The sequence below is a fragment of the Dermacentor variabilis genome, unplaced genomic scaffold (genome assembly GCF_050947875.1).
Source record: "Dermacentor variabilis isolate Ectoservices unplaced genomic scaffold, ASM5094787v1 scaffold_15, whole genome shotgun sequence".
Taxonomy (NCBI): domain Eukaryota; kingdom Metazoa; phylum Arthropoda; class Arachnida; order Ixodida; family Ixodidae; genus Dermacentor; species Dermacentor variabilis.
Window position 1 is genome coordinate 207,631 of NW_027460313.1, and position 144,179 is coordinate 351,809.

At 45.2% G+C, this 144,179-nt stretch overlaps 1 long non-coding RNA gene across 1 annotated transcript; it reads right to left on the minus strand.

Moving 5' to 3' along the window:
* Positions 1–35,825: 35,825 nt before the first annotated feature.
* LOC142567929 (uncharacterized) lies at positions 35,826–91,240 on the minus strand. Its single transcript, XR_012825311.1, has 3 exons — positions 91,127–91,240; positions 88,976–89,123; positions 35,826–36,075 (listed from the first exon to the last, which is right to left on the minus strand). It is a non-coding gene; the product is annotated as an uncharacterized LOC142567929 (long non-coding RNA).
* Between the last annotated feature and the right edge of the window lie 52,939 nt (positions 91,241–144,179).

Sequence of the window (144,179 nt, forward strand, 5' to 3'; positions counted from 1 at the left end):
CGAGCCTTGCCATTACACTCTAAACAGCATGACCGTAGAATCGGTACCTGTCATAAAATATTTTGGGATCCATTTAGCATGTGATCTTTCGTGGAACATTCACATAGATGCGGTTATAAACAAGGCTTCTAAAACACTCGGATTTCTCAGACGCAATCTGCGTTTAGCTAATGCACACACTAAGATTTTAGCGCTCGCACTAAGACATTAGTGCGCTCGCAGTTGGATTACGCCCCTTTCATTTGGAACCCGTACCAAGCATACTTAATAACACAATTGGAGTCTCTTCAAAATAAGGCCGCTCGATTCATATCGAAAAACTACTCGCGTACGGCAAGTGTGACCGAAATAAATAAAGCTCACAAGTTAGCTCTGCTTGAGAAACGTAGAACGCTTTCCATTCTGTCCTTTTTCCACAAATTATCTCGCAGCCACTCTTCCTTTGCTATGTCCCGTTTCACGCCAGCGCATCGCATATTCCCACGCATTGACCACCAACTCAAAGTCGAACCCATCTTTGCTAGCACTAATCTTTTGTTTCATTCGCGTCTCGTCCTAGCCATCCGTCAATGGGATCTGCCTGGCGCCATTGCATCTGTCATTGACTGCGAAGCGTTTGTAACCAGCCTCAAACGTCACCTTGAGCTGTAACCTTCATCCTTCCCCTCCCCCCATGTTATATATGTGTGCATATATAACGCTACTCTCTGTAACAATTGAATGCTTGTTGATGCTTGTTGCCATCTGTCTATATTTTGAGTTTTTCTTTACAATATGCTGTTAACGCCAACGAATTCTTTACACATCGTAGTGCTGCGTTGCTTTGTGCTTACCATTGTTCCCCCCCTATATAATGCCTGCCCGGGCCTTTAGGGTATTTGAATAAATAAATAAATAAATAAATAAATAAATAGGTAAATAAATAAATAAATAAAATAAAAGGCAGAAACCATGATAATATGTCATACACCATAACAAAACAAACAATAAACACACATGTTCGCGTATTGTTGTTACAAGCGTTGTAGACGGGATGCACTTGTCGGAATATTGTATATAGGACTCTTAAGAACACGTATTTCTTCAAAAGTAGTTTGTATCTCTAATAACTTTCCTCGTTTGTTGTTTCACCGAGACAAATGTATCTAAAAGCAGAAAGAAACATGCGATATTTTTAAAGTATACAAAAATGGCGACCTTTGTTGCAGGTTAAAAAAAAAAGCTACTACGACATCTGTTGCAGGCTAAAAATATACCCTATATATGCGGCCCGAGTTCCCAGTGTCTGGCAGCATGCATTAGCAAAGCGGAAAACTTGAACAAAAGAAGAAAGTAACACAAGAACGACGTCATAACATTCTCCAGACAGCGAAACCCCCTAGCCGAACACTCAGAGGATGCGGACCATAAAATTGCCTTCCAAGATACCGAAATTCTAACAGCCAAGACCAAGCAAGGAAAATGACTTTTGTTGGTGACATGGTACTAGGAGCAGCTAAAACCATTCGAAGTAAAACCGGCCGTCAGTTTGTATTCATGGTTTAAGCCCAGCAAAAAACAAAGGAATTAACCATCTCGGACCACGCCCAGCCTACCACCCTTATGTAGCTATGCAGAATCCAGCACCCGTCATCCAACGCCCGTCCTCTCCCCCAGATCAGCAACACAAGAACGATGACAGAACGTTCTCCAGAACAGCGAAACCCCACTTCCCCCCCCCCCAATAGACAAACACTAAGAAAACAGACCATCGATAGAGACCACAATGCTTACAACCTAGACCAACCAACAAAAATGACAGCCTAAACTATTCCAAAGTAAAACTGCCATCAGGTTTTATTCACGATAAGCATAGAACCATCCCGTACTTCACCCGGACTACCACCTTCAATTAGCCAAGAAGAATTCAACACCCCTCCCCTGCACGCCCTCCCCCACCAGACCATGATAGCTTAAAAGTTGCACCGCGACATCTCCTTCGCCATCCCTCCTGAACAAGGAGACCAGCTGGTTGCGAAACGTTGGGGAATTAAACGTATTTTTTGGTTGGAGCGATTTGAAAGCCAAAATTAATTAACCCAACAAGACACGTCAGTCTGTCAAAATGTTTAGCGCCATCTTTAGAATGCAGCACTGAAATCGGAGTTTCACTAGTTGCTGAGGTGACTGTGATCTCTTAAACTGTTGAAAACCAGTTCAAATCCCGGTTAATGCGGCTCAACGTTAGTCTCTTCTTTAAAAAAGATATATTATACCCAATAAAATTCTGAAGAAAAGAAAACTAGTTCTAAAGCTTTAAATTTTCACACCAACTGCCCTATAGCATGTGGAAACGTTAATTGCACACAGCGAGGCTAGAGATAGTGAGTGCTAGCACAGCTGACTGCCTCGTACGTAGCTTCACATGTAACGTACATATAACATTATAACGAGGAAATCTCACGTTCCACGAGTCACCTTTGCGTTTCTGTACGAAGGCCAACGTATATGTTGACAGACATTGAAGCCTTGAGAATGGCGTGTCTCTTTTACTCACCCATTTCCACCTCCAACCTTCAGGTGCTCAAAAGGGCGAATAGTGTGCCAGACACCCTCCGTGCCAATCGCGCTATAGACGCTGCACATTCCTATTGCAGCGGGAGCACGACTGGCCCTGTGACCCTTTTAGCAATAGCAAACACCGGCTTTGTGCAAGCATAATGTTACAGCCATTAGGGCTGTGTTCCAATTCGGGCCAGCATCGGAGACAGTCTACGTAGACAGCTAAGGAGACAGCCGAGACAGCTTGGACTCCATGTCAGGGAACGCGTTCCGAACCGACTGGAAGACGTATGGAAGACGTTTCTGGGGCGTGACGCGACCTTGCGCGACCAGGAAAAGTTGAGAAAAGCACGAATTATTTCTCTACCTTGCCTTTGTGCCTGCGAAACTGTGAAAAACACGATGTGACTTACAATAAGGGCGCAGGAAAGGGCGTCTACGTCTTCTAGTGCGCAGACGACCTTCCTGTCGGCTTTCCAAGTGTCCTGCTCAGACGCCATCTTGTTTGCGCATGAAAGTAGCCTGCATCATCACTGACTTCGATGCTGTCTTCGGGAAGCTGTCTACTTTGACGTCTCCGTGAGAATTGGAACAAGACTTAGGATGGCCGCTGTCCACTTAGCCGTCTACTTTGCCGCCTGTGGCGAGTATTGGAACACAGCCATAATGACAATCAAAACTGCAACGTAAGCGTTGGCTTCTAGTGGCCGCCACCATCACTAAATTAGTTACCACGTTAAAGGTGCTAGATCTAATCGTCAGCTCAACCAACAGCTATTCGCCCGGCATGGCTGAGCCACCCCCACCCATGGCTAAACCTGGGATTGTCCATGCTGTGCTGTCCATGCCGTGCTCAGGTCCGTGCCCACAAAGCACCTGCTGAAGCAGACGCCCCTGCGGGGAGCCGGCGATGGTATGAGAATTTCGCGTATATGAGCTTGCCTAGTTTTCATTACGTGGTTTCAAGTTTTAAAGGCTCTCCAAATCAAGGGGGAGTGAGACTGGCCGGCAAAACCATTTCTTTAAAATCATTTAGAAGTGGTGGTGTAGCTGCTGATGGTGGTCATTTTCACAGCACTTTGAAGAGGATATCGCAGCTAGTGAAACATTAACCGTGGAAGCAAAGTAAATGTACACGATATTATTCTGTGTGATGAGAAATAACTGCAGCCAATACTTTAAGAACAGTTCGTTTATCAGTCATGTTTCTCAATATGGAGATTACTAATTGTTGTTATTCAAGGAGCAATGATATAAGCTAGAGCAACAAGACAACCGTACAAACGCCGTCCTGCTTTCTTCTATGCGCCCTGCCACGTTAAATCCAAACCCACCTGCAACATGTCGTTGTGCAAGGCAGCCAGCAGCAAAATACATTGCCCACTCCCGTAACGCCGCTTAAACACGCCCGCGTAGAGCAGTGACCCGTGACGGAGCGAAAACGAAAGAATGGGGACAAGGCGAGATGCACGGCAGATGGACTCACTGTAACCAACAAGCAGAGGCGACTGCCATGCCCACTGCAGAGGGGCTAAGTAGGCATGGCACAAGGAGTACTTGCGGGAGCTGCAGCGCTTCTATTCGGGGTCTCAGAGGAGTACTTGGCCAGGCGGAGGCACCGGTACCAAATTCCTTGCAGCAACGAAACAATATGTATTACTTAAAGTTGGAAAAAAAAAGACATGTACGCGATACAAAGCTTCTAAGGAGTTCTTTAAGAACCCAGGCAGCTTACTGCACACCTCGGCAGGGCACACGCCTCGCGCACACCTGCTTGCTGCGCTGGCCCGCCAGTCTCCCAGTGTGGTAGCATAGCTTCCATAGAAGTCCTTACGTTCAAAGCAAGGCTGTTCGTAGGCGTTTTATGGTGCTTAGCACAATCGGTGTGACGAGGGAACATTTCGTGGAACAAAAAATAATGTAACGCCATATCTGTAAGAAAAGTGACGTCATTTTCCTTACCAAAAAATATATATATGGGTTTTCACGTTTCTGATTATGAGGCACGCAGTAGTGGGGGACTCCGAAAATTTCGACCACCTGGGGTTCTTTAACGTGCACCTAAATATAAGCACACGGGTGTTCTCGCATTTCGCCTCCATCGAAATGCGGCCTCCATGGTCCTTACCAAAGACGCGACATTTATTTTGGTCGCCTGCCATCAGACCTCTATATACAAATGACCCGAAATTCGACTCAATCGACGTTTCGAGCTTTTAGCTCGAAAAGCGGTGCAGCAACACGTCAGCAGTATGGGTGTCGAAGTCACAGCCATACACCAAACATCGTTTCTTTGCAGGATGGAGAATCCTTTCAGTGTTGAGCGCTGGTCACATCGTCCAACGCGAAGCCCATCGGCCACTGCAGCTGCACGAATGCAGCTAAAGTAAACGATTGCCTTAAGGTGGCAACTCCTTAGTTTTGACTGAACACCTTGAACAACGATGAAACCCATCTGGGAAGCACAGTGCAATTAAAATGCTTACAAACATAGAGAAGCAATTCAACACAACTTGAGAAGAGGACGCATAATATCAGGTGAACTTTACCAGCACCTTACCGGACACTTCAAGAGCTGCATTGTACTGCGATTGATAGCGGCGTGAACGCCTGCATTTTAGAGGCGGCGCCTGAAAAAAGATGTATTCATTGTTAATGATATAATACAATGCAGCTTTCTTTTCTTTCATCGCCAAAAGTATGCAAGGTTGATTAGGAACGTAGTTTTTATTGTTTGAAGTGAAGCTGGGCCTCTTTTTTTTTTATTCAAGAACAGTTTTTCCTACTCAGTGCTTGTTCCATCTTGGCACACTCGCGCTTCAATCAGTGGGTAGACAGTGGGGCTAGTTTCGGCATTGGCAATATAGCGTCGCCATGACACTGGTAGCCAAAGGAAAATTCAATACCTTTTGCATATGTGGCTCTATCTTTTCAAACTACACAAGAAAATGAAGGGATGCGATTATGTGTAGAAATAAAATTTGCGTATGATTATTTTCTTTTTAGGCAACTTGTATCTCTAGTTGTTCGCTTCATTCGTTACGCCAGCGGGCGGCACTTTCGGTCTCAACGCTTCGGCTGCCATTCTCTTCGTCTGCTCCTTCCGCTTTCTGTGCACGTGAACATTTTTTTTTCGTATGCTCTGTAGTCTAAAACTTTCTCTCTATGCCTGCTAATGTTCCGACAATATCGGAAAAACTGAGTAAAAGATACAAGGCTTGCTCCGCGGCTTTGTGATGTGGCAACTCGAGGAGCAATACAAGGAAGAAATTTTTCCGTTTCCCAGCGGACGAGAGGTAAGCACACTTTTTCTGTAGTGGTTGTGAGGAAAAAAGATCCGTGCTTATCAAAACGGCTACAGCACAAAACGAAATAATTTCCGGGCTTGTTTTCAAGTGAATATGTTTTTTTGCTTTGGCGCGGCGCATTTTTCTGCGGTGCTGTAAGAAACTGAAGCTACTTGGCCGATTGATGTTAGCTGGCGTGCAGACAGACATTTCGCTTCTTTGTATGTTAGGGCCTGCTCTTCATTTTTTCCACAAGCAGAATACTTGCAGTTTATATGTGCTGAAGGTATTTGAATGCTAGCTGTACAATCTGGTAACGCTGGAGGTGACCAGTCTTTTGTTACTGCATTACCACCCTTCAGTGGTCATGAACATGGCAGAAGTAAATAAAAATTACGTAACAGTCACCCTTCGCGTTTTGTATTACAAGAGGAAGTTCTAGTTACCTATGCGACGACGTAGGTTCGCTTCACTTTTCAACCTGTGCCTAGAAGGGCAGAGTTTTTTAGTCGTTTCTTCGTACTGTCAACTTTGGTTTCGCTTTTAAGTGTTCTTTAATCATGACTGCGCGGTATTCCGTCTATTTTTCAGATGTGCCATATGCTGGAATTGGGCTAAATGAGGACTCCTGGCGGGGCTGGCATGGGAGCAGATGTACAACAGCTACGGCCTCTGCTCGGACTACTTGAGAGGAAGGAACTACGCTGACCGGGTCGTGGTCGGCTGTGTCGACTGTTGGAGTGGAAGAGCAGTCCCTGATCGACGAAGGTAAGAAAAACAAGTTAGTAGTGGTCGCGACTGAGTACTTCTGTAGTTCATTATTTTTGTACAAAAACCACTTGACAGGGGACGGTGCAAGTGTCGTGAGCACGGCCAGCAATTATTTTCCTCACCATTTGCTATGGCGTCGGTTGCCCTGTGACGCCATGCAGCGAAATGTGCTCCGCGTGCGCCAAGAAACAACGTGCTTATAAGTTTCTCGTTATCGCTTGCTCGTCTGCGGTGCAAGATGTTCGTGATTATAGGTTAAGCTAAAAAGCCGAACAGTTTTCGCTGACAATTCACGTTTTTAAAATGTCGCGCCTCGCTTGGCGCTACAGCATAAGGCGAAGCCAGTACTTGCCGCGCGCTGCCGTCTTCTTCCTAAGCAAGGTTTGCCGGTTTACAGGAGGAATTCTTCCGGAGCAAAACTTCCAATGCTCAGTTGCCCAGCATCTTTAAACTATTGGAAGTTAATTTTGCTCTTGTCGCTATTTTGCAGAAATTCGAGCCAAAGCAAATAAAGCTCTCAATTACCTAATCTTTAACAAGCTGAATCAAAGCTTTCATCGATCAGGAAAACAAGCTCTAAATACGGATGCCTAGTATTCTCAGCCAACTACCGAGACCCCAGCAATGCTTAACCTGTTACATGCGTACATAGCAGCACTAACTCTTGGAACATTGCTTAGTGAATTTTGGGTCTGCATGGATTAAAGGCACTATTTTACGAAAACAGTTTACTTTTTTTTTGTGGCGTGCACTAGGAATTTGATAATGAGCGGAATTTTCATGTCGTTTTTCCATAAATGGGAAGCGATGTCACATGACACGCATGTGTTGGCAGTGGTATACGCTTTACAGTGGAACACGACCCTGAACCATATATATACAGGACGCTGCAGTTGTCCTGTATGCCTGTGCGTAGTGTTCCTTGACATAGCGTGCAACTTCGGCGGAAATTGGCCAACTAGCCTGACAAGACGTTCTGATGATGGATCTGTTTTACAGGTTCTACACCGCCGCGGCGAGGCCAAAAGCAAAAAATATACGCACCAGAGACCGCAGGCGTCATCAACCTACTGAGAAATGATAAATAAAGGTAATGCAAGTCAGCGAAGTTAAAGAGCTGTCGAAAGATTACCACGAGGGAAACACTAGAGAAGTTGATGTATTATGTGAGCCCAGAGTTCTGCCAGCTCTTGCAGTGCCACTGACGCTCAACTATTGCAAGAGAAGGACATGGAGAAATGTTTTCCGGCGCACGTTGGTGTCGTCGCTCAGTTGTGCGGTGTGTCCGCTGTACTGAAAGATCAGCTAAACGGCAGTCTACTATAACAAATATTTCGCGCTAAGAAGCATCGCATAGACCTGATGCAGTAGTCCTGCTGTGCGTGGCTTATGCTGCACATAAATGACATCAATGTGCATCTCAGAAAACAGTGTATAAGAAAACCCGCTTCAAAAAGAAAGCCCCAAAAGGATGAAAATTAAGAAACTTTTTCTTACTGATATTTTATTCTTTTTGTAATTCCGATAGCTCTTAGTGCGGTATCTTGGAGAGCCTGTCGTTAGAAAATATTTCGGCATATTTCAATATTTGCATAAACGTCGTGCAACGTATTCTTTGTGCAGATAGTCATTGCTCCTACGCTTGGATTCTCCTGTTCAAAGATAATTACATAGCTACTATACATGGATTGTGGGATGCTAGAATCTTCTTGAGCTTACTTCAGTAAACTTGTGCCAGTACTGATGTTGCTCGGCACTCTTGACTTCAGTGGTTTCTTTAATATCGCAAATGCGGGAGGGGGGGCGCCTTTCGGCAAAGTAGCGAATAATCTTAATAGCCAAAGAAAGCATACTGTGCCAGAAACGAGTGTTCTAGAAAATTTGAAATTCTTTGGCCTCCTTATTGTGTGGACACCAAAAATTCTCATGACGGATGACCTTCAGGCAATGATGAAACTCGTAGCATAGCTCTAACACCTGTCTTATGCTTCAAACAAGTCGTACGAAACTGAGCCTGTAGGATCTGTCAAGAAAAGTGCGTAAAGTACATTCAATGTTGCAGAGGAAAGTCCTGAAAACGATTAAAAAAAGTATTGTTCTGAGCAGGTTGCCCTGATGCATTGAATGAATGCAGCCGACTTGCGTTCCTTTTAGAAAAATATTTCTCAATGCCCCGAAGCTACTCGTTCCATAATACCTTTGTGCATCATTCTGTCCCAGCCCAACCTCTGCTGATGATCAACCGCCGATTGACACATGCTTCTCCTGCATTTACTGTTTCTCAACAAAAAACTTACCGCTATTTGCTATTGTCTTGTAACTGTTCTATTTATGCGTAGATAACGAGAGAACAAACGAAGTGTAATAGAAATTTCAAGAAACATCTGTAATATGCTCGCGAGGAATTTCCTATTGATATCTTGTTCGCAAGCTTACAGATCTGAATGAAGCTGTAGTGATCTTACATATTGTATTGCGAAACAAAACCACATATTAAAAATGACTATAGACATTTTCAGTATATTTTGCTGGACATTTATCGCCACACTAGCAAAAAGAGAGCTATACACAAAATTGACCAGGTATAGCAAGTTATTTCCACTAGCAATACACCCGTTGTATGGAATAAAAAAAGGAAGTTTTTGTTACTGGTAGGCGAAAAGTGTGGATCTGCTGCTCTGGATAATATTTTTATTATTCACAAATAACTGTTGCGACAAAAATTACTTTGGTAAAGTTGTGTTGTGCCCAGCAAGCAACGCCTCTGAAACAATGTTCTGTCTAGGAGAAAATGTAGGAACCTTTCTTACGTATGTATGATCGTAGAATAGAATGCGCCCATTTGTACTGATTAACGAGATACTCGGCTCTATATTATTGTATTATCTATTGAATGCCTTGCTGTGCGAGGTTGCTAATAAAAACAGTGAATAAACCACATTGTTCTGCCTACTTATGTTTTACCGAAACAAAATTGCCGCGTGGCATGGCATGCTGGCTCGTGCATCTTGAAAACAAAAATATAAGCTTTCACACAGATGTGTTGCACATATGTTGTAAGAAAATTAGAAGCCGAAGGCTGGTTAAGACAAAATATGAATGAGGAAAAGAATCTGCAAAAACCTATGCAAGCGGTGCTGGTTTCCGCGGCGCCTACAGAGAAAGTCGCGTGCTCGTAGAGCATGTAGCAGACGACAAGCGTGATGGGGTTTTCCGCTCACACATCAACCATTGCCATGAAAACAGGCTTCATTTTTTATTAGTTTTTTTTCCTATCGGAGTTTGGCCTGCCTAGCCCCAAGGGAGAAATTGGCGTTCTTGACGCGATTCACGTTTACCTGGATGCTATACCAGCTGACCTAGCCATGCTTCAATCGCTGCTCCCGTACCATCCTTGCTGATGTCGCTGACAACTGGTTCTGGACCGCTTTTCACCCGAAACTTGGCCGCCCATTTGGATCGATCTTGGTCTCCCCATTGGTCGCATATCCCGCCGACTTATCCCGCGCTGACCGCGCATGCTCCATAATGCACAGAGCACCACGTCATCAGAATGCCACCGTCACAGCTGTAGCGTCACGTAGCGGGGATTACATTGTTAATTTTTGCGACGAGCAATCGATGGGATCTCAGCAATCCTCACACAGCTCAGCATGATAATAATTCTCATGTTGAACTAACGATTGTGAAAAAAAGTTAAAGCACATCCCACGCATTGATGGAGTCAATATTGCCACGTAGTAGTCACGGTGAAAAATAGAGCGGCAAACCTGTGAATGACGAAACTAACTTTTATTGGGCAAACTGGTGCCCACAAAATCAAGTTACACTCGAAGCACAGCGATAGCGACGAACATGGTCGGCGATCGTCCAAATCTGATCTGCGGGGCAAGCGCGTCGGCTTTTATACATGAGTCATCGAAAGTTCGAGAATAATCACTGGTGCCGGCGTGTCTTCCACAAAGTTCTAAACAATTCGTGTCGCGCACACAAGCAGTCAGATTACACCAGGTTCAGTGACAGCAGACAGCGATTTGGACTCTCGATAACATTCGAAAAGCTTCCGATACATGCAGGCGCGTGTTGCGCTGAGCGAAATCTCTTAGATCGTGAAACGCGGTGATCCGATGAAAGATAAACAAGTACACGTGTCAGTATTATTCTGGTGACTGACTAGCTACCCAGAAATGTTCGATATTGCGCACAGCGCTGCCAGGTGGACCAACGCGTAAGACGAGCAGCTATGTGCTTGACGCGAGCGTGTGCGAAACGACAGGAGCAAGACGGTGGTGACGGCACCACTCGGCCGTTGGACGTGAGACATGCCCAATGTTCGGTTCGGTACCTGAAGCGCGAGAAACACGAATTATCAGCGAATACCTAGTATACAATTGTACAGTGCTCGGCCATTGAAAAACGATATAGCGAAACAGTATAGCGACCGATGATACTTGCGCCACCGGTGAGCGCTGCGTGATCACTGACGGGGCCCAGTGGCGTCACCATGCATCGAAATGACTTTTCATGCGACACAAAAGGGCATCAGCTCAATGTTCACACTGTCCAACGGTGGCGCACAAAAGTGCCGGCCACCATGCTGTCTGAGTATCACGTTTTAATCGCTGAGCAGTGTACGTAACTACGGCTATGTGATGTCAAAACGACTGAGACATTTTTCCTCCTGCGATGTAATGTTAAAACTTGTTCAGCCCAGGCCGATCGTGAATGTAGTAAAGCGTCACAGAGTTTGCACGCACTGGGCATGATGATGGAGTTTACCGGCGCAATGAAAAGGCAGGCCAAAGAGCGTCATTCAAAAGTCGACCAGGAGACTGGTCGCCTCAAAGCGCGAGCTCACACGAGGAAAGAACATGTGAGACTGACACGTTAGGCACGCATCAAACGTCTCAGAGAGATAGTTGGCTTTGGGGCGAGATGAGTATGCGTGCTTTAGTGGCCTGGTAGTTAGAGCATCCTGTTGCTTTGCGAGAATGCAGCGGTCCGATGCCGCTGTTAGTCATGCATGCCTTCTGAATAAAGAGGCCGGAAGTAGGGTGAGACAGGAAATACTTACGTACGTACGTGCTAACCATTTGCTGACCTGCCGAAACGTGCCAGGAATAAGGCAAATAATGCTCCGCAACTAAAACTTTTTGCAGACCATATTTGTTACACTTCGATACGCTGCAAGTTGTATCAGCTAGAGGTGATGAAACTGCGTCGTATAGTTTAATTAAATTCAACACGTGCGCACAACATTTAAACGTTTTTAATTAATTTATAGGGTTTTACGTGCCAAAACCACTTTCTGATTATGAGGCACGCCGTAGTGGGGGACTCCGGAAATTCAGACCACCTCGGGTTCTTTAACGTGCACCTAAATCTAAGTACACGGGTGTTTTCGCATTTCACTCCCATCGAAATGCAGCCGCCGTGGCCTGGATTCGATCCCGCAACCTCGTGCTCAGCAGCCCAACACCATAGCCACTGAGCAACCGCGGCGGGTATTTAAACGTTTTTGTAGTTGCACTTGATCATTCACACTGCTGTTCATCTGCTGCCGTTAAGATGCATTTTACGTGGGTGTTACGTCTTCCTTTGCTCGATCGAGCATTCTTAGCACGGTATGTTTGTTTCCTTTACAGCGACACCTGTACGAAATGACTTTGGGAGGGCTTTTGGTTGCAGGGAAAGCAGGTATCCGGACGTTAACCTTTCAGTATAAAAAAAAGCAACTTCAAAAGTCGGAAGCAAAATTGGCAAAGCACCGCACGCGCGATGCGGCTTTCACCACCTCCATTTCATTTATTACCTTCACATTACTTTGACATTACTTTCATATGTGAGTCAAACAGGAATAATATTGCCACGTGCTTTCCCAGGCATCATTGTTTGTTTCTTTTTAAGGTAGTTTTATGTCAAACAAATGCCTACTCTTTTTTAAAGTAAGGATTGTACTACCAAAATGGGATCAACAAAATGCAGTTTCATGAGACTATGATCAGGTGAGAGAGAATAGGGTTCCGGTATAGACGGTCTGTGCGACCTTTAACGTGCAGCCAAACAAAAGCAAAGGTGAGAAATGGGCGAGTTGGTATGGGACCATGGCTAAATTCAGAGCGTGAACTACTGTAACACAAGCTAAGGAACAAGAAAAGACAGGACACAGCGCTACCTTTAACCGAAAGTTTCATTCGAAAGGTTAAAGAGTTTATAAACCCGACATGTCCTACTCCATCAAACGTCATCAAACGTCATAAGAGCAGGGAGAAAAACAAAACGATGAATAATAATCGCTGTTAAAGCGCCAAAAAACTGCCGCGTATTAAGTCGCATCTTGAAAAGATATTCCAGTGTCATGAAGCGCTATAGAAGAATGACTGAAACACCCTGCTCCCTTTTTCTATATCTCGTGTGCCTCTATTTCTCTTGTTGTTCGATCTTTGTGCTGATAACGGACTATTGTATTTTCAGACTGACGTGTGCATTTACCTTGTGAATTGCAATCTCTTACGTGAATTGCAAGATGTGTGTGCGCAATCCTTTTCGTGGAATTCGAATGCTCCTTCAGCCTAGTGTTAAGACATGGGCCAGTTTCGCCCTTGTCATAACATATCTGATTTCGAGTAATATGAAAGATTTGTCGCCGGAAAACACCGTATAAAATAGGCATAGACATGTGCAGTGACATTCGATTCGACCATCACCGTTCTCACTTATGTGTTACTTTGACTTTTGGCACCATTAAAGAGCTCGTCTGTTTCATTCACTTTCGTAGCCTTCTTTCTGCTTCCTCAGTGTAGAAATACTGATGAAATCGGAAACTTCGAAGCCAAGAAATTGTTTAAGTTAATCGCTAGCAACCATTTGAAGACCTTATGATCCCCCTCGTCCTCCCTCGCTAAATGAACTATGTAGTTGGTTATGTATCTGCGACAAGGAATATATGTTGTAATCAAGCAGACGCGCCTCGTGTTTCCGATAGCAGCTCGGAGACGACAACGACGACCCGTGCTTTGGTTTGCAAGAGAGCTCGGGTTATTCGTTCGCTGCTGCTAGGCTGCTCTTTATCTGCTGCTTCTCGCCGTTAATTAAACAACATTACATTTGGTGGATGTGCTAGGTAACGTACGATTGCGCAGCTCCAACCGGACTTGAGGGATTCCAGCAATCTCCACCAACTGTTTTTGGTGGAGATTACTTTGTCTACCTTGCCTCTCTATCGACTACCTTGCCGCTCCATCGGTCGTTCCTTCAACGCGTACGCTACGCCGTCAAGCAGCCCACTTTGCCGTGCGAGGCCACACCCTCTACCACTGCAACTATATGCCTGACGGTCGCAAATGGCTTCTAGCTATCCCTCGTCACATGCGCTCGGATATGTGCGCGTACTTCCATGCTGACCCTCAAAGCGTCCACGCCGGCGTCCCAAAAACCTTCACAAGGCTGCGCCAACTATATTACTGGCGTGGAATGTATCGGTTTGTGCAGCAGTACGTTCGATCATGCACCGCTTGCCAACAAAGCAAAACTCCCCCACCGCGCCCTACTGGCCCACTCGAGCCGCTATCGTGCCCTGCTCGACCGTTCGACCGCGTAGGCATCGGCCTCTATGGCCCGGCCCCATACAGCGGATGTGGAAACCACTGGATAATTGTTGGCGTCGATCACCTACGCAGAGGCCGCGGCTCTTCCCGCCGCGACCGCGCGCGAGGTTGCGATGTTCATTCTTCGCAACATCGCCCTTCGCCACGGTACTCCTCGAGAACTACTCAGCGATAGGAGTCGTGCCTACTTGTCAGAAGCGATACAATCTCTCCGTCGTGAGTGTCAGATTATACACGGGAAGTCGACCGTGTATTACTCCCAAACGAACTGTCTCACGGAGTACTTCAACCAAACACTTGGCGACATGTTGTCGACGTGACGTGTTGTACGTCTCGTCCGGCCACACCAATGGCGACCACCGTACTCCGGTTCATTACTTTGGCTTATAACACCGCAACACAAGTGACTACTGGTTTTTCACCTTTTTTTGTCTTGTATGGGCGTGAGTCTTCGTGCCCTCTGGATAGTATCCTGCGGTACCGAACCTGACGCTTCTTAGTGCACAACTATTTCACAAGTCGCCCGATACGCCGAAGATTGCCGCCAGCTGGCTCGTTCGTTGACCAGCCAGGATCAGGGGCGTCAGAAGACAAGACGCGACAAACATCAGGCCACGCCCACCTTCCCTGCTACTTTCCTTGTTTGGCTATGGATGCCGCCTCACCATCGCCGGCCTCTCTTCTACTTGCGCGGTACCACGGTCCGTACCGGATCGTCGACGCCTCCTCCCCTGTAAACTATATCGTTGAGCCGGTCACACCATCGCCGGCCCTTCGTTTTGGAGGTCGCGAGACAGTGCATGTTAGCTGGCTGAAGCATTATTTCGACCCCCTCATCTTCTCTGCTCCCTGAGTCGCCAGGATGGCTCCGTTTCACACCCGCGGACAATGTAATGAATCAGACGGGCCTCGTGCTTCCGATAACAGCTCGGAGACGACGACCACGACCCGTACTGTGATTTACAAGAGAGCTCGGGCTGTTCGCTGTTGCTAGGCTGCTGTTGATCTGCTGCTTCTCTCCTTTAATTAAGCACCATTGCATTGCAGACGAAAAACACAACACTTTTCTTCAGTAAGCTGTATTGATCCTATGCCGCTTCTATAGAATGAATTTTTGTACCTCCAGTTTACTTCCCTGCTACAAAGAAATGCATAAATGATGCCCAAGTTTGACTATGTTTTTCTTAACCGTGCGTTTGGCTCAATTGTAGTGAGTCTGTAATGCCAGCTTGAAACAATGTAGAACCTGCTCTTTTTAAATCTGGACTACCAATACAACAAGGCGGCTTGAATTGTCCAGTGATTTTTTTTTGGTACCTTCTCTACGTTTCTTAGGTAGAGAAATATACTGTTCTTCCCCGCGCTAAACCTTGTGACAGGCGCGCATAATATGGCTGCAGCGCCGCTGATTCCTTAAATGAGCGGCCTACAGGGAGGCACTTGTCGCTTATTGGCGGAGAGACCTATGCGCAACAGTTGGTTCCACACCGGCTCGGCCAAATCCATTCTGCCCATTTTTTGATGCCGCAGGCCAAGGAAATTTGCAAGTCACGTTCGCGGATTATCGCAAACCGAAATGAAAGATGAGCTTCAACTATCTCGGTAACTATCGCTCTTCATCATTTCATTCATTATTAGCCAATACACGCCGGGCAGCACTAACAGACGGTGACTAAACCCGCAAAACAAACAGACTATAAAAACGTTTTCCAAGGACCCTGCTATGTAGAAAAACAGAATGTGCACGTGAAGTTGATAAATAGAAATATTGCTTTGCATTGCAAAGTAGCTGCACAAGTATATTGCTGCAATAGACTGAACGATTACATTCATCACGACAACGTTCAATAGTGTTTTTTTTACGTTTACTTTATTAACAGTGCCCCACAGTGAAAGCTGTTCGAGGAAATGCATGGCAGGGCAAGGCAACTCAAGCTGAATGTTTTCTTTCTTCGTTCGCAAAATTACATCGTCATTTGAAGATTAACGGTGGCAGAGCTGTTGTGCCTCGAGGCTACGACGGCGAATGCGGTAATGGAAAAAAATCTATGGTGTCGCCCTAAAAATGTCCTCTTTAGTTCCTAGGCTAAATTGATATTCTCTTCAGCGTGGAGACGGCGCCCGACGTGGCTTAAAGCGAAAATGCGCTCATTCGTCTCCTCGCGAACTTTTCCGCGAATATTTGTATGCACCTTTTGCGAACAGAGACTGTATAATGATGCTTTTCTTTTTTTTGCTTGCTGTTACTTTTTTTGTTCTTGTTCAAGCTCATCACATATTTTGGTGTATGATCCCCCATCACTCAGTGCTCCGACCGGACCCTGTGATGTACCCTTGAAAAAATAAATAAATGTGTTCGGTCCTTCTTCTAGCACTGAAAATACTGGCGCTATGGTCACCAAGCGAACAAATAAACAATAAATCTTTGAGTGATAAAATGTGTAGGCAACTAGTGCCATAATTTATGGCATTGCGTGGACCATACAAACGTTACACCATAGAGAGCTTTGGAATTGGGTACCAAAGTGGCTTGAAAACACTTCTCGCTCGCCCTTTCCCCCTGCCGTCCTTTCCTCCCCCCCCCCTCCCGAAATGAAGGGCTACTGCGGCACATGCAGAGAACCTAGACGATTGGGTTTGCGTCGAACAAATAGTCAAAAAAAAAAAAAAAAAGAGCGTCGGCCCCCAAGCCGTTTTGGGTTGCTCTCGGCAAGTACGAGAAATAGCGTGATGTCAGAGTGAACGTAGCTTACAATGACCACCGTTGCGCACATGTTCGCGTGCCTGCGCTTCCACATACCTGACTCCTATGTACAACGTGCGTTCCTAGGATCAGGTTGCACCTTAAGCTGAATCGTACGTCACGCTATAACAGCGCGTACAGTATGTACGACGGCTTTAAATTGCAAGTATCGAAAACGTAACATTTTCAATTAGAAGAGCGAACATCCAGCACAACTTTGCAAGGACATGTTTAGTTAAGCCTTGGTGAAACGTTTTGATTAAATTAAAAAAAACACCGAAGTTGCACGTAATTTTACTTCGAACTGAAACTGCTCACGTTTTTTTCCCCCTTAGACAAGTTTTGTGTTTTAGTAGTAGCGTACATGTTCGTGTTGCGCATTACGTTTTGAAGGATACGTGTCGTTGGAACAGCTATGGCCGGCAGCCATGCGCTTCGACTATCGTCGAACACTGCGAGGCAAGACACTTGTCGGCTTTTAAAACAGTACATGGGTGCAAATTCCACAATGCGAGTGTACCCAGCCTTAGCCGAGATCTCCGCCAAGATATCTCTCTCTTTGTACCCTTGCAGTGAAAAGTATACAAAATTTAGTAGAGCAAGCATTCTGTCCCTGACGCGTTCTGTTCACAAATTGATATTCTTGAATGATCATGTACGTACTTCATCTTCCACATGCTGTCACTAATTCTTTTCTATGAGCAATTGATATAAAAATACATGCGTTGTTGAAAGAAACATGTAGAATATGACAGTGTGCCTCTTGCTTCGGGCACTACTAAGTTTACCAGGATGATTGCTTGGTGGCTTTGGCGCTGCGCTGCTAAGTACGAGGTAGAGGAATCACGAGGTTGAGCAGCTGTTGAGGACGGCGGCTTGCTCGATGATCCGGGACTACGTTGGTGTTCTCTTCGTGGTCCGGGCTTGGATCACGGCTTGTCGGGGGCGTCCGGTACATGAACGAAAATCACCTCCACCAGATGTCACGTGGAGTGACGTATGAAGAACACAGTAGCAATACTGTGAAAGACGAAACTAACTTTTATTGGGCGAACTTGTTCCCACAAAAACAGGCTACACTTAAAAAACGCCGACAACGGCGAACACAGTCGGCGATCGTCAAAATCTGATCAGCGGGTCAAGCGCGTCGGCTTTTATAGACCAGTCGTCGAATGTTCCAGAGTAACCGCTGGGACCCGCGTGCCTTCCACAAAGTTCTACACCATTCGCGTCGCGCATACATGCAATCAGATTAAACAAAGTTCGGCGACAACAGACAGCGGATAGAAGCATCGATAACATTCTAGAAACTTCCGATACATGTAGACGCGTCCTGCACTGAACGATAACATTTCTTAGGCGTTAAAAGCGCTCACCCGTGAAAGATAAACGAGTTCTTTTGTCAGTACTAATTACGGTAAACCAAATGTAGCAAAGGCGTAAAATTGTCAACAAATATTTACGCGCGACAGCCAGAAAACTGAAACATGATATAATCGTATAAAAATTACCTCTTGTACAAATTAAAGAGAACAAAACAAAACAAGTTAATGCAAATGCAGCAAGGAGGTGAAATTGTTAATGTGTGATAATGTAAGAAAACAAGTGTACTGAAAACAGGGTATAACGCTGTACAGAATTACATTTTGCACTGAATTAAAAACAAATGAGGTTAAGCGATATCTAGCAAAGAGGCAGAGTTGCAATAAGTACTAATACAAGAAAACAAGTGAACTGAGTTATGGTGAAATGTTATACAGCTATATTGTTTGGCACCTAAATAAATCAAGCAAAGCATTATAAATTACATCACAGGAGTCACAAATTTTGTAAATATGACAATAAATGCGTTTTAAACTGGCTATACTAGGAGAAAGCTTTATGTCAGTTCCAATGCTGTTTCAGAAGCACATCGCTGTGAACGCAGCAGTGAATTTACCGTAACCAGTTGTAACTATGTGCAATAAGAAGTTTGGGACTCATGCAAATTGAGTTATATTGAGATTAGCAAGTTCTTCACTGTTAAAAATTATTGTGGAAATATTTGAGTGAAGGGTGTTGTAAACAAGGATTGCCATGTTTAATATAGCTTATGAATTCTGATAATGCGATGCTCTTGCAGAAGAGCAGATGCACTACATAGGGGTGACTGAAGAATAATAATGCGGATGGTTCCGAACGCATTGTAAAAAAGCAGGACGAGAGCTACATGTGTTGCGCCAAGACGCAACGAGGTAGTTGAAATAACTGTAAATGACAAAGAGAAAGCAACGTTTGCAGTTGAGAGTATTGACGCACTTTATGCAACAATCCGGATGCTATGTGCAGTTTTTTGCTTTATGTGTAAAATATGGGTAATGTACTTTAAGTTACGATCAAGGACAACCCTCAAAAATCGTCAATGATTAGGAGCTTTGATAGGATACTTATCGACAATTAAGGTCGGAATATTTATGACATTCTTTTGAGTGGGGTGAAATAGCATCAGGACTGTTTTACTGGGGTGAAATTCTAAAGAGTTACAACGACATCCGCAAATAATATTTCCCAGATTAGTATTGAGCTTCGAAGTTAGGCTACTAATATAGGTGTCTGCCGTTAGAATCGCAGTGTCATCCGCATAGCGATAAGGTTCACAATGCGAAAAATGGGCAGTTAGGTCGTTAATAGTGAAGGGTTTTGGGCCCAGTGTTGACCCCTGAGGAACTCCCATTTCAAACTGAAGTTAGAAAGATGATTAGAAATGCTAACAGCCTGTTCTCTGTTAGTTAAATAACCGTGAACAAAAGCTAGCGCTGGCCCTACTACACCGAATGCATTTAGTTTAGCAAATAATATATCATGAATATTTGAATCAAACGCTTTTGTGAGATCAATAAACACTGCTCCAGTATATTTACTTTAGTCAATGTAGCGCTTAATTTGATCAGTGAATGAAAGAAGCGTAGGGTCAGTAGAGTAACTTGTACGAAAACCAAACTGCGTCGTGCAAAGAATGTCAAATTTTGTTAAATACTAAGTTACACCCTTTTCAAAACATTTTTCTATAACCTTTCTGAATACGGATATAAGTCAACCCCGTATCGCCTTCTTTAAATACAGGGACCGTTCTGGCTTTTTTAAGGTAAGATGGAAATACATCATGTTGAAATTAAAGGGTAATTACATACGAAAATGGGTCAGCAACGATGTAGGCAACATATTTTAGGCGTACTGCTTGAATTTCAAGAAGAACCGCATTTGCTGGCTTCAATTGTTGTATAACATTGTATATTTCGTCCGGAATGGTAGGAAAGAAAAAAATAATTGTGGTTGTTTCTGGGGTGTTGTTACAGGGCTGTTAGGAAGGGGGCTTACTAGTAACTGAAAAGAAATTATTAAGATTAATTTGCGATGTCTGATGGATTCTGTTAAGCACCACTAGAGCTTTAAATTCCACTTATTTGCGAGTCTTTTGAGTTCCTGTTCAAAAAAGGAGTTTATGAACTTCCACTGTTTAGTGATACCTCCGGCTTTATTAATTTTAATATCGCAATACCTCATTTTGGCATCTTCGAACAATTCGTTTAGGATATTTTTGTTTTAAGAATATCGATGTTGAATGGGTAACGTTTAGTTTTTCTTGGTGCATATTCTTTTCCTGCGCATGCGCACTAGCAAACCATCTGTGAGCCACGGATTGTGTGGCGCTGGATACTTCTTATTACACATAAAAAAATGGTTGCATCATGGACACATTGCTATGTTAGGGCTGAAAAATATACAAAAGTTAGCTTTGCGTTTGATTCCCATTTTATCGTCGACCAGTCAAAAGAAGAGATCGAATCTATGAACAAGGACATCGAACTGACGCGCAGCTCGTGGTTAGGCATATGACAAACGATAAAAAAATGGGATATTTATCTGTAATGTCAAGCGGTATTACACCACACTCATCGCATGACATGTAGTCAGATAAAATATGGTGAATACGTGTACGTGAGCCATCTGCAATACATCTTGTCGGAAATGTAAGAAGCTGTTAATAACGAAAGCCTGGTAAACAATTCGAGTATTCACACGTATTATCACTGGCTTCATCCAGAAGAATTATATTATATATCCATAATAACAATCTTTTTTTTCTTTAGCAAGATATATTGTCTAGGCTTTCGTACAGTGCAGAGCAGAACTCAGAGACAGACGATTTTGGTGAGCGATGTGTGCAAGCTAAAACGGTTTTCTCAGCATCAGATTGTGTAAATGTGTCATCAATTTCAATCCAAACAGGTTCAATGTTGTCAGCTAGGAGGAAGAGGTCGTTGCGGCGTTTGTATCTCATAGACGATGATACAAAGATAGCAGATCCACCATGACTGTTTGATTGTCAGTGACAGTACTCGGGTGAGTAGTGTGGTAGGGATGTTTGTCGTCAGATGATAGCCAAGTCTCAGACATACAGATGCAGAAAAAGTGGTTGTCAAGGGATGCCAGGTAAGCATGAAGGTCGTCACAATTCTTTCTTATACTGCGTGCGTTAAAATGGATAGCCGTTAAACCTGTGCTTTCAAAAAAACGTATGTTTCGTCGAGTAATACATGCTAAAGCGTCATGAAGGTTAACTTGCAATAGCTGATTGGGAGAGACGAACTAGGTCGCCTGGTTAAACACAGAGAGGTCTCTGTCCTTTGCGATTCGGAATACTCAGCTGTCAACCGAATTTCTCGCTTTGATAAGGCAATTATCCGTCCGCATATACATCAAGCCATGTTGCCGCTTTAACTTGAACGCTTTAGTTAACAGCCTTTCTTTTCCAGCGTCAGGTGGTCGTTTACATAGACAAGGCGACTTCGCGATCCACTGAAGCCGCGGTCATTAGTGTTTTATTAGCCGTATTTTGAAGATGTTACCTATTTGTCAAAATACCGCGATGACCGCGCACGTTTTATTTCCGAAGTTTTTCACATTCATAATAGCGGCGAAGCATGTGGAAGCCTCCCCTCTATTTCTCTCTTTCCGAATGAGATAGCCTTCCTATCTCATTGATTGCAATTTAGCGCACCTGCACATGCTGAATTCTGTTGCTTTTGGGCTTTGAGATAGCGGTAGAGTATATATATATATGCAGACTGAAAGAATAAAGACACTTGCTTGTTAAGTCAGCACCGTGGTTTATTTCCCTCTATTCGTTCTGCTGTTTAATGCTGTTTACTGCTCGTAATCATGAACCAACCAGCCTAAATACGTACTCTTTCGTACCTTAGAGATGAAATCTTGCTTCTTAGTTCGTGAGCGAAAGCGAGCGATGACATTTTTCTCAGCTGTTTCAAACCCCTGCAATTTGATGAGCGAAGCCAATATCACTATCCGTGATGGGACAATCAATTTCCGCCTAAACATCTTTTATAATTAGCGCGAAGTCCTCTCTCTGTGTACATGGGGTGTTCTTCAATTCAACGTTGTTTAGCCAAGAGCACTGCTCAAGTTCCGTAACTTTTGCTGTTGAAGTTTCATTCTGTTATTGCAGTTTGCTTAACAGTTATTAGGCGCTCATTCTCTGACTTCACTTTCTCGACAAGAGAATTCAGCATTTCGACACTTGAGACGAAGCTGCTGATTTCGGCCTTCATTGCTCGAATTTCAGGCTCACCTGAAGAAATTCTTTGTTTTGTTATCTCGGCCACTTTTCCAACTACTTCTTCCAGTTTGCATTTAGACCAGGCCTCAAGGACTTCAATTCTCTTAGCTAGGTGACCAACAGTTGGCAATAAGAAGTCAGTAAAACAGGTCAAAACACTCGCAACAGTGATTGCGGCAATCTAGTAATGAAGTGGCAACAAAAACAAGTGCGAACCTGCAGTGATAAGGCCCGGGCATTCTATTTACAGCTCCGGGAATTTGAAGAGTAAGAAAAATTGTTGCAGAAACCATCTCACGACGACTGTCGAGGGTAATACGTTAGCATCGAATCAATGTAGCGACACAACGTATTGATACCGTCCACACGAGTTATGTATGAGGCATGTACTGCAGCGGGACTGCTCTTTCGTGCTTCCCTTAGAACACTCGGAGCCGCCGCGAAGCCTCCGCGTGGTCTCCGAAATACTTGGAGCGCCGGTACGTGCTAACGCTGAGAAACGCGCCATGCCGTAACCGGGTTCCTCTCCCGCGCTCCTTTCTGGACACGCTGCGCCATAAGGCAGCACTGCCGAGAAGACCGCACCTGGCCTCCGAGACAACAAGCGTCGCGCGCCCGTGCCTTCAAACGCTGAGAATGGTTCCCTCGCTTGGCCACACAGTCGGGCACATACTTAGTGACCCAAGCTTGCGAGAGGTTCATTGAAGGGGGGCACATACCTAGCGAAATTCATGGCGCAGCTCGCTGAAGCGTTGCGTTAGAAACGTTCACTGAAAAGCGGCACATACCAAATGCATTTGTGGCTCAGCCTGCAAATGTATCGGGTTGCTGTTCCTGGGGATGTCTGGTGGCGTAGATTTGATTCCGCTCAGAATCAGATAAATTGAAGGGGCCTTTTACGTCATTACAGAGCGGCCCATGCCCCTTGGCTTGTTAACCAAGATGGCGTCAAAGACGTTCAGTGAAGAGTGGCACACGCCTATTGGTGCATAACCAGTCACCCAAGTTTGCTTCAAGGGAATCCACTGGAGACCAACAAAGACCGAGTCGCCCTTACCCAGCTCTCCAAGTCGACGTCGAATACTTTTGGGCAGAATGGTACCAACGCAGCTTAGCGCCTACAGTGACCCATGTCGGCGTGAAAAAGGTTCGTTGAAAAGCAGCATGTATGTATACTTTGCCACATACCCAGTGACCAAAGTTGGTCCGATGCTTGGTTTCGAACCCTGTTGCCTCAGCGCAGCAGCTCGACACGCTACTCATTTGACCTCTGACTAATCAGTGACACAGGTAGACGGGAAAACGGTTAGATACCAAGATATATAGATACTAACATAGATAGCACCCGCAAAGAGCATGAAGTACCCTAAGAATGCTAAGCCACTAATACTGCAGCCCTATCAAATTGCGGGAAAGTCGGGACAGGCAGATCACTACAAAGCAACTACAAAGTAAAGCAGCTCTACAGATTAATTTAAACCACTAGCGACTCCCTTCGGTCACTGGGAAAACGGTACCAGTGATCCCCCGTGCCCACTAAACGCCCCACGCTTTCTTTAGCGATTAGCATTCTTTACACACTACAAGCACTTTTGTCTGTCTGTCTGTCTGTCTGTCTGTCTGTCTGTCTGTCTGTCTGTCTGTCTGTCTGTCTGTCTGTCTGTCTGTCTGTCTGTCTGTCTGTCTCATCCAATATGACCCAAGTCTATCAGTTTGAGACACTACGTATGTCCTCGGGGTCGTGATGCCATTGTGGTGATTCCAGTGTCTTCGCGGAGTGATGGTGATCCCCTTCTAGTCGCCTAGTTCTCGTAACGCTGCAGTACTGTCCTTATTATTGCAGAAACGTCATCCAGTTGCTGTGATACCATCATCGTCGTACCTGTTGGCCATTAAGTAATACGCATCGTAGCGGCATGAAATACGGTTAAAGCGATGTGCGCAGCAAAGGACCAAACTTAGCCTGTATTGGTTCACATAGATTTTGTTAGGACAAACTCTCTAAAAAGGCAACAAATCAAAACAATGAAAACGGGAGCTCTCTGGCCCGTGAACTGGTCGTAGGCTAACACACTTTTCAGTGCACAAAGTCCATCCGGTGGTGGCGCATGATACTAGCTAACACCCCCCCCCCCCTCCTCCCTTCGTGGGCCACTACGCCCATTACACTCCTGAAAAGCCCAATGACCGCAAAGTTCACGGGTTCAACTCCCAATAAATCCCTCGGTGAGGGCCCTGGCGTAGTTATCTGATGACTTCACATTCTGTAATAACCTCATTCTTTCTTCTACAATATTCTCTCTTAAGAAGAAATGACACAGTTTAATATGTTTCCTGCGCTCTGTTGTCACTTCCTTGCTTGCAAAAGCAATTGATCCTCTGTTATGACTATTCAAAGCATGGGGGCTCATCAACAAACTCCTGACCCCCTAGTTCGTTGAGAAAGTGTTGGAGCCGCAGTTTCTCCTTGGCCGCGTGGCGCGTTGAAAGTTAATGGACTTCCATGCTGAGTAATATGGTTGACTTCTTGTTCCTGCTCCACGAACTGGCAGCTCAAGCCAGCCTTAAATTGTACGCACTGTAATTTGTATCATTTGTCCGATGTGCGTCTTAAAAGCCTCGAACACAGCCTGCTGTCTTCGGGCATGTGATGGCATAGACCTTAGTCTGTTTCACATACGTAAAAATTTCCTTTATGCCATTCTACATCTCCAACGAGGGATTCTCACTGAATTGGCTAATGCAAGTGATTGCGAATGCCAAGTCTGGCGTTGTGTCTCCCGCTAAGAAGCCCTGAAACCGCTTTTGGTACTTGGGCATCCTGTCTTCATTCGCAGCAGTTGATCTCTAAAATGTCATTCCTGGATCAAGCGGTGATGCTGCCACATTAGCACTCGCCATCCCAAATCACCCCATGATTTCTTCTGCGTTACTTGTTTGGTACAATGTGAGTGCTCCACCTTCATGTCACACAACTCTGATTAACAAAATGAAGCTAACCTCTCCGAGATCCTTCATGTCGAATGTGCTTGCAGTAGTTCTCATTGAACTCTTGATCGCCTCTTCGTCTTTTTGCTAGAATAAGGAGATAATCCACGTAGACACCTATGGTGAAGTTCCCCCTGCCTAACGTGCACGCATGGATCCGCCTTGAATCGAGAAAGCCTTTCGTCTTCCGAAACTTGTCCAGTTGTCAGTTCTACTCCCATATAGATTGGCATGATCCATACAGGATTCCACTTCTTCAAGCGAAAGACTGATCCTTGCGGTCATCGCACTTTACAGGTTGTTCCTTGTACAAGGTCTCCCTCAAAACCCCATTTAGGCATGCAGAAGAGATGAAAACCTGAAGTATTTTCCGGCCTCTTTCAACTGCCCTAACAACAGCGTTTTTATAAACTTCAGGTTTATAAGAAGCGTCTCGAATTTCACAGAAGTCAATCTCTTTCAGTGCATGTTTTACGCTATCCACAGCTCACATGGTATAACTTCGGCACGTAACCGTAGTTATCTTTTTGATAGTAGTGAAAAAAGTGCTGTACATCTGCATCAAACATCTTGAAGGGGCAGCGCAAGACGACGAAGTCAGAAGGCAGGAACACACACAATAGCGCTGTCCTGTGTGTTCCTGCCTTTTCTCTTCGTCGTCTTGCACTGCCCCTTCAAGATGTTCAGCGAGTAGCAACTCGCCCAAATGTTCATCCATCAGCATCAAAGTTGACTACTGTGCACCACAGGTCAAGCTGCATATTACTCATTTAGCTGCTGCAAAACTTCATGCGCTTTACCTCTTTTCTCCAGCTGTGCGGGGACTTTTGAGTGGTGGCATCAGATATGGCAGGCAGGCATAACCCTAGTCACCCAGAAGAATGCCTGGTACAGCTTTTTGCTCGTAGAGTACCATCACTCTGCTATTCGAGAGTATGTGGCTACCTTGAACCGACCCAGGCTAACTTGCAACTACATCCAGAAGCTGTAGTTCTGGTCCGGTCACCTCCTGCAAAAGAGAGCCACACATATATTTCGATAGGCCCTGCTAGTTTATGGCACGCAGACCATCTGTAGGCATTAGATAAAGCACACACTTATTATTGGGGCAGATGAATCGGGATTAAATAATCTATTATTTTTAAATATTCGAGTAAAGCAGCCGACCGTGACACATAGAGAAATAGTAAATTTCACTGTAAATATTTTTTGACGCGGCAGTTGTAACGAACATGTCCCTAAACTTCATGGAAATATCGCAACCACTCCGCTTCTGCATAATATACATGCGAGGGTAACCATACAGCATGGTGACATTGCGCCGCTGACATGCTAAGAAAAACGGTACATAACAGGGCAGCAAACAGAAGGAATAATAAAAAAAACACGCATTTACCTGCACATCAATAAAGAAGTGTTCCTTCCGATTCCGGAACAGCTCTACATCGTACCCACCCGGACTGTCGATTGGCACGTGCGTGCAGTCGATGCACCCAGTGACACCAGAAAATCCGCCGATGTTGTGGAAGCGGGTTATCACCGACGTTGCTCCTTGAGCGTCAGAAAGACGCACATGTTTCGGAAAAAGCCGTAAACACACGGCCTGCGTCATCTCCCATATGCATAGCGGCACCGATGGGAACGGCATAACTGTCTGCATTGCACCAGAGCCGAAAAATCGCAGTCTGATCAACAGCTTCAACAACGCGGGAAACGGCGTCCCTCTTCCATCCGTGTTGTCCTGTAGTTGCAAGTCGGACATTATCGCGAGCACGGACGTTTTCGTGAACCGGCATCTCAAAAGCAACTATTCGCCCGAGCACACATCCATGGGATTCACCCTTTCCTGAAGGCACCTCACTCTTGGGGAGTATGTGTACACATTCCCGAAGAAAAAATTGCAGACGCGGCTTAAAAATCGGGCGAAGTCTTCCAGGCTGCCGTCCGCCACCGACTTATTCGAAGCCGCCATCTTCGTGCGAGCACGCAGAACGAACGTTACCAGATGGTCCCAGCAAAAAATAGCCAAATGATCTCAAAATGCAGCCCGAAAATAGCCGACCCAAATTTTCCGTGAGCGAAAAGTAGCCAACAACATAGCCAAAACGTTTGATGATCTTCTGCAGGTGTCTTAGAAAAGGTGTAGATGGTGTCCAAATGTCACCGCGTATTTTTCCGGCTCTAGAAATACCTCCGCCGCATGCAGCCAGCACAACACTGGCCTCAAGATCTGCGAAAAGAATTCTAGTGAGAGCTGCCACCAACGTTTTGCTGCCAGTGAGACGTGGATTTAGACACCGCCTATTGTTACAATAAACCGAAGAATTTATTTTCCTATTTACTCATGACGTTATTAGTATTTATTGAGACACGTTCTGGAGCTAACTTTAGTTCACGCTTCGTTTCACCCGAGATGTTTTTTCTATAAGAGTCGGGCAAAATATTGCCAGCTCCAGCCTCGACGATCAGATTCGGCTGGTCACGATCGAGTGCCCAAGAGGCGACCCCAACTCAAGGCATTAAAATAGCGATATGCCTTTTCTGTAGGCTTGATTCATAAAATAAACATGTTATTTCTCTCCCGCACTCTCTCGTTCTCTCTCAATCTACTCGAAAGCAGATTGACGATTAGTTAGGAAATGCTGCTGCTTGGAGGCACACTGGACTCTCGAAAAAACGTGAAACTTTCTCGCATTTTCTTCTTGCGAAGAAGTGGCAGCTGTGACTGCAATTTGCCGTTGCGAGGTAATAAGCAGAATGACCTGCTGGCCCTACAACAGAAGAGGTGAATTGAAGTCTGTAGTTTTATTTACCACCTGGATTACGGCGCTGGCCATAGTACAGTTGCCATTAGTATCGTACTATCGAAAGGAGTTGAACTGCGCAATATTTAAAGGGACTGACAAGCAGTTTTCATGGCACCTATTTTATTTAATGCAATGGAACGCTTACCGGTAAGAGTGTCTATTCATGAAGTGGTAACGCGGAAAACGCTGTGGAAATTTTTTATCAGATTTTTTCGACCTGGAGTAAGGATCTAGTCATTCACTGGAAGCATGCTGAAAACGGTGATAGGCGAGCGCGATAGCGATTATACGCCGACATCATTGGTAGCAGACAAGTGCGGCCGTAATTGTGAGAAAGTATTATTCTGTTTATCAAGTCGATGTTACTCCGATTCATGTGTTCCAAAGAGTTAAAGTATTTCTGCGATAATATCTCCGTGTTTTAATGGTTTCTTGTCCAATTGCTTTGGTATTTAACCGGTCAAAACGAAAGCAATGGGATCAAAAATGAAACGACGCTTTTCTAGTGATACGCACTTCAGCGTGTTGCCATAGCCATGCTTGCGCTTTTTTTTTTCGAAGTATAGAATAAAGCGCAAATGTGTAATTTTATAGCAACTGCAACTTTAAGCAATAATTATGTTGTACCTAATAACAGCCACCATACGTACAGTAATCTCATAGATCTCATTCTCTCATTCTCATCGAGGTACCAAGACTTCACTGCCAGGCCTCGCCACTTACTGGCTTTTCTGCCTTTCTTTGCCAATTTAAAATTATATTTTCTGCCTGAATCGCGAACAGCATGCTGGATTCTATCACATTAATTCATAGTCATTCCACTGCCATCAACATCTCACAACACATTCTGGCCAGTTGCCAGTCCCTTTAAACAGGGATTCGCTTGAAAGAGACGTGCAATATGAGAAAGAGTACGTAAGTTTCAGTGAATGTAGGCACGAATGCATGTGTTGCCAAATTTCCGAGGGGGGCTGTGTACCTTACTTGGAGTGCGATGCAAAAAATAAAGAAATGTAATTACACTAGGGAACACACAAAATATATTTTATCGCGCGCGCACGGCTGTCATGAAGCACAGCGTAAACCCCTTCGCCTAACAAATTCAACCACTATACAACAGAATAGGAAGTCAGTAGAACACTGTATATATCATTGTAAACTGGCAAGAGCTCTTTGCCCAACAACCACTACAATGTGGGCAAAAATAATAAAATGTGGGCGTAACAGTACCACAAACAGCCCTCATGTATACCGAACATAGTTTTCTTTTTTCATTACAGCTCCGAAATACACGTGAGCAAAGTACAATGTAATGAAGAGTAAGACGAACAAAGAGAACCATAATGCACGTGCATATAAAAAGTAAGCCATAATCGGAAATACTTGTACGTACTTAAAGGGAAAGAAACTTTCGCAGGAGTACGGCATGAAAATAGACGAGTTATATTTGACGTTGGCAAGACAATCACTCACCGACCTTTGGGGAGCAGCTGCTTTGCCATCTTCACTGCAGATGAACATGTTTTTCATATATTTACAGAGATCATCATTGTAGTAATATGCAACGTTCAAAAACTACCATGAAACAATCGAAACTTTCACGTAATACAAAGCCGCTTGCCTAAAACAAACAACGAAAAAAACATTGCGTAGAGTCCCAATTGATACTTCTCACACTCTGGATTTACGAAACTGGATTAAATATACAATCTAGCCAAATTTGAGTTAACTTCCACTGCAACTGGGACCATGTAGAACTACAGAGACGAAACTCGACAGAAATTGTTCATCAGGCTGAAAATCTTTGCAGCAGTCCCCACTCTCTACCAGACCAAACCTAATGCAGTGTCTCATTCGACACGCAGTTTCTCAAATCATTCTTTGTTAACGAAACCTGGATGAATAACACGCTTTCGGTAGCTGCGTCCGAAAGGGGAAGCGCAAGTAGCGACGAAACAACCTCAGACAGCAGAGAGAATAGGGGAGCGAAATATTCTGCTCTATATCACCAAGTATCGCCCACAACTTGGCGATGCTTGGGGACAGTAGAGCAGAATATTCCGTTTTGATCGACAGTCAATGGCTCAATGGAACAGGGAATTAAAGAAGCAGAGTAGGTGGCGCTCGAGGCCGCTCATATGTCCAGAAGGAGGCATCGGTCGCTGAACCAGGTGGTCAGTTGTCCCAGAAAAGATGGTATAAACTATCTGGCGCGTGGAAATCGGTGTCGCTGATTAGCATAAAGCTGATCACGGGCAGCAGCCCGGCACGCGCAACCCTCCGCTAAGGAGTGCGCAGCAGGAAGCTGCATGAAGGAGAACGGATGAGACGTCGCGTTCTTGTGGTACCACCGGGCTCAATGGAACCGGGAAATAAAATAACGCCATATACATAGGGTAGAACAGGTGGCGCTCGAGGGCGGTCATATGTCCAGAAGGGCGCGTCGGTCGCCGAACGAGGTGGTTAGTTGTTTCAGAAGAAATAGTAGGAACCATCGCGCGCGTGTAAATCGGTGTTGTCGATTAGCGTAAAGCAGCACCAGCAGCGGCCCGGTGCGCGAAACCCTCCGCTAGGCGGTACGCAGCAAGAAGCTGCATAACGGAGAACGGATGAGACGTCGCGTTGTAGTAGTACCACCGGGCTCAATGGAACCGGCAATTGACGGAACGCCATATACATAGGGAAGAATAGGTGGCACTCGAGGCTGGTCATATGTAAGGTCCCTCTATAATTTTAAAGGTAGCGACATCTACCGCGCGCGCCACCTAGGAAGTTTCTGTAGGAGACGGCGCCCACGTTAAGCCGCGGCGCTACGGCATTCATGAGGTGAAAAAATATCTGCACATGCGCGGAAATAAAACCTAGTGGTGCCTGACTGTGGTGTAAAACGAAAGAAGGGCCCGAACTGCTAAAAGTAGTCTTTAATTTCAAATGAACGCTGAAAGGAAAGCGCTCAAGGGAGCGGAATGAGTGCTCGATCGCCTCGATTCCGCAAGTTTACATTTCCTTCGTTCGCGCTCGTATTAAATTACATTACATTTTACAGCATACATTATCCGCATATAATTAAGAAGGGCGTGAAGTGTTGATTTACTTCCACTTCATAAAAGATTCAATGTACTTGACGGTAAACAACACGGAGCCGGAGCCGAAGACAACGCGAGACGTGTTTCGTATGTGTTTCATGTCTATCCGCGCGAGCATTTGTGATTGCTTGCGCTTAATTCCGTTTGCTCTGCGACATCTTTTGCTTCTAAGTGTACTGTGTACACATAGCGGTTACTCTGAACGAAGATTGTGTGTAAAAAACAAGGCTGACAGTCGCTTGGACCGAAAAACTTTCGACATAACGTCGCTGAAACGTGCGATCCTCGCAGCAACTAAACAACATCCTGTGCGTTGTGGAAACGAGTGTGCCAACAGTTTTCTTGCCGCTGGGTGTGTCTGTCGTGCTGCGATTACTCGTTGACTGCTGTGTTTTGTGGTTCACTGTTACGAGCCAGTGCAACTTTCGTGACATTCCAAAGCGGCTGTATAGATCATGTCAGCGAGTCTCATCGATCGTGCTCGGGCTGCCAGCGCGATCTAATCTCGCGGCACACCAACATCGAGCGTAGTGTGTGCGCGTGTGTGAATGCGGTTGACTGTTCTCGTGAACCGTGTGACGTCGCCAAGTTGACTCATGACGGGGATTATTGTGTTCATACCTTTTCGACTTGCCTTTGCATCTTCGTGCACCGCTAAAACCCCTTAAGAATTAGAGGGACCTTATACGAAACGCACGCGAATTGGCCTAGCCAATACTGCAATTTGTTTTGCTGGCGATCCGTGTATCGCTTCTGACGTTTCTCTGATGTTAATTTGCAGTTATGTGTTTTTCATCAGTTAAGTGGCATCGCCGATTACTAAAACATCTTTGAGTGTAACGGAAACTTGAAAGAACCAGCTCACAGCTGTATGTAATGTACTTTTATATGTTGCATTATACTTTATTATTTGATGGCCAGTAGCAGTGGGTATGCAGTATTTGTCTTTAAAAGCAGAGCAATGCAGGCACTTAGGAATATATTTATTCACATATGCAATGCACAAAATATGATTAGGATATGCTTCCAAGTGAACAAAAAATACGAAATGATGCTGACACAGAACAGTAACGGTGATTAAAATAAGTATTACAATGCAAAAACACACAACAGCCAAATGGTTACAGCAGTACAGGAAAGGCCATATATTTTACGCATCACACTTTCTACCAATCATTCCAAATATACACTGAATAATCTGGAGGGGGGGGGGACTACCTAATGCTATTTGCAGCAACGTGCATTCCAATGCTTCGGCTGCCACATTTGTGTGAGCTTTGAATTTTTGTCGGAAGGAAATGGTTTTTCTTTTTCACAAGAATTTAGATTCTAGTTCTTAAAAGCGTGGCAAGGAGTTTGTCTGAAATGCAGTGGCATGTAGGAAAGCAGTTACCTAAGTGCAGTGCACTTTGAATGGTGCTCTGAAGCTTAGATGCAGACATCCTGTTTGTAATGAGGCCATCCTCATTTATGCGCACGTAACTTTCTGCAGTCTCCAATAGCTGAAAGACAGTTGATGATGGGACTGTTAGTGCCGGCTTCTCTTTGTTGTAGCACTTCAGCATTGTGAGCTTGTTGCGCTCAGCTGAGCTTGTGATTGCTTCAGTGCAGGCTTGGCAGGAGTTTGCCTTCTTCACTTGCGCGACAACATAACCGGCAAGGTACTCCAAGGATTCATGTTCTCAATGTTAAATATCAAGGTGGTCAGATGGGCGAACAACATACATTTTGCTTTCATCTGATTTGTTGTCGTCGGCCATGCCAGTTAAGAGAAAGCAGTCCTCTTCGGTGTAGCTGCCGTCCTTACTTGGCCGCAGAAATTGAGCCATCGTTGCAGCACGAAGTGAACACTTGAATTCGAGTACACGGGGCACAGGGTTCTTGCACTTTAGTGTCGAGAAAAGCTTCTCTAGGGCATGTTGGCCAAGCCTGCTCAGGAGCAGGAACTGTTGCACTTTTCAAGAAACAGCGCCTGCAGTAGCAACACAGATGTTGTCGCTAGGATGAAACCAGTCTCCAGTGGCTTCCAGACGGCTCTTTTTCCATCCCCAATGGAAATTTGCCCAAAAAGTGCTATTATTTCTTCAAGAAAATGAAGGGCCTTTCCGTACTCAACATCATCAAAATGGCTTAAAGCAAGTTTTGTTGTTCTGGAAGTCATGAGTCGGAACCATCGAAACATCATCTCCAGAAACCATGCAGTTGTTAAGGCTGATTTATCTAATGTTCCATTATGTACAAGCAAGCGTAATGCAGCAGCAGTGCCACTGCTGATAAGGCTGAAGGCAGGCCCCACCTTCATTTTGTCAGAATGACTGCGGTTAACTGAAGAGGGCTTCAAGTGGGGAGCTAGTTAACTCTGCACTGTTGTCGATCTCAACCAGCTTCTTGATGGGCTCGATGAAGGAGATGAGGAACGTCAGCGAGGAAAAAAAGCTGCCTGCATGCATCACACGGGTGGGGACAGCAGGTTTTAGGTTTGCTGTGCTTGCCTACAACTATACAAAACAATTTCCAGATGGCTTGGTTCCCCCTCCCATGTCTGTCACTACGACATCTACTTTCAGGGAAATTGCCTCACATGCTTTTATGATGACAATGATTATACCCTTATCTGTTTTGGCACGGAATGAGTTCCCAGTTAAGTGGTAAGCAGCTGTCTGCTTCCAGCGGGTTGTTATGCCACCGAGCATAAATACCAGTCCATGGGTGGAGAAACAGTCAGGTGGCAGTGTTGCGTCTGCTAGCGGTATAGTTGGGGCTCCAAGCGCTGTTCCTGAAGATGCGTTGTATACTAAACCTGGTGAAAGCTGCATCTCATCAAGCATTAAAGTGGCGTGCCGCTCTTCAGGTGACATGAGGCTGACCTGTGCAGAAGAAAGGCTTAGTTAGATGATGCAAACAGCGCTGCTGTGTTAACAAGACAGGCCAATGGGTTCAGGCATCTGCCTGTGTACTTACCTTTAATGCGAGGGACTCCATGATCTCCTACAGCAAACCTGGTGCAAACTTGTACCCTTCCAAGTGGCGATGTAGGGTCCGTTCTGTTGGCAGAGATTATCCATGCTGCCTGACTGCGTCATAGCCAGGTGCTCCACAGGAAAGTCTCACTTTCAACGCCTCTATAACGTTCTTCTTCGTCCATCTAGTTCTTTTCATTGTTGCAATCTTCAGGCATTTAACTTGGTCTTCGTTCAAGTACGTTTTCGGGCCTGAAACAAGGCGCTTATTTCCAGTTGGTGCTTGCAGCCGCTGCTTCTGAGCAAGTCGAAGCTTCCGCTGTGTTGCCTGAAGTTTTGCTTCAAGCTGTGCTATCCTCTCCTGTAGCGCTGCTTGTACGAATTTGCCTGTAAGAGTGTACCGAGATTTGGTCCACAGCAGTTGTAAATATTAACAAGGCAAGAACAGGGGCTAGTTCGTGCTTTATAGTGGACATGTCACACTAGCTGATACAGAAAACACATGTACAGAATAGTGTACTTGCTGTTCTGTCTATGTGTTTTCTGTATCAGTTAGCGCAATGTCTTCGCTAGTCGTAAATAGCATTTTTAAGAATGCATTGTTGACAGAAAATGGACTGCATGAAAGAAGACAGGTTGAATACAGAAACATCTCGGGGAAACACAGGGAAATGTAACATTCATGTATATTTCTTCTCCCTTGCTTTCTTCATGCAGTTCATTTGTTTTCATTTTGCACCAATTGTCTGCAAATCAATGCGTTAAAATGTATTGCTATTTGCAAAAAAGGCACTCAACCCATATATGGTATGGAAACTTGCCGTAGAAAGGTTAGATCAGCTTGCGCAGGTGTGTACAAAAGAAACATTGGCTGCTGACACACCACAATAATGAAAGAAAAAGGTTTAACTCACCAGCTTCTGTATTTTCTGGCTGGAATGTGACAGCCATGTGAGTACTTGATTGCACGTCAGGAATATATGTGTGGAAAACATGGCAACATGACAACCCGCAATGCAGAGAGGCATTATTCTCGCACATAGAAACCATACACATAGGCTGCTACATCCTTTGGCCCACACAAAATCTATGCCTGTGCGCTTGAATAATCTATATATACATCTTCATGAAGCATACGGAAGCAAGTTAGAACCATACATTGGAACAGAAAAAAATTTACAAGTACAAAACATAAAACTTACCTATCTCTGTACTGCCTGTGCCACATGTCTCGTCTGCATGTGAACACACAAAGAGCATGAAGACACAAAGTACCAGCAGGCAGAAAGGAAGGAGTTCGAAGACAGGAGTAACTTACCATTGTCAGTGTCCACTGGCTGAGGTACCACATCCATCGTTGTGTTTTGCTTGACTATGGGGGCATCTGTGCAGGATGCATGAACATCATGACAAGAGATAACTGAAGCATAGCCTTCATTGCCATAATCTAATTTGGCTTGAAGGCTGTGAACCCCATTCAAAAACATTTCTTTTAAGGAACACCATGAACATACCAGTAGTGTCTTCTCTCGTTATTTTAGGGGGCGGCTTTCGTGGCTTGGCGGCAGCTCGATGGAAAAAGATGCTTGCCGTTGCATATGGCCTTAGCTTTCTTTCACCAGTATTCTTGAGAATAATCGGCTTGAACTGGTCTTCCATGAAGTGTTCCTGCAGCAGAGTTGGAAATTACTTTCTGGGCACATTGTAAAGCGCAGCTAACAACGCGCACACAAACACGGGAAAGTGTAAAAGTAGAATTCGCTGCTGCAATTTATTAATTTTTATCGCACGTAACGCAATGCGGATATTTTTCAGCGAGTTAATGCACTTCTGCCGTGCTATTTACTTGTATGCTAAGTCAACGGGCTCATAATGCACTGAAATCAATAATCTCCACAAACTTCGGCCACCAATATTCATGCGCGCGAATGAAATACTATCACAGCTCTGCAAACATACGTGTACAATTTCTCGCGCACCTTTGTATCGCTCTACGTGACTTTCCTCGCATAGTCATGCACTTACCAACGGTTCAAAGTGTTTGCGTCCAATTCTGTGCAACCATACTTTTCTTCTTCTTTGGTTCTGCTTGCCGCGCGGGATGCAAAATAATTTCTTGCCATCCTGCGTGCCGTTTCGGCATCCAACCGCGCAGCAACAAGGCATTTCGGCCCTCCCGGAACGAAACTATTGCAGCAACGTGCATAGCACAACAGACGAAACACGCGCTCTGTGCGCGGCGCGCAGGGACTTTCATGGCGGCAAAGGGGCGGAGCACGGTCACATGTCACCGATCAGTCTATCGCTGGCGTCGTCGGCTGGATCAAAGCATTTCTGTACTTTATATTATTGAGGGACTTTAGTAATATATCGAGAACACCCGCCGTGGTTGCTCAGTGGCTATGGTGTTGGGCTGCTGAGCACGAGGTCGCGGGATCGAATCCCGGCCACGGCGGCCGCATTTCGATGGGGGCGAAATGCGAAAACACCCGTGTGCTTAGATTTAGGCGCACGTTAAAGAACCCCAGGTGGTCGAAATTTCCGGAGTCCTCCACTACGGCGTGCCTCATAATCAGAAAGTGGTTTTGGCACGTAAAACCCCAAATATTATTATTAATATATCGAGAAAGGCGCATCGGTCGCCGAAGCAGGTGGTCAGTTGTCCCAGAACAGATAGTAGGAACGACCCGTCGCGTGGTAATCGGTGTTGCTGATTAGCGCAAAGCTGATCACCGGCAGCAGCCCGGTGCGCGCAACACTCCGATAAGGAGTACGCAGCAAGAAGCTGCATAACGGAGAAAGGATGAGCGGGTCGCGTTCTTGTGGTACCATCGGGCTTAATGGAACCGGGAATTAAAGGAACGCTATATACATAGCGAATAATATTTGGCGCTCGAGGTCTGTCATATGTCCAGAAGTGCGCGTCGGTCGCCGAACCAGGTGGTTAGTTGTCCCAGAAAAGATACTAGAAACAATCTGTCGCGTGGAAATCGGTGTTGCTGATTAGCGTAATGCTGATCACTGGCCACAGCGGTGGTATAGAGGTAGAGCATCCGCCTCGCTTGCAAGAGGACCCTGGTTCGAGTGCCGGTGCCGCGCAATTTTCCACCGGATTAAAAAAAATCCGCGTGTTGATAAAATTGCATAAACAGGACTGGAGTGCGGCCTGATCCCGGTGACCAGAACCGGTAACGCATTCCCTCACTAGAGCAGGGTTGGCCGCCCTGGTGCAGTGCTTGGCCACTACCTCCTATATGAATGCAACAATCAAACCCCGGCCATCAGTCCCCACCTGCTGCGATGCAATTGACCACGGCGGCAGCCAGACCTGTGAGGCCACAGAGGGTGCTAAGAATCTCTGGATCCGGACAGGCCGCCATTGGAATCTGAACCTGGCAACGTCTAACGCTAGGACGTTATTTAGTGAGGCGAGTCTAGCAGTGCTATTGGAAGAATTAGCGGGCACTAAATGGGATATAATGGGACGCAACGAGCTATGTAAAGAAGAATGATAGGTGTAACGTTAAGGGATAAGAAAAGAGCAGATTGGGTGAGGGAACAAACGCGAGTTAATGACATCTTAGTTGAAATAAAAAAAAGAAATGGGGGGGAGGGGCGCATGGGCAGGACATGTAATGAGGAGGGAAGATAACCGATGGTCATTGAAGGTTACGGACTGGATTCCAATGGAAGGGAAGCGTAGCAGGGGGCGGCAGAAAGTTAGGTGGGTGGATAAGATTAAGAAGTTTGCAGGGACAACATGGCCACAATTAGTACACGACCGGGGAAGTTGAAGAAGTATAGGAGAGGCCTTTGCCCTGCAGCGGGGGTAACCAGGCTGATGATGATGATGAAATGGGATATAATAGGGCTGAGTGAGGTTAGGAAGACAAATGAAGTATATGCAGTGCTAAAAAGCGGGCACGTCCTGTGCTACCGGGGCTTAGCGGAGAGACGAGAACTGGGACTTCGATTCCTGGTTAATAAGGGTATAGCTGGTAACATACACGAATTCTATAGCATTAAAGAGAGGGTGGCAGGTATTGTGAAACTTAATAAGAGGTACAGCAGTGGTGATACAGTAGCGGTGATAGGGGACAACCTTGCCTTAATCCTTTGTGTACCTCGACAGTTGTCATACTCTTAATTCCTTCCTATGTTATTTCAACATTATTTTCTCGATATATTTCCTGTAGGAAATCAATTACCTCATGACCGATACCTTCATCTTTTAATATGTTCCACAGGAGTTCCCTGTTCACGTTGTCGTATGCACCGCTTATGTCCAGGAAGGCTAAATACAGAGGTCTATTTTCCGCCTTAGATATTTCTATAACGAACGACAATCTTATGGACATCATTAAGGAGTGTGCAATAGAAGTCGGTGGTGACTCCGTTAGACAGGATACCAGTAAGCTATTGCAGGAGAGGAAACATCTGATAAAGAAACGCCAATGTATGAAAGCCTCTAACCCTACAGCTAGAATAGAAGTGGCAGAACTTTCTAAGTTAATCAACAAGCGTAAGACAGCTGACATAAGGAACTATAATATGGATATAATTGAACATCTCTCAGGAACACAGGAAGCATAAAAGCAATGAAGAAGAAACTAGGAATAGTCAAGAATCAGATGTATGCGTTAAGAGACAAAGCCGGCAATATCATTAGGAATATAGTTGAGATAGTTCAAGTGGCTGAGGAGTTCTATAGAGATTTATACAGTACGAGTGGCACCCAGGAAGATAATGTCAGAGAGAATAGTCTAGAGGAATTTGACGTGCCGCAAGTGACGCCGGAAGAAGTAACGAAAGCCTTGGTAGCTATACAAAGGGGGAAGGCAGCTGGGGAGGATCAGGTAACAGCAGATTTGTTGAAGAATGGTGGGCAGATTGTTCCAGAAATATTGGCCACCCTGTATACGCAATGCCTCATGACCTCGAGCTTACCGGAATCTTGGAAGAACGCCAACATAATCTTTATCCACAAGAAAAGGTATCTTCTTCTTGATGTCTGGTATGGTAAGGCATGCTCTAGGTGAATGCCGAGACTGCAGTGGCAGCGAAGGCTATGCGACTGGGACGTAACTCGATGGTAGCGATGCTCCGTGAGTAGTCACGAGACGACTGAATCTTGTATGCGGCCTAGTTGTTGGCAGGTAAGTAAGATGGTGAAATGATTCCCTTGCCACATGTGGAATATACACTCTTAGAGTGTCGACTCCAATGTATGTTGTTATAAGGTGGTAACGGGCTATGGTGATTGTGGCTGCTGTAGAGGTACACTTAGGGAGGCCGACACATGTCCGTATAACTTGGGCTTCTATACTCTGGAGCGCGCGAAGGTTGGTTTTGCTGGTGCTTCCCAGCACGGTCAGACTGTTTCTTAGGAAGCCCATAAATAATTCATGGTATAGCTGCAGCATGAATTGCGCAGAAGCACCGCCCCAAGATTTTCCTACGACGAATTTGGATACATTGGGTATTGCAGTCAACCTCTTTTTCATATATGAAGTATGTGGCGTCCAAGGCAAATCACGGCCGATGATCACTCCAAGAAAACCAAGCTTTGTTTTGTAAGCAATTACTTGTACATTTACGCGTATAACATATAGAGTCATTGTTCGGCGTGTAAATGCGACTAATCGACACTTTTCTGAGGAGAGTTCTAGGCCTTTCGTATGCATGTAAGAAGACGTTTATGTGACCGCCTTCTGCACCCTCACTCGCATCTGCGGACATGTCACGCCGGACGCCCAGATACAGATATTATCTGCATAGATGGATATCTGGGCTGTCCTCAGCAATTATCCAACAAAGCCCAACACTGCTACGTTGAAGAGCGTGGTGCTTATCACTCCGCCTTGCGGCACACCTTTGCAGGTTAGGTGGCGGGATGTCATGCCATCCTCTATAAGCACGAAGAAGTATCTGTCCTCCAAACAGTTGTGAATCCAGCACACTGCACGGCCACCAATACCCACATCAGTCAAAGCATCGAGGATTGCTTGGTGTGCTACATTATCATATGCGCCTTTGGTATCAAGAAACATCGCCCCTGTTGATCGTTTGATGCTCTTTTGATGTTAAATGGATGTTACCAAATCAAGCAGGTTATCGAGGAATGATCAACCGCGCCGGAAGCCCACGATTGTATTCGGATATAACTCATTATGCTTTAAGTACGATTCAAGGCGCGTCAACACCATCCTTTCTTTAGTTTCCCCACGCAACGGGCAAGAGCGATGGGACGGTACGATGGAAGTTTAATGGACATTCAAAACTCTTAAGTAAAGGTACTAAGCGGGGGACCTTCCACTCATAAGGAGTCAATTGTTCGTACCAAGATTCGTTGTATCTCTTCAAGAGTACAATGCGAGCTTCTTGGCCAAGGTTTCCAAGTGCCTTGTATGTGATACCTACAAGTCGCAAGCGCAGCTTCTACCTCCTCCATAGAGAACATGAGATCAATGCGGGAGTCTTAGGATGCTGAAACATCGCGTGACCTTTACACAGGCAGTGACGACCAGCCAGCAATGATTGCGCAGAAGTCCTCGGCCACGTAGATGTCACTTCATCCTTGATGCAGGGAAAGAGATTTAAAAGGGTGGCGCTGTTGCGGAGACGACTGCAGGTGACGCAGAGTTCTCCATATATGGCATAGAGGCTTACAAGGATCCAAAGACTCGCAATACGATTTCCACTTTTGAGATTGCAACAATGCGGCGCAGGATTTCTTTTGGATCCGCCTCGCCTCCCTCAGATCGTGAATGCATTTGGTGCGCCTGTATCTGCTTTCTGTTCGTCGGCGAATCGCCCGAAGCCTTTTGAATTCCCCTTCGTATTCTATATACTTTGGAGAAGGCTTAAAGTGATCATGGTTCCATGCAATTCATTTCGAATCTGATTCGTAAGGAAGGACGGGTGGCCTTCTTGACATTCGTCTTCCATAAGCGAACTGAACTTCGTCCAGTATGTTCTACGGAGGGCAGCACATAGATACTTGACCACTCCCTTGATCTTCAAATAGGCAGAAACGTGATTACATCCTTTGGTTTCTATGTCTGAGAACTGCTTTAAACTTCTTTGAAGACACCGAGAGGCTAAAGTCCAGACAGCTGCTGTAGGTCTCTGTAAGTCTTGCGATCATTCTATGGTAAAAATCCTTCAAATGCAAATGGCACGCTTGGTGGTCGCGGTTTATCCGACGCATGTCAGAGTTTCTGTTGCGGAAGGCCTGTTTGGCAAAAGGAAAGCTGAATCCCGCATGAGCACCGATCAGAGAGCTCAAGACAAATAAAAGCAAAAAGCAGAATGATACAAAGATAAGGTAGCAGTGATTCCCTACGTGCACAAAGTGTTTGATAATCTTAAGAAGGTAGGGCAACGTTCCGGTGTCAGAGTGTTGTTCACGGCGCCAAATAAACTTTTGAGTTTGTCCAAGTTGAGCTGTCCCACGAGAATGCGAGAACCAGACTTTAATTTAAGCACAAACATGTCTACGTCCCCTGCAAAAGATGCGTTGTATAGAAACTTCCATTCTATTGTGGAAGACACTACATTGGTCCAACGCGCAGGTGCTTGAATGTGCGTATGTACGAGAATGAGAACAAAGTCGGCAAGATTGCTACAGATGGCCAACTGGCTGACCATTGCAAAAAAGTCGCAGTATTGCCCGAAAGGTGAAGCATCGGTTGCGGTGGCAAATTAGTGGACAGCAATTAGTGGATTAGGATAGTAGTTTCATCGCCCGCATAAACTTGTAAAGATAGGCATATCAATTAAATTAAAGAGCATGGTGTCGCGCGCGCACAACGAAACATAAAAACAACTCACTCGATGACCGCGGAAACTCGCTCTCTAAACGCTGGCGTGAGGAAGCGCGGCAGCAGCAGCGAGCGAATTTGCCTTCATGCTGCGTCTTGCATCAACGTGAACTGAGTCGCGAAAATACAGCGTGCGGTGGACGGACTGTGTGCCCATCATAGATGGCTTTCAAGATACAGCGCCCCCTACCCTTCCCCCAGCGCCTTGCGCGCAACTGAAGATGGAGCACTGCCTCCTAGCTTTCCTCTCTTGCGTGCGCGAGACTGAGCAGCGATCGCCGTCTCACTGTCGGAGCCTTTCATTCGCACAATCAGCTTACGGTTGTGCGGCGACAATTATATCGCCCTTGTACTTTGTGCGGAACCTCACAGCGACGCCAACGGCAGAAATGCGCCTGGAGTCTCCATATAATGGCTATCGCAATAAAATGCGACGAACAATCCCCTTGCCACCCTCTATTACACCAGCCTTTCGTCGCGTATTGACACCGGAACAGTTTGACCAGGGAAATTGTGGAGGCGACGCAGATAGCACGGCCAGGAGATCAGTGCGTCAGTTGGCCACCAGTGGCTTTATCAAAGAAAGAGTTGGAATTTTTGGCATAGACAGCACGTGGCAGTCTATCTTTTCCTCTCTGCCCTTTTGTTTTGCAGACCCAGACTGGTGCATATATATATGCTCAGAATCGGAATAAATGTTTAGTTGAACCAGCACTTGTCCTTTTTCTTGTCCTTACTGCACTTTGTTTTCTGTATTAGGATGAATAATCAACAAGCCCAAGCCTATTCCCTCTTGGATCTGTCTAGCATTTCATTATTTGTATCTATCGGGTACACAACAGTGAATCTGAAGTAATCATCAGCGAACGTGACAAAGTAGTTGGACACTCCCTTCCAGACAGGTATCATCTTTCCAACCACATTTGAGTGAGCCAAGGAGGCTAGTCCGTAAGTCTCCACCTAGTGGACATGTCCTTTTTGTGTTTTGTCTGGTGCTGAAGTACTGATTGGCTGGGCTGGACTACGCGTCAAAATGAGGCAGGTGGCCCTAGCCAATCAGCATTTAAGCAGCAGAATAAATGGACAAGTCCATGAGGTGGAGACTTGCAGAATACCCCTCCCTCCCCCCAGATCCATTGGGGCCTCAGCCCTCGTTCCACCCATCTTCTTGAAAGCAGTTTTTCTTCTATTTACTGAGCGCACACGTTGTGCACTTTGCATCTTGACTGGTCCTTCCACCTTGGTAAAGTTTGTCGACGGCTTCCTGATGGAGATAACGTAGTCTTGGATGCGACAAGGCAACGTCTGTTGCCTTTGATAACTTCTACGTTGGGAACAACTCACAATGCGCAATTTACCATCTCGTTTTGCTGTTAGAATTGGGTCACCATTTGCTTCGCTTACTCTAGGTGTTCTGTTGGTGAAAGTCACGTTCAGTACAAGTATCCTCAATCTTCCCAATTGACAAGAAGTTACCGTCCAAGCCTTATACGTAAAGACATCTCTAAGACCAGTAAGAGTGCCAGCGCAGTCTTTTTAGAGTTTAATCTTCACTTGTCCTCTCCCGACAATCACTATAACTTCCTTGTTTGCTGCCTCATCAGACGTGGGGCTGTAATTTGGTGAATTTGGCTCTATTTGACATCATGTGTTCAGTTGCTCCATTTTCAAGGTACCAGATGTCTCACCTTGAGGAACTCCCCCCTCTGGCACAGAGCGCCTTCTTCAGTCCACTGGAACTGCTCCTCCACTGTGAGGTGCATCCTTCGTCCTCCGGACCCTCCTCGCATTCTTAAGAGATGCGCACAAACTTTCCCCGCGCATAACACCGAGCTCGTCGTTTCGGTTCGGAAAACCTCGTACCAGCGCCAGTTGCTTTCTTGAAAAATATTCCTGCCCATTATATCTATTTAGATTACTGCTCCGCTAGGAGGCTTGTTTTTCGTCACAAGGGCCGTGCTTTCATCACTCTCATTCAGTTTGTCCTCTTCACGGTTGACTTGGCGATTTTCTTCTACTAGGAGCCTTGCTTTAATTTTCTTACTCACGAGCTTTCCTTCGTCTTATTCATTATTTAGGATAAGTGGTTCATAGACTTCTGGCATACCAATCAGCATCACCAATGCCATTTCCCTGTCGGTGGAGGCGTGTCCTGCCGTTGAAAGCCTCCAGTGTAGGTTCACTATCAGACCCAGGTAATCCTTGATGATTTCGACTGGCTTCATTTCAGTGTTTGATAAGTCTCTCATCAGCTGAAGAGCATGAAGTAGGCCACACTAGGAATGGGTCTCCTCCAGTGCCTTCCAGGGCCCGGTGAGCGCTCGAACATTGCGCAATACGATACAGGTAGGTGTCTTCCACTACTAGGAACATGCATTTCAAGCCTTCTTGTTGATGTTCCTCTCGTCTTTCGTCATTTATATACCAGCATAGCCAGGCTTGATGACTTTCCAACAGCTTCTCTGGACGAGTGCCCCTCTGGCTGGAATCGCTCATGCGTGGTAATTTTCGCTTGAGAGCTATGATATCTTGAAGTCGTCCAGCGTCGCCATCGTATAACTTTGCTGCGTCAAGAGCGCTTCGAAGTAGGCATACCGTGATGAACTTTTATTGCGTATGCGTTGCACATATTACGGCACCCATCAAATCCAGAACACACGCACTGGTTTGGTGACGTCTTTTCCAAACCATCGACGTAGTTTTGCTTAGTTCACTTGTTGATTTGCAGCACAGCCGAGCTTGTTATCCACTTTTCCAGTTGGACACCAGCAGCATGCTTTCTCGAAGTCGTCTTCATCGTAGTTCAGTCGCTCCTCAGAGGACTTTAATACAACTCACCGCACCGCACGCCGGCAAGCGTCGTCCGGGGCCCAGAACCTGTTGGTATTAACTAACTCGCACTGACGCTGAGTGAAACCTAAGGTGAGGTCCCTGGTGAGGGTTGAAACAGCCTGCATGACACCACATGGCTTTAACGGGACTGCATTAAGGGCCCGGTGTCACAGAAGATCCGGGTTTGGTGTGGGCATCGGTGACGTTGTCCGTCTTAGAAAAACCACTCCGAACCACGAATCCAAGCTGGCCTTCTGCGTGGTGCGTAAGAGTCACTGAAGCTATTGAACTTCTCAAAGTAAAAGCAGTCATAAAATTCTTAAAGTATGACTTACACGTAACCGCCAGACACGATAGCGTCGGACTGTAATTTGAATGTACAAGAACATATAATTATATTACGCGGAAACTCAAACACAAATCCCCTTTCCCGTTGCCGTTGGAGGTCTGTCAGTAGGAGTGGCGTCCCCCGCTTGGTTCCTTGCATCACCATCCAGATGGCGCTCGCCTCCGCGCATCTGCGGCAGCGCCCGCCCTGGCGAGAAAACAAAAAAACAACCAGAAAGCTCGCCTTCGTGGATAGCATTCGCCGCCAGCGCTTCCGGGAAAGCATTACGGTTACATAAGCTGCATTTGCCGGGAGGCGTGAGAAGCAGTCTTTGAATGCTATAGCGTTCCACTTTTAAAGCCGAAGCTCAAGCGTCCTCCAATTTTTTTATTACGACTAACTGTCGAAAAGAAAAAAAAGAAAAACAACAATACAGGGAGATTTTTTGCGCTTTACCTCGCGATAGTTTACCAGACTGTCCAATACACATCTGGTGGCGGCGCATGACACTGGATAACAATACCGCCCGCGTTGTTCCACTGAGGTCACTCCATCAACCTCATATCATCGTAATCGTAATCATCGTTATTGAATCGTGATTATGCCGCCCTTGTCATGCCGTCATCGTCATTGCGTCGTCGATATATAGTGATCGTCATGAATTTGTTGTCATACCATTATCCTGGTGCAGTCGTGATCGTTCCCGCTTCGTCATCCGATTGTCCTTACACCGTCATCGTGCCGCCATCGTCGTCATGCTGTCATCGTCAAGGCATTGTCGCCACACTCCTTTGTCATTCCACCGACACTGTTTCTTTTCTTTGCATTGTAACTGCACTATCGTCGGTCAATCGTGGTTATGCCATCGCGATAATGTCAACGCCATTATTGCGTCATTGTCATACACTTGTTCTCATACCGCCGCGGTGATGTCATCTTGGTCGTTCTACTGCCGTTATTGTAGCTTCGCCAACCGACTTCCGTCATCCCATTGTCCTATGCTGTCGTCGTTATACTATCGTCACCCCTTGAGAATTTTCACACTATTGCCGTCGTTCCGTCGTCGACGCAGCGATTTATCTTTCACAATGTTAAAAAAATTATGCGGCTCTCCGTGCCAAGACCGCGATTTTATTATGAGGCACACCGTGGTAGGAGACTCCGGAATGTTTGGGACCACTTGGGACCGTCTTTTACATGGACCTAAATATAATACACGGGCGTTCACGCATTTTGCCGCCATCGAAGTGCGTGGCCGGGATTCAATTCCGTGACCTCGTGCTTAGCAGCGCAGCAACATAGCCACTAAGCAACCACGGCGGGCCGCTTTAGCGCCTGAGCCGTCCGCATACAGTCGTCGTCCGGCCGTGATAGATCACCCTGGCGCGCTAGCGTCATAGGGAAGCAGGCCAATCATGGAGACAGTGTATGTCGTACTTGAAATCTAAGAAAGACCAGCACAGATCCCAAATAAAGCTGCCTTCTTTAGTGCGGTTTGTCACTACGTAGTTGCTAAATGGCTTGAATGATACTCGCATTACCTTCGATAGTCGCCTTAAATAGATACTACTGGAATTCTTTCGTCTCAGCGGCACTATCGAACTCTGGTCATCATTATTGCTCCCAGACCATTAAGGCCTCGGATTCTGAGAGGTGATCGTGCTCAGACGACAGACGACCGACTTTGACAAACGCCCCGCATGTGGAAAAGGGGAAGCGAATTAGCGGGTTTGGGAGTGGCGGCGAAAAATGAATTTAAAGAGTGGCAAGGAAATTGCGCAATAGAAGATAATGACGAAGGGTTGGAAATGTATTTGATATGCTTTGGTGAGGAAGAGAATGGAAACTATATGAATCGTGGTAAACTCGCTCAAAACGTCTCTAGACTGTGTTTAGTTGCCCAAAGTATCGTTCGTAGAGCACCCACAAGAGGAACCAATATAAGGAATTTCCATGCAGCTAGTTACATTTCTTACCTAGCAGAAGGCATGCCTATAGGCAGAGTCGTTTACTATATTTTGTTGCTGCACTAAAATATTTAGATTTTCAACACGAGTAATTGATATGCCGCTTTGCGCTGTGTCGCCATTATCATTTGAATGAAAAAACAAACTGAAATAAATTTTGAACAAGTTCTTATGTTAAAATAAAGTAACAGCGAAAAAATTCTGCAATATTGAACCACAACTTAATTTGTGTGTTAAGGCAGTGAAACTCACTACTGGTTTCAAGTATCTTACTTCGGTCTTCGTTCACGCGAATTGAATATTCTGCCCTAGCTTATCGCATAATTAGAGAAACTAATTAAATTTAGACCTTCAAGGCTCCATTGCTTTTAGTTAATAATTTAAGCATAAGTGGGTGATGCAATATTTTGCAACATTGGGGAAAGAATCGTAAAAAAGAAACCAGAATACAGAAAATTGCATTCTCACAAGGCATTTTTGAGTGAATGATATCTTCACATGTTAAGTGGTGGAACCCTCGTATTTACTGCCTTGTATAAGTTTTTATAGCGCTAAGCGGGTTTTGTGCGAAGTTACGTGCAGTAAAACGTACATCATATCTCAGTTAGACCGAGAGGGGGGGGGTTACCATGTTTCTTACGCTGACATGCGCAGTTCTTAACTACCTACGTGGTGCAATAAATGTAGACACAGACGAAAGTTGCTTATACCGAAAAACACGTATACAACGCCGCGTCTTGTCTTTTCTCGTGCCTTACCTTGTGACCCAGTAGTTCGCGCTCTGAATTTAGCCTTGCTTCCATACCAACTCGCCTATTTTTCACTTTTGATCACGTGTACCTTAATTGGCGACTGAAAAATCTACACCATCACCACGAAACCGAGCCATAATAATGGCATGGTACGTATGACAATACGATGGTACAATGGCATTGAACCGTCACGCTGGCGTAGTGGCTTCGCGCTCCCTCGTGCCGAGGTCGGCACGTCGACGACGAGCCCTTTCTAGGACAAGTTCCCAGTGGCGTTCATGGAACGCCGCCAGTTCTTCGGCTGAACACACGACGTTTGGCCCGCTTCCGCTGCCGTTCCTTCAACGCAGCTTGCTCTTCGGCAGAACGAACCGAACGCGAACTGTCCATCTCACTGCCGGGCCTGAGCTGAAGGGGGAACGGCGGGCGCAAGACGAGTGAACACGAGATCCCACCCTTTCCCTCCTCCGGAGGGAGGGGACGCCTGTAATCGGCTCGCGCATTGCGCTGCGTCTACTGTTTCATGCATATAAAACCCCGCTGTAAAGGGCGCGTATGACGAACCGACAAAGGCTGACTCTGTTGGCGTGGTGGTCTCGAAACCGCACAACAAATGTCAATTTTTATTTTCACGCAGCCTGAGTTTTTTCTTACGGTAAGACGAACACTGACAGCGACACGAGTGAGGCAATACAAGCTGCTCTTGAAATAAACACTACTTATAATGCCGCACAAGTATTCGTAAACTGTAGTGCAGTCGTTCTTGTTGTCACGTTGTGGCCTCGACGAACGACGCAGTGCAAAAACTGAAAGTTACCAATTTAAGCCTATTTACTGGGCGAACGTTTGCCCTGCAAAACTAACATTCGAGCACAACGATATCGGCGAGCAAAGTCGGCGATCGTCGAAAATCTGATCTGCTGGTCAAGCGCGTCGCCTTTTATACATGACTCGTCGAAATGTCCAGTGCAATCGCTGGTGCGCGCATACTTTGCAGAAGCTGCTACACAATTCGTGTCGCGCAAACAATATGATTATGAAAGGGTATGTGAAAACATACACTACAGATAGAATCAACGGTGACATTCAAGCAATATTAAAATCATGTAGGCGCGTCTTGCTTCCGCTCATGTAGGCGCGTCTTGCAACTTTAATTGGCAGGTGAAATGCAGTCCCCGAGAGAAGGATAAATAAGTAGACGTGTACAAATAAAAGCACGGTGAGTAAAGGATCTGCTTAGCAGTAACTTCAGCGAAAAGCCTGCGGAGGCATTTGCCGCTAGCAAATATTCTTCAAACTTATTTTCTTATATCCTCATTCCTAAAGAGTAAGCAGGCGCTGGGCATCTCTCGGGGGCCGTCGCAGCCTGCTCCCTTGCTATTTCCCACTCTGTTTATTGCATATGTGTGTTTCCATATCGAATAATTGAATATTAATCTGTGTGTGTTCGGTTAGTAATGAAATGTTTATTTGGCGCACAGTTACAGAGTAGCCAGGAACAGAAGACAAAAGACAAAAAGCTGCTTGATACAGTTTGAAGAACACACGGCGCCCACTGATTAGCTGAAAGCATGTTCACTATAACCGAGAACTTGATCATGCTTTGTATAGGCTCAACGGATAATGGGACGAACCAAACCGGGTCGGGCCGGGCTAGGCCTGCATCTTTCTGGTCCGGGCTGGGCATGGGCCAGGTTTGAAGTTACCGGGCCGGGCTCGGGCGGGACAACGCGTGATACTCTGAGGCGAGAACCAAACCCGGGCCAGAAAGAACGGTCCGCGCATTGCTCTAGCTTATACAAGCTGTTTCTGCGAAGACTGAAGGCAATTTTTAAAAATCGCCTGAGATGGATATGCGAACTATAGTTCCGGAGCTGGTCCACTCGAAGAGCGTGAACATTAATTGCATAATAAGCATAAATACGTAATCTACTTATTAACAGAGTTTGCTTATTACATTTTTAGCTATTACCTTAGGCAGACATTGCAACTGAGAAATTGTAGCCGGTAAAACAGCGAGGTATGTCCACTTGAAAAGAATTTTGGGTGTGACACTATTTACGAGATATGCGCCATCACGCGTGCGGTAAAAATGAACTCTTGTTCGAAGAAACATTTTTCAACAAAACGCCACTTTATGCATTGAAGCATAAAAGTAACTGCACCGGCAACGTAATGCTTTGAATAGTTGGGGAAATAATATCTGGAAACTGGGACGCAATTCACTAAGCCAACTTACTAACAAATTTTGGCGTAAGATAAATCTTACAAAAAAGCGTATTCACAAGCTAAAACTGTTCATAAGATGAGCAAGCTAGCGATATTCGCCGCTGCAAGGGCGAGGGTTGCAGTTGAAAAAAGGCGTGTTTAATGGTAGCGCACATTCGAACTTGAAAATTTGCGCCAACAGTAAGCGTAACTCGATTCACAAAATCTAAACAGCCTTCGCAGCTGCAGACGTCAGAAGACATTTCTAGGAAAGGGTGGCATCAGTCTTACGAACACAATTACGTCTTTCTGCACCGCTGACGTGGGTAAGCGTTGTAAAGGTTGTAGCGGCCGATTGGCCAGAGGCCACAATTGATTGCCGAGGATGATGCCTGCTTATTCACGCTATGTGTAATTTGTCATCTCCGAGTGCATTGAGCAGTTTTAGCGTTTAAATTTACTGGGCTAGCGTTCGTATGGGAGGCAGTAGAATCAATTCTCTGCTGCTAACTTCTTGATGTCTGATAGGCTGTGTTACTTTATAAGCGAATTAGCCTGAATTTTCATACTCGTCATGACGCTCTATTGGGTGGTAGCAAATAGACGCGTAGTGTCTGTTCCTGACAACCAACAAGTTTATCATTGATGTGTTATGAGCACTTCTATAATTTTCTTCTAGTTTAAGCTTTCTCTCGCTCATAGGATTGCGGATGATTATTTATACTGATGCTTTCGCGGCTATAATTCTCCATGCGAGATAAAACAACGAAAGAACTCCTAAGCGTTCCTGAGCGTTTCTAATTTTCAAAACGTGTTATTGTGGTAAAAGTCGCTCTCGTGTTCCGCGCTGCTCGCCCCTACCTTCCATTATATTGACACGTGGACTTGTTTATCTTTTTGGGTTGAGCGCTTTTCACCGTCTAACAAATTTTATCGCTCTGCGCGGGACGCGCCTTCATGTATCGGTAGTTTCTGGAATGTTATCGATGGTTCCATCCTCTGTATGTTCTCACCGAACCTTCTGTAATCTGATCGTTTGTATGCGCGACGCGAATGGTGTCGAACTTTCTGGAAGCCACGCGGGCACCAGCGATTACTCTGGAACGTTCAATGGCTCCTGTATAAAAGCTGACGCGCTTGACCGACAGATCAGATTTCGACGATCGCAGACTGTGTTCGCCGCTATCGTTGTGCTTTAAGTGTAGCCTATTTTTGTGGGCGCAGGTTCGCCCATAAAAGTTAGTTCCGTCATTCACAGAATCGCTACTGTGCTCTTTTCAGTCACTACTACGTGACAATATAGCTCGTAGTTTCGATTCAGCAAAAAGTCGAAGCGACGTAATGTCTTTGCCCTCGGTTTCGCTCATCCTGTGGCCTACGGTGTGAGCGACTGTACGCCTACCGGACGGTAATCCTGTCTATGATGTGAAACGGGACGTCAGTATGATATTCACGTCGTAGACTCATGTAGACCGCTCGAACAAGAGTGAATCTGTGAAATAATATGCTCCTCACAAACGGAGCACATAATTGTCTCATAAATTCTCACACACACACACACACACACACACACACACACACACACACACACACACACACACACACACACACACACACACACACACACACACACACACACACACACACACACACACACACACACACACACACACACACACACACACACACACACACACACACACACACACACACACACACACACACACACACACACACACACACACACACACACACACACACACACACACACACACACACACACACACACACACACACACACACACACACACACACACACACACACACACACACACACACACACACACACACACACACACACACACACACACACACACACACACACACACACACACACACACACACACACACACACACACACACACACACACACACACACACACACACACACACACACACACACACACACACACACACACACACACACACACACACACACACACACACACACACACACACACACACACACACACACACACACACACACACACACACACACACACACACACACACACACACACACACACACACACACACACACACACACACACACACACACACACACACACACACACACACACACACACACACACACACACACACACACACACACACACACACACACACACACACACACACACACACACACACACACACACACACACACACACACACACACACACACACACACACACACACACACACACACACACACACACACACACACACACACACACACACACACACACACACACACACACACACACACACACACACACACACACACACACACACACACACACACACACACACACACACACACACACACACACACACACACACACACACACACACACACACACACACACACACACACACACACACACACACACACACACACACACACACACACACACACACACACACACACACACACACACACACACACACACACACACACACACACACACACACACACACACACACACACACACACACACACACACACACACACACACACACACACACACACACACACACACACACACACACACACACACACACACACACACACACACACACACACACACACACACACACACACACACACACACACACACACACACACACACACACACACACACACACACACACACACACACACACACACACACACACACACACACACACACACACACAGAGAGGCAAGCACACGCGCACACACACCGCCGTGGTGCCTCAGTGGCTATGGTGTTGCACTGCTAAGCAGGTCGCGGGATCGGATGGGAGCTAAATGCAAAACGTCGATGTCCCGTGCATTAGGGCACGTTAGAGGTCCCTACGTGGTCAAGGTTACTCCGGAGCCCCCCACTAGCGTGCCCCATAATCAAATTGTGGCTTTGGCACGTAAAACCGCAGAATTTATTTCAACACAGACACACATTTCAGGCGCGCGCTGGCGCGCACACGCCCACTCACTCATATGTACATATAAGCTTCGTTATACACTTCGTTTTTGGTAAAAAAATAGTGCAGCATAACGGCAATAAAGACGCCACCACATTTTTATTTTGCATGCGCAAAGCCACCAATAGGCCATAGACCATGGGCGAAATGACGTCACTGACGTCTTTCAGTCGCTTCGTGTGATGTTCTTTGTACCTTTTCCCCCTGTCAGTTAACAAACCCTGCATAGGCGTTTCTGAATTGAGCTCAAGAATTTTCTTCAAGCCGGCGACGATCTTACGGTGCACCGCGCCTGCTGCGCAGTAGCAAGGTCACCATGGCGGCATGAAAAAGCCAGTCACAGCGACCTAGTATCACGAAGAGAACAATTTTAAGCGAGCACGGCGCTAAGCTCGATCAATAAAGCGCATCGTATCAGCATGATCAGAAGTGGAAATATATTTATCGAGAAAGTGTCCATGGCAAGGAGACACAGCCTCTGCAACGATATTCACTGCATGCTTACAAGAAAAATTCAAGTCGTTAGACTGGGAAGGTCTAGGAGCGGCGATCAATCAAGGACCAAATATCTCAACAACCTTCAGCTTGCCGATGACATTGCTGTGTTCAGCAACGCTGGGGACACAATGAAACAATTGATTGAGGGCGTTAACGGAGAACGTGCAAAAGTAGGTTGAAGTTTAATATGCAAACGACAAAGGTAACGTTGAATAATCTATCGAACGAAGAAGAATTCATCATTGGCAGCAGTAAGTATATCTAGGCCAGCTACTTACAGGGAACTCTGATCACGAGAAGGTAGTTCACAGAACAATGAAAGGGGGTCGAAGCGCAGACTGCCGACATTAGCGAATCGTGACCGGGGGGCCTACCGCTGTCGTTGAAAAGTGTACACTCATTCCATTCTTCCAGTATTATCGAATGTGGCACAAACTTGGCGTTTAACAGTGAAGCTTGAGAACAAGCGAAATACTCTCGAACAAGCGTTGGAACGAACCATGTTAGGCCTAACGTTAGGAGACAGAAAAAGAGTGATGGGGATCAGAGAGCAAACGGGGCAGTGGTAGTTCAAATTAAGAGGAGGAATTGGAGCTGGGCAGGTTACATAATTTGGAGAGCAGATAATCGTTGACCCATTAGAAATACAGAGTGGGAGTTAGGGGAAAGCAAGCGCTGTCGAGGAGGGCCGAAAATTAGGTGAGGTAATGAAATAAGACAATTTGCAGGTAAACCTTGGAATCAGCTCGCGGAAGTTAAGGGTTCATTAGGGATCTCTGGTGCTGGCTTTCGTCTTGCAGTCAAAATAAAAATTGGCTAATGTGGTCAGGAATTCTAACACACTGCTGCTCTTGAGCCGTAGTTCGCTTCCTACTGCGAGGCTGCATTCGCATATTTACAGAACGCTTTCTTTCGCCTGTTGAATACCACCACCCCAACCTTGGCCTCATACTATATGTGCAGTGACTGCTCTGAACAAATTGCGTCAGTGTCGCAGCATCGACGACTTGAACCGATTTGATCGGAAAGCAGCTAGAATGTTGAACCGTTATGTGCACTGCGTACGGTCCTGTGCAGTATTCTGACGTGCACTTGTACGCGTGTTCTTATGGGTCTGATAAATTTACTAAAACCTTGGCGCTGATCATCGTGGTGATAATGACTGGTTAGCCTTGGTTAGCCTAGAATGACTGACAGCGTGGTTAGGGGCTCCATGACCTGACGTCACCAACGTATGATTTATTGCCGGTATCCAAAATTGTAGTATACGCGCCTTTGCGCATTTCGCCTCTGTCGGAACGCTGCCGCCTGGATCTGCAAAACAAAACTTGACCTGGTCAGTGGCATCATCGGGCCTTATCATCTGAGGAGAAGCCAAGAAGGAGCAATGAACGCTTACACGACGTCAAAACGTGACTATAGGGAGCGAAACTTGTACGCCTGGGTGTGACGTAGTGAAGTGTTCTGTCGCGATTTGGGAATGTCGGTAGCCACGGCGTATTTCTGCATTTCTCTTTTATGGCTGCTTTCACAGCCCTCTGTGCCCTCGACAGCGATCCTATGCGAAAAGAGCCCGCGTCTCGTCGTCCGTTGGTGCTCGACGCAAACCAGCGCCATCAGCATCGGCCGAAGGCGCTGATGTTGAGGAGCCTATGCGCCCCATTAGACCCACACCTCCAGCCGTGTGCAGCGCGATCACAGCCGATGAACATACGGGTGCTGTTGGCCTTTCCTAGAGGCCATATGACCTATATATTACGCAGCTTTCCTTTTTCCCCCTTAATTAGTATGGAAATAAAGAAATTTAATCGCTTTGTAATGTGGCGGTGATCGTGATGGTGAAGCTGCTACAGGCGGGGTTAACTTGGCAGGCCTAACAGGCAATCGCTCCGCCTGAGCAACTCTTTCCTGCGCAAAAAAATGCCATCAGTCCTGTGTCTGGAAGAAATGTGGCAAGAAAGCGTGACATTTCCGCTAGAGTTGTTTTAATGGTGGTGTGGGGAACAACCGAACGTGGCCGCGCTAGTTGGCGCTGCAGCAGACGTCCAGAAAAGGACGCTGTCAAATAGGAGTGTATAGTGATTTGGGCAACTGCAGATGCATCATGTGGGATCACGTTATCAGTTGACCGCACTGGTTTCATTTCTTGCCCTTAATCCAAGCTTTGCTTCCTCCTTGCTCTCCCATGACGGCATAAGTTAAATCACCATCAAACAACTTTTTGGCTAATAACTTGCGTACGAACAGCGCACCTTAGTCAATTCTGCTCCTGGTGTAATCTTGAGAAGCCGTTAAAAGTTTATATGTCCTGGGAACTCTCTGGCTACAATTAGTACACTGCAATATGTGACGGAACGTAAAAAACCAAATTAGTGATCTTTAAACATATTTTATTAGGCATGTGCGTTTAACATGGAAATTTTTTGCATTTGTTTGAACAATTGAGATCAATGATTCGAATTGGGCTGTGTGTGACACGCGATTTTAAAAAAATATTGGTTAAATCCTTCCAGAAACAACCGGCAGTATTCTATATCTCAGTACATGTTCATTTTTTGAGCCTCTCAGGGCACGACCACAACTAACACTTTGTTTCCGGAGAACTTGTAATGTACATATATATATATATATATATATATATATATATATATATATATATATATATATATATATATATATATATATATATTATTCTGACGCCTTTATTACAAATGGTGAGAGGAAGTTACAACTGCTAATTCTTCACGCGCCAATGATATGAATCATTCCGTGACCATCAGTTTGAATGGTCAATATACAGGTAACTCGCGTGTGTGCTGCAGTGCCTCGGTGTGTCATCAGAAATACCCGCAACAGGGACCTCAATTTGGGAGAAAAAACACTGTCTACGGTGCTCTTCGAAGCCATCTCTATGCTCGGCTACAAGCCAGGTATTCTAGCGAGGTACTTAAAGAAGTGGCGCAACATGCACCACTTCGCAGTGCAGGCACTGGAAATATATCTGCGACAGTGAAAAAAAAGAAAAAAATAATTTCGTTCTGACTGCTGCAACAGTCATCATGTCACACATAAAAATCTGAAACGGTTGTCAGAGGAAATGCCACCGCATGAGCAGCATCACCGGTAATATGCTGCCAACGCGTGGTCAATGGCATGAACGCTTTGTCAATTGCTAGTTGAATTTTTAACAAAAACCGTGTATGTCCCATGGCTATCGCCACTTCATTTCATTCTTTCTCAAAATCCAAGGAGCCTGGTATTTTTCAATTACTATCAAGTTTTGAAGGTGTTGGTTGCCGGTTAGAAACACTTTCGATGAAGACTCGCGCAGGTGTCCACTACTTCAGCGATCTGTTCTGTGGAGAACTTGTGCTGTTTTAAGGGGAAATTTTAGCGCCTGGCAGCCTAAGCTAAAAAATAATGCTGCTTGATCTTTGTACAACACAAATGATCTACGTGTTTGTTGTCGCTAAGTACATGTTCAAAGCATGGGGCTGTTATTCCGATGTGCAGGATTGGTTCGTGCAAATATATACTGAGTCCTGAATGCGTAATACATTATCTATCAATATAGCACAACATAATATTCGGCGTCTAAAGAACGACGAAGTTGGTGGTTTTGTTGATTATCTAGTATTATGTCTGATTAATTCAATGTAATCCTATATGAAACTGTTTGTTCCACTGTTGACAAGGGTACAAGAAGCAGGCTCATCTTCGAAGTAACATGAATGCGCGAACGATAACTTCACTGATCACACATACGATAACCACACTGTCCGTGGCTAGAACTGTGAAAACAAGATGCTCTATAAATTGGGTTCTCCACAGAAACCTGAACTGGAAACACACGGACATGCGTCGAATATTTAGTGTCAGAATCCCCTGTTTTTCTGTCTAATTCTTGTACAATATGCATCTGCGTTTGGTTAGTTCCCACATTGCTATGTGTTGGCATAATGTGGTTCTTGTGCTTGTCTTTTCGTTGTTCCGTCTTTGATCGTAGTCATCTCACTGAACGTTTGATTTGCTCTACTGTTCACAAGGCGTAAAGTGTTCCTAGCGTCGATTTTTCAAGATTTATGTGAGCAAACTGTGACTATGCCAACAAATACCCGCAACACACAGAACATATGGTATATTTTAATACCATATGTTTATTGTTCATTCTAGTAAGAATAAAGCTTTGTACTGCAGCGGACAAAGCTACTTGCGTAACGGCGAATGTGATACAGCCCAGAACTACTACTGCTCCCGAGTGTCACTTCGTAGGACGTAATGTATTTGCACTCGGGACGACTAGAATTATGCGCACGAGTCCCAATTTCTGCTGTCTCAACCTTCTTGGTGTGAACTCTTCCAACTACGTCGTAATTCCAACAGACGTAATATATCACCGTGCCATCTCTCGACTCATAAATACGGTCGTCTACTGCACGCAATTTCTCTCTTCACACATGGAAAGACGGCCGCCATGTTTCCAGTAGCCCACCAACTCGCTATGACGAATCCGCAGGCGGAAGAGGGGCGGCCGACTGCAGTGCACGCAGCAAGAGCCTGGGCGCGATCTAGGTCAAGGATCAGCCTTTGGCAATCGTCGAAGTCTGGCCGACCATTGTGTCTTGCTTTTCGTTCTTGGTTGGCGGCGATCCACGCATTTCAATGAACCTGTTGTCGAGGCGGCGCGCGTGAGTCAGAGCGACGGGCCACCAGCTGGGCGGCCGCGCCGTCGCGCCCGCACCGCAGGATAGCAGCCTCCGCAATTCGTTTCTCGAAGGAAATTATGTGTTCAGTTGCCTGTGGCCCTACCGCCAAGACGCGGCAAACAGCTGCGAAAACGTTTACACCGATTCGTGTCGGAAAAACTGTGCGTGAATTGCACACAACGACTGTAACGTTACGTACGTAGTGGCTTGAAATATTCAATAAAGTTTCGACTGGGGCTAGTTGGTATGGCATCGTTCTGCTTTCTGCGCTATACTGTTTTTACGAAGGACAACGAAGAGACAGACACTCATGTGCGCAAACTTTTAGCTGTTTACTATTCGCTAGCGCACGTCAAATATATACACGAATGGTGACTGTAAATAAAAAGAAAACGGGATGAAAGACGAAAAAGAAGCCTATCTACGCACATCTGATTTGACAATGACAAGTGTGGCTTGAAGAAGCAGCTTTTAAATTCATAGACGGATGTTAGATCAAGCCATACTTGTCATAGTCAAATCAGATGTGCGTAGATTGGCTTCTTTTTCGTCTTTCATCCTCTTTTCTTTTTATTTACAGTCACCCTTCGTGTATATATTTGACGTGCGCTAGCGAATAATGAACAGTTGATAGTTTGCGCACATGCGTGTCTGTCTCTTTTTTGTTATTTGTATAAACAGTATAGCGCAGCAAGTCGAACGATGCCTGAAATATGTATACCGGCATCACAGATATACAGATCGTTCACAGATCATTAAGAATAGTGAGCCGAGGAGGACTTACACAGCAAGAACTATGAAAAAAGACTGTACGAATATTCAAAATTTGTAATTGAATGAAATACGAATGGGATTGAGGACGAGAAAGGCATCATGCGAATATAGAGTCAAATATTGGATATTTTCCCATTTCTAACAAAGTTAAACAGAGTTCTCGCAGGGCTCATTTGGTTGCAAAAATTTGGCTTATAATATTTGATCTTATATACAGGGTGTCCCAGGTAACTTTAGACGAACTTTTAAAATAAGTAAATGCCACGTAGCTGGACATAACAAAGGTAATGTTGTTCGCCGTCACTTGGAGGTACTCAGATTATTTTTTTCTCATTCCGCGTAATTACATAATCACTCTTAATCAATCAATCGACTTCTCTAATATTATAATTAGATTAAAGGTGTCGATGGGAAAATTCTATAGGAACATGAAAAACTCCCGATAGAGCTTTCTGTTGCTCAATACGTGCTACGTAAAATATTTTACCGAGCGTGAAATCAGCCCGCAAACACGCGAAAAGTGCCTCGAGCGGCCAGTGGGGAGGCAATTTTGCATGTGATTTTGCGCGCACTTCGTTCACGTTCTGAAATACTTTTATGTAGTACGTATTCAGCAAAAGAAAGCTGTATCGGGTGTTTTTCACGTTCCTATACAATTTTCTCTGTGACACTTTTAAGCGATGCATCTCGGACTCGTCGGTTCATAGATTCAGCAGAATTTTAGGCAACGCGAATAAGACAGGACATGAACAGAAACATAACGCACACACAAAGCGCAGTGTGTGCGTCTATATTTCTGTTCATGTCCAGTCTTCCTCGCGCAGTCTTAATTTTTTTCTGACACGTTTAACACAATAGTGTTAAGGGTCCCGTGTCGCAGAGAATCCGTCGACGGCGTCCCACCTCCGGCGTCGAACGTCGGACGTCGTCTCGGCAAAAAAACTTCGATCCACGCATACCCAACCACGCAGGCCCTCTCCATGTGGCGCAAGAAAGTCACTGAAATAATTGTTTTTTTTTTCAATGTAAAATATGTTCAGAAATCGTAAAGTACGACCTACACATAGCCTACAGACATGATAGTGTTACGGTTATAATTTTAATATACGAAAAAAACGTAATTCTCTTAAGCGCAAACTAAAAAAAACACAAACCCCTTTCCCAGCGTTTCCACCTTTCATATAGCGGTCATGGCATCCAAGGTTTGCGCGTACAGTTCTGAAAGGCCACAAAGGGGCGCGCCCAGTTCCTTGCAACCCTTGCAGATGGCGCTCACCTCCGCGGCCCACGCAAGAGGCTGAGTTTCTACCAGAAAGCTCGCATTCGTGCACAGCATTCGCCGCCAGCGTTTCCCGGTAAACATTACGGTTACATAAGCTGCAGTGGCCAGGAAGCGTGAGAAGCACTTAGCGGTATTTGAACGCAATTGTGGTCCACTCTTAAAGGCGAAGCTGAAGCGTCCTCCACATTTTTCATTTAATTATAATATTTCAGAAGATGATTCAATATTTAAGACTGATTATGTAATCAGGCGGAATTAAAAAATATTCTCAGTATTTCCAAGGGACGGCAGATAACATTACTGAGTTACAGTAATCAAAATAGGTTTCGTTGCATATCGCATGTTGGACTTATTTTGCTTAATTAGCGAGCCTCAAATTTTGGAAATAGCATCTATTGAACGATTAGTTATATAAAGAGAAGGAAAGAACGAACTATCAGTCTGAAATATTAGAAGACCTGCCTAACTTTCAACTAATCCGCACAGATCGGCAAGGACGCAGAGGAGGAGGCGTCTTTACGGCCATTAAAAAAGACCTATCGTTTTCCACCTTTCACATGAACTCGGACTTAGAAATTTTATGGATCCTCTGTCATGCCAAACCTGAACTACTACTTGTAGGTGTATGCTACCACCCCCCTCCCTCCTGCAGTTCTGCGAAAATACCCTAACGCGCACAATGTGCTATTCGGGGGCTTCAATTATCCAAAAATTGATTATTCTAACCCTCAAATAACTACCGGTAGCACTGAATCCAAGAAGTTCGTTAAGGTCTGTCTGAATTATAACCTTTCAGAATTGGTCACTGAACCCATGCGTGTCACACATGATAATGCCAACATTCTAGACCTAGTACTGTCTTCAAATGCTGAAACACTATCGTCTTTTACTTACTGTGACGAAATAAGTGGCCACAAAGTAATTCATGCTACATTCACCTTATTCCCGACCCCGCACCATACTCATAAAAAACAGTCCGCCTTTACGATAAAAGCAATTACGCGGTAATAAATAATGAATTAGAAGAATTCTACGACGAATTCAAAAAGGCCTTTCAACACCAATCTGTTCAAGAAAATTGGTCTCTTTTTCAGGAAAAAGTGGCACTCTTCACTCAAGAATACGTACCAACATTATCGATTCAAGCTAACCGCCATAAACCATGGTTCACAAAAATCTGAAAAGACTCGATAATAAGAAAAAGCGCCTTTTTCGACCAAGCTATGCTAAACCCGAACGATCACTCGTGGAACAAGTACTACGAAGCAGGAGGCATTTATCTGTCAGGAATCGGCTCACGCAAATACACTTTCTTTCATTTCGACCTGGCTAACATGATAAGTGAAAATCCAAATAAATTTTGAGAAATCATTAACCTGGTGCTATCACGCACTATCTCCTTACCGAATGAGCTGGGTAAAATCTTATCAGACTTGGACATTGCTAACACATTTAATACAGCCTTTTCTTCAGCGTTGACTAAAGAACCGGACACTCCCTTACCTACGTTTCATGCACCGTCTCTACCTACAATGCCGGCTATCACTTTCTCGATACGTGAAATTTCAGATATAATAGATAATATTAAACTTTCGTCATCCGCAGGTCTCAACCAAATTACATCCAAGTTTAAAAAAAAAACACTAAGTTCATCTCTGCGGCATGTCTAACAATGTTTTCACAGTCATTGTCTTCTGGAAATCTCCCGAAAGAGTGGAACATGCGCAAGGTCGATCCAGTCTACAAATCGGGCAATAAAAGTTTGTCTTTGAATTACCGCCCCAATTCCATCACGTCAGTGCCCTGTAAGATCATGGAACACGTCATATACACCCATATAAATAACTTCCTTGATACTAACAATTTCTTTGACCAATCCCAACACGGATTCCGCAAGGGACTAATTTGCGATACACAATTGGATATTTTTCTTCCCGATCTAAACTCAAATCTCGATATAAACATACAAACTGATGCAATTTTCCTTGACTTCGCAAAAACATTCGACGAAGTAGCTCACCAACGACTGCTCCTAAAACATTCACGGTTAAACCTACATCCTGCAGTTTTAACATGGATAGAACAATTCCTCATTAATCGCATGCAGTCGTTGCACGTCAATAACAATACTTCTGAGCCCCTACCCGTAACGTCAGGCGTCCCTCAAGGCTTTGTATTAGGCCCCCTCCTATTTTTAATATACATTAATGATCTACCATTACACGTGTCATGCAAAATCTGCATGTACACTGAAGATTGTGTCATTTATAGCTCAGTTACTAACGATAATGATCAAATCGCCTTTCAGGAAGAGTTAACATTCAAAATTGGTGTCAACGTGGATTAATGGTCCTAAACCCTACTAAATGTAAAGCAATGTCGTTTTCTCGCCTTTCTAACCCCTTGGTATTTCAATACGAAATCACTAACGAACAAATTCATTGTGAACAATTATAAGTACCTGGGTGTTACCGTCTCAAATGATCTGGACTGGTGTGTGCATGTGATTAACGTTATCTCTTCAGCTAAGAAATCACTTGGGTTCCTACGAGGTCACCTAAAAAACGCACCACAGCATGTGAAACTATTAGCTTATAAGACACTAATACGACCCAAAGTTGAAGACGCATCAGCCATTTGGAGCCCTCGCCAGACTTTCCTCATTACCGCCCTTCAGGCATTTCAGAATCGGGCCATCCGGTTCATTCACTCTGCTTTTTCATACGATATCAGAGTACCTTCGTCAAAAGCGTAATCTGGCGTACAAACCCTTTCCCACCGTCCTTTAATTGCCAGCTTATCATTATTTCACAAGTTCTACAACAGCATACACAATCGTGCAGCATATATCTTGCCACCATCACGCATATCCCATTCCTTAAACATTCCTTAAACGTAGCTCGCCCACACGCGCGTACTATCACATTTTCATCTTTTTTCCCCCGAACAGCCAAAGACTGGAATGTTCTTGCGCACAACATCGTTTCTGTACCCAGCTCATCTGCCTTCTTAGAAGAAATTGCCCCGCATTACGCATTTTGATATTCTTTGTTTCTCATAATCTTTGTAACCCACTCCTTATGTAATACCCCGAAGAGGGGTCTTTAAGGACATAAAGTGAAAGTGAAAGTGAAAGGGACAACACCACTACAAAATGGCCTAACAAATTTGATAAGTTTGTTAATGATAGGTTAATCTGGCCCACATTTAGCCACTGCGTTCATTGGGAACCTTAGCTGTTTTAAGACGCGGATGAAAGCACCAAATCACTTTCTACAATCATTCAGGTCAGACACATCAGTCAATGGTTCTCTTGAGATAGTTTTAGGGGGTTTTTTTATTTTTGAAGGGCGGGGGTGTTTACGTAATCAAATAATGATCTGGTAAGGAGGCGAGCAGTACTGGCGGACTTTGGATTAACTTTGACCCCCTGGCGTTCTTTGGTGTGCACGCAGTGCCCGGTACACGAATGTATTGCACCCCCCCCCCCCCCCGCCATTCGAATGTGTGCGCCGGGATTCAACCCACGACCTCGTGCTCAGCTGAGCAATAGCACAGCTACTGCTGCGTACTCAAAACTCTCAAGAAGATAAACGTCCGCTGTTTCAGTGTGTGTTGACAAAGACACACTTCTTATCTAGCTCCCTAAGCGTCAAAAGCGTGGAATGAAGCCCGCAATACTGAGCGATAAGCTCTGCTTAAATGGCACTTTACGGGAACGTAGCCATCAGGAAGGTTATATACAAACTGCAGCGGGATCGGTCTTGACTTTTCCAATTTTCGTTTTCCTGGGCTGCGTGATCTGGTGGTCCTAATAAGTAGACTAAGTATCACGTCTCGATATCTACGCCAAGCTTGAGCTCAAGCGTCAATGCTAGCCACGTCTTGAAAACTATTTTAACGCGCTGTAATGCAGTGATTTGGGCTTGTTGGTATGACATCGTGAGGCTTACAGCGCGTGAAAAGACAAGGACGAAAGACACGTGTGTGTCACGTTTTCCTTACGTCCTTGTCTTTTCATGCGCTATAGGCCTCACTTAACACGCTGCAATTCAATGCTGACGAGGTTTGCCTATTTTCTGTGTTTACGAGCGCTACTAAAAGGAATGCGCCCCATCGATGAAGAAGGCAACATAGATAACGTACAGAGCTTTGCGTGGTATAAAATTCCAGTAGACATACCGTTTGTGTCGTACGTTACCCCCGTAGCCACGTGTGAAAAGGAGCGGATGGTTGAAATTGCAGAACGCTTTCCACAGCGATGCGGATCATGGAACACCAGCATGTGACGATCCGCGGATGCCATTCTCCGGCCAATAATGTCGTTCGTTTTGAAATGGCCAACAGCTGCTCTCCTTCTTTGTGTATTTTTGTCACGGCTTTCCTGAAATATTTCACCTGTCGGCCGCACTGCATTACGCTTTGGAATGGAAGGCGTTTGTCGCTGTACCGCAACATGGATACACCAACGAAAGCCGGGCAGCAGAAGCCACAACTTCAAGCATCCAGCGATGCGACCCTAAAGCGGAGCACCTATAACGACTTCTCCGCCTGTGCAATAGAGAAGGGCGCCCTTGGGGGCAGTATTTGGCGCGTTTGTACAATCGAGTTTTGGTTCAAACCGTTGTCTTGATACCTTGGGCAGGGCTTAGTCTGTGGGGCTACTAGAAGTCCTTGTTTGGAAGCAGATTTGAAGTCAGATCAATTGCCCTATGTTCTTGATCATTGCTTTGCCAATTACAATTTTTTCACTTCTCCAGTCCGCAATAACTTGACAGCAATTTGTTATTCAGGCAGACGTCCAGTATACTACAGGTTCCGTAGCTGCGACACCCTGTTTGCCGTCAACAGTCTATGTCAGGCACGCAGTTAGAGGTGAACATAGAAGTTTTCAGCGGCAACATAGCAGTGACGATTTTACGGTGACAGCTGAATAACGAGCCTATTCCTCCGCAATCAATATAGGCACCGTTAATAATTACATTTTATAGATGTTCTTGCGCTTTGTTCAGGTGCACAGGGAATAGGCCGTGAGTAAGTGCTTGCCGTATTGTTGGATAGGCTAAGGAAGCGAGGAAGGACTTGAAATTTGATTAATGGAGTTATGTCGTTCAAACTGGCTGAGATGTCTTTCTGTTGCTCACGCGATGTCAATCTCTCACTTTCGTGTAAAGTTATTTATTTATCTAGATTTTTGCACTGCCATCTGCTTGTGCGATCTTTTTCGTTCCTCTTCTTGCGTACGCATTCCTTTTCGCACCGTTTAAGGCGGCTGTTTAAGGAGAATTTGTCCCGGAACGTTGAAGAAGCTCGGATGCTGATTGTCGAGCCTTCCCTCTGCTGCTTCGAAGCCAAAGGTTATGCTCGCTCAAGTGCTGTTTGGGGGACATTCGTCGTCTTGACGGCAAACTCCACCATCTATCAACGTTCGTTCTTTCATCCCGTTGAACACGCGTGGCCACTGCATTTGCGAATCAAGAACGGGCAATTTGCAGTCGCAGAAAAAAAGGTGCACACGAAGGCACCGGTAATACTGGCTAAGTATCCTACGTTTCCTTTATATTGTTTTGTGAGGATCGTTTAAAAGGTCTGGTCCTATACTCCTGCGACGCGAACGCAGCTGAGGAACGTAGTGGCTTTTCGAGTTCTTGTTAATAACTAGCGTGTTACGAATGGTAAAATTGATGTATGTTTAAAAGCCACTGTGGGCCGCCTGGGTCATCCACCGAAGCTACGTGCAAAAATAACTATCTCCATCAGTCTGATGTAGTAAAAACGACATTTGTTTGCATACACACAGAGATACAAACTTGTGGGATCGGTTTCCATGGTGACACTGCACTCTGAACGTCACTTGGCGGTAAAGCAAGAGCCAATCATACTGGGTTTTCGTCATTTGTGATGACACAGCGTCTCATATCAATTTGGTGTAAATTTTATGAAAGGCGTCGGCGAGAATATAATGAGCCCTTTCGTACATGTGTTAATTATCTGACGTTGTATCCAAGATGGTTAAGTTACGTATCTGCTACATAATGTACAAGGAGGAGGCTACGCACATTAGAAAGTTGCCACTCCGAAAGGGGGCCCGGGACTACTTTGGTTTGACTGCTGCGGTATAAGAACAACGTGCTCAACAAAGACGAGAGACGAGGGCATAAAAAAATTGGCTGGCGTGTCATACCAGAACAGCGGCACTTCTTCCCCCGCTCACTAAAATCCATCTTGGGGAAGTGTCGCAACCATAATTTGGTCGCATGAACCAAGCGCCGCGTCGAATTGTTATTCAGCACCGCAGACCAGACGCTAAATCGGGCAGCCGGTCTCCGGGTTGCGAGATATGCTCGCGCCACGACGACTTCGCTGTCGAGCATACAAAGAGCGTCACCAAAGTCTGCGGAGATGCCGGGTATCACCGCTCTTTAGCCACCGTGTCTGGAGTGTTGCCACATTCCCGTACACCCACCAGGTGAACCGTGGCGGCTCTTTGAGCGAAAACGAAAAAAAAAAATGTTATTTGACCGAGTATCCGGTCAAGCCGCGAAACTACAGGAGAGCGTGGAGATGAGTGCTCCTTAGCGTGGCCACCACGCCTTGCTGTTGGCATCGTCCCAGCTAACTTCTGGGAACCAGACACGTCGTCAAATACAGCGTAAGGGGAGTCTCCACAGTTCCGCCTCAGCGCAACTATTAAAAACAAAAAAGAACCTAATTCTAGTAGTTAGAGCGCATAGCGCTGGATGTCGTCAGCTAATGATGACGCGGTATATGGAAACTCACAAAATTTGTCTTCTGAACATCTGACAACTGTGGCACTAGCGGAAACTACGCATAAATTGGTCTCGTTTAAAAGGCAGCATCATATAATTGAAACAAGGCTGACATCAGTTCGCCGTCCATGGGCACATTAATAAAATACTTCGTTCGATCAATAAAATACGTTGCCGGACTAGTTGGTGCCTGTTTTTTTATCGGAATTGTGGCAAGCAGAAGAATAAGAACATTAGTACCAACACTTACAATTAATTTAATACCAGAAGGAAACAGACTATATAACGCATTTACTCATGTAAGGCCCCCATTTCATTCCTAATTTTTGTCATGTGTGAGCATTTCATCAGGAAGGCTCATGGCTACTCACTGAACCCTCCAACTGGGCTCAGTCTGCTATGAAAATCAGTGTGACCATGGCTGCCGAATATTAACACATTTACAGTCATCGATCGATTTTTTTTTTTGACACGCACGAGTCGTAGCTTGCAGCAGCTTCAGGAAATTAACAAACATGCGAGTATGTACGTGACGCATATTGAAATTTTCTTTTTTTATTATTTCGTGCTCTAAAGTGGGGGTGCTGGCCTTACACGAGTAAATATAGTCTAGGCATATGGCACATGACTGCGCCAAAAATCTGACGAAAAATAATTTGAAGCTCTTTTGTGTGACCAGTAGTGTCGGAAACTACAACCACCCTCTCTTCAGCACGTTTAGCAGGATACGGAACATCGACACTCGGAGACCCATGTGAGAATAATAATTAGTCGAGAAATTTCTAACCATCTGTCATAATTGCCAATGTGGTGTCCATTGCCGTTACTCAAAGTTTTATTGGCGATCCATCGGATGTGCCAGTGTGAACAGATGTGCCACTATTACACGACGAGTATGACGCATTAAATGTATTTAGATATATTTCGCTCTGTTTTGTGCTCACGCCTCTCATGAACTTTCTTCATTCGACAAGAATCATACATTTTCATAGACCTGTTGACGCAGATGGCTAGCAGCTACAGTTGACTGGTCATTGCTCGTTTCATCCGCTAACTGTTCATAACCCGTCAGTTTCACTTTATTTCCTTATAAAGCCCATTAGAGGGCCTGTATTACACACGGGGTGGATAATAAAATAGATATTGAAAAAAAAGGCTTCATTTTGCAATATGGGTGCCAACAGCTCCGGCAATGGCTTTTGATGGCGTGTGGAAGGCGGTCTCTTGCTGCCCGAATAAAAAAGGGTGCTCGAAAGGTGGTGGTCCGGGCACGTGCGCGTGCAGCGGATGACCGATGCAATATTTACGAAAGACGTGGGATGTACGATGGATGATTAAGGGAACTTTAGAGAAAATAAATGTAACATACAGAAGACCTTTCGACGGAAAGCGAGCGTTGACGAAGCAGATTCCGCTTTCAATGATGAAATGCTGATATGGTATGAATACGAAGAATGAGTAAAGCTGGTAGGACAATTTTGTACCTGCTCCGGATCATTTATGATATCAGTTTCACGTGGATTCACGTGGAGTGCATACCAAAGTTTCGAGCTTACAAAAACATTTGCAGGCCAAAGCTCTTGCATGCAGTGGGCTATGACATAGATGTTTCCGAAGAAAGCTCAGTGTTTAATTAGCAGCTGAAATAATTTTAGTGCGCAGGCGCCAAGATACCTCACAAGAGAGAGTGACACCGAGGTAATCCAATGACTGAACTTATTTCATTGAAACATTAGCGATTGAATAGTTAAATATTAGGTGGTAAGGGCAGCGAGACAACGACACAAGCTTGCTTTTGTTAGGATTTAGGTTCATTAGCGAGCGGTTATACCCCTCTTGTACATTGTTGATGCCCTGCTGGATGAATGTTTCCTCAAATCTGTTGGTAACTGTTGTTGCGTACTCCAGGGTAGCGCGTACCGTACTGCTGCCGAGAAGTAGCGGCGCCTGCCTATCGAAGCTCGACCGACAATACTTATTGGGTAGCGTGGCGTGGTCGGTGGGCTGCAGGCATCCGGTAGATCATGGCGACCAAGCAGGGGCGAGACGATTTGCTAGTGCGAAACTTGCACGGTTTATTCAAAGGTGGTTGAAAGAAAATAAGAAAAGCATGAAGTATGAAGTATGAAGTCTCAAGTATGAAGTCTCTCAAAGTACATTTCGGAGCCCCTTAAATAGGCTCTCTACAAGTTGTGGGTGGGATCTTGCTTCCGTCGAATGACACGTGACAGGCACGGAGAGAAGGCCCCTCCTCCTGCAATACCAAGCACGGCAAGGAGAGGTCGATCCTCTCATAGACGAATCCGGGGAGAAGGTCGGGTGAATGACCTCTCCGGCGTCGTGGGGTCCGGCCAAGAGAAGTTGAGGGGGATGAGGTAAGCACACGCGATGCCACGACCATGAGAGGAGTGGAAGAGGTCGCCCGTGGGCTCCGGCTCAGGGGGTAGGGCGAATGACCTCTCCGGCGCTCGTGGGCTCCAGCTCAGGTGGTAGAGTGAATGACCTCTCCGGCGCTCGTGGGCTCTGGCTCAGGCGGTAGGGTGAATGACCTGTCGCCACGTGGTGTCAGACGCCAACCCTAACACTGTGAGAAAAGTAGACAATTACCTCGAAACATGCGAATGTTACACGATTCATGCATCGGCAGGTCGCTAATAGAAATTTAAAAAGCGGTACCGAAGGATGGCTGACGTAACGATGGCCTGTAGAATAATTAACGAAGACAAACTGAGAACGGTTAGCCAAGAATGCTGCTATCCACTTTAACACGTCGGCGTGTGAGTTTAAATGAGACACTTTTAGAAGCAAAACAACTACTTCTAAAACGAACCCCAGTGTCGGTGGTTGTGACCAAACCACTGATACTGGGGTTGACATAGGAGAACAGAGAGAGATAGAGGCGAAAGTTTGATGCAACGCCATATGTCCATAAGGTTTCGCATGGGATGAAGAGGGTGGCTGGAAAATACGGTATTGGTGTGATTTTGTCAGCGCCCAGCAAGTTATCGAGTTAATGCGCCCTTTCTAACGTAGATAAACCCAAGACATGGATGTGGCCTAGAACACAGGCACACGTATGTATCATGTAGAACAGAGGCTGTGTACGATTTTTCGCTGACTTGTGGAATGTTCCGTGTGGGGCAAATCGGAATATGTATTAATATGTGTTTAATGGAGCACTCCATCTCATTAAAGATGGCAGCCGAAAGCACCTGCAAGTTCATTGTAGGTAATGTGTGATGAAGTGCAAGCCGGTTTTTGACAATAAGAAGGTGTTAGGGCATGCAGAGGACCAAAGGGCACGTGAAATCTTGGAAGCTTCCTTGATAGCAAGACATGGCCCAAATAGGTGAGTCAGCGAACCAGCAGTGTATCTTCTGAAGAAAGAGCTTGATTTTTTGGTGTTGATAAGGGCTTGCCGAAGGAGTGTTCCAAGTGTTTCATGGTCAGGATGTTATGATTGGGTTTACGCATGGCATTCTTTGAAGAGGCAGCCTGGTGTGGTGTCAATAAACCAGTTGTTAGTCTGCGTTCGTCCTGTCTTCCGCTACTTCGGTGTCTCGTCTCTAGCACAGTTTAAGTTTCCAAAAATATGTGTTAGCAATTAGGCTCCCAACACAGTGTATTTGTGAGTCAAATGCTTTTGCGAAACCTAACAATTAATCAGCTTGAGGGCTACTGTCAAGGTTAACATACATGTGAATGAATATACGTTTCAGAAGAATGCCCTTGGCGAAACCAGTGTTTACAAGGGTGAAAAAAGCCAAGTTTGTCTAACAACTTTATATATGAGAGAAAATCACGTGTTGCAGTATTTTGGAGGGGGCACTAAATAATGGTATAGGACGGTAATTTAATGGGGTGTATTTGATGCCTCTGTGCCTGCTTCCAATACTGAATTGACCTTCTCCACTTTCCACTCGAATGGTAAGATGCATGCAAATAGTGACTGCGAAAACATCATAGTTTGCTGCGCGGTAGATGCATGTTGAATATTTTCTAAAAGTTTGGAGTTATTATCAACGCCTGCTGATGATGAAAGCTTGATATTGTCAATCATCGAGGCGATGTCGTTTGCAGAGAATAGGCGACATATGCACAGTAATATCAGTAGATGTGGAATAGTCAGCGGTTGAAGTCTTATTAGTAAATGCCGAGAAAAGGACTGCGTTAATAATGTCAGCACACTAGCTGTCGCTGACAACTTGGCTATGTGCATTTAACACGCTGACCATGCACGCTTCATGAGTGTTTACTATTTGGTAAAATTGTCGAGGGCTGTTAGTAAAGACGTAAGGTAGCTGATTATGAAAAAAAAGGAGAATGTAACGTTACACTCTTAAAAAAAGTATGTAGATGTTACTACTTAGTGTCATCCTATTTGCTACCTTTGTATAGCTGCAGTTGGTAACGACAGAGTTAGGAACATTACTAACTAAACACGGCAGTTGATGATACTAATGGGCCTCAGCTACCAATTTCAAACGCAGTTAGCAGACCCTGATACAAATATGTGATATAAAGATACAAAGAAGAGGAAGGTGTCAGCCTAGCCTCCATCACGCTTTCAAAGAGCTGGCATATTTACGCACGCGCAGATGATAACGGCTGGCTCGGACGTATATATTCTTCAACTATTCGCAATCATGCGGTTGGAAGTTCAGCGCTCGTGTTTTCCATCATCTCTCCGTCCGTGCTTTTTCTACGCTGCCGCCTTTTCGAATCTGGTATTTTTTTTACGAACACGGGCCCATGTCATTTAAGTTTCGCAGCCCCATGTAACACGTTTCCCTCCTTATAGCCATTGAACCTATTCGTTTGAATAGGTGAATCGCATTCCATTACTTAATGTGGTCGCACTGGCAATCCGTCTATAAACACATGTCTCTACCCGCTAAGCGCGAAGAATACCGTCCAAAGTGAGTAATGCGTACTTTAAGTGATATGGCCCCATGCTATGACAAAGTAGGCCCAGGATGCGGCTGCTTCTTCGGATGTCTTCCCTTGCAGTCAAATCGGTAACATTTGTCTTTAGCAATCTATTTTTTACCCCCATACGCCACGATTAGACGGGCAGTCACTACCGCATAACTCTAGGGTTTCCTCGAAATGTATGATTCTTGTGTGACGTGAAGCTAACATGCTCGGTAACCTACATTATGAGCAAAACATTTGTGGGTTCTTACGTGACAAGCTTTATGAAAAGTAATTCGTGTATTACCTTGGTTTAATATATAAAATGCAAACATAGATGAGCCAAGCCAATAAAGGTTAGTTGATAAACGAAGTAGCTGCGTCTGCGTTCAGCCGCCAGGCTCATTTGGTCAGGTGGCGGATTCGATTCCATGGCACCACGATCCGAAAGGAGTGAATTGCCAAATGATGATGTACCTTGCTTTGAGGAAACGTAGGTCGTCGAACATATCCTAGCGCTAGCGACGCCCTATCTCGTAAGCCACAGGTTGCCTTGCAACATGAAACCACGTAAGAAAAGCTGTCGTGGTTCATCAGACGAGGGATCTTCTTGGTAACAGACATTGTCGCAAATGTACAATGGAAAAAAATGTTGTGATCGGAAATGAATCGGGCTACCCAGCGTGCTGTATGATTGTGTCTCCAGCACACGTGCAATTTATTCGTCTTAACCACTCGTTTCCATCTCGATCATCGGGCACCTTTCTCGATGCTTTTCGTAACCTCCAATACGACCGTCGGGCTTCGAGGCGGCAAATCTCGCGCGAGCCACGCCTATGTATAGCGCAACGAGCGCTGAGTCGTCTTCCCATTAAAACCGGGTCACGCGTGCTCCCCGATGCTCTCCGGCAATGTTCGACATCGCACGTGCTTTGTCGTGGGAAGGAAAACTTGCAGAATACAAAAAAATACAGCGGACGTGACGAGGAAGTCTAGAGGCCAGTTTTCATTCTCTCCTTCTGTTCCCTTTTGACAAGACTCACCACGTTCGGCAACGACTGCCACGTGACGGGAGCAATTGAAAAGACCGAGATTTTCGTCCGGGATGGAAGCGAAATGTCGACTAGTTGGATAAGATTATTTTTTCTGTAATAGAGACGCAAAGGACGGGCGCAAGGAAAAGACAGAACACGATCGCAGCAACGCTGATTCAGTCGTTCTTTCATTTATGCCACCTTCGTCCATTGCATTGCTGTTCAATGAGCACATTAGCCTTGGCATAATACCTTAGCCTTGTGTCACACGGAAGCTCAACGACCATGTTGATATATCGCCGCGAATTTAGCGGCGAAACACCGTAGTGCCACCAATATTCGCATTGCTTGGCTTCTCTGAATACCTCAGCCATGATTTTTCCTTCTTTGTGTCACTGTCGGTTATCATTTACGGAAACGTAAAATTGGTGGTAATGTTCATGTATGAGCATTAACCGATCATAGTCAACACGTGCAGGTAACCGATGGTGATGTCAGCGCCACCATCTGTATGTCCCAAAAACTCTTTTGAAGTAAAACTCAGGTTTGTTTATGTCGCAATAGGCGTTTGACGTGAGATGTAGTTTATACATGGTTTCAGATGTGACACCACGATTAGTCCTAGCTCCGCAGGTTCAGGCTGAAGTCCGTCAGTCCTGGGGGAAGGGGCGCGTCATCGACAGTCATAGATAGACTGCAGGCTGTCGATGCGCTCGAGTTTGCTGGCAACGCTGCAAAAAAAAAAGTGAAGGCGTTTCAAACAGCGTTTGGAGACATATATGACAGTGACTGAGCCACCACCGAAGCAGACGCCGTTCTGCTTCACATCCGCTGGAAAAAAGCCGTCGATGTATACACCAGCTTCCACCTAGAAAAGCGGGCTTATTTTAGAAAATTACACGTATATCTGAAGAAGAATTGAATCGATGAAAGCCACGTGTTTCCGTTGCGAGTAAAGGTTGAAGGTGAACAACAAGAAGCTGTGGCAACGCTTTTCGAGGGAAGAAGATTTGACGTTAGCAACAGTTGCCGATATGTGCGAAGCTGCCGAGTTGGCGGCTAAGCAGAGCAAGATATGGCATGACCGCGAGCAAGTCGCTCACTATGTGACGACAACATTTGCAAGGTCTCGTGGAACAGAGCAGGCGCAAGCGTCGAGGACCTTCTGTTGCAGCAAGTGTGCGTACGTACACAAAGGTAGAGGCTGGCAAGTGGCAGGAACAGACAACTGGAAAGTGCCAACGACGCGGACATTTCTCAGCATGTTGTCGGTGACTCTAGGTACTCTAAATAACCGAGAAACAAGCTTCGCACAATGCGAATTACTTAGATATCCTCAAAGTTAGAAGTACAGCGCAGACTCGGGAAAAACGGCTGGCGCGAGCACAGGTCGGAAGACAGAAAATTATGTTGAAGATTCACACCCTAGGGCGAGCAAACCTGCTGCCACACTCGTGGTGCAAGCGTGCCGGGAATGAAACACCGTGGCGGAAAAGCCTGACCATGTTGCGCAGCTATAGTGGAAGTGCGGTAACACAGGTTGGCGAGGTAATTTGGAAATTGCTTGCAACAATAAAAAACGCTCGCCGGATTTCTAATCGTGAATAAATCCACCACACGAATTCTCGGTTTGCAACCCGCAGGGGTGGGCGCGTTATCAGGAGCTTGGTGTGTTGCGAAGCCACGAACCCGCGCTCATGGGAGCTGGACCCTCCCGCGTCTAGCCATGCGTGTCTTAGCCGGGTCCAGCGAAAAGGCGATATTGGAGGTTGAGCCAATACTGGTGGTTAGGACTATGGTCCCTCCACGATGCATCACAAGCCTTTGGCCTCGGCTTCACGTAGACAGCAGCCCCGGACTGACCCATCTGGGGGAAATCGGTGTTGCCTATTCCTGTCCTGCTCTCCAATATTTTTCTCCCTCTCCCACTTTCAATCTTTCCTGTATTCACTTCTCATTTTCCAGGCAGCAAGAGTTAACCTTGAGTTTCATGACCGCCGTTTGTTAAACATATTTGGTTACAGCAGAAACGTGCTGCTGGATTTTGTAGGGCCTGTGTTTGCAGGTGCTGCAGCGTCCCCTTGTTGGGCTCCATTGTGGGTGGCTGGCGTTCTTAGCGAAAATAATATTATCGTGGCTTCTTCTTTTACCGCGTTTCCTGATGGACCCAAAAAGAGAGGGGCGCACTGAATAAGTATAAAATTTTTCCCGACAGACAGAACTTTCCACGCTACCACGTAATACATAACGAGAGACCCGAAATGACCACGAGCGTAATCCCAGCCTTCGCTGTGGCAAAGAACTTGACTAAGACCATAGCACAAGGTACAAGACGAGGAATTTGGCTATCGGTCGCTTTTTACAACAGTGTAATATAAGAAGCAGCATTACCAGCTGGATAATCTAGTGTCGTTTGAACGCGCTACTATGACTACCACCGGGTCTCGTACCGTGAACGCTACCCGCGGTGTTGTTTCGGATGATAACCTGGTGGAGCTGAGTGCGGATGAGCTTCTGAAAGGTTGGAACAAAATGAGATCAATGTAAACCCAATCAAGATGAGTCGCGCTGGCAAATGGACCCATACCAGACACTTAATTATTAATTTTTGCTCAAGTACTCTATCCGAGACCAGTGAGGCCAGCCACGTCTAAATTCGTATAAGGCTGTCGATGCCATACCCGCTGCGATTTTTCAAGTGCGAAAGCTTCGACCACAGTTGACAGAACTGTTGAGTCGCGTGAATCTGAATCATCGTGTGGCAACTCTCTCCACTGTGTGAGCTCACGCCACATACTCGAGGTCCTGCCTGTCATGGAAGAAAGAAAAGAAAATAGTGACAAGCAAAGTGAAAGAAAGCATATCGTTTCACGAGGTGAATGTCGGTGTCCTACTTGCCTAAAACCAACTTTGCCGAACTGGTGCGTCAGGGGCTACAGCACAACGGCTCGCGCCGGCGTTCTGGCCCGCCCGTAGATAGCCGTCGCCGACGGCTGGTGCAGTCAGTGCTGCTCTGGGAAACACGCAACCCTCCGGGCTGGTAGGCTCCAAGGAAATGCTTTCAAGGCAAGCACATCATTCGCAATAGCGCGTGTCCAGCGTGTAGCAAGAGTTGATGTACGCAACAGCGAACGTGATCGCCTAAGGAGCCGAAGCAGCCACGCAATTTTATGGACCGCTGAAAAAAAAAGACTAAGCCCCCATCATGGCCCCCAGAAAGGGCTTCATGTAAAAATTTTGCATCCTTGAACAAAGCTCATATAACACATTCAAAATGAATAGATAAACTTTACAGCAAAATATTCAGACGACTTCTCGATAACCGCGACAATATCAGAGAACTCCTCCGTAAATATAATCCAAAGGTGCCGTGTATTCAGGAAACACATCTAAAGCTGCGCCTTACAATCTTCATCAGACAGTATGCTACCTTCCGGAAAGACCGTAAAGACGATATTGCCTCGCCCGGAGGTTTAGGAATAGTTGTGGATACGTCAGTTGGTTGCCAAAATTTCTCTCCAGACGCCCCTTGAGGTCGTGTCTGTTGGAGCGATTCTCTGCAACAAGTTCATAACCATCTCTTGCAATTACATACCGCCTCATCATCAACTCAGAAAAACAGAATTATACACGCTCATTGACCAGCTCTGAGAACGTTACGTTATCTCCGTTGATTTTAATGCTCATAGCACTTTGTGGGAAGACTCCCGCTCTGATTTGATGGGTCCACCTATAAATAACTTTCTAGTACCTTCGGGTGCGTGACTATATAATAAAAAAAAGAGACCACTGGCACTGCGGACCTGCTTGCTTGTATAGAATGGAATTCCGTCAGGAATTCCTTTGGTAGAGATCACTTCCCTGAAATGCCGAACCTAATACAGCAGCATAATAGTCCACTCCACGCCCACCGGTAGAAAATCGCATCGGGTAACTGGAAACAGGGTAAAGAGTTAGCCTGCTTAACCTGAGATTTGATCAGCGATATTATTATTGATGACGCAGTAGCGCATTTAAGCGCTTGTATTTTAGACACCGCTGAAAATTATATTCTACAAACAAACGGTATCTTATTAAAAATACGGGACCCCTGATGCAATGAGCACTGCAGACTGGCACAAAATAAACAAAACCATTACTCCTTTCCCCATTTCCAGTAGCACCTCATATTTACCGCAGTGCCAAAGTCTCAATGTTGCATCATTGCTTGTGAGCGCTTGCGAAATGCTTCTGTAAGCTTTTCAAAGAATGGTTAATCACAGTCGTCTAGATATTATGGAATCTAACAAACTGCTTGATCCATGACAGTGTAGACATAGAGAATGCCGGTGAACGACCGAGCCTCTCGAACGCATTGAGGGAAATATTCGTGGTGCCTTCATTCAGAAACTATTCTATTTGTCGGCATTCCTCGATATGAAAAAGGCATATGCTACTACTTGGCATTATGGAATGTTGTTACATCTCTCCGAAATGAAAAACCTTGGAAGCATAATTAGCTTGATTGAAATCTTTTCAAGCCGTACATTCGGTGTTAGAATTGGAAACGCTTCGCCTTGGCAATTTTTAAAAGGACTGGAGTGCCACAATGTGGCATACTTAGCGGCTCCGTTATTCTTAAACTGAATTATTTACGTTCCTATATTATACGCAGTCTATTTTATTCAGCATGTGTTGATGACGTGCAGATAGAATCTGTCGTGTAACATCTGTATTTGAGACCGACACAATGAGCTTGGTCTGAACAAACTGTCGAAATGGCCTTATAAGGATAGATTTAAGCGAAATCCCCAAAAGAGCTCCTGAGTCCTGTTTACAAGAATAAGATGCCTGGTCCGCGAGCTGATTATGCGAATCCGTGAACAGTGCATATATATCAACGCAGAACAAAAATTCTTAGGCATCACACTAGATTCAAAACTTGGCTTTATGCCCGACATAACGTGTAATAAAAGTGAGGGGCTCCGAAGAGTGAATACCTTGAACGTCTTGCTGCAAACAAGGGGTTATGACAAGTGCCTCAAAACCCTGCGCAAGAGCCTTATAGGCTCGCGTTAGACTACGGCGTCTGTGTTCGGCACTTATCAATCTCATGGTTTCGGCACTTCTTCAGTATACTACACCCAGCGCTCTCCATATGCTAGATCTCATACACCATCTAAGTACCGGTCTCGCATCCGGTGCGTTCAGAACAAGTCCAATACAGAGCCTCTATATGTAGAATTCAGTGATTGGTCTCCATCTCCAGATGACATATTCCAGTTTCTTGTATTTCCTTAATGTAAGTAAAAACTGCTAGCATTCCTGTTATTCAACGATAAACAATACAACGTGCACTACACATTTTCACAAGTTATACCTTTATTGACAAAGCTCTTCTCCCTACGTGTAAGGAAGTTGTGCGAATATGTGGGCGTTCCGCTACTTACACATCAGATAATAGCTCCACTCAAGCCGTTTTTGCCGTGGCTGTGGGAGGAGGTAGAGTTTAACCTCTAATTTGTTGAAGTGACTAAACACGCTCCAGAGATACACATTCGTATGCGCTTCTTTGAACACTAGTGAAAGTACTCGGGCTCGCAATTTTTACAAACGCATTGAAGTCACATTCCGTCGTCTGATATGCAGCTTCTGTTCCATCTTTTTCCAAATCCGACGTCCTGCACGGGGAATCTAGCATGTTGAATGCACAAGCCTACGCACCGGTGGCGGCTGTGAAACATATTATGCAAACAAAGCGACAAAAAGCCATTGTATATACAGACTCCTTGAGTGTAGTGAAAGCTTTAAAATCAGTAAGAGACGTAAACATTGTGTAATAAACGACTTTTACCCGGAGTTATGCACAACCTATATATGTAGCCAACGCGTTGTAATATTCTGGGTGCCTTGGTGCAGAGGCATCAAGGAAAATGTACTTGTTGGTGGAATGGAAAAATCCATAGTAACGAAGGCTAGTAATCTCTTCATGACACTACCTATCATCAACTTGAAACCATTCCTACGTAAAAAACCGAGGCGCTACTCGCAACACCTGTGGTATCTGGAACTTTGAATAAGCTCCACGTAATGGAACCACACTTAGGAAATTCGTCATCCCTGTCAAAGTCGCGATGATGTGATGTCCTCTTTGTTGACTGGGAATAGGGCACACATAGGCTACCCATTCTTCGCTTTTAACTGGTGCTGCAGTAGATGTGACGAGAGTCTGGCCGTCCTGCAGGTCTTGCTGTAGTGTCCAGATGCAGAACCTGGACGAAAAAACCCTTTCCTGTAGCATACGAACAGCGAATCCCCCTTTATCCCGCATTGTTTTCAGGCAAATCGAGTTTTTTAGTGACCTAATCAGCAATGAGGGCATCACAAGAAGCCCGGTCTTAGTGAAAAGTGTTAACTGTTCTCCCAAGCCAGCATTGACGACTGACGTGCAGAGGTGACTCGCAGGTAAGGCTATACGCGAATTACCTGCAAAAACAGTGGATGATAGACGTTATTGGCGATGATGCCGTCGTTGAGTTAAGAGCTCCTCATGAGGCTGAGCGGAATACACTAAAATATCTTATGCTCTACTCCCATTGTGGCATTTTTGATACGACAAAGTCCATAAAACTGTCCTCAGATGTTTTGCAGTCGACTGTTGCGGCAGCCCTTTTACAAAAACCTGCTACTCGATAGCAGCCGGCTGGGTTTGCATCCAGGGCCCTCAGTCATGGTACTTACACATTGGAGAAATGTGAAATAGCGGCTCTGGTGGCTACCTGCAGCTTTGAGAAATTTTACCATTTCAATTATGGCTAACATCTGGTCGCAGAGATTGGTCACAAGCCCATTACTACAATGCCTCAAAATGTGTTTGTGACATGCCTTCAAGATTTTGAATTCTTCATAAGGCTAAGGAAGTACGATTTGCGCCTGCAGTAAGTTACTGGCAAGAAGCTGATGGACTCATATGCGCTCTCAAGTACCTTATCCGCAAACCAGCCCGGCCACGGAAAAACGTGTGATGTTCTTCCCATAGAGCTACAACACAACCTGGTCAGCTAGACCACAAAGACACAACTTGTTCACGAAACTGCACTGGAGCCTGACTTTGATAGAATGATCAGCTGCCCAAGGCAACGCCGCCAACTGGGTCGGTCATAAAGCTCTATGCTGAGGAGCTGACAGACATGGACGGTGTGTGGTTTAAAGACCCCAAAGTAGGGATCCTGCCAGCATGCAAAAGAAAGCTCTTCTGCGCATACAAGATGGACACCTTCATATCAACAAGTGTAAAGCCAAGGAAATACATTTGGTCTTTTGGCCAGGCATCAACTCCGACAACGATGATGGTTCCATGCTGTTACGTTCTTCAGCGACTAGTATACCAGCAACCATAGAACCACTAACGCTGATTTGTTCGATTATGCTCGCCACTCATAAATAGTGGCGTACGATCTGCTTTTGACAAAAAAGAAGACATCATAAGCTCTTATTTCCGCGTATTCTGGACAAACAACTTCAGAAGCTTTCATTTTTGAGCTGAGCAGCATGTGCAAGCCGCCGCCCCATGCATTGGGCAGTAATAATGGGTGGCAGTTCTTGTTAAGAAATCCCAAAAGTTTGCTGACAAGTACGATTTCAAGCACGCAACTTTCAGCATGCAGCTTCGCCGTTCGGACAGGTTGGTTGAACAAGGTGCACTGCCAGTCAAGCGCATCCTCAAGAATGCTTCAGAAGCGAATGATGAATTTTCTTTTAACTTAAGCCAGGTGCAGCGCACAAAGACGCGGACAGCCCAAAGAAAACTACCAATGCGCCTTGTTTGTCTTCTTTTCACCGTCCCTGTCTTTGTGCGCTTGACCTTCCGTAAGGAAAATGATGTCGTACCAACTAGCTCGGATCCCGACCCTTGTTCAAAGGACTTTTTTTCTAGTTGAGTACGGGTCTGCATCATTTGACAATGGCAGGCCTACAAGTAAAGTATTCTCGGAATGAACAATCGACTCCCGCCTTCCAGACTTCTCACCACATGACTCAGTGGCACCAAGACAGCAATAAGCGAAAAGGAAACTTTGGAACCTAGCTACGTCCACTTCAAGAATGTGATCTAGTGCTAAATCGGGAACGAAATACATGGAGCAAAAGAGGAATTCTTTTGAAGAATGTAGCTTCTCGCTCATCCAGGGTCCTTAGGGACGATGGTAGAGAACTTCGTTAGAACAGAGTGGATCTTCTCAGGATGAAAGGTGACATTTTGAGGGAAGTTCCTGATGAAATACACCAGGATGGCGACACTTCCAGCCTTATAACCCGCAACGCTAACTGGGTGCAAACAAGGATGTGGTAGCTGTGTCATCAACTGACACCCATCATGAAACGCCAATCCCGAAGTCGTCAGATTATGCGGACCCTACTAGTCAACTGGTACCTTGTGCTGCACAGAAGTCTGCAAGAATTATAATGATGCCGCTGCGGTTGACATGTGATGACCAATTTAGAGTCAACCTAAGATGTTAAATTACGTGCAGAACTCGAAAGAATGTGAGGTGCATAACTTTAGCTGATCTAAGTGAACTTCTAATGGCCACCCAAGGTGACGCCAACGCCAACGGCACCATCTATATATCCCCCGAACACTCTTGAAAGAAACGTCAGTTTTCGTTCTCTCACTAGGGGTGTACGACATGTGCCTGATAGAACTGCCACTTTTCCCCGCAGTGTCAATAAACCGGCACGACTTCGTTCTCCCAACCTAGCTACACATAGCCCTCTTTTGCTAGGCGAATACCTGCTCCTGTATCAATCGGCGAGTATTGACATTCCAAGCGCAACCATTCCATGGAGTATCCAAGAGGGAATGAACTAGACATGGACGCATTCGAGGTGACATGCTTATTCTCTGCTGTGAGAACATCACTGTGCCTGTAATCTTCAATTGGTCTAGAAGCAACACGTACGATTACAATGTCTTTGTATTTGCTAAGCTAGGCGTGTTTGAAGTGTTGACCAAAACAAGTGTGTTTGTGAAGTAAATTTTTCGAAATAATAGACCATAGTGTAGCTGCGACACATATTGTTGTGTTGTAAAATTCTTGTCCGTTACGCATGATGTTGCTTAGGTTACTGAAGTTACGTAAATATGGTTTCAATTAGCCATAAGAAAATAAAATAGAAAGAAACAGGACTGGTTTAAAGAAAACACAACCACCCAAAAGTGTCCGCTATGCAATAGAAGGGTACGAAACTAAATTACTAGTCATCGTCCTCAATACGAGGTCAAACCATGCGAGGCATCCTCACATGGCGCGGAACAGAGCAGTATACGCCGAACTATGTTTGATACGTCCGCCTTAAGGGCTTGCCACTTGACCCGAGAACAATGTTAACTTAGCTCACTACTGCGCTGTCCAACAAGACCACTTGCAACCACTCCGCAGTTTGATGCCCGGGGCGCTTTCGCACTTCAAAGATCAGATAGACACACAGAGAACAACAAAAACAACAGACAAGCATAATATATAAATATTTAACGCAGAAAACTTTTAGATGAACAAAGGCAGAAGCAACTCTCCCCAATAAAGACACAGCGGGACCGGATGAAATGTCAATACTTCCATCAAACAGCCGGGTCCAGAGGAAAAAGCACAGCTAACTAGTGCAAGAGAGCAATTGATTAAAACAAAAGAAATTCCATTGGGATGGCATGGAAACATGAAGATCATCATATACAAAGGCAAAGTTGATAAGAATGCGACTAGTTTGTACAGGTGAGTTGCAGTAACGTCGGTGATACATACGGGGTCCCCCGTCCCAACTATCGTGCTCCATGATGAAAAAAAAAAGGTCAATTGCGCTACTCCAAGAAAACCCGGTGCATGGAGAGAGTTTTCAGTAGTGGACGCCACTGATTTTTTTCGTTAATAATATATAAATAATTGTATTTAATTATCAAATTCGAGAAGTACTATCCTAATGATTAAAGTGGCAATGAGGCATTTGTAGGCACTTCCGAATGCCATCTAACTGCAATATTTTCAGCGACGTACTATTTGCGTACTATTTTTTTGCAGACTGGTAAAAAAAAACACGAACTATGAAAAATACCACGTGACTGCGCTTCATCCCGCATGATAAAGCCACGCCCTATTATAACCTGACTGAAAGCAACTGCTTTGCCTGTCGCAAACCCGAAGAGAGAGCACACCACCTTAATGATGGTATGGAAGGAGCACTAACAGCAGCTTCCGTAGCTTCGCAGCGATTCCTTCCTCTAATTTCTATGTCACACTTATTAACCGTCTCTCAAGACAGACCGATCACACTGATAACTTAGGCCTCTATATAACGCTGCCGAAGCGCCGCTCTGACCGCGGACGAAACGCGAAACGCAATGGAATAGGCATTGAAAGTTTAAAAATCCCGGCTATGCTCGCACAGCATTGAAAGAATGCGCGTGCAGCTATACTTCGCACCAGACACTTGATTCGGACCAATGCACAAATGAGGTGACGGTTTTATTTTTCATGAGGGTGTTTACGTGCTGCAAAATAGGTTCATGGCAAAAAATGAAGACGAAATAAACAGACCGGGAAGCGACCCACGTGTAGAGAAAAGTCAAAACCGATGCATTCAAGAAAGTAAATGTACCGCTTCCAAATCTGCCGAATCGGCAGTTGGGACGTCTGCATAAAACAAAGAGGGGATATCAGATTTTGGAGTATACTTACTATTTGTGCATTTGTAAGTGCCGTTGAACACCAGCTGCCGCCTAGAGGACGTGTTCGAATAGATCCTCTTCTGCAGCTACGCAGTACTGAGTCCGCTTTATCACATCTTCAGTGGCTTCCTTAATGACTGACGTTGGGATTCTGCGGCAGATATCCGTTATCCTGGTCTTGAGCTCATCTGAAGTCGTCGTCTCGATCACGTAAACACGATCTTTCGCATAATCCCAAAGAAAGAAATCGAGTGGAAACAGGTCAGGTGACCTAGACGGCCAATTTACAGGCCCGTGCATCCCAATGCATTGCGCATGAAGAGTCGCATGTAGCCGGTTTTGTGCTCGGCTGCTGCCGTGCGCTGGCGCCCCATCTTGCTGATACCACACAATTGGAAGACGTGACAGCAGGACTTCGCTGAGACACCGATCCATCACTCCTTCAAGGATTTCGTCTGCGTAACCCTATCCATTCAGTGTGTGATCGAAGTAGATGGAGCCAATTATACGGCGTAAATTCCGCACCACACATTGAACAAGTGGTACTGGCGCCGAGAGCGCTTTACCCTGTGTGGATTGGAATCAGTCCAACACTGTGCGTTAGGCAAATTTACCTGGGAGTTACTGCAAAAATTGGCTTCATCTGTGCACACGGTGTCGCTCAAAAACTCCGGTGACTCATCAGCTATAGTGAGAACGCAATTCGAGAAGTCTGGACGATTCTGTAGGTCCCTGTCTTCCAAGCATTGCTGTAGGTTAAAGTGGTACGGGTGAAAGCCTAGTCATTTAGAATCTTCCAAACTGATGACTTGGAAATTGGTACCTGGGCGGCCACGTACCGCGGACTAGCATGAAGATTCGAGGCCATAAATGCTAGAACGTCCGTGCGTAGGCTAGGACTCAAGGATTGAGTCGTCTGCCGTGTTTCTTGAAGCTGCCGGTTTGTCTCAAGTTTTCACAATTTCGAATGGTCGTCGATGCGTTTTGTCTACCGCTACATTTCCATGACTATCTCTGCGGACTTCCTCTTGTTGCCATTTGCAGCTCCCAAGGCAAGGATCGACTTTACCTTCTGCTCATTAGAGAAAGACGTGGGGACTAGGACAAAACAAAGCGGACCTTAAGCAATTGTACTGACGTTGCCAGTTAGCTTTTGTGGTGATAGGTTCTGTGGAGAAAAATGAACCATCTGTCTTGTCTACCCTAAGACAAGAGTTATCACTGCTTGCTTCCAACTAACACCAAAGGCAGCGTGTTGCTTAGGCCGGGGCGTGGCAGATAAGGCAATATCTGGATCCCGATGTTTTTTTTTCCTTTATTTCGTTCTGGCTAACTCAGAAGGAGTCTTCTCGAGGGCGCTGTTTTATAATGCAGATGGCAGCGAAGTCAAGGGGTGCTTTTCCTGTTTCGCGGGGTGTATTTATCAATCGGACAAATATTTCTCCGCAATTAGCACGTGGCTGAAAATAGCGCATTTAGATGTATCTTGGCTGTGCCTGTGAACGTCTCATTGACACTTTGATAATTAGAGAGTACTTCTCGAGTTACATAATTATTTAAACTTAGCGAAATAAACCTATGTAACGTCAAAATTACTGGCGGCTACACCACTGTTTTGAAAATAATATGCATCAGGTTTTCTTCAATTAACACAATTGCACTTTTTTTAAATCTTGGTGCATGATAGTTGGGACATCCTGTAGATTTACAATGCAAGCTATAAATGTGGCAACTGTCGAAGCGGGTGGAGAAAAAGTAATATGCTTCGGGAAATACAGAATAGGTTCAGAGGCACACGCTTAGAGAATAATATGCTTGTACTTACTCAGCGCATATAGATTTCGGCTGCTCACAATATACCATTGTGGATAGCATTTCTAATATTAAGGGAGCCTACGGCAACGTAGACAGGGAATCGATATGGGATATTCTCGAGCGCGAGCACATAGATCACGATTTTGTGGAGCTGCTGAGGAAGCTATTTAGGAAAACGCGAGTGCAATTGTATGGGAAGGCCAGAAATGTAAAGATGTAGCGGAAAGTCGCTGAGAAACGAAACAATCATGCTCTCTGTCTCCATTATTGTTCGTGCTTTATGTTAAGGGCCTAGAAATACCAGTTGAAAACAGTGCATGAAGTTTTCATTTTGCAGCATCCATGATGGGCAAAAGGTGCAGCAGAAGGTACTTGGTCTGGTGTATGCAGACGATATATTTCTACTTGTGGACATTGCAAGAGATCTACAGGAAGTGCCGAATATATCTGGCAATGCACTGACAAAACTATGCCTTATATTTAGCAGAGAGAAATTGAAAATTATGATCTTTGAGAAAGAGACGAGAAATGACGTGGTCTAAATGCAATAGCAAGCCCCTAGCTATGGTCAAGCAAATGTATACTTGGGTGTGTAGATAAACGAAGCGGAAACCTTTTCAAGCGCGGACGAGATGATCTAAAAAAGAAGAGTACACGGAAGGCAGCAATGATGCAACATTGAGATTTTGGCACTGCGGTAAATATGAGGTGCTACTGGAAATGGGGAAAGGAGTAATGGTTCCAGCACTAATCGTTTGGGAATGCTGTTCTGTGCTTAAAATCAGTAAGCTGTGGGGGTTGGAAGTTAACGAAAAATTGGTAGGCCGGTTGACCTTGCAGTCCCACGGTATAACCAAAAATGCCGTAGCACAAGGTGACATGGGCGGGGCCTCTTTTGAATCCTGAGACGAAAAGAACAAAATTAGTGTTGAAGAAAGACTCACAAACAATGCATAAAAATAGATGGGTGACTAAAGTGCACAAATATTTGTGCCTGCAAAGCATGGCCACAGAATGGAGGAAACGGTCAAGAAAGTTCGCAACCAAGTACAGCACAATTGAAAGTGTAACTAGACAACGAGGACTCATGAAAAGTAAAGTGAGAGAAACAGAGACAGTAAATTGGATGCAAAGGTCGGAAACAAAAATACCACGGAGATTATAAAGAATAGAAAGCAAGAAATAAGAAAGAAAAACCTGTACAGCAAGAGTAGGGGCCTTGCTATTGAGGCCAGAGCTGATTGCCTAAGGACAAAAGCAAACTTGAGCAAATATTCGCAGCAAGACGAGGCACGTCTTTGCTATAGCAAAATTAGGGATAAAATTTATCATATCCGAATGGGATATGAAGGCTTTCCAACCAGCGGTAAATATAGGTAACGTCCACCTTCCAGGAGTACTGTGGTTTCAAGCGGGTGGAGGCTTTACCCGTCATTAATCAAGATAAACAAGAGGTGTTTACAATAGTAACAAAGAGGGAAGAAATTGGTAGGACCGGATCCGTTACCAGGAACAGATAACTGTACAAGGTAACGAATGTAATGCATGCTCGTTACACGTTAACGTTATTTTCCTCCGAATGTCAACCATGCGCGACTCCTGTGCTATAAAATCGTCTGTCCCATGAAGTATAGTTTCGATAGAGACACTTTGTTTGTCTGTCTCATCTTTTCTATGCCATAGAGTGCATTTTAATTTGTTTTCAGCCTTCAGGCGGTCATTATGATGTACGGACTCACCTAGAAACAAGTTCTGCTAGACATAGATATTTGAAGGAAAAGAGAAAAGATTAGATGTAGGCCGAATGCTAGATTGATAAGCGTGTAAAGATTACCTGGCTATCTGAAGCAAGCATTTGTAAGGCCTTGCCAACAAATCATCATCATCATCATGGTCAGAGAAGATTAACTGTGTAGGGCTGCTAAGCACGAGGTCGCGGGATCGAATCACGGCTACAGCTGCCACATTTCGATTCAGGCGAAATGGGTAAACACTCTTATAGTTACAATTAGGTGCACCTTAATGAGCAAATAGTGGTTTGGGCACGTAATATCCCATAAAAATAATTTGAAGGTTAACTATGGATTTCTGCTATCAGTGCTCTCTGCTGCCGCATTGCGACACAGGAATGCAAAAGTACCGTAAGGGTGATACGTTTGGCTACTTGTTTTCTGTCGAAATGCATGTTCACTAGCGCAAAAAAAAAATCACACAGGTTAGAGAGGTAAGGGACAAACGCTGGACTTTAGAATAATAAGAAAACAGACGCGACCACGCATGGACACCAGACATGGCTTGAAGAACGTACCGTATCTCCCTTTCTGTTAGCGATATTCAGTGGATGCTTATCTGCGTCTTGGTGGATACTGAAAGCCCCGAATCTCCGATTCCTGCGCTTTTTGTTTTTTATAGCCCAAGTGTAGCTGTAAGCTCTGAAGTTGACCCACATCATCGGCAATGATTGGCTAAGTGTCCAACCGCCATTCGCGCCTTTACAACGCTGTCTATTACTGTCATTTAGGCAGCGCGCCATCTGTCCAATATGAGCTTTCCCGTAGGACTAGAGTATTTTATTTACTACGCCTGGCGCACAATAATTTCGGCTGCCATTGTGTTCCTGTGCTTCTGCCACACGCTGCACCGGTTTACGGCTTTGCCGGCTTCTGTGCGTTGTAATACCATGTCTTTTTACAACGAAGTTGTATATGGTAGCCGATTTGTCCGTCCCTCCTTCTGTCGGTCGCCTGTACGCCGAACACTCCTCCGGCAGAACCCCATGCGCATACGATAAAAAAAAAGAGACAGAGAAAAGAGGCGCGAGATAGGTCAGCACCATCTAGATAGCGCAAGACCCGTTTACTCCGATCCGTGACGTTATGCTACTTGGCCCGAAAATTTCATTGACAAGGCTGGCGTGATGAAAGCGGTGACGTCAAAATCACTGCTGCCTATGCGGCAGCATCCCCATTGGATTCTATGGCAGTCGGGCCAGGTAACATGACGTCATGGATCGGAGTGAAAAGGCCTTGTGTTGGATTATTTGCGCCAGTAGTGACGTTGTTGCTCTCCGCCGCAGCCGAGCGCGCGCGCAGCACTTTCTCTCCGGCTGCGAAATGGGTAGATCACGCGTCATACGTACACCTTGGGAGCAGCAGGTTTCCATCAGCAACGCCCGAGCAGAACCGGTAACGAGCTCGTCTATGCCGTGTCGATGCTGCAGCCCGAGCACAAGAACAGGCTCGTGCAGCCGAGCGCAAGCAGCAGCTGAAGACCGAGGATCCGGCAGCCTACAAAGCCATTGTTTACTTAACCGTCGGGATTAACCCAGTGTTGAACACCGGGGCCGCACGTTTAAGCTTCACTGGTTAACCATCTGTGCGGAGTACTTGGGCGGTGATTGTTTCTTTACTAAGTGTGTTTTTTTTGTACCCCCTATTGTTGACGCAAGATCAGAAAAAAATTATATAATTGGTACTGCGCCGCTGTATGGTGCGCCATCTACTAGTGGCACCGAGGGGGGCCGAGGGGCGGAGTGTACCTGGATTTGCATATTTCCAGAGCTGATCTCGAATATTGCCAAATCTAGAAACGTTGGTCGAGCCCTAAAATATGGCATGCAAATGTCGACTGTTCCCATTGGTAATCGCAGTGTAATAGGGTTCGGTTCCGAATATAGTGTTCGAAAAAATAAAATAATTAATGTCTGAGGTTTTATTTGTGAAGACCACGATCTCATTATGAGGCACACGGTAAAGGGGGGGGGGATAATTATGACCACCTCGGTATCCTTAAAGGGACACTAAAGGTTAATATTAAGTCAACGTGGACTGTTGAAGTACCATCCCAGAAACCTAGCAACGCTTGTTTCATGCAAAGAAGGTATTTATTTTAAGAGAAAATGCGTTCTGAAGCGTCCGCGTACCTCTAGCGCCGTTTAAATCGCCCGCCCTTCGATCGAGGAGTGGTGACGTCATGGTCTCATAGTGACGTTACGCCATCGGTGAGTAAAACGGCGCCCGCAGACGGCGCTACGGCTTTTCTGCGCAAAACGCAAACGCACGGCCAGAAGCAGAGCCAAGACAGAGCCGACAGCAGCGCGAAAGTGGAACTATGGTGGCTAACGGAAGGGAAAGCGCGCGATGATAAGCTCTTTCTTTATTTTATGACGACAACTTTGACGCTCGTTGCAATGAACGACCCTCACAACGACACATTGGCTCGCGATGCTGGGCTCGACTTCAGCGATCTAAGCACTGATGAATGTGACCTGCTGCTGAGGGCTCGCGCTGCCGGCGTCATTGCGTACTGCTACGACGGCAACTGTATGTCATGGCCGTACATATTCGCACATTTGTAGCTTTTCCTTCGTGAAAACGAAATGCCGCACTCACCTGCAGTTGTTCACCGTCTTCAACCTGCAGTTGTTCTTGTGCTTCAGAGAATGCAGGCAAGACCGACGGAACAGCGCTACGGGAAAGCATTGCTTTGAAAGGCACTCCACACGACTTCAGTAAGTCGGCGTTGAACTCGTAATCCTCTGAAGGAAAGTGCAGCGAGCACACTATGCGATTTTTCGGCTCTTTGCCAACGCGTTGTGGCAGAAGTACGGCACTTAACCATTTCGAACGGAGAGGTTCGATTCGCCGCCGCAACGGCCCTTGGCCAAGTTCCGCGGACCGTTCGCGCATCCCACGACATCACATGGACGTGGAATTCTCGCTGCTTGTTCCAAATGCAAGTTTCGCGAGCCAGCAGAACGAGCGCAGCACGACGCAATAACGAAACTACTGAAACACCAAAACGCGCGTGGCGCAGAGTCGAGCGAAAACGAAACCTTTCTTCCACCCATACTACTGAAGGGTAACGTCAAAATCTTATTTATTCTTAGAATCGAACAGAAGTAGACAAGTAGCATTTCCTTCCGTCTTGTAACCTAATGAAATGATCTTTTTAATACGAGTTGCTCAGTACTAGTGACATAAATTATCATGAGGAGTGCCTTCGTCATCGGGCTAGTACCGGAATATCGCTGGGGGGTCTCAAATCGTGTCATGCATATACCTCAATTTCTCGGTTACTAAAGCTGTGTTCGCCATTATATTGACGCCTTACACGATCTAAAGCATTTCTTTATCACTTTAACTTGAATTCATAGTAACCTTTAGTGTCCCTTTAACGTGCACCCACTGCACGGGGTTCACGGGCGCTTCTGCCTTTCGCAGAATATGCGGCCGGGAGTTGATCTGGCGACCTTGTGCTCAGTAGCGCAACGCCGTAGCCACCAACCAACCTGGGCGGATGTGACGCATTCCGACGCTCCTCCAGTTTCCTTCACGCGAGAGGTGACGTGACATATGGCGCCGTGCCCAGTGCGCGCCAGCCAACGCACTCAGGCAGACTTTGTATTTGATCGACTTGGACTGGAGGATGAAATGCCTTCCAACTCTTTCTTGCTTTCCAGAGAACGAAAGCTATTCTTTACGGAGAAAAAGTGCAAAAAAGTAGACAGCAGAGGCGCTAACTACCAATGAAGTGTTTATTCTTGCGTACACGAACATTTACGCATTGCAGGAGACAGACAGACAGACAGAGAGAGAGAGAGAGAGAGAGAGATACGCTTTGGAGGTAGTCAGCGCCTCTATTGTCCGTTTTTATTTTCTTCTTGTAGTGCTGTTTCCTCGTAACAGAGCAGCACCAACAAGCTCAAGCTCAGACCCTTTCAACCGAAATGTAATTGCGCTTATTCTGCGGGCAGTATGATGCTGACGGCAAACCTTCTTGAAACAGCTGAACGACAAAAAAAAAAAAAGCGGATAGGTCTTTCGCCGTGTTTCTTTTGTGAATGCTTTTGTTTTTACACGCTACGCATTTCCTGCTGTGTGAAAATGTTGAGCTACTTATTGAGCGCCGCTCCAGACTAGTATGAAAGCTGTATGACCCGCTAATGTAAACTGCGTAGCTATGTTGACGGCTGCTATTCATTTTCTTGAGGAATTTAAAACTGAAATTTCAGCTTTAGCCAATGTGGTTGAATGCGTGCTGCGCGGATTGTGCGCTGCAAGGTAGTTAGAGAACATTACGCTCACCCGTCTTTCTTGGTTATCACATTGCAAGCCGTGTGGCGCGAAGAGCATGGTAAGCGCCGTCTCCTCCTCGTTGTCTACTACGGCGCCATGGGACGTTACAAAGCAATAATATCTGTGTGCGCACCAAGAAACTGAGCTAACTTGTCTGTTTAAAACTCGTGCTACGTCCGTTGTTGTTGATTAAAAATAACTGCCTTGAGAATTATCGTCTCCGAGAAGAGATGCTGGCAGCATCATTCCGCGTCTACGTCAAATTCCTTTCGTCAAATTTCGTGAAGTTTCTTTGTCTTCGTCCCAGTCGCGCTGCGCCTTTTGAATAGCCATGAACCAACTCGTCCAAACCAAAGTTTTACTGCCAAATAAGCTCTGTACATAATCATATCCCCATTTCGTTTGCTTTCATTGTGAACAAGGCCCCCGTATGGGAGCCGTATGGTTTGTTTTCCGTTAATGTTGGCGTCCGTTTTATCCTTGGCTGCGAGCAATCCCGACCACACGAGTTTTCGTCCAACTTTTTGATTTCAAGCCACGCTGTTGTTCAGAAGTTGTAAATCCAAACTCATCAGAAAACACAACTTTGCCACAAAACACAACTGCTTTCGCAGCGGTACTGAAAGATGATGAGGACGATGATAATATTTATTGTCATCCCCTTTGAATCAGGGCGCCGACAAATAGCCCCCTAGCCTGTTTGATCAAATGAGCTTTTACTACATATTTCACAGTCTAGCATTTTGCCTATCTACACTTGATCAGTTCTTTTAGTAAAACATATAGTTCTACGCTGTCCAGCTACCTACGACTTTAATAGACCCCTGTTTGTCAGTCTCCTCCCTGTTTTCCTTCTATGAATACCTAATGCCTCTTGCTGATCGCGACTGCTGACCAGCTAATGCTTCCATCCTTCTTTAATCGCAGGGATTCAAGATGGTGGACGTTTTAAACAAGCCTTGCTCAGTGAACGTGCATTGAGAGGTGCGACATCGTACGCTGGAGCCGTGCCACGCACGCTGGCTGCCCGTCGCTCAGCGACGAAGGCACAACGTCACCTCGCGGGGCGCGGCTTACGCGGGCGCGGCAGCCTCCCACTTTCGGTTTCGCTCGCTCTGATAGCCGAAATTCCCCTTGCCACAATTTCGCAGGTAATCCCAGTTTCCTGGTCCTAAATTTCCTGATAACGCAAAGTCCCACTGAAAGTTAAAGTTTACAAGAAAGTTATCTAATACGACCCGTCACCCCATGATCACCACCACTCACGGAATGTCTCCGAAAGAACCGGTCTCTTATTTGGAAATGGCTATTTTTCAATGTTGCCCAAAGTCTTCGTAGAAACGCCTGGTATATTTACCGTCACTCATGAGGGCAATCTGTCACCAGAAATTCGCTTTTCATTTTATTCTTATGTCGCGATAATGGTATAACTGCAACTGCATTAGTACGTAAGCACCGAGCCTCCGTCGTATTACGCAAACTAATTAGTGCTCTTTTTGGCAGCAATCACTTTCTCACTTTTTCACGGGAGCGTCGCGGTTCGAGTACGCAAGAGGCTGCGTGTTTATGAGCACTCAAGCGGATTCCACGTTTCAGAGGGCCTATATCAGCGTATCAAGATAAGAAACGCCTCAGACTATGCGTCAGATAGTAATTTTGGAAAAGCTCCCATACCTGTGCCATCCGGAACTTTCGCTTCCCGGTGACGTCATGCCAGGTCCGGAGCATAGCTCACCTGGATCACGTACATCTGATTGCGCCACTAGAACGGGCGAACAGTGGTCGTTTCCGTGTTTGTCTTGCGCCTTCTCCTTCGCTCAGCACGCACCACTCTGTAACGTTGTATCGCTGGCATCCGCACCGTCCTGACCAAGTTTTTTCTAGTCCATCTTTCTGGCTCGCCGCCTGGTAACTAACAACGGCTAACGCTTCGGTGCCATCGCAGGGTGTGGCTTCTTGGCAGGCCCCCACCGCTGGGAATCAAAGGCCGCCGTACTTTCCTGCTTATTGCGCATGCCATTACAAGGCCTTCAGGTTTCTCACCCTAAATTTATTGATGCGTGCCGCTACGCAGAAATTGACAGTGCTAACCGCGAGCATTAGCTATGTAGAATAGAATATGCAGATATGCTTCTTTCAAGTATACTGTGGGATTAGGTGACTTTCTTTGGGCCCTTATTAGGGCTGCTGCAACAGCGCGGAGAACTACCGAGCTTGAAATTATTTGTAAGTGGGTTGTAATGCAGACCCCCAAAAGTAAGAGAGTCAAGAAAGACATGACGCGTAGTGCATTGCTTCGATCTACACTCGTTCACTACCCGCCGTGGTTGCTTAGTGGCTATGGTATTGGGCTGCGAAAGCACTAGGTGACGGGATCAATTCTGGGCCACGGCGGCCGTATTTCGATGGCGACGAAATGGGACATCACCTGTGTGCTTTGATTAAAGCGCACGCTAAAGAAGCCCAAGGGGCCCAAAGTATTCCGGAGTGCCGCACTTCGTCGTGCCTCATAATCTGCTGGTTGTTCTGGCGCGTAAAACCCCATAATTTATTTTTATACTCGGCCACTATCAGTAGTTCATGGTTATAGTGCGCTCAGTTTTACACAGACGATATTAAGGAAGAACAGGACGTTGACGAACGTAGCGCCTGTGTAAATATCGTCTGTGTAAAACTGAGCGCACTATGACCATGAACGTTCACCAACTAGCCCCCTTCATTGCTTTACTATCAGTAGTATTCACTTGTGCGTGTACATTCGAGGCGGTGTTGATGCATTCTAGCAATTGGTTTTCTTATTTTAGATTCAGTTCTAGCATTTCTCATTGGTCCAGACGAAGCTGCACCACCGTCATCTTTGGTATCCAATACACGACACTAAGGACCACGATAAAAGAATAGAACACATGTGGATAGTTACAAATGAGGGAGTCAGATGCACTTTACCGAGCTGTTTACTATATTAGGGCTAATGCGATTAATTGTACGTCCACAGCTTTAGTGATGAATAACCAAATACAGTACCAAGTAGTTCTTAGGTATACACAGCTATGTCTTGCACCTCATGCAGGTGGGGAAGTCTGGTTGAACTGAAAAGTGTTTTTAGAAGTGCAGATGAGTGTAAACACTAGTACGCCACCTTCCACCATCTCTCTTTTGATCTTGAACGCCTTCATTTACTGTTAAATACAAGACATATTTCTTCTAACCTGTGGTGATATGTTTAATGTCATTCTGGGGTTTTACGTGCCAAAACCACAATATCATTATGAGGCACGGCGTAGTGGGGGACTCTGGATTATTTTGACCACCAGGAGATCTGTAACCTGGACCCATGCACGAGCCACGGGCGTTTGTGTGTTGCGCCCACGTCGAAATGCGGCCGCTGTAGCCGCGATTTGATCCCGCGGCCTCGTAGTTGGCAGCCACCACGGTGTGATATTTCTACGTGTTCACATGGTTACCCAAGGTACTGAACAATGTTACTGAGCCTCCGAAAGGAAATAATTGGAAAACATGCCCAGCGCAAGGAACGTCTCGCAGGAAACATTCACCGATGATTACAATACTCCCCAATGCGAAATTTGAGCACAGCTTTATACGTGTAGGTGCCTAAAAATAAAATAAAAGAAAATGAAGGACATTTCGTTGCGGGCCTCGTACGTGTCCCTTGATCACAATGGAGATACAAGCATGGGCGCGCGACTATTAATGGGTGCGGTGGTGCAGCGTGCGGCTGTATATCTGGGGAAGATTACCGCGCGTCCTGTTTATCGTGCGTCCAGTTAATTGAATGTAGTATGATTCTAAAAGGAAACGGGTAGTTAGGTGTTTCCCGGTTGCGATGATGGCTGCCGAGTCCCAGTCAATGCTGTGCCCGGTTAGTTCGCGGTGTTCCGCCAGGGCGTTCGCGGCTGTGTGGCCCTTGGCGACGTAATTCATGTGTTGTTTCAAGCGTCGTTTAAAATTTACGATTTCACCGGAGTACGACACGTCACATTGCTTGCATGATATCTTGTGGATCAGTCCCGGGTTGTCCGTGTGCGTCAAAGGGTCTTTCGCGCGAACCACGTGTTGGCCAGGTTTTCGGGAAGGCATGTGGGCGATTTGCACACGGCAGTCTTTAAAAAATTCTTCCATGGGCTTCCCTTGTTCCCACTGTGTGAGGTACCGCTTCACTGTTTCTTTGGCCGTTTCACGACGGGGCTTCGCTGATTTGCGCTCCTAGGTTCTAAGCAGTTGTGGAAGGTAACGATTGTTTAACAGCTCTCTTTTCACAACCTGCACCTCTTGCCTACGTTTCGTGGGGCTGGAGCCGTTGCAGAACGCCCGGGAAAAGCGCGCTGCTATCGCCTTTCCCCATTTGGGTGCGTCGAGTCAAAGGTCAGATACTTTCCCATGTCCGTTGGCTTTCTGTACACACTAGTCCTAAAGCCGCTTCAAGTTTTCTCTACGAGGACATCCAGGAAGGGAATGCGCGCATTGGTTTCTTCTTCAGCGGAGAACTAGAATGCTCGGCTTGAAGCAATTTCAATGCTCGAGAAATGCGTTGCGTGCCTGCGTCGGATGATGCAGAAGTAGTCGTCCACGTATCTTAGAAAGAGCTTTGGTCGAGTCCCGAATGAAGACAAGGCGGCACTTTCGAGATCCTCCGGAGCAATGCTGGCGCAAAGGACGGACACAGATGCACCCATCGCTGTGCCGAATACCTGCTTGTAGTACTCCTTGTTAAAGACTAAGAACGTATTCTCAAGGCAAAATTTTAGGAGGCGGCAAACGTCGTGGGTTTCGAATGGAGCCCATTTGGACAAAAAAAAAGTCAGCCTCGAGAAGTTTCCTGAGGCACTCGAGCGCATAGTCAATAGGCACACATGTAAACATTGAAATTACGTCGAAAGAGAGCATTATTTCGTCGTCGTCAGTGCAGGCGCTTCTTATTTGATCAATGAAATGTACGGAGTCTCACAAAAGTGGGTGTGAGTCCAGCAAGCGGCCTGAGAATATGGTGCAGGTAGCCGGTCAGCTCGTAGAGCAGCGAGCGTGTGTAGTCCACGGTCGGTCGTACCGGAACTTCAGCCTTATGAATTTTCGGCAGTCCGTAGAGAGCGGCATCCGATCCGTTGTTGCAGAGCAACCTGTGTTTCAAGCGCCGTTTAAAATTGACGCTTTCGCCGATGTACAACACGTCACCTCGAGGGGCGTTCTTTCAGGGGGCACAAACCTGAAAAATTCAGTGAGCAGCTTCTGAAGATCCGATTCCACCTTCTTTGTTGGACCCCATCCAGCTTGACATAGGTCGACGTGTCCTGGAGAAGCCCATTTATCTTGTTGGCGTAGTCAACACGGTCGAAAACCCCAGTAGCATTTCCATTCTCCGCGGGGAGTACGAGTATGTCCTCGTTTTCTTTTAGCCGTTTCAAGACGCTTCTTTCTGCGGCTGGCCAGCGTCGTAGCATTTGCCCTCGCAAACTTCGAGACGACCTCAATTGCCCGAGAGCGAGCTTCTTCTCGCAGACTGGGCTCAACAAGGCCTACCGCTTGTTCCACGGCGTAAGTCAGGTGGTCGACATATGATCTTATGGCGATGTTGTACTTAAGGCCGACGCTGAGCAATGCTTGCTTTGCCGGGTCGAGTACGCATCGAGCGGTTGGGTGGTTACGCATGAAACCTGTTTCCCGCACGCACGTCACTGAAGGGGCCGCTCTCATTGGTGTCCAGTATGCAAGAAGGAAAGCTTAGTAGAGGCCCCCGCTACAGTACACTGTACCCCGACTAGGTCGAATCAATTGAAGAGAGTACGGCGGAAGTGACGTGGTCTTTTTCGTAAAGGCGCACTGGGACTTGTGCGGCAAACATCAACGTTGGAATAACAACCGCGCTCCTGAAGCTTTCCCTGCTGCTTTCGGGCTCTCAAAAATGAGATGAGACTTTTCGGCCAGCGTCTTTCTTGCAGAACATTCTGTTCGCGAGGCAAACTGACTTTGGACTGCTGTGTGTAAGCTTTAAATTTGTGTTTAGGGCCTATGAGAGGGAGTGTCAGCCAGCCACAGAGACTCTCAAGTATTCACGGCGTGGGTCTTCATTGTCTTCTTCAACGTGCCACGGGAATGCACAGCAGCGCGTCTGGTTCACTAAAACTGTTACAGAAGTTTAGTAGGCTTTGTTCTTACACGCGTCAAAAGCACATACTTCCGGCGGATCGTAGCAATGCAAGTTCAAAGCTCGCGCCTATCTCCTCCGGCGAGCTGATTGGAAGCGCAAATGGAGATGGCACACCAACATGACTGCACTGTCGGCTTCAGCATCGTCACATCAGGGCCTCTCCCATTTTGTTTCTTTCCACCATGTTGTCCGCCGTTCGCGGCTCGCGTCTTTTTTCATCTGCTGCTCCGCGTTCGTTCTTTCATCCTTCGCCTTTGTGCTTACTCACTTGGTTACGCAGTCACCGACGCAGACGCTCGCCACAGGAACGGGCACCTATGAACTGCACTTTAAGATCTGCGAATGAGATGAATTGAGTTGAATCTGCTAGGCACCCGCTTTTTTAAAAGAAAGTTGACTACAAACAGGAAACACCGAGGAACATCATACCGAATGAGCTTGGCCGACTCACTGGGAGCTTAACACTATCATTGAAAGGAAGGTGTACAATCACTGAATTCTAGCGGTCCTTACATATGGGGCAGAAAGTTGGAGGTTGACAAAGACGCTCGAGTACAAGTTAAGGACCGCGCAGCGAGCGATGGAACGTGAAATATTAGGCGTAACCTTAAGAGACAGGAAGAGAGCGATGTGGATCAGAGAGCAAATGGGGATAGCGGATACCCTAATTGACATTTAAAAAATGGAGCTGGGCAGGCCATGTAATGCGTAGGATGGATAACCGGTGGATCATTAGAGTTCATCATAATCACCATGTTTTATTTTCACCACGACTTATGGAAAGTGAAAAAGAAAGCAGCGGAAAAAAAGTCGAAATTTCTTGTACTTGGCAAAGCTCCGGTCTGCCAGGAAGACAGTGGAGAGGCTGGTGTATCAATACAATAACGTATAAAGTGTTCACATAAGAGCACTTTACCACAGGTAGATGTACATACTTTCATATTAAAGTATGGAAAGTGGCTGTAATGCGGTTCTGTAAAATAACGCTCAGTGTAGGATTACAATGTCTTATCTTGTGCATGATTATTTTGACACAATTTGAATCGCACGAAGCATAAGAATGCAGAAAACAAGGACATAACCTTCAAAACGAGTACAGAAAACGTTTAGAATAAAGATACGTTTTGTATTTATTTTTTTAAAGTTTTTTTACATACTTTCAAGCATATATGTGCGTCCATATGGAAAAAGAAAAAAAGACAGAGAAAGAAAATCCGCATATAGGATGCTGCTTTCGCGATATAAATGCTGGCAATGCAACCCAGGGCGCTATCAGATCGTCGAAGTCCAGAATCTTGAAGACGCCTTTAGCCGCATCGAATCCACAACGCACACACTGTCCCCCGGCCCGGATAGAATCGCTGCAGCAGAAGCCTAGATTATAGAGGTCATGGTTACAAGTGCAAACATGGAAATACAACGAGAGTATATGAGAAGTTCTGCGAAACTGTTAAATGATTGAGCACTAAACTTCTATAAGAAGAAATGGAACATTTTGGTTTTGTTTAGTGTTAACACATCGACATTCTGTTAATTTAAGTAGTGAAGTATGGAAGGCAGTGTATAATTGAGGCATTGACAGCCAAAATTAGTACGCCAAAAAGGGATCTGCCATGGTGTGTGGCGACGATATGAATATATACTTTTATTTTGTTGTAAAGTTGCGAGGTTTAGAAATGAATCGAATTTCACAACATATAATTTCTACAGCTTTCTGTAGTTCGTTGGCTTCTTATGATATGACTAATAAAAATCCGGCCCCTCGGTTAGCCCCCTTTCTAAATCTATAGCTTAGTAGCATTTTGAATTTGTATATGTCCCTAGCTGTGATTGTTCTGTATTGTTGGAAAAGCCCTTGCGTGTGTTCGGAAAAAAGAAACTTTTGCTATTGCCCGAACTGCTTTGTTTTGAAGAATTTCCAGCATTTGAATATTTCGCGCAATAGTGTTACCACATATCAGTGAACAGTAACTGAGGTGTGAATGGAAGAGGGTATGGTAAATGAGACGCTTAAATTTGAAAGGCAATGCACTTTGATTTCGATTTAATACCCCTACAAGTTTTCGTACCTGTGAGCAAACATGACTAACGAGTTCATTCGAAGAGATGTATGCTGTGAATATTATGCCTAGGGTTCTTATGGACGACCTAATTTTGATTTTACACGGGCCCACAGTAATATTATCTGGCATTGTAGTAGAACTTCCTGAAGCACGGAAAACAACGCATTTTGTTTTAGTTTCATTGAGAACGAGGCCATCTGCCTTAGACCATGCTCGATGTTTATGACAAACTGAACTTGCTATAGGCGCTATTTCTTTTAAATCTTTACCTGTAAATAAAACAGGGCAGTCATCTGCATACACGAAAATTTGCACATATTACTAACTTGCACAATGTCATTATTGTAACACAGGAAAAGCATCGGGCCAAGGATGCTAAGTGGCCCACCCGCTGTCAAAGGTTTTATGCGCGACCTGTTCTCAATAATTTCAACAAATTGATGTCGGCTTTCTATGTAAGGTCGGAAAAGTTCAACTGATCTTCCTCGGGAGCCATATTTTTCCAGTTTTAGAAGCAGCAGTCTATGGTTGACTTTTAACTTTATCGATTCCTTTGCTAAAATCTAAGTATAATCCTAAAGGCAGAAGCTTCTTCTCAATGTTCTCTCGGATAAGGTCATTTTGTATGCTTAAACGGTTTCCATAGAGCGCTTTCTCTTGAACCCGTGCTGACACTCGTTGAGTGAGCTTGTTTCAGCAAGATGTTAAGAATACGAACATTAAGAATATTGCGAGGCCGTTCGATAGCACAGGACGCATACAAACTGGAGGATAATTGCCAATATTATTTTTTTCTCCTCCTTTATGAATTAGTATTACTCTCGCTACCTGCACTTTGCACGGGAACAATCCAGTTGACAGGGAAATATTAAATATGTGCGTTACTGCAGTGCTAGTAGGTCTATGATGTACTTAATTGGTCTAATTTCTATATCAGGGGTGTCTCGGCTGTTGCTATTTTTCCGGGATGAAAATGTTGCAATCACCTCAGGGATGCTAGCGGGATTTTTGAATAAAGAACCCCTTAATGAAGCTGCATACATTGTATCTTGAATGTTGTGATCTACGCATCCTACATTGACAAAGAAATTGTTAAGTGGTCCGCAAGTTCTGTACCACCTACACAAGTGCCGTCAATGTTTGCGTATTGACTGGCTTGCGATTTTAGTGTTTTGGTTATTTTTTTTCAGTATTTGTCACTTCTGCGCACACAGTCGTTGTTAAATATACGACTGAAGTAATCATTTTTCGCCTTTTCTTTTTCTTTGTTCAATTTATTGCTAAACTGCTTATATTCTTTTCCCTTTGTTAAGACTTTGCACTCGATAAGAGATTGATAGAGCTTCTTTTTTTGTTCATGCGTCTTATGATTTCTTTCGAAATCCATTGCTTTCGCGTCTTTTTCTTGACTCCGATAGTATTCAATCGGAAACAATTTGGAGTAAAGTGTTTTGAGTTTACCCATAAATTGATCATATGATTCATTGGCATCTTCAATGTCAAAAATATCGATCCAGGCTATTTCGCGTACGCGTCTATATATTCATATAGTGTTTGAGCCGGTATTTTGTGGTATGTTGTCTTTCCAGCGCACACACCTTTGGCGGTGCTTTTTGTTTCCAGAAAAAAAATATAGGCATACAGGCATGATCGCAAAAATCACGGCTTATAGCTTCCAGTTTCAGTTTACTATTCTTTGAACACAATGAATGCGCAAGAGACAATATACAGACGAGGGTTCCATGGTCAACGACTGCAATGGGATCCTCGGTGCAACGCGACCCTTGGATGTCGTGCTATCGATAGTCGAGTTATTATGAAAGCGTCGAGTTATGATGATGCAGTGACGATTACACGTGTCGGTGATATTATGATGCTGCAGAAGTCATTGCACTCTAGGATAGGTGGAAACTGCGCAGTAGGTGCTGAATTTGTTATGTCAATGTTGAAATCCCTGCCTGGTGTAAGGAGATGACCGTTTTCATTTACGTACATATAGGTTACATAGAAACTTAAAAAAAAGCTGAGTGGCGATCATTTAGCGCCGATACAAAACCGCAAATACTGTCTTTTCGTTCTTTATGCACAAAACCTTGTCATTTTCTGTAGCTGTGCTATACTCTCTAAGAATGCCATACCCTGCCAGAGAAGTTAGAATTGCAACGCCGCGACCTCTGCTTCCCCTGCGCTTCATGAAAAATTTTTCGTATCCTTGAAGTCCATAATGCTCTGAGTAATCATTGTACCATATTTGGTAAACATCAAAACGTCAAATTTCAGGTTACATGATTTGATAAGTATGGTGACTTCATCCTTTTTGTTCAACAGTGATACGGCGTTTAGATGCATGAAGTTCATCAGCTTTGCTTCGTTGCTAATTTTGTGCCTGGTAATGATGTTTCCAGGAATCACACAGCCTACAGGCTCCATCTTTATTCCAGATAATAATGTATGAAAATTTCTGTTCATTAAACACTTGTGATTTTTTTCTAGTCGCTTTCACGCCTGATTCGAACAACAGGTGAAGTCTATGTGCAGCGTGCATGAATAATGCCGCTCTTAGTGCACAAAATTTCCAGCTGTGTTCACATTTGCGTACTGTTGCCACTTCTAACATTTTCTTCACTTCGTGACAAAGTGTTCATTTACAAAGGAGATTCAGTAGGTAAGCGGATGGAAGCATTCGTGAGCCTTTTCTTGCGTGACTTCTGAAGCAGATTGTCTCCTTTGTCACAGCGTTGAAACTGAACATTTATTTTTTGTCTAATTATCCTGTTTTGTTCGAACTCTAAGACAAACATCAACGTCCCCGTGAGCTATTGGCTCACCACCAATCTTTTTATGTACTTTAACACGATTTTCGTTTGGTTTCTCGACTACTCTTTAATTTGAAGATTTCTATTACGCGAGTACTGCTCGGACTGCAAAAGGCCTGATTGTTATTCCACCAAGTTCTTCTCCAAAGCAGAATTTTGTGGCGTAGCAATTCGTTGTCTTTCTTCAGCTTATAATTTTCACCTAAGGATGCCCCCAATTTTTCGTTTGTGTAATCTAGGCGCTTCCTGAAGAAAGACATGCTCTTTTTCTTTTCGCCAATTTCAGTGGGCAAATTTCTCTTTACGGATCGGATGCTTCGCTCAAACGCTTCTTTCATGTTTCCGCTCCTTTCTCATTTCAGCTTTGAAATCATGAAGCATCCTAGAACCTTCCTTGTTCATATTACACACCAGTCGTATCACAAAGAGCACATACACTAAAGATAGGGCCAGCAGTGGAAGCTATCCAAAATTATAGCTAGTCTTTTGCACTGTGATGTGTGCGCCGCTAACCTGCAAAACGTAGAAGAAATGGTTCAGCTTGTGCCTAGGACGCCACCACTGCTGCCGTATGCAATGCCCGGTAAGGTGGCAGGCTTTAAATGTCCAAATGGCAACGTGGTACCGGAATCACGTGGTCCCGGAATCAGTGCCTCGAGCTGTTTTCGTAGATTGTGCTTGCTTCCTTTCGGGTGATCGATGGCAAGGGCACGTGTATGATGATCTGCAGTAGATTGATCTGCCCGGTGAAGCTGCAAAACGTATAAAAAGTGGTCCAGCTTGTGTCTAGGACGCCGCCACTGCTGCTGTTTCAACTTGCGCCTGCAACGGGTGCCACGAGAAGGGAAGCGCAGTCGAGGACGCCGAAAACGAGATGGGGGATGAAATTAGGAAATTGGCAGGCGCAAGTTGGAATCGGTTGGTGCAGGACACGGGTAATTGAAGATCGCAAGGAGAGGCCTTCGTCCTGCAGCGGACATAAGTAGGCTGCCGCTGCTGCTGCTGTGGGTGATGATGATGCTGATGACTTGGCAAATGTATCTCGAAGTGTAAAAACGAGAAAACACTGCCAAATCCTAATCAGTGAGACGGCAGAGGGGACGGATGTTCACCTAACCTGGTGAGGAAACGGCTGCTACTTCCAGTAGTCCGTGCTTCAATAGAAGCCGCATGCTAATGAACCTGACGTGCCCTGACCGAATACATCTTATTGCGACTATCATATAGTCGTTTTGGCCCAAGCCTAAACGAGCGAGAGCTGGTGCTCATGTCTGAGTGCCTTGATAAGTGATAACGGACACCGCTTGGTGGGGCTCTCTGTCTACTTGATAGAGTGAGTCGTGAAGAAGATACTTTCTCCTCTTGGCATGCTACGCCTCCGTCGTACTTGTGCTTGCAACTTGAACACGCAGTATCAGAGTCTCATCCTCCCTTTTAGGAACAGTGCTCCTTGTTATCTCGTGTATGCGCTTGTACATCGCTGACTAAACCTAGCTTACCATGGGCGAGCACTACACTTGATTTTTGCGAAGTGCTTCGGTGGCAGCATTGCAGGTTATGTTGGTTTTGTTGGTTTGCCTCCAAGCGTGGCTCATACTCACCATTGGGAACAACTGACCAAGTGTCTGGCGAGTTGATAAATTAATCAGACAACTCTAAAAAGAAATAGTATTGAGACCACTAAAATAGATAAAGAAAAAGATCAAGTCAGATGAAAAGTTAAGAATTTAAGAAGGAAATAGTCCTGATTGAATGCGAAACATCACAACAGCTGCACCAACATTGTTATGTTATTACCCTAGAGAAGAGGCTATGAAATGTATAATATCGAGAATGGCAACATTCAATCGAACACCTTAAAATGTCCTTCTAAAGTATGTTCTCTTGATGGTGAAAAACAACGTCATTACAAGAAGAAATGTTCTATAGTGTCATCCTCACAGCAATTTAATACACTTTAGGAAAGATGTTTCACGTTGTTTGGATAAATACCGTTAAATATAATCAGGAACACTCACTGCCAATAGGAGGCATCTCATAGAGTCGCACATCTAAGGGACCAACTAGCATCTGTACGTAGATTACCGGACGACCTGAGGAACCAAGGCCAGGAAGCGTGCAAAAATATGACAGGCTAAGAAACAAAAAAGATTTGTAATTTTATAGGCTAATCATACATCTTTCAGAAAGATGAATCGTTAATAGCTGCAATCTACACAAAATAGACGGTAAGCGTGCTTCTAGATATACTATATAGTTGGTAACAAATTCTAGTACACCAAGTTATGGGCAGAAAGCTTCCAGTTCCGGAAGAACAAGGGCATGTAATTTGTATACCGGTTGAGCGGATTACAGAACACATATATATTCTAAAACAGGCCCTACGTACATTTCATAAATCATCACAAGAGGGCCTCTCTGCAAACCCGGTCGACTGTTGCAAAGAGTCCTTAGCATCGGAACCGCTCGCAGCCCTTCTATATACGTACACACACACACACACACACAGACACACACACACACACACACACACACACACACACACACACACACACACACACACACACACACACACACACACACATATATATATATATATATATATATATATATATATATATATTATATAAATATATTATGAGAAGCCAACAAACAAGGACACCAAGAACAACACAGAGGAAATTACTTATACTTACTGATTGAAATAAAGCAATTATAAATTAATGGAATTGAACGTGGATAAAAAAAACAACTTGCCGCAGGTAGGGAACGATCCCACATCTTAGCATTACGCGTGCAATGCTCTAACCAATTGAGCTACTGCGGCGCAGAAGCTCAATTAGAAGTTCTGTAGGTCCGGTGCACAGGTAGTTGAAGAAACGAAGAGGCACACTTACGGAAATTGCATGTTTAATGGTTTAACGTTTCGGCCATGGCACGGCCTTCGTCAGAAGAAGCACAGATACAAGCGTGCAGCCGCTTTTATTGGCATGCGCACGTGAGCATAGTCAGCAGCGCATGCACGCGTACCATTGCACATAATAGAAGAAAAACGTACAGCGACAAGTATAACTTAGCACGCTAAATGATGCGTATGAAATATCATTAGGGCGTCGCGATGATTGTACATGAAGTGATATCAATTGCGACATGGCAAAACTAGAGACAAATAGAGTTGGCATGATTTATCAATTCTATACAAGAATATACACTTCAACATCAACTTTATTAGTTCTTCTAGTACACACTAGAAACGTCATCTTGGGCTAAAAGCTGCTCTAAGCAGCTTGACTGGACGCAAGAAATGTTGTTGTAACATGGCAGGGCGATAATAGAGAGTACTTCATAACATCAAGCATTTCAAAAGAAGTTCAACCCGCACAAAAACAATTGTAACATTTCCAATGTAAGCCTATTCACAGGATAATTTTCTTGCGATACAGAAACAGACAACATTCAAAGATATTTCATAAGAAGAAAAAAAATCATCATAGGGCACCACACAATTAGAATCATTATACATGAAATATATATGTCTACATGTGAACAAAACACATCTTCAATTCCCTGCGAGAAAAATTAGCAGTGTCAGCATAATTATTAAGATGTTTGGTAAATTGTGTTTAATAGATTGTAATTTGTATTCAGTGCGAAATACCAAGGATCATGGGTTTCATCCTTGGTCCTTGGTCCATGATCCTTGGTCCATGATCATGGATCATGGACCAAGGAACATACATACCAAGGATCAGGGTTTCTTAGACGTACTGGTATTTTATGGCACTGCAAGGCCGCTATGGATTTAAGCCAATTCCTTAACTCTTCTTTCGCAAAATAAAACGTATGTAAAACGCGGTATTCGTAATAGCGGTCTACCCATATGCCTTGGTATTTCTCTGAATAAGTCTTTGTCGTCGACAGGGGATTGGCACTGGCAATGTGCCGGAGGAGCACCTATTGTAATGTAATTATTTTATTCATGTTTGTTTGTGTTGCGGTCCCCCATACTAAACTACAATAACAAAATTGGGAGGTAAACAATGCATGATAAATTTGTAACTTGGTTTTTACCGGCATGAGAGCTCTACAGCGAGCCAGCAACCCGGCTACTGCAGAAAACTTACTGAGAAGTTGATTAAAATGCGCAACACATCAAGATATGACAGAAAATCACGACGCTTTTTTATGCTCTCGTTAATAACGGATGACACAGTGTTCAATTGATGAATAAGGAAGGATTCTCGTACTTCTCGAACATGGTGCGATTTGAAGCCTGATTGTATTACTGCTACACTGATGTTGCCAATGGTATGGGCTAGTAGTCGAACATGTTTAGATAATTCCAGGTGCGGCAAGCTGTTAGCGTGTGATTTGTGGTTGCTGAACAGGATACGAAAAGATGTTTCGGTCTGGCCGATACAATGCGTATGGCACACTTATCATTCATGCGGATAGATGATCTTGCACTGTCGCAAGTGAAGTCGCCGTTGATTTTAACAGCAAAATTGGATGCAGTTCTTCTAGCACTCTTTGATGAGGTCATATGTGTACAAACTTTACAATGGGGCCTATTGCTGGGATGACAACCAGCAGGAGTGATCGTTTTAGTCTCGGAAGAGGTTACTAGGTCACGCAGATTCCCAGAATGACGATAAACCACTCTTGGCGATTCCGTGAAATGTTTTTAAGACGGTCGCTCTGTGTCAGTAAGTTTTAATGCTTTCTGAGAATCTGCGGCACGTTAGAATAGACGCAGAGTGTGTTAGGGTAACATTAGTTCGTGAATCTGGCGCCGATCGCTTGTCCGTGCAGATGAGGTCTTTCCGTTTGAGTCAATCGGTCCGTTTAAGGGCATCGTCAATTATTTGTGAAGGCTGTTTCTGTACGGTTAGTGTGTTGCGAGGCTGGTTACAGTTGCGGGTGAATTTACGGTCGTCCGAACTAATTCTTTTGAACAGGATAGCTTGGCTGTAGGGAATGCTCGTTTTGCAATGTTTGACATGGCTGCTTTTGGAATACAGATATTGCTGTAAGTTACCATTGTACAGAGATACCTAGACGTGAAGGAAGCTTATGATGAGTGATTAATAAGAATCGGAAAAGGACATTGATGGTTTGGCCTTGTTAAAGTCAGAAATGAAGGAAAGTAATGCAGCTTCACCATGGTGCCAAATTAAGAAAATGTCATCGATGAAGCTTTTCTACTAGAATGGTTTGAGGTCACCAGCAGCGAGGAAATTCTTTTCTAGCATGCCCCCAAAAATGTTAGATTAATTGGGACCTATTTTTGCGGCCATGGAGCTACCACTAGTTTGAACGTAATGTTCGCCGTCGAATTCAAAGTTGTTAAGTCTAATGATTAGTGGTAGAATTGCGCCAAGGGTAGAATCGTCGATGGGTCTGTCGTCTGCAGATTCGGTATATGCACGGAGTACAGAATGAATCCCATCTGTGTGGCGAATGTTCGTGTGCAGCGATCGAGTGTGACTTCAGTGTGACTAGAAGAGCATCAACCAGCTGCTTCGCGGTTTTTGGCGGCGTTCAAAACTCTATTCCACGTAGAATGAATTCGAATGGCTTCCCCCATCTCCCGTTTTCGCAGGCGACGGCCTGCACATAAGCTTCGAGGGCTACGCGCTACTAGCCTGTCACTACAGCCAGTTATTTTTCAAAAATCATCATCTTGGGAAAGTGCACAAGCAATAAAACGCTGTCTCGTACGCCTCGAACTGCAACAACTCAACTTCAACATGACAACGATTCTTTATCTGACAAAGTGTCAATGCACGCAACAATACGAGTAACGCAGAGCCAAGCCACTAAAAGCCAGTAAGCGAGGAGCCGCACAGCTTTGACATTGACAAACAAGGCGGCTACAAGCGATGTCATGAAAAGCAGGACATCGGCGTGCGAGGCATCAGCAAACAAGCTATCAAGAAGCAAGGCAGCGATAAAGAAGATATCAAGTAAGAAGGCACCGAGAAACGCACCAAACGCACCTACAGACCGAATGCAAAGAAGCATATCGACAAGGACGATGACGGACTACAGAACGACTTGTATTGATGTATTGACTTGCAAGGCAACAGCCAGCCCATCGGCACCTTCACCGACGCGCAGTGCCACGTCGCCTCAGCAAGTTACGAGCTCAGAAGCACGCGGCCTGATACAGCTAATGAAACCAATTGACTAACAACATCTTGCGGGAGTAATACACCCTTTGGGAGGCCTCTGCGCATTTTTTGAAGATTAGAAAAGTAATTTAGAAAACGCATTCAGTGTAACGTTCATGCGTCCACATTAAAAACGTATTTGCTGCATCTGCTGTGCATATAAAGGTTTACTACTCATTTTAAGACCTGCCATGTCTGAAACGTACAGTAATAACTTGTCGAACTGGGAAAACACCCTGAAACAAGCGTCAGTAGACCTAGCACGCATTGTTACTAACCATTATACGTCATCCGCTAAACAGTAAACAAAAAGAAGCAACTTCTTGCGACTCATAACTTCACTACTGAAGAGAGGACATTGCTTGATAATTACAGGCAAGATGAAACACTCGAGCTTAACGAGAAGGAATATAAGTTGAGACGTGATAAGGTCTGCGGTAGTGTCACCAATCTTGCCGATGCAACGACTTCGACACATTCGAGCTCCCCAGAAACGGGAAATATAGTCAATATTTCTTGACGCAAGTTATCGAGGGAGTAATACAGTGTCCTGTCGCGGGTTTTGAGCTTTTGTTGCGCCATTGGCGGATGTAATTAACAACTAATTAATGATTTGCACAATTTTGAAAGAAGCAAGAGGTTACGCGAGTACTTCCACGATCGGTGCACCTCTAACAATACATCTTTATTTTCGACCAAGCACTACACTCTTTCTTCCCAAAGAGATAAATGCCTCGATTTATGCATCAGAGCTGTGCAGCGAGATGTAGTTGGATCATACAAATGCAATTCCCATTAAGTCGGAACCTTAGCTCTGAAGAAAGGGGCGCAATTGAAACATTGGCTAGCCGTGACATCATCATCATTAAACTCGCTGATAAAGGTGGTGCAGTTGTCATTGTTAACAAAGACAGTTACCTAAGTGAGACTCACAGTCAACTTATACATCAGTCATTCTACAGACACCTGAGTTGCGACCCAACCGAACAGTTCAAAACCACGGTAAAGAAAACTTTAGGCGATCTCACGAAAGAAAACAAAATTGAAAAATCTGAACTTAAGTCATAAGTCCCTCTAAGCCCGGTAGCTGGTAGCTTTTATCTGCCTCCTAAAATCCACAACGAAAAACCCAGGCCGACCAATACTTTCGGAAACAGGTACTGTCACAAAGATTTTGTCCCGCTATGTAGATAACCTTATCAATTCAATTCTTCCTAACTTTTCTTTATATATATTAGAGATACTAACCACTTCCTGTCTGATATCGCTGATTCGCATGTTCCAAGCGATGCTCTTCTAGTCACATAAGACGTGGCACCGCTGTACATCAGCATTCCCCATACAGATGAGATTCAGTTCGCACTCCGTGCATATACCGACTCTGTAGCCGACAAACCCATCGACGATTCTACCCTTGGCATAATTCTAGCACTAATCCTTCAACTTAACAACTTTGAATTCGAAGGCGAACATTATGTTCAAACAAGTGTAACCTCCATGGGCACAAAAATATGCCCCAGTTATGCTAATATTTTGGGGACATGCTAGAAAAGAATTTCCTCGCTACTCGTGACCTCAAACCATTTTATTGCAATCTCTTCATCGATGACATGTTCTTAAATTGGCACCATAGTGAAGCTGCATTACTTTCCTTCATTTCTGACTTTAACAACGCCGAAAGGTTCATTTCCTTTTTTCCATTCTTATTCATCGCTCAGCATAAACTTCACTGACATCTCGGTATCTCTGTACAATGGTAACTTAACGACCAATCTTTACAGAAAGCCCGCTTACCTTACCTAGAATCTGCATTCCAACAAATCATTGCAAAACGAGCATTCCATACAGCCAAGCTACGTTATTCAAAAGAATTAGTTCGGACGACCGTAAATTCACCCGCAACTGTAACCAGCCTCGCAACACACTAACCGTACAGAAACAGCCTTCACAAGTAAGTGATGATGCCCTTAAACGGGCCGACTGTCTCTACCGGAAAGACCTGATCTGCACGGACAAGCGATCGGCGCCAAATTCACGAACAAACCTAACCCTAACACACTCTACATCTATTCTAGCGTGCCGCAGATTCTCAGAAAGCATTAAAACTTACTGACACAGAGCGACCGTCTTAAAAACATTTCACGGAATCGCCAAGAGTGGTTATCGTCATTCTGGGAATCTGCGTGACCTAGTAACCTCTTCCGAGACTAAAACGATCACTCCTGCTGGTCGTCATCCCAGCAATAATCCCCGTTGTAAAGTTTGTACGCATATGACCACATCACAGACTGCTAGAAGAACAGCATCCAATTTTTCTGTTAATATCAACGGCGACTTCACTTGCGACAGTGCAAGATCATCTATCCGCATGAATGTTCAGTGTGCCATACGCAGTGTATCGGCCAGACCGAAACATCTTTTCGTATCCTGTTCACCAACCACAAATCACACGCTAAGAGCTTGCCGCACCTGGCATTATCTAAACATGTTCGACTACTAGCCCATACCATTGGCAACATCAGTGTAGCAGTAATACAATCAGGCTTCAAATCGCACCATGTTCGAGAAGTACGAGAATCCTTCCTCATTGATCAATTTAACACTGTGTCATCCGTTATTAACGAGAGCATAAAAAAGCGTCGTGCCTTTCTGTCATATCTTGATGTGTATATTCTTGTATAGAATTGATAAATCATGCCAAATCAAATTAACCCTAGTTTTGCCATGTCGCAATTGATATCATTCTGTAACTTCATGCACAGTCCTTGTGACACCATAACGATATTTCATACGTATCCTTTAGCGTGCTAAGTTATATTTGGGGCTGTACTTTTCTGTTTCATTGTTTGCAAGGGTGCACGTGCATGTACTACTGACTACGCCCATGTACGCATGCCCATCGACGCGGCTGCGCGCTTGTATCTATTTATTCTGACGAAGGCGTTGTAACGGCCGAAACGTTAACCATTAAACACGCAATTTTCGAAAGTGTGCCCCTTCGTTGCTTCAAATATATATATATATATATATATATATATATATATATATATATATATATATATATATATATATATATATATATATATAAGTGAAGCAGAACATCACAGGAGTCGGCCCAGGATTTGTTCAAAAAATGAAAGCACGTAGACAAAATAACAGGACATTACGGACGTTGCGGCCGCGGGACCGGCCTTTGTCGGAGTGCTTCCGATGAAGGCCAGTCCCGTGGCCGACGCTTCAGGAACTCCAGGTTTTTACCTACGGGTTTCTATTCTTGGAAATATATATATATATATATATATATATATATATATATATATATATATATATATATATATATATATATATATATAATGATCACCAAGGCAAAATTAATGTATATATATTATTTTTGCCTTGGTGATCCTGAAAGCAGTCCCTGAACCATGTGCGGAGACTGTAACAGATTGTTGGAAGTGCGGGGTAGGACGAAGACGAACCCAACGAAGGAAGCTCTACTCCCTGGAATCTACTCCCCCCAGCCGCTGCCTTGCAGGACTTCCGCCTTTATCGATCGAAATGATGTCCCAAGTCCAGACCACTGATGCGGTGGAGTCGACTCCTACGGGTCCCTTGCGATACTATCGAGTGCCGCCGAACTTCGGCGGGACCTCAGGGAAGACGTGGCTGAGTGGCTCAAGAACTACCAGCGGGTGAGCAGAAGCCACAGCTGGGACTCGGCAGCGCAGCTTAGTCATGTTGTGTTTGCGCTAACACCGCTCTCAAGTAGTATGAAAACCACGAGGACATGTTCACAACTTGCGATCGTTTTGTTGAGGAAGTGCAGAAGTGCTTTGGCGATTCTAACGCGAAGAAAAAGCGAGCGGAGCAGACACTGGCTGAGAGGGCAGAGCTTCCAAGTGAGACATGTACCACATATATAGAAGAAATTTTGAAGTTGTGCAAGATTGTGAATCCGAGGATGCCTGACGGGAACCAGGTTGAACACTTTCCTAAGTGGATAGCCGAAGACGTGTACAATTTCCTGATAGGCAAAGAGCCCCTGAACGCCATGTCATAAGTAATGTGGCACTGTCGCACATTTGAAACGCTGAAGATGTGACGGATAGCTCTGAAGTTTGGCCGTGTGTCGAACGTCCCAACAGTCGCCAGTGTCGATACAGTGCAGCCTACTGACCTCTCGTCGATGATACGGCAGATTGTAAGGGAATAATTACTTCCATGTCAACAAATCTGTCATTGTCCTGGTGGCTTTCAGGACGTCTATGCAACAAAAACACAAGGAACGCGAACGCCGGCGGCTCCGCCCCATGGTAGCCGTCACTTAATGCAGCAGATGTTGTCGATGAATAGCAAGGGGCAGTGCGAACAGGGTACTCATATCGACCACCCTCCAATTACGAACGCTCTGTTGTTTTCGCTCATGGCGTTTCTCTCAACGAACGACGGCTGGCTACCGTCCCCATGAAGAGCGATACTGCCATTAAATTGCTCCTGAGAGACCTGGTCACTCCGAGCTGCCGCAGGTGTCTCGACCCCTTCCGGTGTGCTACAGCTGTGGCGTCCCGCGTCACATCTCGCGCTTTTGCCACTACCGCCCTTCATAACAGCGAGAGTCCTTGCACATTTCTTCCCAGCCTGTCGACCACCCGTTCTCTACGCCATTGCCATGGCACCACGCACACCTCCCGGTTTACGCTACCCCTCGCCAGCCTCAGACCGAAGCTTAACGCCGCCACGAGCTCCCCATGCTCCACGATCCCCACTGCCTCGACGACGCACGTAGTCACCGCCGCCGCAAAACTAGTCAGTAAGGCCAATGGGGGTGAGGCCGCAATATTTACCACGCACTATCGACAGATATACCCCCGTCAGTGTTTAGGCTCAGGAACAGTGTTCATGTACTTGTTGGTGACGTACCTACCATGACACTTATAGATACAGGCGCGACAATATCTGTGACGAGTGTCAATTTTAAGAGGCTTGTTGGACTGAAAGTGATGTTTCTTTTAAGCCCTGGTGCAACAACCCGCGGTGCGAGCGGTGATGCGTTGTGTCCTGTGGGAGTCTGCACTGCGGACGTGTATTTGTGTGGCAAAGTGTTTCCTACAGAATTCGAGGTTATTACACGATCCACACATGAGGCTATGTTGGGTACCGATTTTTTGCGGAAGTCTGGGTCAACTGCTGACTGTAAAAGTGAGCGCCTTTCCCTCCGCGGTAGTTTCCCAGTTGTGCTCTTGGAGAATTTACCACGTGATGAATGCATCTTTGTGGTCTCCGAGGACACGGTCGTTCCTGCATATTCTGCTGTGTGCGTTCCAGTAACTTCTAGTAACGACCTTGCCGTGTTCGATGCCACACCGAACCGAATCAATTCACCTGTGTGAAGAAAAAAACATTTTATTTCCCCATTGCGTGGTGTCTGTAGTCCAAGGACGCGCAAGTGTATGGACCATTAACAGCTCAATGGAGCCTGCAGTGTTGCCTCAAGGCATGAAACTCGCTGCATTAAAACCCCAATCATCTATGGCGCTGGTTCCGCTTTTTGCTGCGACAGGCAAGAATGAACATCTAGATTCTCAGGGTTCAGAAGATTCACAACTTCTACAAATCATCAGCAAGTCACTCAGTCAAAGCGAACTTCATAAACACCTGGGCGTTCTGTCCAAGCACTCTAAAGTGTTCGACTTTTCAAAAAGCAAAGAAAATGCCTCTAATTCCAGCGTCTCGAATACGTCATCGGATCAACACCGCTTCGGCGCACCCCATATGGCAGAAACCTTACAGAGTGGCACCGACAGTACGGAGCATCATCAACGAGCAAGTGCAAGAGATGCTAGGAAAGGGAGTAATAAAAGAATTGGCAAGTCACTGGGCCGCTCCCGTCATTCTTGTGAAGAAGAAAGATGGTACGTGGAGATTCTGCGTCGATTACCACCGACTGAATTCCGTTACCAAAAAAGACGTCTATCCACTGCCCCGTATTGATGACAACATCGACTGTCTGCATTACGCTTCCTACTTTTCTTCCGTGGATCTGACAGCAGGTTACTGACAAATTCCGACGTACCCAGCTGACAACGAAAAGACGGCATTCGTTATGCCTGACGGATTGTACGAATTCAACGTCATACCGTTCGGATTCTGCAATGCGCCGGCGACATTCGAAAGATTCATGGATACTATTCTGCGTGGTTTAATGTGGCTGATTTGTATGTGCTACCTTGATGTAATTTTTCGACGCACAATTCAAGAGCACAACACTCGTCTCGCTACTGTACTCGACTGTATCTAAAAGGCTGGTCTTGAGGTAAATCTTTAAAATGCCATTTTGGCGAGCGCCAAACTGTGGTGTTAGGACATCTCGTCGATAAGGATGGCATTAAACCCGACCCACAGAAGACGGCAGTCGTTGAATCACTCGAGCAACCTAAACCTGTCAGACAGCTTCGTAGTGTTGTAGGTCTCTGCTCATACTTCCGGCGGTTCATACCCGGTTTCGCGGATGTCGCTCACCCTTTGACGAATCTTCTGCGTAAGAACACTCCGTTTCAGTGGACCCCTGAGTGTGAAGCCGCTTTTCGCCAGCTGAAGTTTTTGTTAACTTCACAGCCCATACTCCGGCACTTCGATCCTTCGTGACCCACAGAGATTCACACAGACGCCAGTGGCGTCGGCATCGGTGCCGTCCTCGTTCAGCGCTCTAGGAACAACGAACATGTCGTCGCGTACGCAACAATGTCTAGCAAGCAATGAACAGTAATGTCTAGCAGTGGCATTTGCCGTGCTGCGGTTTCGCTCATACTGCTGTTTTCGCCCATTCACCATCGCCACAGATCACCATTTTCTGTGCTGGCTGGTCAATCTTCGTGACCCGTCCGGTCGCCGCGCGCGATGGGCCCTTCCACTGCAAGAATATGTATTTACTGTTTCGTACAAGAGTTGTCGTCGACACGCGGACGCGGATTGCCTTTCTAGGATGCCACTACGTACGACGGATTTTGAAGCCGACAGCTTTTATAAGCTTATCGCTTCCCTTTCACCTGACTTTCCGGATGCCTTGACATTCGCCGCAGAGCAGCGCAAGGACCCAAGCTTGAATGCTCTTTTCTCTGTCACACAAGGGCCTATAACCTCGGGTCGATTTTGCGTCCGAGATGGTCTTCTTTACAAGAGGAACTTCTCAACGACGGGCGCCCGCTTTCTACTGGTGGTTCTGGAGTCTCTTTACACATCTGTTCTGCGCGTTGCGCACGATGAGCCGACCTCAGGTCACTTAGTGACCGCGCGAACACTTACCAAAGAAGTCGTACCAAAGAAAGATTCAACTGGCCTCAAATGAGCAAAACACTTGACACCTATGTGGCCAGTTGTACACAGTGCCAGAGCCACAAACGACCTACCTCAGCTCCAGTCGGTCACCTGCAGCCAGTAAAGTGCCCCAGTTCTCCTTTTGAAAAAGTCGACATAGACCTGATCCGACCGTTTCCGCGTTCTTCAAGAGGCAACCGGTGGATCATTGTGTGTGCTGACTACCTGGCGCGGTATTGCGAAACGGCAGCTCTACCCTTCACCACTGCAGCGCAGGCTTCCCAATTTTTGCTGCATTCAATCATACTCCGACAGAGGCCGCCTCGCGTTATAGTAAGTGACTGTGATCGCCAATTTATTGCTGATATAGTGGAAGAATTACTTTGTTTATGTGCCGCCACGTTCCGGCACCCAACAGCTTGTCATCGACAACCTAATGGGCTCACCGAGTGCACAAACCAAACATTGATAAAAATGCGGTCAATGTACGTTGCCTCGGAGCATAAGAACTGGAATGAAGTATTACCGTTCGTGACGTATACTTTCAACTCTGCGAAATGCAAAACGACCGGTTTCAGCCCTTTCTTCCTTCTTTACTCGCGCCCACCTCGTCATACGCTGGGCACTATCTTTTCTTTTGTCATCCATGACGCTTTGTCTATGGCGGAGACTTTCTGTCAGAAGAGGTTCGTCGACTTGCTCGCCTACATATATTGGCCGCGGAAGGCCGCTCTAAAACACGCTACGACAGTCCCCACTAACCTGTTACGTATGTTCCTGGCGACCTCGTCTGGCTGTGGACTCCAATACGCAGACGTGGCTTGAGCCAACAGCTGCTCGCTGACTATGCGTGGCCGTTCGTTATCCTCGATCGTCTAAGCGAGGTGAACTAAGCGAGGCCGCTGTTCACGCAAGACTGAGGTGACGCATGTTGCCCGCCTGAAGCCGTTCACACCCAGGAAGCAGGAGTGACTCGCCGGGAGGGCTTTGTCTGGGGCATGAGAAATATCACAAAGTGGCACTGCAACTAAAATACGCGGGAAGCGAGAGTGGAGAAAGAGGAGGACGACGGTGTTCCCACGATTTGGACGGTTATTTGTGCCTTGGTGACCAGTAAAGCAGCCCCCTAACCTTCTCCGGAGACCGTATATATATATATATATATATATATATATATATATATATATATATATATAGCGAGAGAGAGAGAGAGAGAGAGACGGAATCTTTACCGACCGCCTGCAGAATGTACCTCAGGTACACTCGGTAAAATACCTGTGCATGCTATATGATGAGAGAGCAGCTTAGTTAGCGCCCACTGTGTAGGCGCCAACTAAGCTGCTTATCCTACAGCATGCACAGGTACTTTACCGAGTGTACCTGATGTACCTTCTGCAGGTGATAGGTAAGGATTATATCTATTGCATCACTTACAGCAAAATTGTAATTAAGCATGTCTGACGTTAAGGTACAGGAGAATATCCTGAACCCAGTTTTCTATGGTGTACAAGTACGTTTGCAAGCGAACGTATAGAGTGTATATATATATATATATATATATATATAGAGAGAGAGAGAGGATTTCGAGTTTATTTAGATTTATTTAGAGTTATTTAGATTTATTTAGAAATATATAGAGTGGATTTCATTGTCGGATGCAAAAAATGCACTTTCATCAGCGTATACATTGTACATATGCCACTAATACAAATTGTTGAGGTTAGTAATGTAGTAAACAATAAAGTTAACTGCCAGCTTTTTGTGACACCCCACGCGACTGTCGATATTTATTTTATTATTTATTTATTTATTCATACTGTTGATCCCATCAGGGATCATAACAGGAAGGGCACACATAGTTATCTTGCAGTGTAACAATAATAATTAGCGCAATAATAAGATTAGACATATTAGACATGCAGTTAGCAGAGGCAGACAATGTAGTAGGCAGAAAAGTAACGTTATACACTGTAATAATGTTACGAAAAAAAAACAGGTAATCAAAGGTAGAAAATTTACATAGGTGAACAAAATGGTAGGCATAAATTATACAATAATACATATTATATATATTAAGTATTATTATTATGTATATTATTATTATTACTATGTATATATATTATTATGCATTATTATGTATCTGTTCGAAGAGAAAGCTTTCAGTGAGTAATAAAATTATTTGTCAGCTTAATACCCACTAAACAATTCCATTATATATTTTAGTAAACTAAGGGTTTTTTTAAACGACCGAAAGTTACCATAGGTGTGATTTGTTTCTGGAGTCGTGTTGCTTTTATCCGGCGTTCCAGGTCCAGAAGAGCTTGCTAAATGGAGTAGCCCGTTCTAAACCCGACGTCGCAAGGGCTGAGTGTACCGTTGTCTTCTACTAATTTCACAAGACGTACAGTCAGAATTATTTCTATAAATTTTACCGAATAATTAGTTCGACCAATTGGTCGAAAACTGTGAAACGTGTGTCCTTCGCCATTGTTTTAAAGCGAAGCTTTATTTGCCTCTTCCTTCGACTTTCCCACTGCTGCTGCTACTGCTGTGGCTGCTGTAGCGGCTGCTATCTGGCACACCGCCTCGGGGGTGGTTCAGAGCGTGTGTATACGTGAGAGCAACGAGTCAGAGAGGAAAGGCGACGCCAGAAACTAGTTTGAACTCCATCGCGTCGAATGTACACAATGCCCTCCAGAGCTCCCTTGTCATCGCCAGTTTAGCCGCTTGACAGCTGTAATTATCCGTGTCTCCCCTCAGAAGAATTGCAGAAACTGCAGCGCACGTGCGAGGCCAGAGGGGACGCAGATGGAACTGTAGAGAGGACAAGAATGAAAGGGAGAAGAGGGAGTTCTAATATAAAGGAGGGGGGAGGTTACGTGAGAAGGCAAGGAAACCCCACTACTATACGCGGGGAAACAGGATAAGCTTAAGAGGAAGCTTTAGCTCGGGCCCAACTCCGACGCGGCCTATTCAAATACATGTAAAACGCAAAAACGTTTTTATGAGATAACCCCTGTACCGATTTTGATGAAATTTGTTGCATTTGAAAGAGAAAGTTAAATTCTAGTGACTGTTGGAAGCCGAATTTCGATTTAGGGCTTGAATTTTCTTAAAACAATTTTCAGATATTTGACCGTTAGAAAAAAATAGAAGCACGAAGTTTACAAATTCATAGGTCTGCATCAAGAACTGATATCGCGGTTCTGTAAACGGCATCTATTAGATCATTCAAAGCGGACAAATTCAATATGTCATTTTACATCTTAGGTGAATTTGTTACGTTGGTTACAACGGTTTTGCAAAAGTTGTATTTTCCTATGATTAAATTTTTTTTATATTCATGTGTAACATATCAATTTTGTCCGCTTTAGATGTACTATTAGATGCAATTCACAGAATTGTATTATCATTTTTAGTGGTTGAGGTACAGAGTTGTAAACTTGATAGTTTCGTTTTTTGAAAATGTTCGATTTTTGCCAATTTTTAATAAAAAATTGACGACCTAACTCAAAAATTCGAAACCAACAGTCACTAGATTTTAGGTTTGTCTTTTAAGTGCAACAAACCTAGTCAAATTTGGTGCAGTGGTTGCTGAGAAAAACGAATTCTCCTTTTACATGTATTTAGATAGGAGCACTCGAGCTAAAGCTTCCTCTTAAGGTCAAGATATGGTACAGTACGTTGCTACCATTTCTGAAAAATAAACGCTATGCAAATATGTCAAGCGAGCAACCTACGCAGGGCGTGCAGAAGCAGAGCCGCACTAATTAAAGCGCATCGCAGGGTCCAGGAGACACTGCAGAAGCGGTCGACCGTCAAATCGACACTTCTGAGGCCGCCGCGTTAGCTTTGCGGCTATGGCATTGCTAGAGGTCGTGGATTTCATTGCAGTCGCGGCAGCCGCGTTTCAAAGGGGGCGAAATAGAAAACGCACGCGCACTTGGATTTTGGGACACGTTAAAGAACGTCACGGCGTTAAAATTAATACGCAGTCCTCCACTACGGGGTGCCTCATAATCCGACTGTAGTTTGCACGTACAGCCACATAATCCAATTCATGTTTAATCCTTGTGCCATAATACCTAATGAATGCACCAAAATAGAGTAGAATCGTTTACTTCATCTGAGAGGTCATCGGTGGATTCCTCAAATAAAATGACTAAGATATTTTGAATATTTTGCGGTTACTGGGTCATCTTCAGCTGCAGCAGACTTTCCACTGCATTAGCAATTCGACCACGGAGATCTCACTACAACAATTTGACCGGATTCATCACTTGGTCCGTGAAGTGGCATGGAATCACGCGAACCTACTCTCTAAACCCTTTGCGGTTTCTTGTAACATCTGCGACATTATTTCTCCAGTCAAAGGCATCGACTCATTGTTACTAGGATGGGGAAGATCCTTTCTGCTAGGAAGAAAATTCAGAAGTGCACACTTCTTTTAAATTTTGACAGAAAATGAGACTGCTTGCAATCATAGTTCTTTTGGTTCGGAAGGTCCATGTCTGATTACAGTTCTGTAGAATTTATATTCACTCCACTTTTGTGACATTTGTTATGTAACAACTAGACAAACTTGGCCATACTACACCAAACTAAAAATTCCTACTTCTTGGTAGATTTTATTGCCATAGCAATCATATGAACACTCCAGGCGCATTTCTGCCGTCGGCGTCGCCGTGAGGTTCCGTATAAAGCCCAAAGGAGATAAATTCGTCACCGCGCACCAGATGCTGTATGCGCGAGTGCAAGCGTGAGAGGGTGAGCCGGCGAACGCGGCTCAGTCTCGCGAGCGTGAGCAAGGAAGGCGGGGTGGAAGCGCGTCCTTTTCTGTCACGCGCGAGACACGGTGGTGAGGTGAGGGAGGGGGACGGTATTCTCTGGCTGCTGCTGCTGCTTACGGCGCGGCCGTGTGGGTACCGTATTTTGAAATCGATCTGGGACATGGTCAAAGTGCGCACCAGCGTGGGCCTCATCTTCAAAGCGATCTCCGATATTTGCCGAGTGCGCGTAGTGCCGGTAGCTTCGTATGCGCTGTGCTTTAGACGTTCGTTCCCGTTGAAGCTAGACAGAGGCAAAAGTCTATTCGCTCGCTGCCGCTGCCGGGATTCCTCACTCTAGCGTTTTCACAGAGAGTTTCCGCGGTCTTTGAGCGAGATGTCTTCAGTTTTACCTGTGCACGCATCACACCGTGCTTATTTGTTTAGTTAGTAAACGCATGTTTACAAGTTTGGACGGCCTATAAAAGACTATTGTTAATTCCTATAGCTACCTACTATTTTGTTATCGCAATTTATGCTTCGCCTTTAGGCCGAAACTGCGACTTTTTTAGGAGGGCAGAACGAATAATCTTCGTTTTTGTTCAATGGAAACATCACACAGGGACGAAATCACAGAACTCGAATACTTTTATTGCGATAGCAATTCCATGCACACTCCAAGCGCATTTCTTCTGTCGCCGTGAGGTTCCCTATCAAGTCGAAGGGCGATAAAACCGTCGCCGCGCTCCGTACGCTCTATGTGCGAATGAAAGCGTGCGATGGTGAGCCGGCGATGGCGGCTCAATTACGCGCACGGAAGGCAGGAACGCGGAGAGGAATCGCGCCGTCTTCTGTGGCGCGTAAAGCTCCGGGGGGAGGGTAAGGAAGGAGGGCGCGTTCTACTCCATGTATCTGCTGTATCTTGAGAGCCACTACTACGGGGACAAGGTCCCCCGTGGGCTGGAGTGGAGGGGGGGGGAGGGGGTAGGCGCGTTCTAGTCCAGGCCGCTGTATCTTGAAAGCAACGTACGACAAGGAGAGAGCCCGCCATGCGATCTGTTTTGGGGGCTTAGTTCGCGTCGATGCGAGAGGCAGCGTGAATGTCAGTTAACTTCTTGCTGCTGCTGCGCTTCCTCACTCCAGCGTTTGGACAGCGACGTTAAGCGTTGATTAAGATGTGTTTATGTTTGCTCGTGCGCGCGTGACATTTGAGCTTGGCCTTTTAGTTAGTATACCTACGTTCACAATTTTAAACGGCGAATAAAGCTACTATCTATACTTCGTATAGCTGTCTAGTAATTTGCTATTGCAACTGATCATTCGCTGTTCAGGGAAAGCTGTGACTTTTTAAGAACAGTGTAGGTGTACAAATGTTTGAACCTGGTCATCAGTGGTTGTAATAGAGCGTGCAATTAAAAAAAGGTAGATTATCCCCATTATGCGTATAATCAACAGACGACCACGAATTCAGAGAGAGACTATGATAGGAGAACTTGAGATTGGCTGCACAGTGATTTTGACCACGCACAAGTGCAACAGATTCTCAAAAGAAAGATTACTGTCGAATGACCAATTCCACGAAGGGTTAACGAACCAATCTATGTTTAAACCGTATGAAATGTGATGTGAGGTGAAGCCCGCAGAAAGAGAAACATCACGCCCCGAGCTAGCTAGAACACTATCACGAAAAGGAGCCTTCTGCACATAGGAAGGACTATAAATATTTACAATTTAATGCTGGCATAATTCGGGAAAATTGAATTCTATAGCCAGAATATCCCACTTAGGGGCCGTCGACGGAAATAATATTTCAGCTTTATGCCATATATTAGCAGAAATAAATATAGTTTGTGGGCCACATATTGGTGGCCCACAAACTGGGCCACCAATACGTACGTAGGCCCAGTTTGCAATGATTGGTGTCGTAACACGAATGATTGTGATTGACCTGTAATTCATAATTTCACTCCTATTGCCTTTCTTATGTGCTTTTATTCTAGTAGAAGTTGCAACTGGTGCATAAGTGCCATCTCAATCACGCAAAATTACCAAATGATGAACAGCGTAACAATTATCGTAATGATGAATAGCGCATTAATGTCTCACGAAGGCTGGCATTGTGTTCATGTGGAGGCGGATCTCAATAATGGCTTCAGCTCCTTTTTGGACTTATTCACAGAGCTACATTTATAGCATGAACCGCACATGATCAGTGTATAAACGAAGACTTGCCACCATGTGCATAGGATGTATGCTGCTCGCAGTGCTAGAGAAGTGCTTGCGTTCACTTTGAACCACTCGAAAGTTATGAAAACGGGCATTGCCACTTCATGTGGGCAGGCCGTTGTTTCAAAGTCGTGGTACCATAGTGCGCGTGAAGGCCGTATAGCGAAAATGGGTCTTCCTGAGTCAATTATTTCCGTGGTATGTGGAAGTGTAGACCCTGAAATCCACACAATCCGAGGTGCGAGAGATCAAAAACGGAACCTCGTGTTATTGCCTTGTGCACGTGGGCGGTCTCATTGTGTTAAGATAGTGCGGAGTTGCCTCGGCCGGACACGAGTGGGGCCTAACCGGTGCGCGGTGCGCCGCAGTAAAGGAACGACTGCGGGGACCAAACCAAGACTGGCGTTATTCAACCAGAGAGTAGAGGGACCCGACGCCGGATGACGCTAGTGATCAACACTAAAACACAACGTCACCTCAACCTTAAAAGAAAGGACTACTTCTCCATGCTTAAGAAAATCATTAGTAATAAAAGACAACACCAGTGTCCTACACAAGACAATGCAACATACTATGTATACTATGAGCATTATTAAAGAATAGAAAATTCACTCGCTCGCATCTCCAAGACGTAGTTGTGTAATAAGCGAATTTTGAAAACGCAATTTCATACACAGTATCACAGACATGTTCAAGGCAAAAGGCTTCCAGACAGGAAGTATTTCTGGTTCCCCTTATATGTATTTTTTTCAAAAGAAAGCATTAAATGTAACCGCACAGAAAATGAAGACCCGTGAAATATATTACACACAACACTGCATACTAGTTAACCTAATGAATGACAGTGAACTTAATTAAGACATGTGTGTACCTTGGGGTAACAAAGAAGCGAGGCTCACTTGCTTGGTCGAAGTGCAACATTGTATATAAGTTCACGCAATATGAAATGACTGTAAACTTCACTCGAACATGTAACATGATGTAAATATCCATGTGGCCGCCTTGGATAATCAACATGCGCGGCTCATTCACTCTGAACCTAGGCTGAGATTGACAGCCTTTTGAGCAACGTCGACATGGACGTGGACATTTTGCACATTAATGCTGCAGGAATTATTCAAAAATTGCTATTTCGAGAATACTATCTGACCTCACTGATATGGTAGACGAGCGTTTTTTGGCACCCAAGCCGAATTCGTATGGGAGGGCTAAACCTCTGTAGAGTATCAGAAGAAAGAAGAACTTCTCCAGATCCCGTTCCTGAAACGCTTATTGCAGCAGCATTATGGCAACATTCTAATCATAGCCACCTACATAAAATGCATAAAATTGTAATTAGGACTATTCGATAGACAAGTTTGAAGAGGACGTTGCCAAGTCAAGCAAGACAGCTAAGTTATATTGTGACATAATCCTTAAATCATACTGGGGGTTGTCTACTTCGTGTAGACCTACGGAAAGCTAGGTATGGTTGTCGAGTACAACTAGAAGAATCATTACTAGTAGATGAGCTATAATTCTGTATATCTCTATTCTGAGATTCTCCAGGAGCGCTGACTTGGGACGTTTTAACAGACAGAAGCACATTGCACTCTTCTGCAGAGGATGATCCCGGTCGCTAAAGGGAAACTGGAGTTTGTAATGCAGTGTTTGCAGCATGAGAACATGCATCAGTAGGAAATTGAAGAAATGCAAGAAATATATCATCAAGGGATGGCTAGTCACTTGTTTTCACAAGAATCTTCTCTTCTCTGACATTTGACAAGTTTGGAACCATTCAAGCGCTTACCATTTTCAAGCTGAAATGTACTCTGGCATATCTATCGTTCAATACTGAATGGGCCAAGGTACTGGAGGTACTGGAGAGCTGTCTTCCTTTAGTTCCGCACCTTGACAAGATCGCCTGGTAGCAGTTTGGGGTGTTTCGTACCTTGGCGTTGGTCTACATATATTTTGGTCTTCTGCTGCGTTTGTATCACGCGTTCTCGATCTTCCTGACGACGCCTGGAGGAAGCAAACTCTAGAAGAATGGAACCATTTGTGCAAGATCTAACCACGTTCCAGGTTGGCGGCTTTGCAGTAGCATAGCTGGTGAGACACCTGTCGGCATATGTGGTGAAAACCTGTAAATGGCTAGGCGCTCCAGACTGATCTAAGTTGACGTCACTCGAGAAGGGCTACTTGGATGTACTCCTTGAGCACGCGATTCATTTTTTCTATCTGACCATTTGCCCAAGGGTAGCGCACTGAAGACAGGAAATGCTTGATTCCTCTTTCGTTCAGAAAGTTTCGTAATATGTGTGACACAAATTGAGAATCATTAAAAAATTAAATTATGGCGTTTTACGTGCCAAAACCACTTTCTGATTATGAAGCACACCGTAGTGGAGGACTCCCGAAATTTCGACCACCCAGGGTTCTTTAACGTGCACCTAAATTTAAGCACACGGGTGTTTTCGCAATTTTGCCCCCATCGAAATGCAGCCGCCATGGCCGGGATTCGATCCCGCAACGTCGTGCTCAGCAGCCCAACACCATATTCACTGAGCACCACGGCGGGTAGATTGAGAACCATTGTCGGACACAATGACATCAGGGTAACCTTCTTGACTGAAACTGGAAATGAGGCGCCTAACAGCTTCAGAAGTGACTGAAGCCAAGAAGCCAACTTCAGGCAACCTGGAGTGATAGTCTACCAGGGCTACAGCAAAACGAGTATGTTGAGAAGCCTGATTAATTAGACGAACAATGTATATCGCCACTTTGTCCCATGACATGAGAGGCCATTGGACAAATTGGACTGAAGCAGGAGTTGACTTAGCAGATTTAGCTGCTTGCTGACACACAAACCGGCTTCAAACGAGCTCCTCTATTTGTCTGTCAACCTGAGGCCACCATTAAATGCCTCGGAATCTTATCATTCCCTTAGTAATGCCCAGATGACCTTCGTCCGGGAATGAGAAAAGATTCTGGCGCACTTACGCTGGTGGAATGATTCATTCGCCTCAGAGTAGGCGATTATTCACGTAGGATAATTGGAACTGCAGTGGCACGTGTGGTTGTAATTCTGACGGAAAATCAGCAGCTTCTCTCCAAATATTGACTATTTCGTCTTTTAATGCCTGACAAACCGGATCGGCCAGAGCTGCTTGAAAACCTTTTTTTTTTGTAATACATACTAAAAGCAGAGACTATTTCCTTCTTGTTGGGGTTGGCATTCAGGAGGAACAGTAAGACGCGACAATACAACAACTGTGACCGTTTGATCGTCTTTACAATACTCAATGTCAAAGTTATGATAACGGAGTCCACCACTCCATCGAGCAATCCTTAGACGACGATGACCAGACTCTTTGGAAGAGAGCAATTTCACAAGAGCTTGGTGGTCAGTTGTAAGGGTGAGCCGAAGACGCTACAAGTAAATGTGCCAATGTTCACATGCCAAGAAGCAGGCTGAAGATTCACGTTCACTTACGGAGTACCATTGTACTCCGCGTGTAGTGTACGAGAGGCAAGTCACTGTAAAAAGCACATTACCGCATTATTGAAGGAAGGCTCGCAAGCCAACGTCTGAAACATCGGGCGTTGCAATGAGGGTTAGCTGCGGTTGAAACATGCACACAACGGAGGCGAAGCAAGCGCTTCCTTAATGTCCGCAAGCTGAATTCAGTATCTTGGTTCCATACAAGCTCATTTCCTTGTCTCACAAACTTTACAAGAGGCTCTACCTATTCAGCGTAGTGGGGGACCGATTTAGCGTAGTATACCGAGACCAAGAAACAAAGGCAGCTATTTCTTGCCAGTTGGTTGCGGTGCCTCAACCAATGTCTTAATTTTGTTGTCCATCAGTAAAATGCCGTTTGCATTGAATTTAAGTCAAAGAAAAGTGAGCTCTTGGAATACTCACTTTGCATTTATATTCATGAGAGCAGCAAGAATTTTAGAATGCGTATTTTGCAGATTTTCATCATAAACTAACTAGACATTCCTTCAAAATCGATATCATGATCTGCTGAAAAGATGGCGCAGATGTCAAATCCAAACACACACGCTTACATTCACTTGTAATAAAAGAAGTAAGCTGACAAGTTTTTGCGGATAACAGCACTTCGTGATATGCCAATTCTAAATCGAACCTACTGGAAACAGTGGAATCAGCAAGTCGATACAAAAAAGTTCATCAAGTCTTCGTAGAGGAATAGTGATCCCCACTATGGCCTCGTTGGGCTTCTGGAGATTACCGCAGTGTCAAATGGAGTTGTCCTTTTTCCGAACCATGACGAGCAGGGCGATCCTCTCGGGCGCTGAGATGCGTTCGATGATGTCAACTTAATCTAGACGGTGCACTTCAGCTGAAAATTGCTTAGGGAGTACGAGTGGCTAAGGCCAGGGCTTTGCTGCTACAGGTTGCACCAAAGGCCGCTGGCGAGGGTCATGAATGAAGCCCTTTACAAGCATCACTTCTGCTTATTACCGATTAGAGTATTCCACTGGATCGTTGTGTGGCAGATACGATGACTGGACACCTGGATCAGTCAGAGTTCCTCACACTTGTTGAAAAGTGAGTGAAGACCTCTGCATATTGATGTCTAGGGCTTGGATGGCGTCTATGCCCAGCAGAGATGTGCCATGTTCCGTGACGTGGAATGTAATCATCACAGCTGAGCAATGTCCTGCATGCAATATTCCACGCTGGGAGTAGTTATTGAGTCGGAGGCTTGCAGCAGACTGTGGAAAAGCTTGAAAATTTTCCCGGTACAATCCGATGCTCATCAGGGAAACTGTAGCTCGTGTATCGACTAGAAACTTGAGCTAAGTGTTTGCAACGGACACTTCAGCATAAATTATCGCTGGACAGGTACTGGGGGCCTGTATTGTCAGCATGCAAGGGGCTGTTGACTGTGTTTCAGCAGACGAAGAAATGAGCTCAGCTCTTGCAAGAGAGGCTCGATGTGCTCGGTTCCGCAAACGGCAGACTGAAGGGTTATGCCCCATTTTCCTGCACGCGTGGCGTGTGACGCGCTTGGCCGTGTGCTGCGTTGATCCACACACGTAGCAAACGACTGTAGCTCTTGACTTGCTTTTCGAAATCCTTGCCGAGCGCCAATTTGACCGGCTTCCCCAGATCGCAACTTCCCGTCATGTTGTCGGTCGCCATTTTGAACTCATGTTCAGGAAGGAGCTTGTCGAGGACCGCCATCTTGAGCACCATGGGAAGGGGCGCGATGGTTGCAGACGCCATCTTGCCGCTGCGAAGAGACGCTCTGCACGGAAGACCCATTGACTACATGGAGCCCTTTGTGTACTTCTTTGACACTCGCCCAATTAACGAAGGAGCTCTTCTAAGTCGAGCCTTCGTCGTCCGTTGTCCGCTGTTACGCAGGGGGCAGGAGGCAGAGTGCGCGCCGGGGGAGTGGGGAGGAGGGGGTATAGGAGCAGATGTTTTGCCGGCGCGCGCCCTTTCGCCCCATGGCTTCCGCTCCGCGCGAGCGACAGCGAGAGGTCCCACGAGAGCGGCAGCGCCGACGTCGCGCAAATCCCGAGATTCGAGAGCGAGAAGCGCAAGCAAACTGCTAGCGGAGGAAAGTCGCTACCACCGAGGATCGAGAACGGGAAGCGGTGGAGGCAAGCCAATCCCCACTTTCAAGAGAAGGCCACCAAAGGCAAGTGCCAGCAGGGGCAAGGATACTCCCAACTTGGAGATTAGGAGGCCGAGCAGAGACGTCGACGCAGAGAGATTCCTCCCACGGGGAGTGCCGATGGACGGTTCAAGAGAAAATACGTCGACCGTGAGTGTGGCCACAGCTGCAAGGTGCGTGATAGATTGTGGTTTGATCGCAGCCTCACGCCACTGAAGAGTGTGCGCAATCCGGAACCGAAGCTCGAATCTCACAAAACGACGACAAAGAGACAAACGGCATTCATGAAAATCGCGCTCAACACGAGTTCAAACTTGAGAAAACGACCACTAGCGACGCTATTTTGACAGCTGTAGCTGCGTAGAGGCTTTACTTTTCTTCTGTTTTCTTGAACGTCAACAATGGTTCCTCATAAATAAGCCTCTCACGGATTCTCGTAGATGCGACCCGTTGCAGAATTTTTTCGCCTAGCGACTCGTCGGGCCCGACGCCGAATACGCAGGCCGGAGCCAAAAGATGTAATGAAGTGACGAAGTCTTGGAAAGGCTCTCCAGGTTGCTGCTTTCGGTCCCTGAAGATTATACGAAGGACGCGGCTGCTGGTGCTGTCGTTGTAGTGCTTGTCCAGTACTCTGATATAATGCTGGAAATGTTTAATGGCGGGGACCGCTTGCGACGTCAAGTTTGCCAGGGTACGTTTGCCAGGGTACTGCAGGAGAACCGGGCGAAGCAAAGAATGGCGGCGGCGGTGGGGCGAACGTCATGGTGGGAGCCACTGGGGGGAAAGGCCGATGTCGATGCAGTATTAGTGGGCGGCGAAACAGCAATAGTAGTGGCTGGCGGAGTATCATCCATGCTTGAACTAGAATAGCGGTAGAAGTAGGAGCGAAATAAAGTAGCAGTAGAAAGTGTTACCTAGTCGGGGCTCAATGTTGTTTTGCCTCGACGGGGCGGCCGGACGCGGGTGGGGTCTCACGGCCGGGACGGCTTCCTACTACGGGGACCAAACAAAGACTGACTTTATTCAACCAGAGTGGAGGGGCACGTGGCGCGGCATGGCGCTGGTGATCAACACTGAAAACACAACAGATAGTTACCAGCATATACGGCTTGGATGTTCCCTTTCAGCCGCTGGCAAATAGGAAACCGTATTTTTTGGAGCTTAGAAAAAGGCTGTTCTCCGTGAGGGAATTGCTAAATAGCAGGTGACGCGAGACATTCTTACGTATTCTTACCTTGCAAAGCGTTATTTGCTTGTTTTTGGCGTCCTCTCGTGTGGTCCTTTATATATGGAGGGAGAAAAAAAAAGAATTATGGGGTTTTGCGTGCCAAAACCACTTTCTGATTATGAGGCACGCCGTAATGGAGGACTCCAGAAATTTTGACCACCTCGGGTTCTTTAACGTGCACCTAAATCTAAGTATACGGGTGTTTTCGCTATGGAGAGAGAGGGGAGGTTGGCAGGTGTCTGAAGATTAGGGAGCAGGCAAGCGATTTGCATAGTATCCACCTCGTTGATCGCTGTGGAAAATTGTAACGTGTTCCTAGATTTACAGAAAGGTCCGTTTTGAGTATAGGCAGAAGGCCCACCTGAAGTGATTGATGCTTATTATATACTTACAAAGGGTGATTAATGCGTTAGCTGCGTCTATACGTCATTGTCGACTACATACATCAGTCTCCTCGAAGGCTGCTGATAATTTGTTACATTTTTCTTTTTTCTGTGGCTTCATTTACGTTTTAAAAAGGGTAAAGTGCAAGCACATGAGTGGGTATATATATATATATGACTACAGCGTATTTAGTTATTTCTTGCAAGAAATGTTTGTTAGTTGCAAATAGCGCCGGTTCTGGTCATTTGAATTCCCTCGTCTTTTGGCGCTTTGTCCTCAAAATAAATGTATGCCAGCTTGCCAAAGGATTCGGTTCTTTTACTTATAAGTCCTGTAAGCCTAGAAGTATTTCTTCGACGAGACACAATTATACACCGTACTTCTAGCAAACTCTTCCAGGTGTAGCACTTTTTTCACCGGAGGCTTGGCACTGACACTCGCAATCACCTGGAACAGTGCCAGACTACAGCGCCTACAATGAACGGTCATTACGTTGTTCGGCTGTGACCCCACTTAGGTCTTTAAATGCTGGGCACAAGGTACGTCAGGGATACCAAACTCAATCGTAATGCTCCCGGAGACCTTTGGATAACCAGACAAGCTCAATGTTGCCGTACCTATATAACAGAGGGCTCCATGCGTTATTTGATATCATTCTTTCTTATCTTTTCCCCATACTCCCAACGGCACTCCTCCGAAATTCAGAAAGAGCACATTTGAAATAATATAACAGCTTCTGTTCTCATAAGCAGGGTTACAGAGCTCACATTACATATAAAGGCCCGTTCGCATGTAGTAAGTGATGTCAAAATAATGTCATATTTTCGTGACGTTGGCATAAACATAGGACGGCATGAGTGAATATAGCGAATATATATTGCGCCATATTTCAGAGAACGCAGCGACGCCTCAACTAATTTTCATGCAGATCAAGTAAATTCGAATTTTGGTTGCACAACTTTGACCGTGGCGACGCACTTCCATTAAAAATCTGGTTGGCTTCTCGGAAAAGTAGGTTTTATGTGCTCCTCAGTAGGTACGCTTTAATGCAGCCTCATTGTATATACCACAGGGTCTTTCAAAGACATACTTGCAAGCAGTTTATCTCTAGTAATATTAGTTTTTAACTGACAGTTTGTGAAGGTGACCTGGCAGTAATCTTCACAGTGACCTCCTTCAATACTTGTAAACACTTCATTCTTGGATTTCTGAATGTACTAAGCATAAATAGAGTGCCGTTTTGAAAGCTACCATGTCAAGGCTTATTCATTCACCTTTGTCACAAATCAGCTTGAAGCCCGCTTCTATACTTTCTCCGTGTAAATATACATCAAAGCTAAAGCCACGACGTCTCCTTGCTGAGGCATCAAGCCGATACTGGCGATCACCATGTTGCAAGATTGTGCTGAAACACTGTACTGCGTCTGGGGCGATCAGCAGCGCTTGGGCCTTTTGCTAATATAGTGCTTTCTCCGGGAGAGCAAAAAATTGAATAGAACATGTTTCCTCTGTACCAACGTTATCTTCGCATCCAAACCGCACACTGTTAATCGCCAATATGTCATGTGTTTTCCTACTGTTTGTGACAATAATCTACACAGAACAAGGGTGTTTATTTCAACATTTTTTGGCGAGGCGTGTTTAAAAGTGCCAGCCTACAGGACAGAAAAAGTGGAAGGGACTCGAGCAGTGGACCGGCAAGGAGGCTCGTGTCGGATGATGCAGCTTAAACATGTCTTCTTGGTGGCAGCTGGAAGAAACAGAGCCGCGTAAAAAAGTTAGTTTTTGATCAAACGCTCAAGAAAAATAGAAAGCGCTTTTCCTGCCCTTGCTGTACTTGCTTCATTTTCGTGTTCGGCTAGTGTAGTAAATGATCAGATGTAAGACAGGAGCTACAGCTTTGCGGCAGTTACACAAGAAAGCACATTGGTGTAATAATGATCTCCTGTTCCAGGGTAGCAGACCAGACTTTGTGTGTCTTTGTTTCTCTCTCTCCTTGCCCGCTCATTCCATGCACATCGTTTTACGAAACTTCCGGTTGGTTCCCATTGCGCAAGTACATTCACGTCATATACGTTAACAGCATGCAACATGAAATTTCTCCTAATTGTGTTACTTTGGTCTTTCACCTAAAAGTGCTTATAAAAAGAAGTCAGTAATATAATTCTCCTATTTCAATGGAACTTTCTGGCCATCGAATGTTGTAGTGCGGAAATTTGGAATTATGATATCGGTTTTGTGTAAATTACGAAACATCTTAAGGTGATTCGCAGCCTTAACATACTTCATGCACTTTCGGGAATTTATGCCCGGATCTAACCGTTGTTCTTTGGCGCCAACTTCGGTCATCGGATATGCGCCACTGGGTATGTGGCACTATTTATAACAATCATAACTTATAAATCATAACACCAATTACACATCCGTCGTACATTGCTTATAGCAACACCATCGCGAAAGGATGGATGTATGGGCAATTTTTATGCTAGCCACTGAATTCTTACATATTCCTGCTATAAGGGCGCGTTTGTGTTGCCAAGTTGTCCAATTGGTGTTCGGTATTGGTAGAAGCAAATGACATTTACTAAATTTTCTTCAATGCTGCGACCTTCTGTACATTTCCTCCCTACGACTAAACCCGTAAACAATGTTTTGTAATGTACCGGTCATTACCAACTCAACCCTAATTCTTTTAGCAGTGGCTCAACACATACCTCGGTGTTTCGAAGTACTAACGTGCATAAAGAAATTGTTCACCCTGGTATAAACGGAAAATAAGATAATGAAAGTTTCAAACCTCGAATGTTTACGCACATGCGTGTCTAAAATTTTGTTGCTTAAAAGATTCTGGTCCTAACTTTTGCGCTCAATACTTTTGTTGACCTCTTTTTTTGTTGCGCCGCCTTTATTCGTTTATTAAAGAACGATTGTCTCAGCCAGTGTCGCAAACGATGGAGAATGCTTAAGCTTCGCCTTTAAGAGTGGAACGCGATAGCATTAAAAGATACCTAACTGCTCCTCACGCTTCCCGGCAACTGAAGCGTATGTAACCGTAATGTTTACAGGGAAACGCTCGCCGTGAACGCTATGCATGAAGGTGGGCTTTCTCGTAGAAACGCGGCCTCTTGCGTGGGCCGCGACGCGGCAGAGGTAAGCGCCCTCCAGAGGTATTGCAAGGAACCGTGCACGCCGCTCCGTAGCCCCTAAGATACTCACGCGCAGGCAGGCGCAAATGGCCGATGCCGTGGCCTATCTATGAAGGATGAAACGCTAGGAAAATGGGTTTCTTTGAGTTTTCGCGCAACAGAATAATGTTTTCTCATATATTCAAAATACAATCCGACCCTATCATGTCTGTATGTTGTGTGCATGTCGTACTTCACGATTTTCCTGTGTATTTTAGCGTGAGAAATTCAATTAGTTCCGTAGCTTCCTTGCGCGTCATGGAGGGCCTTTAGGTATGGCTAGTTCGAAAATGTTTGTGTCGAAACAATGTCCGACGCTGGAGGCCGGACGCGTGACGCCGACGCCAGATTTTCTGCGACACGGGGCCCTTAACGATATCGCGTTAAAGCCTCCTTCAGAAATATAAGCACAATTCTTGACAAATACTCAAGAAAACAGCTGTTTTCTTAGAAGGCTGTTGTTTCTCCCACTAAATTTACTTGAGCAAAGCACACTGAAACTTCAGCAGCACAACTAGATGCAAAGTGAGCTGTAATGTTAAAAAGGCAATAGCAGCTTCGACGTTACACGAAGCATAATTCAGGATGTAACTTAAGCCCGTAAATGAATAATAGAAAGTAAATAGAAAGTACTTCCCACAGTGACGTTTGGCCCTTTCTGTGATCGGAGTGCTTATGGCTAGTGCCCGCAGAAAACTTATTTTCAATACTGTCGCCTTGACGTAGTTGCGGTACGTTCGTTGGAAAACGCTGCACTGCATGTTGTCACTTGTGTATTTTAAGCTATCGCGTTAACGAAGGTTTCTCAACAGCGAAGCTGTTGCTTCTCAGCCTAATATCAACCGCGTATCACAAAACTTCACCGACGCCCACCAGCGGAGACACTGCGCGCAGCCGGTTTTGCCGCCGCGCCGAGATCTGCGCATGCGCCGTGATAACGGTTAGGAATGCGCATGCGCTTGACCTTGAAAAGGATATGAAATCGTGTGATCGGCAACGCTCGGTCAAGTGCTCGGCCTAGGAAAGTTCGTACTGCCAAAGAAGAGGCTGCGCATCGCGAAGCTAGACCTGCTGCAATGCGAAAGAAACAACGGCAACGACGGCCCGATCCGACCTACTCGGCCAGAGAGGCCGAAGCCAAGAGGTGGCGACTACGCGAAGACCCAGAATACGCCCGTCGAGAGAGAGCCAGGACCGCTGTGAAGCATCGACGATTACGCCAAGACCCTGCAGAGCGGGAGGCCGAGTACGAGCGACGCCGAGCTCGTGCTTCAACCGGGGGTGCAAACGCTCGGTTTCAACGTGTGTTCCTCTCGTTGGAGTTTGGACATTCCTGCCGAGTGTGCGATCGACTGTGGTTTGACTCGAACCTATCAACGGTCAACAGGGTTCAGTCTGTCGAGAAACGTGCACAAGGCATATGTGTGCTGCGAGACATCTTCCCAGAGGCCAGCGACCACGACGAAATGCGACTGTGTAGGACCTGTCGAGAAGCAGCCTTACGCGGGAAGGTGCCGCAGTTCAGCGTTGATGAGTCTACATTGATTATCGTTGATGAGTCTGCGTCACACAATAAACCGGCAAGTTCGCACTCGGTCGCGCGAGCTGGTCGACCACAGGGGCTAATAATTGGTGCAAACTACTTGAAGCCAAGTGTCAGTCTAGCAGCAGCCAAATTATAACCTAGCAGTAGCCGGAAGAGCCCCTAATCAACCAGCTTCGATGTTCCAAGCCTCGCGCGATCGAGTGCCTACTTGCCCATTTTATTTTATATTAGGGTGTGCAAAATTTTGTACGCAGAAAATTCCTACCGTGGTCAACTAGTAGGCTATTCTGACGTTCAACATGACAGGCAGGTCGCACAAAGGTTACAAGTGCCATCACTTTTTCTGTTGGTCCACTTCGCGCTGACATCAAAAAATATTCTCAGAATATGCACGTCAAACTTGGGCTGTCCAGAGAGCCCACGATGCGGCGGTTAGGCTCGGCCTACCGGTCCCCACGTGGGAGCGGCCCGCAGCTCTGCCCTAGGGCAAAGCTTCTCAGGACCTTGTCATTAAAGTTCTTTGTCTGTCTATCTGTCTGCCGTTTCAAGGCGATGTAAGAGGGTACACAAAATGGATATATATTTTTAGCGTGTGAACGGTTGACATCCTTAAAAATACCAAAAAACGTGATTGTAAAAAAAATGAAAAAAAAAATAATATAATAGTCAAAACAAAAAATGAAAGAAGAACCAAAATTGCACGAATGAGCAGATAAGGAAAACAAAGGAGAAAATGGTGCGAAAAAAAAAGAAAAACAAACAAAATAAAGAAGCAATAAATAAGCAGAAAAATGAACAAAATCAAGGCAACAACCAAGAAAGGAGGAAAAAAGAGCTGCTACTCATTTATTGAATAGTTCAAACGCTCCTCTCCCACGATAAATCTTCTATTGATAGGCTGACACCATATTGCAAAAACAAGTAGAGGCTGCTGAAAATAGCAGACAAGGGAAAGCTATAAAAAAAAGAAAAAAGACATTTCCTATCACAAAAAGAAGATCAAGGTGGAGGAGCTGTCACGAGTGCGGGGGCACTTCAAGGCAAAGACTTTCGTGTCGCAGAACATCACATAAAATGAGAGCTCATGAGGCACATAACAAGAGAGCTCAAGTTTGTTGGTAAATTTTCGCATTTAATATGTATTCCATTTCTTAATCACTATTCATGTATGCGTAAAAGTACTATTAAATCCCGTTTTCATGCCTTGGTTAATTACGGAGCGTGCCATACCTCAATGTAGCGGGCCGCGCGTAGGTTTTTATATAACAGTTTATTATTTGAAACCAAGTTTGCACGAAATATAATAAACAAGGACACAGCATGCGAGGAGGCAGATGTGCCGGCATTTTCCTGACTGTAGTACAAATATGAATCGGCCGTGAAGCCTACCGATGAAAAGCTAAACTTGTCCTTCCTGCTTCTGCTCTTTTAGTGATTGTGGGTAGAAGTTTATGTACACGAGTCTCTCTCTCTCTCTCTCTCAAAAGGAACTATTTCGCTCATCTCCTAGTAAGACTCTACAGACTCGTGCCGATGAACTGTAGCTCAAGTTCCCAACACTCGCCAGACTTGTAAATATGTTCACGTTTTCACTGACTGATAAAAAAAAAAACTTTCTTCATCAATGCTCTGCATTTGATCAATAATTTAACTATTAAGGCAACGTTATGTGCAAGGCGGCACCACTGGCATGTGGCCACGTAATAATATCGTCCTCGCTCTCCAGACCCTTGCCTTATGCGCGGGCCTTTCAACAAATGGATCGTCACCCAAAAACCTGCTGCCAGTGGCACTTCCAGATGTATATAACTTGCAAAGACGGACCTTCACGGTGTGCTCGCCTCTTGAAATTTTGATTTACGGCGTTGTGAACAACGCAGCCAAATCCACAGTGACAGGAGAGACCTGGAGCTACGTCCCCAACTTTTTCTGCGGCGTTGGGCAAGGCGGCACCGCTGGCATGCTGCCACATAATAATAATCTCATCTTCCGTCTGCAGCTTAGTAAAAAACCTTCCTAGTCAAAATGCGCCATGTGCTTTCGGTGCCTGGTGGTGCTGCCTTGCCCAAGAGCCTTTTGTGAGGGAGTGGCAGAGTGATTTTACGCCGCGTGTATGTTGGTTCTGCTGTTGAGCGGAGATATTCAGTTAAACCTAGGTTCCAATAATCCTGATATGGCAGCTGCTTAAAAGTTGAAGGAAATTACTTGAGATGATGGGAAAAGTTGGCGCAAAGCCTGACAGCTATATTGCTCGTACGGATCAGAGGTTAGATTCTATCGAATACGCGCTATAGCGTCTTGCCTGGAGTGGTGTACACATTGAACGTTGTAAGGAAGCGGTGGACCAAGTATTGACTAGCAAGGTTGAAGTGCAAGAGAAGCTAGCTAATTTTGTAAACAGAAGCAGGCATAAGAACTTGATCATCTATGGGTTGCATTAAAGTACCAGTCAGACGATTGAATCACTACGTAAATTAGTTATAGAGGATATTTTTATTTCTGAAATGGGAATCACATTAGAGAGTGTTGAAAGAATTTACTGAATTGGATAGAAGAAGCAAGGCAAGAAAAGAGCGGTCATTCTACGGCTTTATAACTTCCAAGAAAAAGCGGAGCTTTTAAGGAATGCGCACAGGTGAAAAGATGCTGGCTAATCACTTAGTGACGACTATTCTCAGCAGGTGCGTGAAGAAAGAAAGCACGGCTAAATTCAAAGCGCGAACTACTAGAACACAAGCTAAGGCACAAGAATAGACAGGACACGGTGCTACTCGTAACTGAAAGCTTTATTCGAAAGGTTAAACACTTTACACACCTGGCATGTCCTACTCAATCAAACGCAATAAAAGAGAAAACAAAAAAACGAAAAAGAACACCTACGCAACAATGACTGTTTATGTTAGCACACCAAAAAGCTTTTCTTTTTTGGCGTGTTAACCCCGAATAATAGTCATCGTTGTGTTGGTGTCTTTTTCGTGCTTTCTTGTGTTTTTGTTTCTCTTTTATGACGTTTGATGGAGTAGGAGATGTGCTTACAAAATCATTAACACTTCGAATAAAGCTTTCAGTTTCGAGTAGCGCCGTGTCCGGTCTTGTGCCTTAGCTTGTGTCCCAGTAGTTTGAGCTCTGACTTTAGGCATGCTTCCATGCCAACACGCCCATTATCCCGGCCACGGCGGCCGCATTTCGATGGGGGCAAAATGCGAGAACACTCGTGTACTTAGATTTAGGTGGACGTAAAAGAACCCTAAGTGGTCCAAATTTTCAGAGTGCGCCACTACGGCGTGCCTCATAATTAAATCGTGGCTTTGGCAAGTATACCCTATAATTTAATTTTTAACTAGCCCCATTTTTCACTTTTGATCCAAATAAAGTGCTTATGGGAATATGCAAAAGCAAAAATAAAGTGGATGACCAAGTTTTTAAACTTTCCCTTAATAAGCTTATCATTGATGGTAAAACATACTTGGGATACTGATGCGCAGGAAGTCGCAAAAGGAGGTGCTTCTGACAGGCTCCAAAAAAAAAAAAAATAAAAAAACAAGCCTCGCTATGCCCGTGGTGTTGTTTTGCTGATTATAACTGCCATAGTGTGAAGAACAAAGCTGATGATCTGGATGATCTTATCAAGTCAGTATACGCTGACACTCATTCGGTCAGAATCTTGGCATGATAAAACAGTTTTGAGCTCCGAAATGCACCCGTGTAATTTTAACGCATATCGGAAAGACCGGTCAGAACATGGTGGCGGAATGTTCATTCTTCGGAATGATTCTCTTATGTGCGAGGAAATCCTTATTGATAACAATGGAACTGAATCTGCTTAGTGCAGAGTGCCCGTTCTAGTTTTGCTGTTGGTGCTTTCTATCGCCCTACTTTTTTTGCGCCAATATTTATGCATCAACTGAGACAAATCGTCTGAAATTTTTCTAAAGATTGTGTCGCTTCTTGAGGGTGACTTCAATTTTCCTGACGCTAAGTGGACTAACGACACCTGTGTTTTAATATGTAATGCAGCTACATACTGTGATTTTAAAACGTTGACTGGCATATTTGACCTTATGCTGTCCGTTTCAAAGCCTACGCGAGGTAACAACCTTCTGGATTTGTTGTTCTGGAGCAACCCTGATGTTATCACCGAAGCAGATGTTATTGTTGGAATTCGCGACTACCACGCTGTCGTCGGCAACATAACTAAAGCTACTGTTAAAAAAGAGACATGCGAAACCAGGACAATCTTCTTTTACAGTGAAGCCAGCTACGATGAAATATCAACGCAACTAGGTAATCAATGTCTGTCATTGTAATGTAGTGCAGACGAGGCAAGGCTCGATCTTCTATAGTTAATGTTTAAAGAGAACATTACTTGTCTCATTCAAAGTCATGCTCCATGCGTCTCAAGCAATAAGTTAAGCAAGAGGAAGAAGCCTTGGATTAATCGGCTTCTTATTTAGCTTATCAAAAAAACGCAAGACCGCTTTGCCCCCATACAGCCAAAATAAATCGTATAACTTCGACAACTTGAAGGACTTAACAACACTTTATATAATAAAATCGAAAGAAGCTAGAAAAAAACTATTTTGAGGGCTTGGCTACGGACTTTCCCAATAAGCAGAGGTTCTGGAAGTATATGAAACGGCGTGGTTGCGATAAAGTTAGTCCACGAAATCATCGTCATGATGGTTTGACAGTCACTGAGGATCGGGATAAGGCCACAGTTCAACGGCTTCTTCAAATTGGTTGTTTGCCCTCATACACAGGTCACAGTTGAGTGTAGAAGAGAGCAGTGTTTGCCCAAAGACCAGGCATCGCTTTCGTTTAATAGTATATATAGACTTTTACAAAACGTTGACGAAAGTAAAGCGACAAAACCATACGGTATCTAATAGTTTTAAAATATCGTTCTGAGGCAGTAGCGCGTTATCTTTATGCTACATATAAAAAATCACTACATGAGCTAGACATCTCGGTGACTGGAAGGGTGCTAAAGTTCTGGTTGTTTTTAAAAGTGGCTTTAAAGTAGAAGTGTTCAATTACAGGCCTATTTTCCTGACATTAATTTTTTGCAAGCTACTTGAGCATGTTCTATATTCAGCCTCAATGAATCACCAGACTTCAGATGGATTTTTTTAAGTTCTAGGAAACAAGTATTTCGAAAAGGATTTACATATACAACTCAAGTAACTGAATTGTATCACGATATACGATCGGCTTTGGAAAACGGAGGACACATTGTTTTTGGATTTACAAAAGGAATTCGTGACAGTATCACATTCAATTCTCATGCAAACGTTGCCTTGACAAACATTGACAAAGCCGTTGGCAGATGGAATACGGTTTGACAGTCGCTGAGGATCGGGATGAAGCCACCAGCTTTGAACGACTTCTTCAAATCGGCTTTTTGCCCTGATACACAGGTTACCGTTGAACCACAAGCTGGTTTTAGGTGGACCATGTTCATGTTTAGTTTCTGTCACTTCAGGGGTACTCCGTGGTTCTGTATTGGAACCACTTCTCTTCCTTGTGTTTATCGATGATATTTCGGGTGGTAATCAAGGACAGCATTAGAGTATTTGCTGATTATATTTTGTATACTAATTTTACTGACGAAACGCATTCCACACAGCTTCAGGAAGATCTTAATCAAGTAGAGATATGGCATAAAAATAATGACATCGTAATAAAACACAATAGGCGTGTTCACGTCAGCTTTACTAAAAGGGTGAATAGGTTCACGAATCAGTACGTTGCAAACAATGAAGCTATTAGTAAAGAGGAAGTTTACAAGTATTTGGACATTACGACATTACGATTTCCTAAGAAGGGACATGGTTTGAACAAATAAAAAGCGTTAGCAGGGCAGGAAGAGCCCTTGGCTTCCCACAACAACACCTTAAACATGGGGCTGAAGGATTGAAACAGACAGCATACAATGCCTCTGTCAGACCTATAGTGTAATATGCCTGTCCTGTGTGGGACGGGTTTCACGAGGTACACGTTGGTTCACTTGAATGTATTCAGCCTATTACAGCCAGATTTGTTCTGGGGTAGTATGACCGATCTGAATGTTCTCGAGACATTAAGAGAGACCTTAAGTGGCCATCTTTAAAAGAGTGAAAACGTGATCATAGACTAGTGTTATTCAATTTATATCAAGTAAACCGAAATCACTTTTAAGGCTTCAGATTATCTACAATCAGCGCAGTATTAGTCCTCCCGTTTGGATCATAAGTTTAAAGTTCCGTCATACGCCCCCAGGTCCGGTCTTTTTTAAAATCCCTTTTTCTCAAAACTGATTTCTCAATGGAATTTCTTATCACCATATTGGGTTGGTCGCAAGACTGCTGATTATTTTTATGATTTTTTGTGTTCCCCGTAATAATTACAATGAAAGCGGTGCAGGTAATGTCTGACATAAAAAATTAATAAATAAACGGACTAAGCATAGGGGCGACTTCAATAGGCTTTGATATAAAAACGAGATGAGAACCTATTGCGAGTCATGGCTAGCACATGCATGACTCAGAGCATCAGTTTTTTTGTTATCTCTCGATAGGAATATTTGGCAGATTATTTATGGCTGTGGGCTGACAAAGGCCCTTTTTTGTTTCTAAACTGGTTCTGAGAAGAGAAACTTTTATGATCATAATAGCATTCCACAAGTAGATTGTCTTCATTCAGCAATGTGTCATTGAGCAAGCATGCAGCTTGCGCGCCTGCCTCTTTGGAATCTTTCCAGGAACAATTGCTGATGACGGCACGAACGACCGATACGTGAGGTGAACGCGGCTATTCAAAATTATTGGTCGGTGAGCTGGTTGGCAGGCCACCCACATTTGAAATCGCGGTGCATCTTATAAGAATAGGAGTTCCGTCATATTCGACAGACTAAGTAAAACCAAGAGCTTTTCTTTTGTACAGAGGTGCCTAATGATATGGGGGAAAAGCCTTGCCTCCCGGTTCGGAGAACTATGTTGCCACTCGCATTCTTTATTATGCGGCTGCTTGGCAACTTATAAGGCCCCAGTTAGTGGGAACTGAGTTTCGAGAAAATATGAGGGCTGTTCGAGTGCACGCAGATTCGAAGGTCGTGTCATTGACGTCCTAAGATCCGTCTCATTGGTTTTCAAAACGCTGTTCCGAAGTAAAAGATGAAGCGCTTCACGGCGACGCTATACTCTGAAGTTGCAGAATTTGTGGTACGAGAGCACTGCACGGAGTGTAGCATACCTTTGCCCGATATAAGTTAGAGCAAAGAATTACTAAGCTCAGATATACTTAGAGAATACTCGGGTATTGCGAGAATGTGCACAGGGTATGGCCAACTGCTTGCAAAAATTGGTAGATTTAAGGCACGTCGCAAACCCTAGGACCTTTCAAGGGTTTCAGAACTCTGATGTACGGCTTCGGCGCAATATAGGTGTGAGTTGTTATGATTTTCACACGTCTTGGAAGGTTCAGTTGTCGTTGTTCCATTCATAAAAAGTTAGATTCCTAACTGATAAATCATAAAGCAGAAAGGGATTTAAGTGAGAGCGAGCAACGCAAGTTCTAGTCTACAGCGCGGAAATTTGTGTGGAACCGTTAAGGGTTACCACATTTTTCAGTGTTTTTGGGTGACTGTCTATACCTTAATCACCCACCGCTCGTCATTCTAGGCGATATATGAGTATGGTGACGGTGTGTAGCAATTAAAGCGGTTAGGTTAATGCTCCAGTTATGGCAGTTGATTACTTTTGGAGGTTGGCAACGTATGTGTATAAGTTGTTCCTCGAGGAAGCGTGCCTCCTGTGAGCATTCCTTTCTCAATACAAGTAGTTTTTCATAGTACCACGCAAAAATAATGCTCCACCGGCTGCACGAAGCTGCAAACGCAGTGAGAGCAGTGAGAAGACTAGCAGGTCAACCCGCCGCGGTTGCTTAGTGGTTGCTATGGTGTTGGGCTGCTAAGCACGAGGTCGCGGTATCGAATCGCGGCCACGGCAGCGACATATCGATGGGGGCGAAATGCGAAAATGTCCGTGTACTTAGATTTAGGTGCACGTTAAAGAAACCCAAGTGGTCCAAATTTCCGGAGTCCCCCCCTACAGCGTGCCTCATAATCAAATCTTGGTTTTGGCGCGTCAAACCCCATAATTTCACTAGAAGGTCATGCATAACCTTTTTCTCTGTCCCGTCATTTACTGAAACCATGGATCAAGGCCGCCCTTCTGTAACGCCAATACGGCCGAAATCACTAATGGGGCTAGTAGTAGTGAGACACCCTCGAGGATAATCCATGACTCAAGTGGACATGCAAAATGAGGGTGCTATCTGAAAAAAATGTAGGGGTAGTAAATGGAATGTAATGTAAACAATGGAAGCGTCTAGACGAAATTCCGTGAGGTAGGAAAAATGAACAGAAGCTTTTCAAGCAATCATGAAACGACTGTGCGCCCTGTCTTTGCAGAGCTCAGTGCACACACGAAACGAACTCGTGCGCCCTATCTCTACATTCAGGAGAAACGAATATTTAGTGCGCCAAATACTTTTAATAGTGTAAACAGCTGTGCGTGATATCTGAAAGGGGCAATGAATGAGTTTCATGCATTGCCTCTTTCTGCATCGACGTACTATAAGTGCACGAAGGAGCTCCGGCGAGCGCTCAAGCACCGAGCTGCTCATGCAAGTCAAAGTACATAGGCCTACGACGGATGGGTAGCCAGACAAAGGTTGCGAATAGGTGCAATCACAGGCGATATGGGAACCAAAGCTTGCATGTGA